The sequence below is a fragment of the Pseudopipra pipra genome, chromosome 17 (genome assembly GCF_036250125.1).
Source record: "Pseudopipra pipra isolate bDixPip1 chromosome 17, bDixPip1.hap1, whole genome shotgun sequence".
In the NCBI taxonomy this organism is placed as follows: domain Eukaryota; kingdom Metazoa; phylum Chordata; class Aves; order Passeriformes; family Pipridae; genus Pseudopipra; species Pseudopipra pipra.
In genome coordinates this window covers 3936310-4074831 of record NC_087565.1, presented here as the reverse complement: position 1 = coordinate 4074831, position 138522 = coordinate 3936310, and the positions used below count along the sequence as shown (strand labels likewise).

At 51.7% G+C, this 138522-nt stretch overlaps 6 protein-coding genes, 1 long non-coding RNA gene and 1 other non-coding gene across 45 annotated transcripts in view; 4 read left to right on the top strand and 4 right to left on the bottom strand.

Moving 5' to 3' along the window:
* The window catches only part of SAMD10 (sterile alpha motif domain containing 10), a 12248-nt gene extending 3063 nt beyond the window's left edge, over nucleotides 1–9185 (top strand). Inside the window, exons 1-5 of one of the 4 annotated variants that reach the window (XM_064673981.1) lie at nucleotides 1–32; nucleotides 2363–2556; nucleotides 5997–6165; nucleotides 7495–7635; nucleotides 7898–9185. The exon at nucleotides 1–32 is cut by the window's left edge and continues 2672 nt beyond it. In XM_064673981.1, the coding sequence (XP_064530051.1) occupies nucleotides 1–32; nucleotides 2363–2556; nucleotides 5997–6165; nucleotides 7495–7635; nucleotides 7898–7962 (601 nt within the window). In that variant the 3' untranslated portion in view covers nucleotides 7963–9185. Of the gene's footprint in view, nucleotides 33–2362; nucleotides 2557–5996; nucleotides 6166–7494; nucleotides 7636–7854 lie in introns of all 4 variants that reach the window. The other 3 variants (XM_064673983.1, XM_064673982.1, XM_064673985.1) reach the window with 3 other exon arrangements.
* An 8688-nt stretch (nucleotides 9186–17873) lies between these two features.
* Nucleotides 17874–44286, top strand: ZNF512B (zinc finger protein 512B). Of its 2 annotated transcripts, none has more exons than XM_064673971.1 (17): nucleotides 17874–18021; nucleotides 22019–22141; nucleotides 23134–23213; nucleotides 23974–24102; nucleotides 24452–24624; nucleotides 24789–25042; nucleotides 25781–25852; nucleotides 27435–27569; nucleotides 28774–28898; nucleotides 31297–31389; nucleotides 32241–32339; nucleotides 33064–33354; nucleotides 33936–34127; nucleotides 40343–40444; nucleotides 41432–41494; nucleotides 43352–43450; nucleotides 43821–44286. In XM_064673971.1, exons 2-17 carry the CDS (start codon nucleotides 22021–22023, stop codon nucleotides 44112–44114), a joined length of 2322 nt encoding a protein of 773 aa, XP_064530041.1. In that variant the 5' UTR covers nucleotides 17874–18021; nucleotides 22019–22020; the 3' UTR covers nucleotides 44115–44286. The 2 variants fall into 2 exon arrangements, with proteins under 2 accessions (XP_064530041.1, XP_064530040.1); XM_064673970.1 differs by having other exon boundaries at nucleotides 17875–18021; nucleotides 33064–33234.
* Nucleotides 44287–49240: 4954 nt separating this feature from the next.
* On the top strand, nucleotides 49241–71446 carry UCKL1 (uridine-cytidine kinase 1 like 1). 3 transcript variants are annotated; one of them, XM_064673934.1, is made up of 15 exons: nucleotides 49241–49341; nucleotides 56835–57028; nucleotides 57569–57675; nucleotides 57867–58037; nucleotides 58286–58357; nucleotides 59868–60057; nucleotides 60795–60856; nucleotides 66049–66068; nucleotides 68415–68513; nucleotides 68849–68942; nucleotides 69241–69303; nucleotides 69660–69782; nucleotides 70092–70199; nucleotides 70364–70520; nucleotides 71079–71446. In XM_064673934.1, exons 1-15 carry the CDS (start codon nucleotides 49292–49294, stop codon nucleotides 71153–71155), a joined length of 1587 nt encoding a protein of 528 aa, XP_064530004.1. In that variant the 5' UTR covers nucleotides 49241–49291; the 3' UTR covers nucleotides 71156–71446. The 3 variants fall into 3 exon arrangements, with proteins under 3 accessions (XP_064530004.1, XP_064530000.1, XP_064530001.1); XM_064673930.1 differs by lacking the exon at nucleotides 49241–49341 and adding an exon at nucleotides 52884–53205; XM_064673931.1 differs by lacking the exons at nucleotides 49241–49341; nucleotides 66049–66068 and adding exons at nucleotides 52884–53205; nucleotides 62174–62190.
* Nucleotides 49922–52739, bottom strand: LOC135423568 (uncharacterized). The gene is made up of 2 exons (XR_010434833.1): nucleotides 52596–52739; nucleotides 49922–50903 (listed from the first exon to the last, which is right to left on the bottom strand). It is a non-coding gene; the product is annotated as an uncharacterized LOC135423568 (long non-coding RNA).
* Nucleotides 71447–81415: 9969 nt separating the features above from the next.
* LOC135423840 (corticoliberin-like) lies at nucleotides 81416–81808 on the top strand. Its single transcript, XM_064674479.1, has one exon. It carries the CDS (start codon nucleotides 81416–81418, stop codon nucleotides 81806–81808), a length of 393 nt encoding a protein of 130 aa, XP_064530549.1.
* Nucleotides 81809–83424: 1616 nt separating this feature from the next.
* Nucleotides 83425–115272, bottom strand: DNAJC5 (DnaJ heat shock protein family (Hsp40) member C5). Of its 4 annotated transcripts, XR_010434832.1 has the most exons (7): nucleotides 106863–106962; nucleotides 99457–99519; nucleotides 94501–94637; nucleotides 91997–92210; nucleotides 90909–91080; nucleotides 87611–90206; nucleotides 83425–87578 (listed from the first exon to the last, which is right to left on the bottom strand). XR_010434832.1 is itself a non-coding variant. In XM_064673967.1 (6 exons), exons 3-6 carry the CDS (start codon nucleotides 94605–94607, stop codon nucleotides 90103–90105), a joined length of 597 nt encoding a protein of 198 aa, XP_064530037.1. In that variant the 5' UTR covers nucleotides 94608–94637; nucleotides 99457–99519; nucleotides 115147–115272; the 3' UTR covers nucleotides 90038–90102. The 4 variants fall into 4 exon arrangements, 3 of the variants coding, with proteins under 3 accessions (XP_064530037.1, XP_064530036.1, XP_064530038.1); XM_064673967.1 differs by lacking the exons at nucleotides 83425–87578; nucleotides 106863–106962 and adding an exon at nucleotides 115147–115272 and having other exon boundaries at nucleotides 90038–90206; XM_064673966.1 differs by lacking the exon at nucleotides 83425–87578 and having other exon boundaries at nucleotides 90038–90206; nucleotides 106863–106959.
* Nucleotides 115273–115555: 283 nt separating this feature from the next.
* Nucleotides 115556–115627, bottom strand: TRNAE-CUC (transfer RNA glutamic acid (anticodon CUC)). The gene has a single exon. It is a non-coding gene; the product is annotated as a tRNA-Glu (tRNA).
* Nucleotides 115628–118384: 2757 nt separating this feature from the next.
* TPD52L2 (TPD52 like 2) lies at nucleotides 118385–134394 on the bottom strand. 29 transcript variants are annotated; one of them, XM_064673940.1, is made up of 12 exons: nucleotides 133948–134077; nucleotides 133688–133827; nucleotides 132375–132523; nucleotides 131487–131546; nucleotides 129954–130013; nucleotides 126003–126104; nucleotides 125013–125036; nucleotides 122108–122134; nucleotides 121686–121727; nucleotides 120359–120407; nucleotides 120229–120277; nucleotides 118385–120145 (listed from the first exon to the last, which is right to left on the bottom strand). In XM_064673940.1, the coding sequence occupies exons 1-11, from the start codon at nucleotides 134012–134014 to the stop codon at nucleotides 120242–120244; spliced, it is 756 nt and encodes a 251-aa protein (XP_064530010.1). In that variant the 5' UTR covers nucleotides 134015–134077; the 3' UTR covers nucleotides 118385–120145; nucleotides 120229–120241. The 29 variants fall into 29 exon arrangements, with proteins under 29 accessions (XP_064530010.1, XP_064530023.1, XP_064530021.1 ...); XM_064673953.1 differs by lacking the exons at nucleotides 120229–120277; nucleotides 133948–134077 and adding an exon at nucleotides 134243–134394 and having other exon boundaries at nucleotides 133688–133800; XM_064673951.1 differs by lacking the exons at nucleotides 120229–120277; nucleotides 133948–134077 and adding an exon at nucleotides 134243–134393.
* Nucleotides 134395–138522: the final 4128 nt, after the last annotated feature.

The following is a 138522-nucleotide window of genomic DNA, read 5'->3' as shown; positions in this document are numbered from 1 at the left end:
CATCCGCAGCTCGCAGGGACCACCCGAGCCAGGTGAGGGGTCTCCAGGGAGCGGCTGGGGGGTGCAGGGCATGGCTGGGGAGCAGCAGGGTCAGCGAGTCTGGTGGGAGATGCTGCATGTACATCCCTGGCCGGCGGGCACAGCCTCCGGCTTGGCAGAGGAGCAGAGGGGATGGCGGGTGGCTGAGTGCTCTTGGGAATGCTGTGGTTACTCCCTGTGCAGGGCATGGGAAGAAGAGGAAAGCCTGTGTTGGATGTTACCCCGCATGTCCCCAGCCCAGGGCTGCCCTGCCACGGGGCTCCTCTGTCCCCATCCTTCCCTTGCTCCAAAACACTCCCTGCTCAGCACCACCTTACCCTCACCCATGTCAAATGCTGCCAGGCGATTGGAAAGTTGGAACCCGAGGGCTGGACTGGGGGAGACGAGGCTGTGGAGGAGCTGCCAGAGGAGCTGGCAGAGGAGCTGCCAGAGCCTCTGGCTCCAGGGCAGTCACTGCCCACCCCAATAGGGAGCTCTGCCGACGATGCTCCCTGCCCTGCCTTTCTTCTTGGCTTGTTGTTCCCTTTGTCTTTCACCCCTCTTTCTCATCTGCTCCCTCACCTCCTCACTCCTCCTCTCTCACCTCTAGCTGTGTTTGCTGGAGGAGCGGAGATGCCCATGTCCTGCTGCTAGAGGCAGATGCTCCACAGATCCCTATGGATATGGGTCCTGCTGATGGCCAGAGCCCCCTTTCCTCTGCTCCCTACAGCGAGTCCTGGGGAAGCCCCAGCACAGCCAAAAGAAGCTCTGGCACCAGCCCCTCCAGACCGGCTGTGTCCATATCTGCCACAACAGCCGGTGGGATGGACGGTTTCCAGCTTGGGGGTATCCCAGAGTGGCTGTGTCAGGTCTGAGTGCTCGGGATGCTGAGGACAGGACAGCCAGTGGCATGGAGAGAGCATCGGGAACCCTTGGCTGGAGGGAGCACAGCCTGGTGTAGACTTTGCCCACCAGGTTCAGGGTGTCTGGGGCTTTCGGAAGCCATCAGAGACATCCCCATGCTTTGAGACAGACACAGAGACCACCCCTGCCAGTCCTGCCTCTGCTCCCCACCGAGCCTCTCCGTGGATCTTGCTTTGGCATGGTTTCCATGCAATCACTTCCCCAGCCATCGGACAGGTTCCCTGCCTCAGTTTCCCCATGGCAATGCTTGTCACTTGGTGTGTTTGAGAAGCAACATTGTGTGATATGATCTGGGTATCCTGGGACACATGGACAACTCTTTTTTTTCTATTTTGACTTTTTTTTGCTGGCTGTTCTCTTACATGAAGGTGTGCTCGAGCTGTCCTTTTGAAACCTCTTTCCTCTTAAAACCCACTAATTAGGAAAATGAGCTGCATCAGCGTTTCTCCAGCATTTTTGCTCTCCCAGGGTGGGTTATCCCAAAGGTGGATCTCCTTCAGATGCTGCTCTGCTCTTGGAGGTGGTTTGTGACTTGCCCAGCTCCCCGTGGTGGGAGCAGGTGAGCTGGGGGATGCTCTGGTCTTTGCTTCTGCGGATCAGAGCTGCTTATGTCAAGCCGTCTGGCTTTTATCTGGAGCAGACAGAGCGTGAGCCCCTAATACCCACTTACCCCTCCTCCCACAGCAGCCAGATCCCTTCACCCCTCTCCAAAGGAAAGGTTTGCATCCTCATTGCAACCCCAATACCTCCAGCTTGTTATAACAGAAGGAACTGGACTTCGAGGATCCTTGTGGGTCCCTTCCAAATCAGGATATTCTATGAATAAGGGACAATAAGTACTTGCGTGTAAATGGCTCTTTGTGGTCATCACTGATGGGCTGGCACGTTTGACCATCCATGGAGTGCCCAGTAGCCATCCCCAAGCACCCATGCTCTGTGCTGGGGGGACCAGCCTCCATCCCCTTTCCCATCGGGCTGCCCAGGGTGGGTTTCACTGCTCCCCTTCCCTCAGTGGTGGCAGTTTGCTCTCAGCCTGGTCCATGGAATGTGGCCCCCTCTCAGTTCCTGTCCCGGCAGGGTGGCAGTGACGAGCAGGAGGTTCTAACCACGTGTTGGGATCAGCTGCAGGCCCCACGTCTGCTCGGCTGGCTGGTGTCAAAACAAGCGTTGCTTGTGAGGGGTTTGTGTGGGCAAACATCTTGTTGGGTGCCTGCTGGATCCTGGTGCCAGCTGGCGGGTTCCTAGGCTGGTGGGTTTTCTCCCTGGCAATGGGAAAGGAAGGAAGGAATGGGGGGAATTTGGAGGAGGAGGCCACAGCCTGAGTTTATCAGGTCCTGTGGGGCAGAAGAGGCATTTTTGGGTGCCCAAGCGCGGGGTGGACGGTCACCGTGGCCATCTCTCATCCCCCTTCCCTCTGCAGCCGCTGCCGCCGCCACCGCCCACTTCAGCTTCTGCCGCAGCCTCCTGGAGCACACGGTGTCGGCCGAAAACCTCAGCTACCGCCTGCAGCGGAACCCGGGCAGCAGCCTCACCTGGCACGACGGCCGGAGCCAGCGCCCCGACGGCGGCCGCACCGTCAAACTCCTGCGCCAGCCGGGCACCGAGGGCTCGCAGGTACCGCCGGGATCCCACCCCGGGCGTGCCAAGGGGAACTCAGCTCCTCACGTCCACCGGCCCAGCGACTGCCCGCAGGAGCATCTCCTCTTTCCCTGCGGGATCAGGCCTTCAGATCCCACTTTGCTGAAAGCCCTTGTGATTATCGGGCATTTGATTATAGTAATATACATAAATATAATAATTTAAGTATGGTCATCAGGCTGAGGGCTGTGCTGGGGTGAGCTCTGTGTGTCACCTCCCCTCTGTGTGTCACCTCCCCTCTGTGCATCACCTCCCCCCCACAGCTGTAGCTGGGACTTAATTTTGCAGTAAATGTGCCAGAACCAAATTCTTTATAATGCCTTAAAATGCCTGAGCGTTTGTGTATGTCTCCTAGCCATGTTTGGGCCATTGTCCTCCTAAACTTTGGAACTTTATTGTATTAAGGAGGCTGTGAGCCAAAGTCTTCCATCCATTCACTGCTGTACAGCCACAGGAAGGAGCATCTTCCCTGCATGTGGCTCCTGGTGCTTTCCAGCCCCCCCCCATAACACCCTGGAGTGGTGTTTAGAGGCAGCACATCCAGCCAGTGACTGCTAAAAAGAAAATGGGGAAAATCCAACTGCCAGGCTTCCAGCCCCCAACATGGAAATGCTTTTTCATTGCATGGGCCCAGCTGGTTTGGGATCAGAGGGGAGCAGGGACCCTGCAATGGATACAATGTCCCATGTGCTGGTGGTACTGTCCCCATCACCTCCAGATGCCCACGTGGCTCCTGCAGAGGGACACTCCAGCTGCTCTCCAGCTGCCCTTCTGCTGCCAGCTGTGCTCATCATGGCTCTCCCTCCTCCACTTCTGTGTGGCGACCAGACGGATTTAGGGAGAGAAAGGTTTTTAATTTGCTGTAAGCAAGGAAACATGCCCGAGCAAAAGGAGGTGATGCAAATTGTTCCTTGCAGATCCCAGGAATGGCTTCCAACCCCCCCCCCCCCGGCTTCCTCAGCCACCTCCTGCCTCCCCGCCAGAGCAGCCTCCCAGCCCTCCTGGCTGCTCTCCTCCACACCGGTGCTCGATATTCATGGCTGAGAGTTTATCAGAGAGACAGCGCAGCTCAGCCGGCTGGAAAACGAACCCATGATCCTTTACACCTTCCCTGCCCCTCTGGGGAGTGCAGGACTCCCTTGGGGACCCTCCATGGGAGGGGAGGATGAGCCCCAACCAGGCAGCGCAGGATTTAGGGATGCCGGGATGGTCCCCGGCGCAGGGCTGTGTCTGATGAGCGAAGCGCGTGCGGCCGTGTGCGTGCCCAGGGAAATTGCCAGTTGTTTGTCACCTCTTCCCCCATGCCTCAGAGGGTTAGTTGGATAATAGCTGTGGGAAGCTCGCAGTAAGCTCCCGGGAAGCTGGTTGTTATTCCCCCCAGCCCCTCCGCTTCTCATCATTACTCGTTAGTGAATCCAGAGCGAATCGCCGCCTCCTCCTCCTCCCCACGGCACGCTCTCCGGCGCGCTCAGCCGAGTGTGAAGGAGCCGCGCAGCCGGCGCGGGCTGGGGCTGCTCCCGCAGGCAGGCGACTCCCGGGATGCGTCTGGGAGAGCCGGGCAGATGCCGGGGTCTCCCTCAAAGATGAGGGTTTGGTTAGGAAACCGAATTGTGTGCACTGTCTACCGCATTTTTCCATCTGCTTTGGAGATGGACTCCTTGGTTATTAATGTACAGCCTCCCAACTTTGACTTCTTCCCTCTTGCTTGAATGTTCCCAGCGAGCTCTGCTTGAGGAAAAGCGCCTTTCCAAGCCCAAACGCATCCCTGGGCACAAGCAGCAGCTCGACCAGGCTGGCCGGGCTCCTCAGTGGGAGCAATGCCTGGCACGGGGCAGGGAACACATCCCAGACCCTCCACTGCCCTCCACTGCCTCCTCTCCGGCATCTCTCAGGAACGTGTCATTAGTTTCAGTAACCGCGGGATGTCTGGAGTCCCTGTTGCGCTAATTATCCCTGCTCCTCTATTAGACATGCTTAATTAGCCAGTGTTCTCACACAGAGGTCGATGTTGGCATACGCACTGACAACCTTTCCCGTGCCGGTGTGTCCCTGCATCAACTGCTGCTCCTGCCCTGCCCCTGCCGTGTCCTGGGCATGAGTGAGCCCTCCTAACCCAGTCCCTTTGTGATGTGGGCAGCAGGGACCCCTTTTCTACACCCACTTGCCTGTGATCCAGCCCAGGACAGTCCCTGCAGTTGGGCACAAGGAGATGCTTTGGAGCAGCGATGTTTGCTGGTGCTGCTCCAGGATGAAGTCTCAGCATCACCAGCAGCAGAGAGCTCACCAATCTTTCCTGGGTGCTAAAACCAGGGAAGAGGAGATTCCTGCATCCTCCAGACCCATTTTCCAAACAACCTTGAGGATTCCCTGGGAGAAGCAGGCTTGTTTCCCTGTGCAGTTACAGCTCAAGACAATTGGGTTGCTCTGTACAAGACAAATCCAGGCTGCAATGACCTCACGAGGCCGGAGTAGCTGTGATGTGGGAGAGGAATCGGAGCTACTTTGTGGCTCAGGGTGAGACTGAGTGGCTCACAATGAGACTGGCCACTGCAGCAGGCAGCTAAAGGAAGGCAGGGAAGGTGGGATTTAGGGATGCTGTCAGACAAGCCTTGTCTCCCTGTGGGTATCACTCGTTACTGTGCGTGGCAGAGCTCTGCGGGAGGTGGAGAGTGGCCATGCTGGTGTGCTGAGAACTGTGACCCTGCTTTATCCCAGGTGTCTCTGGGCAGGGTGGCACCTCAAGAATGGGCTGTGGGGTTCAGAAGCGGCTTTAGACACCTGAGAGGCTGCAGGACCTCATTGTGGCTGATCAGTTCAGGACTGGAGGGGGTTGAGATGGAGAGAAAGGGAGAGTCCCTCCTGTTCCAGGGTACCAGCTGGCTGCTGGCTGCTTTCCCGGGGATTTCTGGTGGGCATGAATTTGCACCAGTACCAACATCTGCTGGGGATGGCTTTGCACCAGTTCCTGCTGTCCCCCAGAACCTCACTGGCTCCATCCCCACAGAGCTGCCAGCGAGTGCCTTTCTCTGCCGGGTGAGGAGGGGACCCTGGGGACCCCCCAGGACATCTCCTGACCCTGTACAACGCTCTCTTGGGCTGGGAGATGTGTAGGGGAGCTGGACTGAGTCTCTTGTCTGCAGCAGGAGGGCTGGGGAATTTCAGATGTGGGGTCTATATAGGGTAGGACCCCAACTCAACCTCCCATCCTCCCTCCCATCACCTCCCTCACTGGTTCCTCTGACACTGCAATGTCAGGGTGATCCCAGAGACTCCAGAGGGTGCAGAACTGAAGTCTGCCAGCATCACCACAATCCTACACAGCCAACCAGCCTCTCCCCCATCCCCATGGACTGACAGCCATTTTCCTCCTCGCAGTGTTGAATCCCACTAACCCCCTTCCCTCACACTCCCCTCAGGGCCGTGGCTGTGACCACTATGGCATCTACCACACCAGCCCCACGCTGGGCAGCCTGGTCAAGCCGGTGGTGCTCTGGACCCAGCAGGATGTGTGCAAATGGCTGAAGAAACACTGCCCACACAACTATCTCATCTACGTCGAGGCTTTCTCCCACCACGCCATCACAGGTACGGTGTGTCCTTCACTTCTCAGCTGGACTAATTTCCATTAGAACATGCTCCTGGGAAATGGCTGTTTGGAGGTTCATGGTTCAGAAGATGGATATTCTGCCCATTTCTCCCCACGAGATGCAGCCAGCGTGAGAGCAGGGGATACAGGGACACTGATCCGGGCTGGGCAGGAGGCATCTGCCCCTGGCGTGAGCTCCAGGATGGGCTGGAAGTTGTTTAAAAGGAGGATAAATTGGTTTATAAGATGGAGAAGTCTCTTCTCCTCACCTACATTAATATAATAATATTTTTGTAGTTTTTTAAATACTGAAAATTTCTGCAGAAGAGGAAAAGCTCTGCCCAGTAAGAGTCCAAGTTGCAGATGCCTTTGTCCAGTTCTGAATCCAACTCCCAACCAAGTCCTTGGAGATGACCCACTTCTCAGACCTGCTCCCTCCTCTTTGCTCCCTGAGGACAGTGGCTTTGACCTCTGTGTTAGAGGGCAGAGCTCTGCCAGGTCCAGGGGACAGCGGCAGGGAGAGGAGCACTGGAGCTGCCCGGGAGGGATGCACAGCCCTAATGCAAGAACTCAGCCAGCTCTTGCCTGGGTAACAAAGGCAGCATTAGTGAGTGTACGCTGGGAAGCAAGGACAAAAGCTGGTTTTAAATCCCTTGTCTAATAGCCCCCAGACTGGAGGAGAGTGGCTCGGCAGGGACTGGAGTGCTAATGCGTTGTGATGGGCACCCCCATTCCCCCGGGATGGCCAGCCCATGTGGGGACCCTGCGCTCAAAAAACATCTCCTCATGTGGGAGGTGGAGCGGAGAAATGGAAAGCTGCTGCCTGCAGGGGTGGGTTACACGATTGTGGTGGCAGTACCTGTCAGAGACTGGGGGCATGGAGCTGTCCCCTGGCACTCTCTGAAAGTGAGGCCATGAATCACAGCCCCACAGAATGGTTTGAGTTGAAAGGGACCTTAAAACTCATTTCGTTCCAACCCCCTGCCATGGGCAGGGACACCTTCTGCTATCCCAGGTTGCTCCAAGCCCTGTCCAACCCGGCCTTGAACACTTCCAGGAGTGGGGCAGCCACAGCTAGTCTGGGCAACCTGTGTCAGTGCCTCACCACACTCACAGTAAAGAATTTCTTACCAATATCCCATCTAACCCTGCCCTCTGTCAGTGCGAAGCCGTTCTCCCTTGTCCTGTCTCTCCATGCCCTTCCCCATCCCTGTGAGCAGTGAAAGAGCACTTGAGGATTTCTTTCATCCCTGCCTGCTGATGGGCTCCCCTCTCCTGGGGTCCCCCACAGGGCCACTGGCGGGCACCAAGCGGTTCCGTGTTTGCAGGCCGGGCGCTGCTGCGGCTGAACGGGGAGAAGCTGCAGCGCATGGGGATCGCGCTGGAGGCGCAGCGGCAGGAGGTCCTGCAGCAGGTCCTGCAGCTCCAGGTGCGCGAGGAGGTCCGGAACCTGCAGCTGCTCAGCCAAGGTAGGGCAGGCGGGGGGCCGGGCAGGGGGAGGCTCCAGGGCTGGACTGCGGTGAGAAGGGATGAGTCGTGGTGCGCAGGGCCAGGCTGCCACACACAGCCCAAAATCCGTCAGTGCCGTTTTGTGTGGAAGGGACGAGGTTCTCCGGGGCTGGCAGTGGGTGAGCTGGGATGTGCCACCCTGCAGGCTGTTTATTCCTTCCTCTCCCACCTTGTTCCAGCTTCTTTTGGAAATGTCTCCTAGCTGATCCGTCTGTTTGGCAGATTGCACCAACACTGTGAACCGAGCTCCGCTGGGATGGGCTGTGCACCGCCGATACGAGACCTGAGCCACACGCTTGGAATACGAAGAGACAGCTTCCCAGACACTCTGGGGCTCCTCTCCTGCTTCTTCCTTCTTTTTCTTTTAAAGGAATACATTCCTGTGCAGGGATGGAATGTTTCTTCCAGCAGACATGGCTCTTGGCTGGAGGAAAATTAGCCAAGCGGCTGCTGGGACAGATGATGAACTTTCACCCACCTGAGCCTGATGGTTCACAGGGAAAGAGATGGAAAAAAGGAGATGGCAACAGGCATGGCTCAGTGCTGTGGGGAAAGGGAACATGGTGATTCCTGGGACAGCTCAGAGCCACGTGCAGGACACTGAAGCATTATGCACGTGGGCAATATCCCAGCACTCGGCAACTTGTATCCGTGCCTCGGAGCTTATTTAGAGAGTTTTAGTTTTCTCATCAGACTGGGCTGTCTTCCAGCGTCCGAGGAGGTGACGTTATCAGCAGCAAATAAGATGATCCAACCAGCCAAAAAAATTCAAAGCAGGGCCAAGACCCCAGCACTCAGCTCCACTTGGTGAGTTAAAAATGGAGCTGAGTCATCAGAGCTGGAAAATCTGGAAGTAAAGGCAGGATGGATGCACTGGGAGGGTGCTGTGGCCTGGAGGGAGCTGCACCAGGAGATCGTCCTTCATCCGTGGGCAGAGGGGGGAGCCCATGCAGGGGCCAGTGGGAGCAGACGTGGATGCTGCCGGGTTGTGTGGGTGCTGCCCCGGGTGAGGATGGGGGATTACTGGGTGCCAGGTACCCCCAACACCGATGCCCAGTCCTGCTCCTCTCCGTGCTCCCACCAGCTCTGAAGAGCTCTGCTCCACCAGGCATTGGCAGGTGCTCATCCTGACCTCCTGCCCAGGGGCTGGCGATGGTGCCACCAAACCCAGGCGCCTTCCTGATGACCTTCACCATCAATAAGGTGAAGGTGTTTGCTGTTATACCCCTCCACTCACTATACCGCCCTGTCCAGAGCCACAGGCTGCTCATGTGGGCAGGTAAGGAACACCCATGTGTAAAATAGGATCTGGGGGTGGGGTGGATGCTATCACCTCCCCACGGTCCTCCTCCAGTGATGAGGGCAGGGCTGTGGATCATGGGGGTCCAAAAAGAGCAGCACCCCAAAGTCCCTGGGGCACTGGGATGTGGAGGCAGGTCACAGTGCCCCCCAGCCAGGCACCCACCCACCTGCTCCTCTGCTGGTAATAAATTAGAGACTGTTATTTTAACTCACTGCTTTTCCAACTCTTCCCACGTCTGAACTTGCGCCATGAGTTTGGTCCCTTCAGCCCTTCCTGGATATGCTCAGGAAATGTGTACAGCCCTAAATCCCCTGGGACAAGCACCTCCATGTGGGACAGGGGTCCTGATGACAGTCCTGTGGGAACGAGCCTCAGCCTGGGGGTTTGCCAGCATTTATTTCCTCTGCAGCTCCACAGAACAATTGAGAAGTAAGAAGCTTCTCATCTTTGCTGGCATGTGGCTAAATGGGGACAGTGGGGGAATTTGGGATCATAGGTTCTGCTGTGAGGGAGGGATATGGTGGGGCAGTGCAGGATGCAGGATGAATGGAGCATCCCTGGGCTCTGGCTGCGGTGACTGCACTGAAACCCCAGAGGAATTGTATAAGGTTCAGGTGATGGAAATATCTCAGAAAAAAAATCTGGTTCTCAAACCATTTTGCTTTGGATAACAGATTCACCAAATAGTACTTAGATCCAAGCACGGGGGTTCTCTCTCCTGCAGCTGAGTGATCCCAACAGCACCAGCACTGCCGGTGAAATTTTCCACACACATCTGTCACCCTCAGAGCAGAGGTTTGGTGCTGGTCTGAAGGCAAAGCCTGCAGATATCCAAAATCCGAATTTTCTCCTGGAAGGCATAATCTGGTTGGTGCTCACAGCACAGCAACCCAGACCACATGACTGACATGCCTCTTCTCTGGGGGTCGGGGGTCTGTGACCCCCTGGCTCCATCTGCAGGGAACCAGCTCCAGGGCTTTCCTGTGTGCAGCCCCCAGCACCCCAGGACACGGAAATTGGAATTTTTTACTCTACCCGTACTGACCTTTTCAAATATGCAGCAAAATTGGCTCTTCTCACCTCACTAGAGACTCATGATCAACAGAGCTGGGAGAATTTATTGAATTTTACGAATAGGAAAGAAAAGACAGGAAAAAGCCTATCTCCCCCCCGCAGGGTTTGTTTTTGCCCTGGCGGTGAGTGCTGGGGGGGCAGTGGGAGTGGTGGGGGGGCACAGGGGGCTGCGGTGTGGCTGGAATGTCGAGCACCCCAGAGAGCAAAGGACGGCTGCCGGGTGTCTGCGCATCGTTAGAGGGAGATACTGAGCTTCTCTCCAGAGCTTCGGAGCTGCACAGGGAGAAATGGCTTCTCCAGGCTCCAGCTGGGCTCATGCAGTAAGCTGGTGGAGATTTGGCTCTTAATGCAGCTGTGGCACACAGAGCAGTGCTGGGGCTGCCCCGGACCCTCTGGGAAAGGCAGAGTCCCCGCCCAGGTCCTGCCCCAAAGCCCAGCTGCCCTTTGCTGTGGTGTCCCCATGTGTCATGTTCACCTCTGCTGGGCTGTGCTCTGGCTCCCTCCAGCTCCTTCTCCACATGGAAGAAAGGAGACACAGAAGAAAGCAGAAACACCACCGGTGCACTTGGATGGAACTCCAAGTACAGCCCTGCTGGGGTGTCCCTCTGAGACCCACCAGGGAAGGATGGGGCTGGAGGAGCCAGGTGAAACAATACTCACAAGACAGGCAGGAGGATGCTGTCCTGCCCCCAGTCCCCTGCTCTGCGAGGATGGCGGTGGTGAGAGCAGAACATCCTTCCAGGCTGGCTCTGGAGCACTGCTCTCATTCTGGGCCAGTGTCTGCTGCCATCTAATCCCCTTGGCTTGCCCGAGGGGCACCCAGGACTCTGCCCAGGGAAGCAGGATTCATGTGGAGCAGCCCTGACACAGCTTTGCCTTTGGTAGCTCTGGGCGCACAGCACAAATCCATCTGCGTGGTGGATCCAAGGCAGCACAGTCCTCCCCACGGGCAAGAACCTGGGGGGTGCTGCACCAGAACCCTGGAAACTGGAGGGAGATGGATGCTCAGGTTCTCGGACCGAGGCACAGCTCGGTCACTTCTCAGCTTCTGCTGAGCAAGAAAAATACCTTCTACTTGTCCAGCTCTTATCTGCCAGTGGTATTCCAGGCACTGCCCCAAAACAAACAGCGCCAGACAATGAAACACAGATGAATTGGGCGGGGATTCATGCAATATTAAAACCAGACAACAATTAAAGCAAACAGAAAACACTAGCAAGTATCAGTCAGCCCCCTGCAGCAGGCAGGAGGATACAGGCAGCAGCACTGGGGGACAGGGTCAGGCAATAGCCACTCACAGAGCACGTGACTTCTGTCTCTGATAAACTTTTTTACCACTTTTTTTTGGTGGACATTTTTTGCAATAATCAGGACAATGCATTGCTGGCATCAAGGATAATGTTCAGCATCTTCCTGTCTTACAAAAGAACAATCCAGCAATCCATTCCCAGTGGTAGAGGCGGTTTGCAGATTCCAGCAAGGTTTTCAAGCAGAAAATAAAAAAGCCAGCAGAGATGCCCATAGAAAATGTATGCAAATTTGTCTGAGTAATTACTGAGCCCGGCTTGATGATGCAGACACCTCCAGCTCTGAAACGCTGCTGATTGCAGCTCTGATGCAGGAAACGATCCCCATTCCTCTGACACTGAAATTCACGCCCAGTGCTGAAGGAGCCTGCGCTGTCCCTGGCTGCACGGGGTGAGAGGACACAGTGTGCTGAGCAGGGGGGTGTCAGCTCCTGCCACCGGCTCTGCTGAGCTGGAGCCAGTTTAAATCGGAATCCTGTCCCCAGTGGATTGCTTGCTCAATCTAATTAGGACCCTGTCATCCCATCAGATGCCCAGGGAGGATTACAAACCACCCCAAATCATTGGATGGGAACCTTGATGTGAGCGTGGAACGTGTGCTGGCAGCCCAGAAAGCCAACTCTGGGGTGCATCCCCAGCAGTATGGGCAGCAGGATAAGGGAGGTTTCTCCCCCTCTGCTGTGCTCTGGGGGGGGCCCACATGCAGTGCTGCCTGCAGCTCTGGGGCCCTCAACATCAGAAGGATGTGGAGCTGTTGGAGCAAGTCTCAAACAGGGACACAAAGGGCTGGAGCACCTTTGCTATGGATGCAGGCTGAGAGAGAGGGGGTTGTTCAGCCTGGAGAAGAAAAGGCTCCAGCGTGACCTATGAGCACCTTCCAGTGCCTAAAGAGGCTCCAAGAGAGCTGGAGAGGGACTTTGGACAGGAGCATGGAGTGACAGGACAAGGGGGAATGGCTTCAGACTGGCAGAGGGCACAGTTAGATTGGATATTAGAAAGAAATTCTTGCCTGTGAGACTGGTGAGGCCCTGGCACAGATTGCCCAGAGAATCTGCGGATGCCCCATCCCTGGAAGTGAGCAGCAGCCTGGCAGGGCTGCCCGAGCACTGGTCTAAATCAGAGTAACCCTGGGAGGTGTGAGATGCCAGCTCCTGCAAGGGGCACAGTGAAACAGCTGCTCCTGGGCTGCTCCAGCAGCCTCATCCCAGCAGTGTCAAACCTCTGTCTGCCTCATCCCATAGCCCTGATCCCCATCCCGCTGCCTGGTGCTGGAGGACAAGACAGGGCTTGTGGACGTGCAGGGTCTCACAGCGACAGCAGCACAAGTCTTCTGCCCCAGCATGTCCTTACTGCACATCCAGGACTAATCAATCTTGATTCATTGCTAATGAACTTGAGAACAGTGTTGGGATGGATCAGGTGCCACTCAGGGTGAGATGGATAATATAATTAAGATTTCCTCAAAGGTCCCGTTTTTCTTACCTTGTTAATTAAGCTGATGTGGGGCCCTCCATGCAGAATACGTAATGAGAGGCTGCCAAGACAGAGCTGGCTGTTAGCAGGAGGTGGTGCTGGGGAAAACACCGGCCTTGACCGCATGGTTGGGGATAGTTTAGGAATTCTTTGGGAGTTTGGTCTTCCCAGAGTGGCCAAGAGCTGATCTCTACTGAGAAGTCACTACATCCTTTAGACAAATGCACTTGAACTGCACAGGGCGGATCGTGCAGTCACAGGGATGCAGGTGGAGATGGATGGGCTCATCCACACCCAGGACAGGCTGAGCACCACAGGGCAAATTGCAACTTCCCAAAGCACAGCCCAGGGTGTGGGCACAGCCACTGCCTGCAGAAAGCCACGAGCAGCCCCATGGCCTCAAGGAGCATCTCTCACTGCTGCTGGAGCCAACGGCATGGGAAGGAGGGAATGCTGCTCCACTCCCCACAGCCCAGGCATGTTTTTGGTACTTGCACTCTGGTGGTGACTTATGACAATGAATTAATGGCCTCTTAATAAGGGTGACAGTTCCCTTAATTAGAAAGTATCAGAGCAGGGATAATTGCTTTATTTCATTTAGTTCTCCTATATTACTTCCTTCATTTTTGGTCCTCATTCTCAGTTGCTGGCTGCCCTCTGGGAGCTCTTCCTTCCCAGAGCCAGAAACACTCCCAGGGTCAATGGACATGACATGGAGAAGGGAAGGATGGAGAGAGGTGGGTGTGGGTATGGCTGTGGTGCTGTGGTTTCACTGGGACAAAGATGGAGGGGGTAGGTGCAGATCCAGATGTGGTGCTGCCACTTTCACAGGGACAGAGCCAGGTTTGTGGCAGTGCAGGTGCTGGCAGCACCTGGGCAGGGTCAGAACAGGTCCTTGGCAGTTCACACTGGGGTCGGTGGCACATGGGACAGCCCAGCACAGGACACGGGGCTGGAAAGGCTGGAGTAAACAGGAGAGAGCTTCTGGAGCAGCTCCCAAGGATGACCCACCAGAGAGCAGGCAGCAAGCAGCAAGTAACAGCTCTGAGATAAATTATTAATTCCAAAATTAGTATCATTTGGGTCGACTAGAGCTGTGCCCCAGTCTGGATGCACCAGTAGCTTTGCTGCAAAACAAAGTTGAACGCTCACAGTGTTTCACTTGAGTCTTTTTTGGAAGGCCAGATTTGGGGTTTGGTTTTGATACAACAGTCCCAGGCAGCATGTTTGCCCAGGCAGCATGTTTGCCCAGGCTGTTAATGGGGGGCTCCAGGAAAAACCTTCACACCCCTCATCCAAACTGAGCCACTTCCCATCAGAGGATGCATTTTCTAAAACTAGGGAGGATTTGGTGAAGCCACAGAGCTTCATCACCAGTCCTGTCCCTCGTCTCTGCATTCCCTCCTGCCCTCCATGGTGCTGTGGCTGCCCCAGAGACCTGCCCTCCTGGACTGGGAGGGGTCCCAGTGGAACCCTGTGGGTCGATATGACCAGTTACCCCCCACGTCAATATGACCTTGTAAATCATAAACTGCAGCCTCAGGACCCCTGGGAGCTTCAATTCTCCTTGAGATAGGAGCATTTCCCCCCTTAACCTTCCCTCTTCGCACTGCAACAATTTCCTTTCTCACCGTGTCCAAAATTAAATCTGTTCGGGTTTTCTCTTGCCTCTTTTTTCTCCTCTTTCGCTTGTATTTGCTGAGTGCATTCAAGCACAGGGAGGGGTGGAAAAAAAATAATAAAAAAAGCCATCAGCATAATTCCCGGCTGTCGGAGTGATGGCGGGCTCCGGTTTCCAATCAGCGGCCCAGGCTGCGGAGCAGCGTGCGGGAGGAGGCTGGGGCTGGCCCGGATGCTGCCGCACAAACCAGCTGTGATTCCCTCTTTGTTCAGGAATAGCTCTGCTTCAGCCGGACCAGCCTCTGCACAGCCCATCCTGAGGATGTGTGAGCATGTGGCTGCTCCAGGGGCTTTGTCCCCCCCCGCCACTCCAAGGATAAAGGGGATGGAGCAGATGGCTGCGATCCTTTATCCCAGGATAAAGCCCTGGGAGACAGGGAATGCTGGAGGGGAGGCTGGACGAGTCTTCCATCCGGATCTGGGCATTGTGGTTGTTCCCTTTCCCTCACCTGTCTCTGTGTCTGGTGCATGAGGCTCAGCAGACATGGGCTGACCTCTGGGCTCCCAGTGCTCCCAGTCCCATGCACTGAGCATCCCACCACCTGGACAGTGGAGATGCTGCTGCTGGCTCTGCACAGTCCCACGTGCGCAGCAGCTAGTGGGAGTTTTTGGGAGGTCTCCAAAGCAGGGAAATGTGGAAGAGGCTCTGCAGACCCAGCATCTGTATTATTGTAACAATATTAAGGATCTGAAAGGTGCTGCTGCAGCCTGTGGGTCACACACTGGCACAGGTTGCCCAGGGAAGCTGTGGCTGCACCATCCTTGAAAGTATTCAAGGCCAGGTTGGAGGGAACTTGGAGCAACCTGGGATAGTGGAGGGTGTCCCTGCCAAAGGCAGGGGGAGTGGAACTAGATGGTCTTTAAGGTCCCTTCCAACCTTAACCATTTCATGATTCTATGATTCTAATATGTGCTTTAAAGTTACCTTTTGAAGTGTAAATACCCCATCAGACTGTCCCACTCTGGGCAAGGGGCACATTCCTACCTCCACATCCCAGCATCCTGTGAGGATCTGCATCCAGAAAATCAGATTTTTTCCTGCGTTTCCTATAAGAGGGTGTTTTTTTCTCATTTTTGGCCAGGTGTCTTTACCAACCAGAATTGACCCTTGTCAGGGGTACCTGAGATCATTGCTGGATCAGGCTGGGAGTCATTGTGCTGGCTGCATCCCAGCAGGCATGGGGCAGCTCCAAGGAGACCTTCTGTTCAACACCACCACAAGAGGCTGGAGAAGCAATGTAAGCAGTGTGTGTAGGATGGCAGCACCTCGCTGATCCTGGCTATGTAATTGTTTTTTCCCCTATCTCCTCTTCCTGGGGTCTGTATCAATTTAATTTACATGCTTAATGGCTTGAACTGCTTCATCCCTGCTGCCAACCACCTTCTACAGCATTTACAGCCACAGTCTCTGACGGGCTGCTGCTCCTTGGCCTCCTCCTGCCTCGAGTGGTGGGAACAGTGGGAATGGTGGCCCAGGGGCCAAAGCACTGGGGAATCACTGTGTGGCCCCCTCCTCAGCACCGTGCTGGCCTGTGAAGGTGAGCTCTCATCCACAACCCGCCTCTGCAACAAAGCCATGATGCAAGAGGAGATGCAATGGTTTCCTGTTAGCACGTGGAGGAAAGCAGCACTGCTGCCTCTGCTGCTCTTCCTCCTCCTCCTCCTCCTCCTGCCCGTCCCAGCACAGCTCTGCATGTGAAACAAAGCGCTCCTCAGCATCTGCTCAACATTTGCTGTTCTTTTCAAGTCCATTCCTTGGCCCCCTCTGCTCAGCAGAGCCTGAAAATAGCATCAGTGGGTGCCTTCATATTGCATTATTTCAGAGTTTCTTACCCATGGCCAGCCACCCTCCCTGCCCCTGCATAATCCCAGGGTGGCCAGGCTACCCCATCTCCCCTCACCCTCATCCCATTCCTGGAGATGCAAAATTGTGCTTTATGGATGCAGAAAATGAACATGGTGGCACTTCTGCACTCGTGTGTCTGGAGCAGCTGTCAGGAGATGCAGAGATAAGCGATGGCACTGTCCACAGCGAGGAGAAGACCTCGAAGGTGCTGCCTGGTCCCACTGGGCATATGGAGCTGGGGAATAGCCCCCCCCCAGCCAGCTAAGCTTTCTGGGCAGGCAGCTCCCTGGCTGGGAAGCGAAGCTGCCTCGGATATGCCTCATTTTATACAAAGAAGGTGGGTTGTGCCTGTCCCTCCCACCCCGCTGAGCACCCTCCGCTCCACCGATAATCATACCTAGCAATTACAGCAAGCTTTCCCTGCTCTCTGCAGACATTAATTAAGCTCTTTCCCCGCAATGGAGACAAAGAGGGGAAAACCGCGGGGAAACTCCCGACTTGGGTTGGGCTTTTTTGTTTGCACGATGGTGCCACAGGGCCTCCCAGTTCCTGGCAGCACCACAGAAGCCATGAGCTGGCGATGTCAAGCAGGGTGGCCCTGGAAGCAGTGGTTGCTCTGGGTTTTGCTCTCACCTGGCAAAATTTGTGGGTTTTTCCCACATTCTGGGCTATTGCTGGGTCCTGGTGTGGCTGTTTATTCCCAGTGCTAGTAACCAAAGCTGGCTCTGCCCTGTGGTACCTACCTGTGTGCCATTGGCTCTGCAGGGGCGACACCCCAGGCCTGGGAGCTGGGAAAGGCAGTGTCCCATGGGCATCAAGACAGCCTCGCACCCAGCATCATTCCCAAGGGCTGGGTTGGCTTTGCAAGGGACCTGGAGCACCGCAGGGTTAGATGGATTTATGGGTGGTGAGAACACTCTCCCTTGCACCTCGGAGGGCAGGATGATGGGCAGGACACCCTGGAGGGGAAGGCAACAGGCAGGGCATTGCCAGCACTCTGGAAGGCAAGATGATGGGCAGGATGTCCTGGAGGAGAGGATAACGGGCAGGGCACCTTGCTGAGCAGCACAACAGGCAGGTCACCCTGCCTGCACCCTGAAGAACAGGATAACGGGCAGGGTATCCCGCCTACAACCTGGAGGGCAGGACATCAGGCAGCACACCCCGGATGGGGAGATGACAGCCAGGACACTCACTGCCTGCACCCCGGAGGGTGCGACACCCCGGAGCAGGGGATGACAGGCCGGCACCCTGCCCGCATCCCGCACGGGCAGCGCAGCGCTGCCCTGCCCGCACCGGGGTCCGCCCGCACCTGCGCAGGTCAGGGCGGCCGGGGGAGCGCTGCCCCGTCCCGCCCTCCCGCTGCCGGTGCCGGTGCCTCTCCCGGTGCCGCTGCCGGAGCCAGGCGAGGCCGGCGCGGGCCGGCGGCGGAGCGGGGTGCGGGGCGGGCCGGGCCGGGCCGGGCGGGGCGGGGAGCGCGCATGAGCCGCGGCGGCGGCGGCGAGGGGCGGGCGGGAGCGCGGCAGCGGAGCGCGGCGCCGCCGCGGGTGTGGGCGCGCCGGGAGCCCCGCACGGCGGCCCGGGGGCGGCGGGCGGCACCGCCTGGCCGGCCGGGGGGCGCGCCGGCCCCTGCGCGCCCCGCACCGCGGCCCGGCCCGCCGAGGTAAGCACCGAGCGGCCCCCGGCCCGCCCGGCCCCGCGGCGGGGACCCCCCGCGCCCCGCTCCGCTCCGCTCCGCCCGCCGCCGCGTCGCCATTTTGCCGCTCTCTCTTCCCCTCCCGGAGCGCGGCCCGGCCGGGCCCGGCCCTCCCGTCCCTCTCCGTGTCGGCCCCGCTGGGCCCGGCCCGCGGGGGAGCCCCGGCCGCCTCCCGGGGATGGGGCGCGGGCCCGGGGGGTGACAGGCCCGGGCAGTCGTGACAGCGGGGAGGGGCTGTGAGGGGACGCGGGTGGCACGGCCGGGGCGGGAGGTGACAGGACTGAGGTCCCGCACCCCGGAGGTGGCAGCGGCGCCCGGCAGAGCTCCCCGTGCCTCGGAGGTGACAGCGGCGCCGGGCAGAGCTCCTCACGCCCACTGACCCCCGGACAGGGGACACCCCGGTCCCCCCAGGCACGGCGAGGGTTCATTGTCTGCCAGGCACGTGCGGGTTCTTTTCCCTTCGTGTCAGTGCCCGGGGACACGGAGGAGACGGATGGGATAACGTGCCTCGAACAGAAACTTTATACGCTCAAAAAGCCTCGTCTGCGCCTGGTCACAGCCATGTGCGGCAGGAGTGGCGGCTGCGGGTGAGGCGATTCCCTCCTGGAGAGCCTCGGGGTGTCAGTCGGTGTAGGTGATGGGGATGGGATGCTCCGTGTCCCTCCGGAGCTGCCCGGCCGTCAGCCGTGCCCAGGGAGGCAGCGGCTGGCAGGGCTTCACCTGCCACGTGCTTCCCTCCCGGGGAAACCTCCAGCAAGGGTGATTGCGCTCCCTCCCTAGGAAGCCTCTCCCACCGCTTCCTTGTCTTTGTTCCCTGGAAGTTTTTCCCAGCGACTCCAGTTCTGCCTGGAGTTCATGGGAGAGAGCACAGCTCCTCTGACAGCAACAGGAATGGCAGTGCCCTTTGGCATCCGTTGTCTGCGCTGGCCTCATTGCGTCTCTGCTGGCACATGGCTTGTGCCAGGGCAGCAGCTCCCTTGCCTTTTGGTATTCCCTGCACTGGAACTGTTGGTAAATTATTGATGATAAGTGGAGTGGACCGATGGGTGACCAGGCGGTTGGTGCATGACACGGTGCCTCTGTGGGGATGGGACTGGGGCGGGAGTCCTGGCAGGAGAATTTGCGGTCAGGACTCGTGGGTGATGTTCCCCCTGGCAGCCATAAGGATGTCGTGGGACTGTAAGGGGATCACAGCCGTCCCTGGCTGCGTGCATGCTCCTGTGGGCCTGATCCAAAGGCAGGCATTTCTACATGGAATTATTTCCGCTTTCCCGCTTTATGCCCAATTTTCAGGCTGCGCCCAGCCCTCAAAGCCTGACAACTCTGCAGGAGGGATTTGTCACAGTGGGAAAAAGCCTGTTGGGACTGCCACTGGCTGGGATGTGGCTGTCCCTTGTCACATCCCACAGAGAAGCTCATGGCTGTGCTGGCCAGGCTGGGCTGCTGGTGGCTTTGGAACAGTGCCTTTGGTTCCCAGACTCCACTTGCCCTTCCCACAGCCATGGCTTTCCTCCTCACCCTTGCTCCTAGCAGTGCCAACTTGACCTCTACTCATCCTGCGCTGGCTTCTGTGTTGACAGAGGTTTTTTATGTGGAGCTGGATTGGGATGCTTCAAAAATATTGCCACAAACTTCTAAAAAGTTACCTAAAAAGAGCTGGAGGCTTCATAAGATGCTACCAGTCCCAACCTTCCCGCACCATATCCCAGCCCTGCTAATGGCTAGGATGTGCCAATACCTTCTCTTCCCGTTACCAGCAAAAGGGTTCTCACTTTTGGTGAGAAAAACCTTAAGGAAAGTGTGGAAGGGCACGGGCTGTTGCCTATTTCGGTGTGTGTTACTCAAAAATGAGTGAGAAGTTTGGATATTACAAAAAAACCCCACAATGGCTTTTGCTGATTCTTGCTCTCTTGCTCTGGGACAATTTCTCTGTGATCCCTGGGGTTGTATCGGTGGCCGAGGAGCAGAGTTTGACTCTTGCTAAATGGTTTATAGGATTTTTATCTTTCATTTAATCAAAAACTAAGAAGGGGAAAAATTCAAGGAAGTGTTTGGTGTGGAAAAACAAAATATTCAGAACCCCTTAAGCTGGGCAGAGAGGGTCTCTTTGAGGGGATGGATGTTTTAAGGGGAATGAGAAGCGTCCAGCTGCTGGAGCTGGGCTGAGCTGGGCACTTTGGACATTTTGGGAAGGGAGTGTTGGTGTGATGCTCAGTGGTGTGTGGTGCCACAGGGTGTTTCGGGTGCAGGAGGTGGGCCATCAGCAGGGTCTGCCCTGCCTGTCACATCTTGCATGTCACCTTGAGCTGCCCAGCAAGGTGGGCACAGAGGTTTTGTGCTCCGTCACCCACTGCATTTTGGCACTAGGATAAAGGTGTCCCTGAATGCATAAAGTTTCAGCTCTGTTTTGAGCACAGAGATCTTGTCTTCAGCTTTCAGTTCTCTGGTCTTTTGTGAGTCTCTTTTTTTCCCCTGTTTTCTTTGAGCAACTTGATTAAGGATTGCTTAGAGGTGCCAGGAGGCAGCACGGGAAGGAAGGGGACTGGCATGTTTATCCCTGGAGAACTGGGGACAGTAGCAGTGTCCACATTAGTAGGAGTGGAGCAACGATTTGGGAAGGGGCTGCAGGGAACCCTCTCTTTGCCTGCTCCAGGAAGGAGCCGCTGGCAGTCAGGCTGCAGCTCCTTCCCAGCTCTCCCACTGAAAGAGCCCAGATTAGCTGAATCAACGATGCCCATGTTCAGCACCAAATGCCACAGAACCTGTTGCCAAGGCTGGAATTTCTCACTTGATCGGATTAACCTTTGTGTCCATGCAACCAACCACATACGTGTCACCAGCTGAGCTTTTGCCAGTTCTCTTCTCAGAGCATGTGGGATGCATGCGATGTGCAGTCCCTGATCCCACACAGAAAGTCCCTGGGGGCACCTCAGAAAGAGCTGCTGGACCCTCATGTCTCACTTGTTGGTGGCATGGCTGGCAATCTGGCTATGCAGGAGATGCTCCCCTATTCCTCTGGGCATGAGAACAGGTGGAATGAGTCTGGATGCTCTGGGAATCAACTCTGTTGAGTTAAATGACGCTGAACATGATCTTGTGGGAGGAACTGGGAGTGACGACTCAAATCCATGTTTTGAAAAAGCCCGTGGGTGAGCATCAGCATCACATCCCAGCCAGGGTATCAAGGCTGTAGTGGTCTGGGCAATCACTTCCCAAGGAGCTGATGCTCTTATTGTGAAGGTGTGGAGGACTTCTTTCCCCCAAATCCTTATGTGGCATCTCCCGGTGCAGCCCCCATCCTCTGACATGTCTTTGCTTGTGCTGTGGGGAAGGGAAGAAAGAACTTGAAGCCAGAGACAAAGGCAGTCATTCCGTGGGCTTCTTCCTGGCACCACCAAACGGAGGGGTGTCTTGCTGCCACTTCCTTCAGGAGCAAGAGTGGGCCTTCTGCGATAATTCCTGATGTTCATTATTTATAGAGAAGCCAAATTGAATTATTAATACAGAAAATTCAGATAACATTAACAATTCTCAGTTTATAGCGGTTTCCCATTAATAAGGAAAATTGGAAATTTATCACTACATCTGTTCATTAAAACTCACTATTTTTTTTTTTTGCTTTTGGTGTCTTAAATGAAAGCAGAGAAATAAACGAAGAGGGAAGGCCATTTATTCACTACTTCTCTGGGCAAAGTCAGCCCATAATTTTTAATAAAGTCTTTGCTGTTGTACGTGGAGGGGAAGCCAGGCTGTAATGAAAGCAGCTTTCCAGCCATGTCTGTGGCGTTCCTTGACCGTAGAACAAATACTCAGAAGCACGTCTCATTTCTTCTCTTTGTGGGAATCTTCAAGCTGCGTGATAGTTTGCTTGTTTCCCTCCCTCCCCAGCAGCTCTCCTTGCTTTCACCATGTGTTGTTCCCGGCTCCGAGGAGTGAATTTTAACGCCTCCCCTGCTTCTTTCAGAGATGGCGGATTCCTATACCTGCAAAGGTGGAAGGAAAGCTGCAGGCTCTAACAAACCTGCTGCCAGCAAAGAAAGCAGGACAGAGACAAGGATAAACCCGCCAGCAGAGCTGCCCAAGCTGGGTAAGGAACTGGTTTGTGCTTTCTATGGAGGCAGATGGGGCGGAGGGGATGAACCCAGTGGCAGGGGTTGGGAAGTGGCTGCCAAAACAAGGGGGTGTGGATGCACTGGGTCTTGGGGTGTCTCTTTCTCACTTTGACCCACCAACAAGAGCTGTGCTGGCCAAAAAAGCCCCAGGTCCTGGGATCTGTAGGGAGCTGGTCCTTGGGAGCGGGAGAGGAGGGATGGAGGTGGTCTCTCCCTTCGGAGAGGCGTGTGTCTGGCTTAACGAGATGGGTGTCTCGCCGCCTATTTATCGTGTTGGTAGCTAAGTGTTACATCAAAGGATGGAAAGGCTTAAATGAGTTCAGACCATCTGCTGCCTCCCGTGTCGCGGCCCCCGGGATGGAGGCTTGCGAGCGTATGAGCCCCGGGGGACCCTCACACTAAGGGCTGTCACACTGATGGATGGCTGATTTCTCTATCCAGGAATCTCCAGGCTCAAGGAGATTTTTTTCTTCTGTCTGTTTATTCTGGGCAGATCCCCTCTGCAAGAGGCTCTCACTGCCTTTACCTTGCTAACAGCAGCCCCAGACACCAAGGGGTGCCTGCACCGCAGGAGAGGGTTGGACCCCAGCGATGCATCTCAGACCAGGCTCCCAGAATCAGTGGCCTTGTGGGGAAATGCATGTGCCCTAAATGTTTCCCAGATGCCACTCTTACCTTGAGGGGATTGAAGCCATAATTACTAGCAGAGGAGGATAATTTATTGCTAAGGGGAATGAACTCCAGCTGTCCGCAGCGTGAACGCGCCTGTGTTCAGGAGAGCGTTTTTCCCTGCACCACATCTTATCAGCACTTCAGTTGCAGAGGAGCTGGCCTTGCCTTCCAAAGGGGAATCTCCATCCTTGCCAGGGCAGGGAGTGGCAGCCCAGAGCTGAGGGCTGGGCACCAGGATTGCCAGGACAGCAGCTCCTCCAGCACGGCTGGTGATGTGTGCTCCGTCTGTTTGCAGAAAATGCGACCAGTGACAAAACTGAAGGCAGGAAGAAAGGACGACCCAAGGCTGAGAATCAGGCACTGAAAGACATCCCTGTAAGACCCCTCCCCTCCCCAGTGCCCTCCCTGCTTCGCTCCCTCTGACTTGCCCTGCACTGCATGTTCCAGCCAGCCCCACTCTGGGGTTAAACCTGCCTTCCCGGTGGTTTAATCTTCAGAGCAGCCTTGTCTTGGGCTGAGCAAGATCTTGTCCCCTCAACCCCTCTATGCAGGCATCCTCCAAAACACTGGTTAGGGAATGGTACTTCCCTCCAGCCTCACCTTCCCAGGGCCATGCCCAGATGAGCCACATCCTGTCATATCCGTGTCAGATTTGGCTAATGATCCAACAGCAATGGCAAAGGGGTGATTTATTCCCTGCAGGGTTGTGCAGTTTAATTCCTGACCGTTAGCATGGACAACACACAGAGCAGTTTGTCATGAGAGCACGGGCATGGGGTGATTTACAGACTAGATGAAATGTGGGGTGATTAAATCACCCGGGCGACTTCAGGCCTGATTTATTCCCCAGCCTGGCAGGGAGTGTGTGTGTGCTCTGGGAGGCACAGCAAGGTAAATCCCTGGGAGGAATCATTAGCCTGTAGAGCCTGCAGCATCTATCCCAGCACCTCTCACTGGGAGCATCGCTGCACTGAAACACACCCCTGGGTCCACTTTGTGGCTGTGTTGTGGGAAGGGATTGGATGTGAATGGTCAGAGGTCCCATGTGCCCTCCAGGCCCCCTTGGGATACACTGGTACACAGCTGGGCACACGGTGCTCTGAACTCAGCTGTCTCTTGTCTCTCCTGTTCCCAGCTCCCCCTGATGAATCAGTGGAAGGATGAATTCAAAGCCCACTCCAGGGTGAAATGTCCCAATTCAGGCTGCTGGCTGGAGTTCCCCAGCATTTATGGCTTGAAGTACCACTATCAGCGCTGCCAAGGGGTAAGCAGACCAGAGAACTGCCTGTCCTTTCCAGTGGCCAGCTCTTCCATTACCATCTGCAGGCCAAAGCCTCTCTCAGGCCTTAAAACCCAGGAGAAACGTGAGGTTAAAATGGGGAAATGGGGAGGGCAGAGATGGGCCAGGAGCAGTTTGCGAGGTATGTACAAGAAGGACTGGGGTCCCTGCGGCTCAGCGTGAGGTCTGGCCCAGGGGACTGTGGACCCTTGATAACTGTTTGGAGGGGCAGAAGGGTATTACACAGGGTTTATGTTCGTGCCCATGCCAGAAAAAGCCTGTCTCTTTTATGGTCTAAGATCTGTGCTCACCTGTCTCTCCCTGCTCCGCGCAGGGTGCGATCTCGGAGAAGCTGACCTACTCGTGCTCGTACTGTGAAGCTGCCTTCACCTCCAAAACCCAGCTGGAAAAGCATCGGCTCTGGAATCACTTGGACCGGCCAGTGCCAACCAGCAAAGCAGAAAACAAAGTGCCCAAGGCCATTGGGAAGAGCAGTGGAAAGAAAAGGTGCCAGGCTGTGGCTGGGCTGCATGGCAGTGGCATAGGGATGGCTGGGAGAAGGGGAACGTGCCTGCCTCCGTTCCTATGACCTGGGCTGGAGAGGGGGGAGAGGTCTCAGGACACTTGTCTAACGACCCCTCTTTAAACAAGCCCTCTGTGCTTTGCCCTAGAGCTGCTGAGAGTTCAGCTTGCCCCACCATCCATCCCAAACAGCCAAAGACGGAAAAAGCTGTGGCCCAGGAGCACACGGAGAATGGCGAGTGCCTGGCGGAGAGCCGGGAGAGCAAAGAGTTCCAGATCGCAGCGGCCGAGGCGATGGCAGCTGCCACCCCCACGGCCAAGTCCTCGAGCGGGAAGGACGCCGGGCAGCAGCGGGGCAGCCAGGCCTCGCTGCAGGAGGAAGACCCCGAGAGGATGAAGCACAGTAAGATTAGAGCCCGGGGCTACGCTGGCTCAGGAGCCCAAAGAAGTGTCCCACAGGAAGGGGCTCTGCTCCTGCCAACACTGCTGCAAGTGCCTCTCTGAATCCAAGAGAGATCCAAGTCTTGATTTAACATCCTGATAGTTTCCCCTCACCTCAGCCCCAGTTTCCTGCAGTTTTACTGGGAGTTGAAACCTGGTTGTAGCTGTGGTAGAGATTATTCCTATAGGACCTGTGAGACTGGAAATGGATTGGATTCCTGGCCACGTAGCAAGCTGCCATGTCAGCCTGTCTATCTTCACTGAGTGTGGCAGGTTAAAGCAGGATGGTTCGGATAAACCCATTTTCCTTGAAGGACTGGAACAGCTCATTCTGTCCGTGGCCGCTGCAGAGCTGGCAGACAGAGCCATGGTTGTCCCCATCACAGCATGGGGTTCCAGTGCTTGCAGCACCAAAGCAAACCACCACAGCCACTGTGGCTGCTGAGGTGTGGAAACTGTGTGGCTTTCAGCACTAGACAGAGCCACCACTTCCACTCATTGAACTAACCCTAAATAACACATTTATCCTGGTTTTAGGGGGTGGGAAGCAGCAGCCTGTTGGTGTTTGGTGGGTGGGTGCTTCATCCTGATCCACTCCTGACACAGTGTGTGCTCACTCCATGCCCCAGAACTGATGAATCCCCCTGGCAGTACAGTTATTTGACCAAATCTCTCTCTCTGCTTCTCTCTTTTGAGTCAGGAAGGAAACAGAAAACTCCTAAGAAGTTTACGGGGGAGCAGCCATCCATCTCGGGGACATTTGGACTGAAAGGTAATACAGGGACAACTCTGGTCAGCTGTAGGGTTGTACCTTCTCCCTGGGGCATTGCAGGGAAGCCCCTTCTCCAAGAACCCTCCCTGTGGTGGAGCCAGATGGAGCCTGAGGATATCACACTGGGAGAGCTGGTGCTTTCTACCATAAGAGTGTCATAAAGAGAGTGGAAGGCAGCAGCAGAGCTGGGACTGATAACAACCCTGTCTGCTCTGTTCTGGAGCCTGGCGCTCGGAAATGAGGCAAGAGAGAGGAAAGGATCCAGGAATGTTCAGCTGTAACACAAGAGTAACAAGCTGCTGACACAAGCGAGATATGAGAAACATCGTTTCATCATCGTCCCACCATCCTGGGATGTCGCAGTGTTTCCAGTGGCATCGGGAAGGATTTCTGCTGCGTAGAAAGGCTGGTGACGCACCCACCCCTCAGACACCATCCCCACTGCTGGTCGCCCACATTGAAGGGAATGAATCCAAGGGAGAAGAGACGTGTGTTGCTGGGATGTTTTCTGAGAGGGAGCTCAGGAATTTGCTGCTGCAGCCTGACAAAGCAAGAGCTAGTGGGACTGTGGTCATGCTCCATCGGGGCTGGGAAGGAGGGGGAAATCCTGGAGCATCCCTGGTACGAGAGCAACTGGATTTAGTCTGGCTATGAAATACGTTCAGTCGGGGAAATAAAAAGCGGATTTCCAGGCACTGTGGGAGGCAGCACCTTCCAGTACGAGGCACTCGGGGGAGAGGCACTAATGGCTTTGAAGGAATTAAACACCGACGAGCAGGCTGGATGTGGTCTCTGTGATTTCCTTTCCCCTGGCTCCTGGGAAGTCTGGGCTTGTTTCCCTTAACTTCCCCGCAGAGGCACTGCCATAGATTGAAGCGTCTGCGGTAGGTTCCTGGAGAACAAGGTGCCTCCATGACCTGCTGCCTCAGGTGGAGAGCGAAGAAGGGGCATGTGTTCACTTGTGCCCCCCGTGTTAGATGTGACAGTCACTCCCCAAAGACAAGGGTGCCCCAGCCCATCATGGGGTGCTGTCTCCATTCAGACCCTGGGTTTTCAGGAGGATGTGGACCCTCGTGGGGCAAGTGTGGATCTGACCCTGTCACTCACCACGTTGCCTCCAGCACCTTCTGTGGAAGCGCAGGCACAGGGCTGCACTGCACATGGATTTGGGGGGGGTGGACCCAGGGGAGTTAAACAGCTTTTCCAGTGCAGGAGCATCAGCAGGAACATCACTTTTATATCCTGAATTTGCTGTTCTAGTTCCCCCCTCCAGTTTCTTGCAAAACACCCTATTCCCTCCTCCCTGGCCTGTCTGCCTGGCTAAAGGCCTCTTACCTCACTTTGCCATGGTGTTTCCATAATTCATAAACTGACTGGGTTGGGGGAAATGATGCTATTTATAAAACACCACGATCTGTGAGGATATTGCTTGTCATAATCATGGACCTGACTGTGCAGCCTTGGCAGACCTACAGCCAGCTCAGTGTCCCTGGGTTAGAGGTAGAGATTTTTTACCTGCTAAGTGCAAGTTGCTCTGAAGGTATTAAAGCAAGTACTGAAGAAGCATCCTCTTTCTCTACAGGTCTTGTCAAAGCAGAGGACAAGGCAAAAGCCCATCGAGCCAAGAAGTTGGAGGGAAACACCAGTATGGAGGAGCTGAAAAAGAAATCTCCAGGAGTTGCTGTGAAGAAGGAAACTGCTGTGCACCTACCAGCAGGTGAGGCTGGAGGGTGCAAAGCACAGGCAGCAGCTTTGTGTGCAGCTTAGCTGCTTTCACGTGCTCTGCTCAGTCCCCACCTTCACCTGCAGCTCATGGTCCCTGCACCCCTCCTGGCCCAGCGGGTTGTTTGCTAGGCCAGTTTTCTAGCAGGTTTGCCAGGAGAAGCAGCACAAAATCAGAAGTAGGAGCACGCTTTTGAAGCGCAGCACAGATGTGGGAACGGCCACTGCTCCTAAAACATTAATGCAGGCACAGTTTACATCCTGAGGGGCACCTTACCTTCGCTTCACTGCCAGGTCAGCGCGATGGAAGTGCTGGGAGTTGAGAGCCAAGTTCCAGCTGGTTGCGCTGTGACCACAGCTTGGGTCAGCATGTGGGATGATAGCATTTTTCTAACATCATCCCCATGAATGACACCAGTGCATAACTCTAGGAATGATTGCTCCTTCTCCGAGATGCAGCCTACATCCCAGGCACAGGTTGCTTGCTTTCCCTGGGAGCTCTGACAGCAGGAGGAACGCAGGATGTGCAAGATAAACACAGCTGCAGTGCCTTACACTGCTTTCAAATTCAAATAAACGACTCTCTGATCTCACAGCCGTGCAAGAGCATCCAAATAAACAGACTTGGTGGATTTTATTCAGCCCAGGCTTCCCTTGCTGGAAGCCCAGCGCTGTTCTGCTGAGAACGCGACGTGAACTCTGGACCTGGGAGCAGGTTTTGGCCTCATGAATCTCTTATTTTAAGCTTTTTTTAAGCTGGCCACAGTCATTCAAATAAACAGATGCCTGGAAGCCAGCAGTCCCCTAGCTACCTCCATGTCTGCTGGGAAGAGGATTGCCAGGGAAGTTTTCCAGGCACACGTCCGGATGGAGCCGAGACGCTCACCTTTGTTTCGCTCCCGCTAATTGTTTCATTTGGCAGGGGGAAGTTATTGCAAGCAGGGCAAGATCAGGTGGCCAGGGGCATTATCCTTTTTTAACTCCCAGTGTGCAGGATACCAGCAGGGTTGGAAGGGTGAAACTCTTTTTCCCAGGTCAGCAGGTCTGGTAACTCCATGTGAAGTCACCCAGTGACCCAGTTTGCTCAGGCAGCTGCAGGAGTGTGGGGCAGGGAGAGCTTTTCAGCTTACCAAATCAAGGCTTAGACAGGGCAGTCCTCTGCCCAGCCAGTGTTACACCTCTCTCCTCTCCTTTTCCAGCAAACCCGGAGGACCAGTGGCAGCGGGAGATCAGCGAGAAGGGGGAAGTCTCCTGTCCAACCTGCAGTGTTATAACCAGGAAAACTATTGTGGGGCTCAAAAAGCACATGGATGTCTGCCAGAAAGTAAGGCCTTGCTTTATTCAATCAAACACATGGATTTTGGAGAGGAACGGATGTGTACATGTGCCATTCATAAATGTGCATTGCTGCTCCTAAAACCAGTTCAGGGCTGTGTTTGATAGAACACTTGCTGGTCAAGTTCAGATTGCTGGCTGCCTTACATCAATTCAGAGGGATTTGGACACTGATTCTCAGCAATCCTGAATCCTTCTGTGGTCTGGGCCCCTGGCCCCAGTGTCTCTAGCAGAGTTAGGTATTTCTAGTAGCTAAACAAATAGTTTTAAGGCTGGAGGGATTGTTGGGATTGTCTCTAATCTGGCCTCCTCCAGAGCTCTGGCTGTGGGGTTTCACTGTGTGCTGTGCAGGCCAGATAAATTGTGGTTGCATGAGAGCACGTCTTGGGGAGACTCTGAGCCTGGATGTGCTCAGGCAGGCTGTCAGGATGCAGGAGTTCAGTAATGATACAGTGAAAAATTGTCTCTCTGCCACACCACCATCCATCAGAGCACAGGATTACGTCTTCATCCGTCACCTGGTGCGGTGCAGAGCTGTCGCCACAGAAAGCCAACGTGGGATCGATGCCTCCTGCTTTGAAAATATGTGGCTGGGCTTTGATTCCACATTCATTTTCTGTAAATGCTTCCCCAGCCTTTGCTTCACTATTTATATAGCAGTGGGAGGCTGCTCTCCCTTTCAAACTCTGCACTAGAGTGATGCTGGGCAGAATCCTGCCTGTTCTGATATGCTCCTGGCCTCAGCAGAGTGGGTATCTTGACTGTCGCTGGTCACACCTGCCCTGTGGAGCATCTCCCAAGCCAAGTTGGCTCCATGTGGGATGCATGGCTGGATGACCTGCCGAGCATGGCTCTGCTGGAGCAGTCAGTGGTGTCTTCCCTGCAAATAGACCAGCGGGTGTTCAGCCAAGGAATCAGGGCTCCGGCCCTTGGAGGGAGTGTTCTGTCACCCTCCTGGGAGGGACAGTCCTTGCTGGGGCTGGCTGTGCTGCTCAGGCAGCTGGGATGCTCTCAGAATCCCAGCCCAGGCAGGACAGTCCCCAAGCTTCAGGTGTGTAACCACAGGTCCAGCTTGAAGCATTCCATCCCTGAAATGAACCTGTGGCATGTCCTTAGTGAGGCCACACTGCTACAGGCACATGTGATCCCCATCAGAAGCCACCCTGGAGTGCAGGCATCCTCTGGGCTTGCTCTCTGCTTTAATGACTGGTAATGGGGAAAGGATGTGCAGGATCCCAAAACTCTTATAAAAAATGAAAATTGGTTTATCTGTTTGTTGCTTGTCACCAAGCAGTGTCCACCTGTTTCCTTTGGTTTTGGAAAGGAAATAAAGGATGGGGAGGGTTGCAACATGCTTGGGCCTGAAGGAGACAAGGGCAGGTATATTCTCCTGGTGTCCTAGGTGGGAGGGCTTGTTGGAATGTGGACATGGCATGTGCTAAATTGTTGACCAGAAGAGTAAACCCCAAATAGACTGTCATTGGCATCTGATGGGTCATGGAGCTGTTAGTGTCCACCTTGTTAGGATCAAGTGCTTGGGTCTGGAACAAGATTGACTGCTGGGAGCACAGGTACCAGTGAGTCACTCCCAGCTGGCTGCAGTGAGTTTAGTCTTCATTTCCCCAGAGCTCCAGGATTAGGAGGGATTTGCAGCTCTATCTTCATTCTCTCTTCAGCTTTCAGTCCAGGCCTTTTTGAAGGGGAAGTGGTGAAGGTGAAGCACCAGGCAGGAGAAGCAGGAATGCCATCCAGACACTGGTTCCTTGTCATTCGCCTCCTCAGTCAGTAAATTCTGGTCGCTGCCCCAGCAAAAGTCAAGATCTGTTAATGCAGTCTGCAAGTGCCCCTTGTAGCTCAGGGTGTGCAGATAATGCATCTCCCCAGGCACTCAAGAGGCCGAGTTGGGTCAAACAGCAGAGCAGTATGAGGTAGGAAGGACTCTGCTCAGATTATGTCCATCATTTCATGCAGCCCAGGCACCCAGAAAGTGCACTGCACACCAGCATCTGTCTTAGTTAACAGGGCTGCAGAGCACAGTCCGCTGACATATTGGTAGATCAAAGCTTCTTCTCTTTCCTAACCCTTTAACAGGAAGACCAAGACACCAGGTCCAGATGTTTCCAGCCAGTGAGGCTTTAAATCTACATCCAAAGTGGAATGTTTTCCAAAAATTGGGGCATATGGGTTTGATAACAATATGCAGGACAACAGAGAGAAAGCTTGGACCTGCAGGAAGGGATGGGGAGGCTGCGTTGGCTGCTGGGTCCCACCACTGGGTACTGCTGCAGCAACAGCCACCCACAGGGTTATTCACAGGCAGCAGCAGCCCTTGGGAGGATGAAGGGTGGGCTGTGGCCTCCCTGGTGACATGTCTTTAATTCCTTCAGCTGCAGGATGCCTTGAAGTGTCAGCACTGCAAAAAGCAGTTCAAGTCTAAAGCTGGGCTGAATTACCACACCATGGCTGAACACGTCAGCAAGGTAGGGGAGGTGGGCTGTGCTTGTCTCGTGCCTTGTTTCTCCATGCAGATGCAGAAGATGAAGCCATTGGCAGTCCTATTTCCATGGTCTTTGTAAAGGAGGCATCACAGCACCATCTTTACAGCATTTCACACACTGCTCAGCCCAGACAGCGGCCTTCCCCCTTCCCTGCCAAGCAAAGCTTTCCCTTCCCCAGTAGTGAGTTAGGCTCATGTTGATTTTGATAAGTAGAGCAGAAGACTGAAAAAATAAAACAGGATTTCAGATCCCAGCATGGGGGAAGATTTGGTGAGTACGGTGAGGTGGATTTTGAGTGGCAAAGCTCTGCCTCCAAAACCGTGCCCACAAATCTGGGACTGATGGGTTCTGCCTTGCACGAATCTCAAAATCTGGTCTTTAGCTCTCCACTGTGCGTGGGAGAAGCAGCCACAAAATTTATCATTAATAAAATTTTGCAGACATCAGTTTAGATGCTGTTCTAAAAATCTGGTCGTGTGCATCTCCAGGATACCAGGGCAAGGCATAACCACATATTTACAAGTCCCATGCTTACCAGTTGTGACTTGTCTTTTACCTGTGCCTTAATCTCCTGCTCTTCAGTTTGGCTGGTGAATCCTCCGTGCAGGAACTGCTCCTGGGTTTCTCAGCTGACCCTTTGGGTGTAAACACAGGAAAAGCAGGAGCAGATCCGCCACATAACAGCAAAGCAGTGGAAGATCCAGCTCTCCTCAGGAGAGGTTCCCTCTGGCCCAGGGCAGCTCCTGAGAGGCAGGGGTTTAGCACCCACTCCTGGCACAGAGGACATGAATAAATGGTTGACTCTGTTGCTTCTGTTACTTCCTTGTTTCCAGCCTGTTCCTGTGGAAACCACTGGACTTGGTGAACAGGAAGAGCGGGAAAGGCTGAGGAAAGTGCTAAAGCAGATGGGAAAACTGAAATGCCCCAATGAGGTACGAGAAAGATTCCTGTTTCTCGTTCTATGAGAAGGTGGAAGGAGTGAGTCCCGTGCAGAGGGGGACATGGCATTCTCCAGAGGGACATGCGCTCTCCAGGCATCCCTTGGCACGCGCTCGACGTTTCCACCTTAGCTCAGCCATCCCAGTCCCCATCCCCCTGGCTCTGTGTGCTCTGGCGACAGGCCAGCCTGGCAGGAGGGTGGGCACAGGGCAGGCTGAGGAGCACTGGAGAGCAGGCTCTGCCTCCTGAAGTCAGGAAGGGGCACAGCCGGCACTGTCCCGGGCACAGCATAAAACCAAAGCAAACCACGCCGAAAACAGTGCTGAGCTGGTTGCAGACAAGTCACGAACAGGTAAGGGGGGGTGTGTGGCAGAGGTTTGTCCCGTGGATGCTTTGCTCTCCATGCAGGCAGTGCCTCCTCAATGCCTTCCCCTCCCTCTGCCCACCATGTGTCTGTCTGGAGAGCTCTGTCCATGTGGTGGGGGCAGGGAGTGCCAGGGGCAGAGGCTGCTTCCCCCGTCCCTCCAGGGCACTGTTATGTGTCTTTGGGGATTGTCAAATCCCCCATCACTCGGATGGGATGGGTTGGTGAATCCATTCTGCGGAGTGGGCTCCTCAGGAATATTCCTTCCTGGAGCAACAGCATCCCAACCTTTCGGAAGTGGGCACATGAAGCCCCAGCCCTCCTTAACCTTTCCCTTCTCCCCATCTCCATAGGGCTGCGTGGCCAACTTCTCCAGCCTGATGGGTTACCAGTACCACCAGAAGCGGTGTGGGAAGCAGCTCACTGAGGCCGACAAGCCTGTTTTCAGCTGTCCACACTGCAGCAAGAAGTACAAATCCAAGGCTGGCCATGACTACCATGTGCGGTCAGAACACACGGCCTCGGTGAGCCCCCCGGATGCTTCCGCAGCCCGAGGAGCCGGGCCACCTCCCCCTGGGGGGGACTGCAGAGCTGCTGTGGAGCCCGTGGGCAGGACAGAGCCGGGCAGGGCCGGGCCGGGCAAGGCAGGTGCAGACGTCGGGCTGATGTTGTTTTCTCCCTCACATCACCATACGCATGTGTTGTACCCTGCGATGTTGGGGGGAACAGGCTGGAGGCCCCTCTGCCCCTCCAAAAAGGCAGGATGCTGTGTTTACAGGAACGGAGCAGTCGTCAGTGTTCTCTTTCCCCAGTCCCCACTGGGCTGTGCTCCAGCCCACCCTGCATCCGTGCTCTGCAGGGAAAAAAACCAGAGCTCAGGCCACTCCCTCACAAGCACCAGCTGCTTGCCAGCGCTGGGGTGGCAGGATCTGTCCCTGGGGAGCATCCCTTTCTGTTCTGTTGATCCCTTCTGACAGTGCATCCAGCGCTAATCACTTCCTAACTCTAATAACTGGAGACATTTACACACGCGGGACACAGTCGGTCTGTCTCCTGGCTGGCTGCTGGGCTGAGGGGGTGGGTGCTCCCTTCATTCCAGTGCTCTGGCACAGAGACACAAAGCAGGTCTGGAAACACACAGCCCAAATCCCAGCATCCCCATCCTGGGGCCGGAGAGCTCACCTGTTCTCTTGTCATGCCCTTCCTGACTCTGTCTCTCTTGCAGCCTCCGGAGGAGCCAGAGGTGAAGCAGGAGCCTGCTCCCATAGAAGATTTCGAGAGGACCCCGAGCGGCCGCATCCGTCGGACATCGGCCCAGGTAGCCGTCTTTCACCTCCAGGAGATAGCGGAGGATGAGCTCGCCAGGGATTGGACCAAGCGGAGGATGAAGGATGACCTGGTGCCTGAAACGAAGCGGGTGAGCAGCCTTTAGTTCTCCTTTTGTTTGTACACGGAGATCCCGGGATGCTAGCCTGGCCCCAGCTGCACATGGAGATCCTGGGATGATTGCCTGGCCCCAGCTGTACACAGAGATCCCAGGATGATTGCCTGGCCCCAGATGGCTGAGGGCTCACGTGTCTCCCTTGCTGTGTCTTAAATTAATTAGCCGTGATGGCAGATTTATTGCTGAAGAGCCCACCCAGCACAGGCTGAGCCCCTGTGGTCTGGAGGCTCCCAGCTGCAGACAGCTTTGCCCTTTCCCACTGGGTGGAATGGAGCAAAGGGTGGTGCTTTGGGGAGAAATCAGAGTCCAGCCCAGAGGATGTTGTTTGTGGAGCAGGGTCAGTTCTGGTCCATGCTGGCAGCCAAGAGGAGCATGTGAAGAGAGCAGAGATCAAACCTGAAATGATCTCTCTTGCACTGTCAGAGAGCAAAGATGCTCCAGGCAGAATTCCCTCCCTTCACGTCTCTTCCTTAACTTCTGGGAGATGCTTTTCTGGAGGTAAAGGGCCTACAGCATCCCAGAGCAGTGCTGCTGCGAGCAGAGGAAGGTGGAGAGTGGAGGCAGGGCTGAGCTGAGCTCCAGCAGCGATGCACTCGTGGCCCGATGCTGTGGGGTCTACATGGGGCTCCAGGAGGTTTGAGCTTTGTGTAGGCATTGGTTAAACCAAACCTCCCTCGTGGCTATAGGAAGAAGTGATTATTCCTGGGAGCATCCCAAAGCTGAAATTCCCTCCAGGTGCACTCCTTCTGGACTGTAAAAGGAATGAAGCAGCAGCAAATCGTAAGCCTTTTCAGTGTATAAGAGGAAAAAAGAGAGGGAACCGGAGTATTTTCGTCTGCCAGAACTCAATGCAGAGCCATCCTGCAAGTCTCTGTTTGAGCTGCAGCCTGTTTCCTGAGCAGGCAACTCTGCAGTTGGGTGCTAGGTCTATTCCTTGCTCTGAACAGTTGGGTATCTCTTGTCCAGAGCTCCAAAATTCGCACTGGGCAGAATGTTGGGCACATTGCAAAGATGGGAGTGAGGATCAGAGGGCATCAGGAGAGCGTAGTCCTGCAGAGACCCAGAGGAGCTCAGCCTGGCTCAGATCCCAGTCTGCACGTGGCAGGCAGCTGGAAAACCAGCACAGAAACAAACCAGCAGCTTCTTTACCCACCTTGGCGTCCTGGTGAGGCACTGGCACAGAAGGGGATCCAGCCACAGTGCTGCCACAGAGCAGAGCTGGGGGTTCTAGGGCCAGAACTGGTTGCAAAGTTTTTATTTCCCCACTGCTTGGTGTTGCCATTGTTGGGTTCCAGATGACTTCAGCTGCAATGCATTTGTAACATAAAAAAATCAAGCCCAAAGTAGCTGTTTCATTTCAAATACTGCATGAGGAGAGGTGTGCTGCTCTCTTCTCCCCCCTCCAGCCTCAGCTCTTTTGTTTCTCTCTTTCCTTTTGGAATTGCTTCCCTTACTCATGACTTTGGATATTTTCTGTTTGAATTGAAGGAGCAGCCAGGACCCCAGGCCTGGACAAGGGACACATGTTCAGGCTGACATACAAAGGCATCGTAAAGGTCTCAGCACTGCTGTAATTGCTCCATGAAATGCTGGTGGGGTTTTTTTATGAGACATCTCTTGTGTTCAGAGTCTAATTGTTTGAGTTTAACTGAGCCCCATCTTGGTGCTAAAAAGCAAGGAATTGCTGTGAGATTGGCAGAAGCAGTTTTGCATTGAGGGTGGGCAAGGGGGGAATTGGATCAGCTCCCAGGTGACAAAACGAGGATCGGGACCTCAGGCCCTACATGAAATCCTCTGTGGATTTTGGAGGAAATCAGTGCAGTGGGTGAATACATACGTAGCTGTGTGTGTGCCTGTGGGTACATCTTGCAGTGGCTGTCACGTTCCCTTGACAACACTCCATAATCTGCTCAGTCTATGACATTTTTTCTCGACGAGCAGTGCTGGAAGGAGGTGGGAGGCAGGTTCTGCCTGGGGAGGCTGATGGGAACTTGCTGACTTCAGCACGCTCTGTGTTGCTCTGCTGAGCCGTCTCGCATTGCTCAGGACCCCTCTGGGTTTACAAGTTACTTCAGTTCAGGGCGTGGAGAAAACCTCCCAATTGTGAGCGCCTCAAACATGCCACCAAGTGCCCAGTCTGACCCTGTTACAGCCCCGAACAGCCCTTCCCTCAGAAGTGCCTTCAGCTGTGCTGGCAGGACAGCCCTGTGCCATGTGGGAGGCTTAGAGCAGCAGGCAGTGTCCCCATGTCCCCATGCCACCGCCCCACCGAGCGTGTGTGGTGTCTGTCCCCGAGGGAGCTGACAGCCCACAGCCACCGGAGCAGCAGGAAGAAAAACACCAGTTCACCGTGACCAGCATGGCAGGACTGATGGGAAATGGTGGAATTCCCAGAAGAGCCGCCACACCACCACCTCTTCTTCCCTCTGAGCCTTACCCAGCCATTGGGAGTATGCTGCTGGGTCTGCAGACCCCCTCAGTGGACCTGGAGAGAGGTGGAAAGTCAGGGATTGGCAGCAGATTTCAGCTGCTCCTGCCTCTTGTCAGCAAGCCCTGGGGATTTCCGGGATTCCTGAGGGACGGATGAGTCCCAGCTCTGATCTGTAACCAGTGGTGGATGGATACACCCAAACGATGCAGCTCCATCCCTGAACTCTTTGAGTTCCACACCAGCGGTCCCAGCAGTCAACATGGATTCCAAGGAAGCTGATGAAGAAAGCCACCCCTCCTCTTCATCCCTTCTCCGGGCAGCAAAACTTTTTCCCAGGGGAAGGCACAGCTCCTCAGCAAGCCGATGGGATACAGAGGTTTGCAGCCTTCAGAAGGCACAGCCCCACTGCAGCCCCTGTGCTGTGGCCACATGGCAGCTGGTCCCAGCCAGGGAGAGGGACGCTGGGTCTGAATCCCGTTGGTGGCCCATGGTGGGACGCGTTCGCCTTTCCCCGGGAGAATGGATTCCTTCACACCAAAGCAATGGCATCAGAATAAACGATTGCTGCTCGATCCCAGGCCCTGCGCTGCCTTCGGTCTGCACTAACCAAATCCAGCATTTCTAAATATACACTGGAGTCTTATTTTCTCGCTCCGATCTTTATTTGCCTCCGGATAAGCTGAAACAGATGGGGTGTTTCACAACAGCCGCTTGCTGGGCTTGTCAGATGGGGAAGGGCACACCCCTGCTGCTTTTCTGGGAAAAATCCCCTCTGCAGAATCTCCGTGAAGATGCTGCCGACCCTCTGACCTTCCTCTGGCCTTTGCTGCCTGTGGGCAGCCTTGGGGCTGCTACAGAAGGAGTGAGAGGCTGCAGGGAACACCCAGCTTGGTGGCATAGGCAGGCAACAGTGGGCTGTGGGGATCTAGTGGGGGATAAGAAACAACCTCCTCGAGCAGAGGGAAGAGGCATCTGAGGGGCAAGAGGGAAGAAAATGCCATGGAAATCCCACTGTTTCATGGTGTGACGCCTTCCTGGTGGCGTTGCTTGCTTCGAGGTACTGGAGATGGTCTTGGGCTCCTGCAGCCCAGGCAGCCACAATCCTGCACAGGGAGGGATGCAGAGCTCCTCTGTGGGATGCAAGAACACCCCATTCACCTCCCCAGGGCTCAGGATGTGGTGCTGTCACAGGGCTGAGGGCAGCCGTGGATGCTGCACATCCCCATGGAGCCTGGATGCTGTGGGGTGCCAGGGGTTCAGAGCGAAGGACTGCTGTGGGCCAGTCATAAAGCTAAAGGGGAAAAGGCTTGAGGTTTTATACTGGAACCAGGATAAATTCCGGAGCAGAAGAGGCTGGCTTGGGTTTGTCCCCCAAAACAATGGCCCTGCGATCTGGGCGGGAGCCAGGCTGAGCCCTGCAGACTCATGTCACTGGTGGGCCAAACCGGATCCCAGCTCCAGCTGCGGGGCCGAGTCCGCCCTTCCTCCCCTTGCTCGGCAGCGCTGGCGTGGTGTGACCCTCCTGTGGGACCTGGCTGCCATCCAACACCCTTGGGTGCATTTTGGCTTCACCTCCAAGACAGCATCACCCACAGCCTCCATGGGGCCCTGGGAGAGCCATGCCTCGTGCTGGGGACCTGGGTGAGGCTTCCAGGGGCGCTCCTTGGCTGAGACATCCCACATGGTTCTCATTTACTGCGATATATTTTGGGGAAGGGGAGAGCTGTCTAAGGAGCAGAGAGGATTGAAATATGAAAGTTAATTAAATAAAACCGTCAGTCAAAGAAAACAAACCTTCCCAGCCCAGCATCCTTCGACTGTTCAGAAGAGATGGGCTGCAGCCAAAACCAGTTGTAGTCGTTTAATGATTTGGCCATGAAGATTTTCACTTACAGGCTGTTTGAGGAAAATAAATGGAAAAGAAAAAAAAATATAAAATATTCCATGCCTGGGGCTCCCTCTTAATAGAGACATAAAGATGACTTTGACATTCCCAGAACCGCAGCGCCCCGGGAAGACATGGGATTTGCATGTTATTGTGCAGGGCTGTTGGAGGAGAGCGGGGAGGGATTTTTCTCTGGAGTGGGAAAGCAGAGCAGCAGAGTCCACATCTCTGAACATCCCCCCTCGCCGTCCTCCCCGGGGACGTGCGGAGGGAGAGGTTGTTGCTGGGGCTGTGTGCGGTTACCATTAATGTTTGCTCATTCATGGGATTGATTGGGTTTTAATTATGGAGGCCGTTTGGCATCCCGGCTCTCAGTATCAATGGCTGAAAGGGGCTCCTGTGTTCTCCCCTGGAGGTGACATTGCCTCCCCCGGGTGGGGGACCAAGCGCTTGGTAGATGCACCATCCCAGAGCTTCAAAGAGCTCTGTTGGCATCTCCCCCAGCCGCGAAGCACGACAGAATAGCAGCACGCTGGGGCTCGGGGGAGTTTTCCACATCCACATCCGTCTGTACCAGCGTTCGCGGCGCCGTTTCGCAAGGCCCTGTGCCCCTGCCCCTCTCATGGAGCCCAGCACTCCCTGCTCCGGCCGTGCCCTGCCACGTGCCAAGGGGAAGGCAGCAGGGGCACATAGATCACTCCAGTTTGAGTGGAAATGAGCGGTTGGCATCTGAGCCCTCCACATCCCGAGCTTCCCTTTGCAGGGAGGTTTGGGAACAGCTGGGGGGAGCTGGACAAAGGCAGATTTGCAACTTTATCAGCATGTTCAGGAAAAGTCACAGCTGGAAAAGAAATCCAGCCAGCTTCCCTCTGCCTCTGAACCACCAGCCCCGGGTCCTCAGGGAACGTTTTAAAAACAGCTCCTGGGTTTGCACCTCTGTGAGCACTGTTTGGCTCTGCGTCCTCTCCATCCAGGGATGCAGCCATGGCCCATGGTCAGAGGTGCCCATGGAGAGTGGCACATGCTCAGGTACCTACACCTGCACCGTGTCATCTGCGGGCTCACCCAGCACTCTCCCACTCGGGGCAAGTTTGGGGCTTGAGACCCAAACAACATCCATTGGCTCTGGCAGAGCTCACCGGGGTGGGCTGGGAGTTGTGCTGGCATGGCTGTGCAGGCTAGTGTCCCCTGCAGACCTTGGCACGGTGGCACAGTGTCAGGCAGGGACCAACCCCACAGGTAGGGCCAGGCACAGCGGCCAGGAGGCCCAGAGATGCCCGGAGCTGCAGCCTTGACTTGTGCTGAACATGCAGAACTGGGGTTGGGAAGGCCGGCCCGCTATGCTAACCCTCAAAGTCGTTAATAAAGCGGTAATTAAAAGCACTTGGAAGGAGCAGCCCTGCCAGAAGGAGAGGCAGAGGCACAAGAGCCTTTCATTGTTTGACGAGTTGTGCCCATTCATCCATGGAAGGCAGCCATGGAGGCTCCTGGCATCGTCCCCTCTGCCCAGTGTGCAGGGTTGTTTATTCCCCTGGTTATGAAACACAGCAGAAGGGCTGTGCCGACACCGTGTACTAAAAACACCGGGTCTGGGCCTGGCCCTGGTGCCGGGCATGGACCTGAGAGCAGGAGCAGGAGCCTCCCCTCTCCTGTTTGCTGGGGACTCCTCACCGGTGGCACAGCAGAGGGCAGAGCCACCCCCATGGTCTGCAGTGCCCAGGGAGGGGAATGGCATCTCCGGGGGAAGCCTCACAAGTAGTTTTCAGCTCCGATTCAGTTCGGACGGGGACAAGACCCGTGTGAAGAGGCAGGATTCCACCACAGACCAGGCTGGGGTGTGCAGCTCTGCTAATCCTCTGCTATTGTTCACAGCTCAATTACACCCGACCAGGGCTTCCAAAGCTCAATCCCAGGCTGCTGGAAAACTGGAAGAACGAAGTGAAGGAGAAGGGCCGCATCAACTGTCCCAACAATGTAAGAACTGTCTCTGTTCTGCCACAGGCCGGCTGGTCTCAGTCTGCAGGAGGAAGGGGGAGTTTTAGGGGCAGAAACCCACCAAAGCAGGTTCTCATTGGGCCTCAGATGACAGTGATGTTCAGACGCTCATTTCACCTCCTTTCCCTGGGCTTGCTGCCGTGCCTCATTAAAGCATGTCCCACCTTTGGGATCCTCCTGGTGTGCTCACCCTTGGGGACTGGGCCACTCTTGGGCTGATGGTTCAGCATTGCCCAGTTCAGGCTCTGGAGCTGCCTTTGGAAAGCAAGGCTCCAGACGGAGCAAAGGCTGTGCATCCTGTGCTCAGGAGTCTTTTAATGCAGAGAACCTGCTTTTCCCAGAGTTAAGCTGGGCTGGATTTAAGCCAAGCTTTTTAAAGCCTTGCGACAGGCAGCAACCTCAGGGCATGGTGCAGGCACTTCATCTCTCTGTGAAACAGTCTTGGCCTGAACTGGCAGGGAGGTGAACCCCGCCCTGGTGCTGGGCCTGGATTTATCATCCCAAACAAAGCCTTGCTAATGGGAGTTCTGAAGGAGGCTGTTCCCACAAGGCCGGGGGAGCCGGGCTGGCTAATTAATGTCATACACAGGCACTTGAAAAAGACGTTGCTCAGAAACTGGTCATGCTGCTGCCCGGGTGATTTGTCCTCTCTGTTAAGCCTCTGCTGTGGCTCCAAGAACTCCTGTAGCCCAGCAGGACCTCCCGACAGCTCACAAATGTACCGTTTTCCACGGAGACATTTAGGGGAGACGTTTTTCAGCCTGTTGCAGAGGGATGTGGCCACATGACTCCCATTAGCACTAATAGGAAACGTGTGACCAGAGCCCTCGGCGCCTCGCAGAGCATTAACCTCACACTGCTCAGCCTGGACCGGTGGCTGTGCTGGCTCAGCAGGCTCCTGGCCCTGGCTCAGAGGAAGGCAGATGAGGGGGATCGTGTCTAACCCTGCTTTGTTTCTTCCTGTAGTTCTGCGAAGCCATTTACTCCAGCGTCTCGGGGCTGAAAGCTCACCTGGCCAACTGCAACAAGGTAGGTCCCTCCTTTTACACCCTTGTCTCAGAGGTGTCTTTGGGGTTTGGTTTTCTCTTCCCCCCCAGCTGCTTTGGAAGGGACAGGCCAAGGGACAATGCACAGGTTAAAGGATGGTGGCCACTGGCAGGGCTGGCCAGGCAGTGCTGCTCGAAGTGAGTTGTCAGGAGGCAGATGGAGGCAGAGAGGCTGGAGCAGAGCAGATGGGATGGAGGGGATGTAGCTGCCATCCCAACTGTGAAGCAGAGGTCCCATAATACAAACATCTCCCTCAAGAGCCCAGACCTCTAACACATGGAGTGTCTCAGGGACACAGCAGTGGGACCAAGCCATCCTGCCTCATGTCCCCCCCATCCCTCAGTAGCCCTTGCCCAGCTGGTTCCTGCAGCCCCCAAATCATTCATGAGCCCTTGACTACCCAACACTGCTGTTGCAGTGCCTCCTGGGATGAGCTGAGGCTGGAAGAGGTGGCTGATCCATGCAAAGACCAGTGCCCTCCTGCCTGAGGGAGCAGCCCTGAGCTCCAGTGGCCTGCAGCTGCCACAGGGGAGGGATTGGGAGCTCAGCGTAGGTCCCTCAAATTGGAACCAAGTAAGAGCTGCTAAAGCTTTATACCCCGAAACATTTCCAGCTGCAGCTTCCATTGAATGGAGCTTCCAGGAGGCAGCTCCAATCCATATCCCATGGTTATTAAAAACACCAACTCCTGCTCTCCTCCAGCGCTAGCTGGAACAGCAGCCCTTAATGAGATCATTTAGAAAATGGGCTGCAGAGATCCAGCAGGAGAAGCTGGATTTTATGCAGGATAAAAGAGCAAACACGGGAGACTGGGGCAGCTCCTTTGCTGTCCAAGAGAAAATGGAGCTGGTTTCTGGCTGGTTCCATGCACAGGAAGCAGCCAGGATCTGCATGAGCATTTCCATGAACCACAGAGCTGCACACTCGGTATCTGGCACAGCTGGGGCTGGGTGCTGCGGGTCAGCACTGGGGGAATTGCTGCTCTGTGGCCCCCACACCACCATCAGTTGGATTCTTCCCCTTACTGAGGATTTAGTTTGGATACATGTGCCACCAAATTGGGCATAAATAAATCACAACCCCTCCAGAGCTGGCCTGTGATTCCTACTGTAAAATCCTGCAGAACTGGTTGCAATATGTCAAGCCTTAGTGAGAATGGAGGCTGCTCCCAGGCAGCACCTCATCCTCAGTGGGGATTGATGCACCAAGATGATTTTGCATGAGTATTCCTGAAGCCAGTCTGTAGTGGGGCCAGCCCTGCCCTCTCCTGAAATGAGAGACCCATCTAACTCCAGATTTACGGCTACAGAGAAATTCCCAGGGAGGAAATATATTGCCTGGAGGGGCCCATCCATAACCCCCTCGTCAAGAGAGAGCACATTATCTCCCGCATGCCGTGACCTGCAGCAGAGCCGGGAGATCCGTCATCCCACCAGGGCTCTGTTGACAGGAATCCAGCAGTCACTGTGGCTCTTTGACAGTGTAAAAGGAAAATTAGGTGAGTGTTGGACATAAATCTGATGGTGGTTCAGTCCCAGGAGATCACAGATCTATTGACAGTGAGGACACAGGGCAGTGGCCCCATCAGCCCCAGGACACACCTGATGTCGTTGGTGTTGCTGGGGACACACAGGCTGCAGCACGGGCTGAAGATCAGAGAGAAGATGTGGCTGTGAGCTCCTGGCCTGGCACCGAGGCCAGCAGAGATCTGGTGCTTTAGACACGAGTGTTTATTTTGTGTCACTTTGAGGTCACAGGGGACTCAGGGCCGGGCTGGGGCCGGTGGGGCCACCCCTCTGGGCCGCTTTTGGCTCTGCAGGAGGCTGCTCTGTCTTGCAGGGAGACCACTTGGTGGGCAAGTACCGCTGCCTCCTGTGCCAGAAGGAGTTCAGCTCCGAGAGCGGCGTCAAGTACCACATCATCAAGGCTCACTCAGAGGTAAGGAAGCAGCTGGAGCTGGGCTGGGATAGTCCCTGCTCTGAAGTGCCCATGCTTGGGCTGTCCCTCTCCATCCATCCATCCATCCATCCATCCGTCTATCCATCCATCCATCCATCCATCCATCCATGTCTGCCAAGAGCAGAGCTCAGCAGAGCTCCCAGCAGCATCAGCGATGCTGTGACAGCCTGGGGGGGGGGAGGTTCCTTCCTATCCCCCTTGGTGTCCCCAGAACTCCCAGGCTGAGCACTTTGTCCTGGGGAGGTGATGCCAGCGGGGTGTGGGGCGGCCCCAGCTCGGGTTGTGTGTGCTGGTGCCAGTGCCTGGCCCCTGGACAGTCACTAACCCCCGTGTCACCCCACGGACACAGAACTGGTTCCGAACCTCCTCAGAGGCCAGCCGGAAAAAGAAAAACAGGGAACAGCTTTCTTCCAGCAAAGAGGAGAAAAAGAAAAGCACAAACGGGAAGAAAAGAGGGAGGAAACCCAAGGAGAGGCCTCCAGAAATGTCTCCAAAGGGCAAAGAAAGCGTGGCAGCAAAGACTAATCACAAGAAAACCCTCGAGCACTGGGAAGGCTCCCGGGGCAGCCCCGAGGGGGACGAGCATGTCCCCAAGCCCCCAGGCCAGCGGAAGGGAGGAGCCAGCAAGATGCCTGAGAAATGAGCAGCTCAGAGACTCACGTCCAAGGATTCGTTTACAGCCCAGGGTAACAGGGTGGGGGTCTCTCCCGGTTTTATGTCCTCTCCTACCCATTCCACCTCCCTTCCCCCCACCCTCCTCTCACCCTCTTTTTACAAAAAGAAAGGAAAAAAAAGAAAAAAAAAAAGACAGAAAATACCAATTAACCACTTTAAACAAGTCACGGACCTTGTTTCACACTGGAAAACAAACAGGATCAAGGAAGCTGGACCGTTCTCCACCCCCTGCCTCTGTACATACCCCTCGGTGGGACCCCGCTGCCTCCCCCAGCCCGTGATTCCCTTCCCCTGCGCCAAACTAGTGACGCTTGAGTGAAAGAGAAGTGCAATAGCAGCGGGTCCCGTGGATGGGGACCCTCCGCCAGCAGCTGCGTGCCGGGGCAGGGAGCTGCCTGCCTGCCTGGCAGCCTCCAGCGGGCCCCAGCCTTCCAGCTCCAGGGCAATGTTTCCAAAGATGTTTGACCTGGTCGGGCAGAGGGTCCAGCAGCGGATGCCGGGGGGGTCGGCAGCACTTTCCCCGCTGCCTCAGGTCGAGGGTGAATGCGTTTGGCAGGGATCGGCTCCGTGGGGTGTCGGCTTTGCAGGGTTTGTCTCAGCGGCGCAGGCAGAGGAGGGAACAGGGAACGTGGGCACGGAGTGTGACCGGGGCTGGGGGTGCGAGGGGCGAGAGCGGGAGGTGGAACTGGTCGGGTTGGAGAGTTTAACAAAAGGTTGGGGGAATGTTGTGGGCACCGTGGAGCGGGGCAGTGCGACCAAGGAGGGGGCGCAATGAGGGAGCTGTGCTCGGATTGTATTTGCAAACGCAGCTGGCAGTGCCGGGGTCAGGGGGAGATGGCAGCCATCAACCTGCCCCCCCAGCCTGGGGGGGCATCCAAGGGTGGTTGAGAGTCCCATTGGCTCTATCCAATCACACTAAAGGGAGGAATGGGGTCTCGGTTCCCCAGTTGCAGCCGTGGGAGGTGTGTGATGGGGACAGGGGCAGCATCAAGTGACAATCACGGGTCCTGCTTTGGGGCGAGCCCAGGCGCTGCCCAGGCACCTCCCGCTCCCCTCGTCCCTCGGGGCCGGGACCCGCTGTAGGGGGAGTTCCTGCATCTGAGCCCTCGGGATGGGAGGTCCCTGTGGTGCCGTCCCTGCTTGTGCTCTTCCCCCGGGCTCTTCTTTGCACCTGTGCTGACACGGTCATCACACCTCGCTCCAGCCCAGAGGGAACCCTCCCTGGACCAGGACGTATCCGTCTCCAGACAAAACCAGGCTACCTCGGTCCTTGGGAAACAGGCACGTTTCCTCTCGGTAACAGAACAGAAAACCTTAATTCGATTTTTTTCCCTATGCAGAGCCAGGAAAGTGGCATCGGAGCTTCTGCTTTTGCTTTAATCAGTTCAAACCTCAATCCTCGCTTTCCCAGGAGTCGCTGCTCCTTGCTGCCCGCTAGAGGCTTGGTATCATTCCCTGGCTTCGAGCAGCGGCTCAGTCATAATTAACATCCTCCACTGGCAGGTTATTCCAGCCGGGCAGGGAGGAGGGACGGTGGTGGCTGAAGCCAGGGCTTCTCGGGGAGCCCGGTCTCCTGCTCTGTCCACGGCTCCGGCCCCTGGATCCACGCTCTGCATTGCCCGGCGAGCTGGGCACGTGCCTGCGGATTGAGGGAACGTGCTGGAGCGCTGCTGGCTGCGCCGGGCCTCGAGGCAATTAGTGAGAAAGCTTAATTAGTCACTGCGGTGCAGCCTGGTCGCTGCTTGCTCTTCATTGGATCTGTGTTTGGATGCTGTCACCGGGGCAGATCCTGCCTCCCCGGGGAAGGGGGAGAGCTCCACGAGGTGTAGGATGTGCGTGCGTGGAGCTGCTCACTCTTTGTCACGACAGGGACGTTGGGGCGCTGTCCTGGCAGTGCTGTTCTCTGGTGCTGAGCCCGTGTGCCCTTGTCAAAGCCACAATGGCTGGGAGGGCAGTGACCCCCCCCCCATGCCAAGAGGGCGTTTGGGGGGCACACTGGGGCTGCTGGGGAGGCCAGCAGCAGCAGGAAGGGGACAGCGGGCAGAGATGGGGACCTGGCACAGAAATCTCTGCAAAGGGGCAGAGGGAGCTGCTGCATCCCAAAATCATGTCCCACCACCGAAGAAAACCCTCGGGAAAGCTTCATGTCCTGACCCAGGGAGGGGTGACCCAGGTGGCCCGGACTGCTGGCTCGGATGGTCACCACACAATCCCCACCACCTCCCCCCGGGCAGAGCCCAGGGCTCCATTCTCATTAATGTGCAATTAATTGGCTTCTTGTCAATTAAATTAAGAGGCAGCACTGTGCTGCATGTGGGGGGAGCCCTGGGAGCTGCTCAGGGCGAGGGAGACCCAGGAAAGGGCCGGCTTGGGGAGTTGTCAGGGAGTCCACATCAAAACCCAACATCTGCTTCCTTAACGAGAGTGTCTGCAAAGGAGCATCCTGAGAGGACCCGGGACAGCTGTGGTGACCTCACAGAGTGACACCAGGCTGGAGGGGACCCCAGGGACCATCTGAGATCTTAGGGTCAGCAGTAGGAGCGGCAGTCCTGGTGCTGTCCCTGTCACCCTCAGACCTGGGAAACACACACAACCCTGGTGAGGGCAGCACTGTGGTCAGTTGGGAATTTCCATGAGAAAATGAAATCTTAAAGGGTTTTTTTTTCCCCTGAAAAGGTGTTTTCCCCACTAGTCATTACTCAGAGAGGAACATGTTCCCCCACTTTCTCCATGAGACATCCTTAACTCTCCTGCTTGTCCAGGGAAGGTTCCAGAGCAATGCTGGGACCCCAGCAGCTGCCAGCGAGTGGGCAGGGCTGAGTGACACCACAGTGGCACTGCTGGGGCTGGCAGGTTGTGCCCCTTCAGGTGCTCCCAGTGAGGCAGCGCCAGCTGGGAAACCACCTTGATCCAGAGGGATGGGCAGAGGCTGCAGGACCAGATGTGGGGACAAGATGTCCTGTCCCTTTCTATCCCCTCATCTGCAGGGTTTGGGAGTTTTGTCACCCTGGGGACAGTGACACTGTGGTCCCACACCTCTGCTGTTGTGGAAACCCACCATCCCGTCACCCGTGTCCCCAAGGAAAGGGCTAAACCTCTGTGGGAGCAGGGATGGACTGCAACCCCATGGGAAGACCTCATGGAAAGCTACAGTCATGGGGGGCTGCTGTGGCTGAGGAACCCCTGGCACTGACACCACACCCCGGTGAGGGTGGGTGTGCTGTGCTGGCTCCAGGCGGGAAGCGAGGGCCAAATCCAGCCACCGTGGATGGAGCTGCCTGGGCCTGGAGCATCTCTCACACCCAGGAGCCTTGGGAGCGTTTTGTTCTTTTCTTTCTCTCCTCGTGACACCCATCCCATGGCATATCCGAATGTTTCTCGTCGATGCCAGTTATTAGTGCATAAGTGTATTTTGGGGAAAAAATGAAAACATTAAAAAAAAATAGGAAAAAAAAAAGAATTTTCAATTTATCACTTGTAACCATATATATAAATATATAAATATATATATTAAAAAGTGTTTATTTGCAAAAAATAAAATTGTTTTAACGGTAAACTATCTTATAATAAACTCCCGATTTGTGACGATCTGTTCTTTTGTTAATCATTGACAAATCCTCAGTTGGAGAGTACTGTCCGAGCAGCTCCGAGCAGCTGAGCCCCTGCGGAGGCGCTCCCTGTACTGTATGTATGAAACAGCTGTATCGAATAAATGGTTATTGATTTTTTATTAGCACTGCTGTCATCGTTATTTGGCAGTTCGGAGGGAGGGTTGGACATGGGATCCGATGGGTTTGGATTTGTCCTTCCTGAGGGGACCTCCCCGTCCACTGGAGTTTGAGCGCATGGTCCCTGGCCCAGGGGTGCGCCCAAAACCAGAATGGGAAGGCTGGGGAGAGTGAGGACTAGGGATGCTTCCTGCACCAGCACTTGGCACAGCCAGCAATCCTGGTGACAGGAGGATCTCCAGAGCCAGAGGATCCCCGGTGCCCACAGCCCGGTGCCCAGCTGCCCACGACTCCCCTATTTTAGGAGTAGAAATCCCCCTAAAGCTGCTCCCAATCCACCCATGCCATCAGCAGCGTCCAGTGTCTCCCAGCCCCAGGGGCTGCATCCAGCCCAGGACCTCTCCTCCCTAGGGAGCTCTGCAGGACCTGGGCCCCACCTCCCGGTCCTCCCAGCGTGGGAATAAATCCTCTTCTGCTCCCTAATGGTTTTATTGGCACCGAACCCAAGTCAGGGACAGATTTAGACTGATCTCCCTGCTGGCTGAGAATCCAACCTTTCCTCACGGACGCTCTCGGCTCCCCAAAGGCAGGATGGGGACCCCAGAAGCAGCACTTGCCATGCCCCAAACATGTGGTACCACAAACCTCTGCTCTGGGGGACCCCAGACACAAGATGGGAGCACAATGCCAAGGAAAACCTGGGACCCCCACAGGGCTGGGGTTCCCCCAGCTTCTCCACTCCCCTGTGACCAGGTCAGGGCCTGGGAGCACCCAAATCCTGCTGCCCCCAGTTCTGCTGGCAGCAATAAAAGGTGGGGGGAAAGGGGAGGGGGGTTTGCTTGGGCATGGGGTGCAGAGCTGCCCCACAGCACTCACCCATGATAACAGCACTTATTGCATCCCACAGCACCCACCCATGCCCAAAACACCCACCTGCACCCACTCGTGCCCACAGCAGCCATTCGTACCCAAAGCACCCACCCTCCTCACTCCACGGCACCCACTTGTCCCCAAAGCACCCACCTGCACCCCACAACCCCCCCTTTGTGCCCTACAGCGCCCAGCCACGCTGAGATCACCCTGCAGTGCTCACCTGCACCCCACAGCTCCTACCCATGACCACAGCACCCACCTGTGCTGCAACACCCACCTGCATCCCACAATACCCACCTACCCCCCCAGCACCCACTCATGCCCAGAGCACCCACCCACACCCCGCATCACCCACCTCTACCCCACGCTACCCACCTACCCCCCACAGCACCCACCCGTGCTCCCACCACCGCACATCACCCCAAATCACTCCCCACTCCCCCCTTCCCGCTCCCTCCCGGTCCCGCACTACAATTCCCGGGCATCCCCGCGCCAGCGCCGCCCCCGCCGCTCCCCGCCCGCTCCCGCCTCTCCCCGCAGCACCATGGCCGCGGCCCCGGTGCCCGAGGGGGCTCCGGTGGAACCGCACGACAGGTAAGATCCCGCGTTCTTTTCCCCGGGATAATCCCTCCGGGACGGACCGGCACCGCAGTGCCCGGAGCCGCCGGTTCCCCGTTCCCGCCGCGTCCGGGGCGTTGCGGTGCCGGTCCCGTCCCCCACGATGCCACTTCCGCGAGTGGGGCCTCCCCGAGCCCATCGCACCATTAAAACCCTTCGCCTTTCCCACCAGCCACTATTTTTTCCCACCCCCACCTTATCCCTTCTTTATTTTCGTCCCCCCCCTTTTTTTTTTCCTTCACGTGGTCACCTTTCTCCTTATTTCCCTTATTTTATGGGTTTTGCCCTTAATTTCCCAGCAGATAAACCACAGCTCCCATTTTCCAAGCTTGCTGGTACATGCATCCCCTCCATCAAGCACGAGGAGTGGGACAACCTAAACTTTTACACCCAAAAACCCCATCCAGGGCAATTCTGACAACACACACACTCTCTCTCATGTTTTCCCTCCATTTTCCACCCCCTTTTCCATCTCAATCCTCAGGGATTGAGGAGACTGACTGCTCCCAAACATCAAATGTCTGGGAATTGGATTTGGAGCATCAAATGATGTGTGGCAAATGATGTGGCAAAGCTTATAGGGATGGAACATCCCTGCATCCCTAGTTGTAGGGTACCAACACCCCACTACACCGACCAACTGACCCCAGAGTGAGTGCCAAACCATCCCGCGTGTTCCAGGAGCTAAATCCACTGCTGGCAGCTGCCTGTGCCTTTCCTGTGAGTCAGTGGTGGGTAGCAGGGAGGATGAGGATGAGGATGGGAGGAAGGAGCCTCCCCGAGTCGTGCCAACCAAGCGAGGGATGAGTAACTGGGTTGTGTAACAGAGCCCCTTCCACCGCGGCTCCCGCTCGGTATAAATAGCAGCGGATAATTGAGTTTGAAGAGGGAAATGTTTGTTCTTTTGTGGTGAGGGAGCAGAGACTGTAATGGAGCTGGAAGGAAGCGTGTGTGTGTGTGGAATTGCTGGGATGAACCATCTGGCTCTGGGTGGCTCTGGCCAGGGCAGAGGTTGGTACGAGGCTGGGTAAACGTGATGGGTTTGCAGGATGTGCATGGATATGGCACGGCATGGGCACGGCACGGCGTGACCACCAGGCAGTGTCTTGGTGCCCCTGGATCCCCACTGGCAGTGGGGTGGCAGGCAGGTTCCTCCATCCCATGACCGGGTTCCTCCATCTTGTGTGCAAGTCCCTCCATCCTCTGGGCAGGCTCCTCCATCCCACGGCTGAGGTCCTCCATCCCTCGGGCAGGTTTCTCCATCCCCTGGACTTGTTATTCCATCCCTTGGGTGGGTTTCTCCATCACATGGGTGGGTTCCTCCATCCCCTGGGATGGTTCCCCAGACAGGCAAGGCCCATCCAAGGGCTGACACACATAGATCCAGCCCAACAAAGCCCAACTCAGTGATGGAGGAAGCAGGTTTGGCCTCCACACTCCTCCAGGTGCTGCTTGCAGGGTGGGATCTGGGAGCAGGACCCTCTCCCAGGAACAGGCATCCCTCTGTTTTGGGCTTGGTGTGTCCACATCTCTTGCACCTATCCAATGACAATATGCATGACCAAACCAGGAAAAGCCACATGCAGTCCAGCTTCCATCTTTAAATCCTATGGAAAACCCATCGCTGGGAGGGAAAGGGGATCCTGGCCTTTGTGTCTGGTTTCCTCTTCCTCACAATTTTAAGTCCAGCTCTTGGAGGGATTTGCGCTTAAAAATCATCTAGAAGGAAAAAAGGCCAAAACCAGGGACTTTTGGCCTGTGTGAGAGCTCAGCAACCATGAAGGGACTTGGGAAGCAGAGGAGATTTGCAGAGGAGCGTGTGCCAGGAGGAAGGCTCTGTTGCTGCCGAGGTTTGGAGGCAGTGCAGGCGATTCCTGTCCCATCTGGGAATCTGGGATGTTGAGTGGGATGCTGGGAGAGTTGCTCCTGTCACTGGGACATTTTAACAAAGGCAGGAAAAGTGGCAGCAGGAGCGTGCGATAAGGAACAATATCCCTGGGCGAGGGCTCCTCGCGCCGCGTCCCCCGTCCCTTTGCTTTTTTGCTTCTTTAATGAGAAGGAACAGAAATGGCTCCGGAAGAGAATTTTATTTTTAAACTTCTGAGAGAGCTTTTACAGCAAGAGGAGAGTCTGGGCAGAGATCAGAGGTGGAAAAGTTCCTTTGATCATCGCTCACTTCCCTGATGTCGGGGCAGCAGCTGCGGCTCACACTGGGGACAGGTTACCCCAAAACCCTCCTGTCCCTGTCCCTTGCTTCAGAACCAGCCCCTCATCCCTGGTTCCCATCAGGTCTCCATCTTTTGGGACAATGATCTCCTCTACAGGTCCTGTTGGTGAGCAGGAGCAGGAGGGGTCTGATGCCCCCCTTGTTCAGGAGGGGTTTGCTGAGGACACCGGAATGCAGTGTGTGACCCCTGCTTCTGGCATAGCCCTGGTGGCTCCAGAAGATGGAGGAGGGGGAAAGAGTCTTTTTCCAATTCTGGCCCCACCTCCAGGTGTTGGTGCTAAGCAAGAGGGAGCACCCACCCCAGACCCCCTCAGCTTAGAGGCCGAGGTCCCATCTCGGGTGGCTGGAGTCTCACTTGGTGACCATGGAACATCATTGGGATGCTCCATGTCCCGGGCAGAGCCTGGCTGCCCTCAAGGTGTCCTCTGCCACCTTCTTCCTTCCTCAGCAGCCAGGGGTTGTGGGGTGGGGGCTGCTCTGCCCCAGCCCCTGCACATCAGGGCTGACTGGGATCCCCCTCCTGTGGTGCCCAACATCTCCCACTCTTGGCATGTGTCCTGCCTGTCAGAGGGTACCTGGCCGGCCGGCCGGCCCAGGGGGGGCAAGGGGCAGCTGGCAGGGGGTGCTGAGGGAGTGGATGGCCGGGCACAGCAGCCAGCAGGACGTTATTCTTAGCCACCCGCAGCTCCAGGGTGTTGAGTTTCACCCACTTGTTTACTTCAGGGCTGAGGGGACAGTGAGGGGCAGCTCTCGGGGAGCTGAGTGACCAAGGGTGGGGAACTCACAGCTGGACCCCCACTGATGGGAGCTCAGGGAGGGGGACGAGTCCTGCCCCAAAAAGCCAGGCACAGCCAGCAGCCCCCTGGCCCTGAGCCCCAGCTGCTCCACCAGCTGCACGTGGGGTGCTGTCTGGATACCCCCTCCATCCCTGCCCTGGGGCCATGCCCTCCTGCCCCCCTGCAGACCCCTCCCCGCCAATGTCAGGAGCCCACTGGGGACTCACCAGTGCCCGTGGATGTGGATGTCACTCACCAGGTGCCCTCCCTGCTGAGCCCTCTCGTCCAGGGCGGTCAGACACCCCCGGTCCTGGGGAGCAGAGGCGCCGGGGACTGGTGTTTATTGCGTGTGCTGGGGGCGGTGAGGGGAGGTGTCACTTCATCCCCGACCCCCCCGCTTTTTTTTTAATCAAGCCAGTGCTATTAATATCAGGTAATGAACGTAATCTGGAGGTTAAGCTATCCTCTTATGCTGCTGACCGCTGCGCAGCTCCCAGACGCAGACACTCCCCCGGCTCTGCTCGCTTTTCCTGCCTCCATCTTCCAGCCCCCTGGATCTGCCGGGGGTCTCTGTCAGCCCGGCCTCTCGGGACCCCACAGTCCCAGTGCCGGGGGGGTCACTCCGTGCATGGCTCCGAGCCCTGAGGCTCGCCCAGCTGCCTTCCCACCCTGGTAGTGCCAGAGACTGGGGACAGGAGCCGAGGTGCGGGCAGGGACAGGGAGTGACACCCTCTGTCCAGGACCACCCCCAGCTCGGCGGTGGGGGGAGATGAGCAGCCCCCCAGCCTTCTCCAGCGTCCGCATCTCAGGCTGCTGGGCCCTCGGGCCGGATGGCGGGTGAGTTTTGCCTCATTTTTGAGTGCATTTTACTGGTTTTCACCTGTTTGCTTGCTGGAGCGAACCCTCGGTGGCCGCAGTCCCAGTCTCCCAGCTCCAGTTCCCATCTTCGTGATGGCTGAGGGCTATGAGAGCACAGGCAGCAGCCTGGAAAAGATCCGTTTCCCGTGGGACATGGCTGTGGCCAGCCGGGAGCCTCCGCAGGCTCAGGGGGCTGCTGGGGGGTCCTGAGGGCTGGGAGCTCGTTCGGTGGGTTGTTTACAGGGTGCAGAGCCCAGGACATGCTCTCCTGTCCACTGCCAAGTTCAGGTTTGGGGCTGTGCCATCTTTCCTTGCTGCTGTAGGTGCTGCTGGGACCTGCTGCCTTTCTCAACCCGGCCCAGCAGGGATTCAGGGTGGTCAGGGCTCTCTGAAGGCAGCAGAATGCAGAGAGCTGAGCACAGGGCACAGGGCTGGGGATGGGAGCACAGTGGGGAAGGAGAGAGGTGCCTCTCACACCTCAATAAATCCATGCTTGGACTAAGCAGGAGCAAAATGCTTCCTTCATTAGTGCTGGCACAGCAGCAGGGCTGGAGAGCCCTTGTGGGGAGCAGACCCCCTCCACCAGGCTTCCTCGAGGAGGCTCCAACAAGGATGCACCAGCTGCAGGGAAGGCAGAGCATCCCCAAAAGCTGGGGACAACCTGTGGAGAGGCCTTCCAGGTAGGCTTGACAGGAGAGGGGTTACCAAGCCAGGGTAATGTTTCCTTTCCTATTTGCTTGGCGGTGGTACTGAGCTGCTGAACCCCAGCAATCCACAGCACTGAAGAGGGTCCATGTGGGACAAGGAATGGCATGGACTCCAGCTCTAAACAGGATCCCATTTTCTCTGGGCTCTGCAGGTCGGGACATTGTGGGGGCTTCATCACTGCTACAGGAAATTTTAAAAGGGGATAGGGAAGAACAGCCAGCGGAGATGGCTTGGATCAGCCATCCCTTTGGAGCTGGGAAGAGCCCCTTTCTGGCAAAGGCAGAAGTGGAAAACATCTACAAATCTTGAAGTGTAACATTAGGAGAAAAGGCATGACCTTTGGAAAGCTCTGGGACAGCCCCGCAGACTGCCCCACAGCCCTCCTCCCACATAAATCTGGGAAACGTGGATTTGAGAGGTGTAGAATATCTGCCTCCTGTACAGGCACCAACAGTGTAGATGATATCGACAGAAATGTGTAGAATTTTGGTGAAAGCCCAGAAATATTTGGATGAGATGAGGCAAAGCACCAACTCTTGGAACAGGATTAAAGTGCTGCATCCCAGAGCAGCCCCAGGTGTGTGTGAGGGGCTCTGTTCCTCTCCCAGGGGTGCATGTCCCTGCATCCCACAGGAATGTCCCCTCTGTGCCAACACCCTGGGTGTGCTGTGGGCACCCAGGAGAGCAGAGGGGAGGGGTGACACTTGAGAAAACAGGATGGAGCTGTGGCCATTGCTTGTAATTCTGGGCACTGCCAGAGCCATCAGGGTCCAAACCTCCCTGTCCCTGCCTGGAGCTGGATGATGTCGATGCTGGTCAGAGGCACCGGTAGCAGAGGTGAGCCTTGCTCTGAGAAACAGAGCTTTGCCCAACTCAGAGTCACTTTGGGAATGATGGCCTAGGTCAGGATCTGCGAGCTGGCACAGCAGAACTTGTCAGTGTGTGACCCCAAGGAGCAGAGCATCCCGACAGGCTCGCCTGTCGCATGGAGACTGACGTGCATTCCCAGAGGAAAACCAGCCGAGCAGCCCATGGTGCAGCGCCAGTGGCAGAGCTCTGGAGTAACCACAGTCCCGGGAGAGGGACCGGGATGCGGCTGAAAGGAACCGCTTTATTTTTCTGGTAAACAACTGTGGGTTTGTCATCTCTGCTTTTATCAAGCCAAAGTGACTTTGTTCATGCACCAGCACCGCCGGCTGCTTGTCAGCCCCACTCTGGGAATAGCACCACTGGGAGAGGAGACCCATATATCCCATCTGGGTTTGCTGCTCCTGGTGGACAGAACCATTTTGGTAGACACCCCAGAAGGTTTCCTGATGGGTCTCACTTCCTGAGGTCACTTTTTAAAAGTGATAGTTGGGATGTTCCTGGCTCCTGGTTGAGCTAGAACCCACTTGGAGCTGGTTGTGTGTGCTGATGGCCTCTGGCAGGGGATGGGGTATTGATGGCTTGAGGCTCTTGTGGGACACTCTGTGGGTGCACACCTTCAGGTAGGCATCGGTGGGAGAGGTCTTGGTGCAGGGGCAGGAGCTGCAGCCTGCCTTTTGTTAGCAGGAGTTCAGCAAAGTCAGGCAAATCCCTGTCTCCTTGCCCATTCCGCAGGGATGTGCTGGTGCAGGAGGTAGGGATGGTTTCATGGGGGGGTCCTGCTGTGCCCAGGGGGTTTGCCAGGGTGATCCCCACTGTGCCCAGCAGGTTTGCTGTGTCACTTCATGCACAGATGGCCAGTCTGAAATTTTGATCTTTATCTAAAATTGTTCTAAAAGGGGCTCGGGGAGGGAAGGGAATTAACCTTCATACCAAAACAGCTTAAAATCAACCCAAAATCTGTAAAGCCCTGCAGTTTAAGCCCTTTCAAAAGCAAACCATAATAGAGCAGCAGCAAAGCCCCCCTGGCTCGGCTGGGCTGTACCAAATAGCCCTGGTTTGGAGCCATTGGTGCCCAGATCTCTTGGTTTCCCTTCCAGCCCAGTCATGGCTGAGGAGAAGAGCAGCCTGAGCAGGGAGGAGCCCTTTGCACCTTCTCCCAGGGAACAGACATCCCTCTGAGGTGGCAGAGCACAAGCAAGGAGGAGAGGGCACTGGTATAAATAATCCTCCCCGTGCCCACGCTGGCTGGGCAGTGGCTGTAGCTTATCTCCTGGCCAGAGGCCACTTATCATTTCCCAGCCACTGCTCTCCTGCTGCCAAGCTGGAAAGGGCTCAGGAGGGTGTGTTGTTCCTCTCCCTCCCCAGGGCTGCGGTGGGAGGGTAGATAAGGGAGAGGAGCCTGCTCCAGGGCTCCAGGTGAGCTCAGAGCTCACCCAGCTCCCAAGGCAAAGCTGATGCCAACATCTTGGCAGTCCCACTGCCTGGCTCTGCCCAGCTCACAGGCTTGTCCCCAGGGGCTTCAGGACAAAGGAGTGGGAGAACTAGAGCTTGAGTTGGAGTGCAGTGCTCAGAGTGGGGAGAGGAATGGAACTGGGAGTGGAGGGGATGAGGGCAGTTTAGCTGTAGCCCGTGTGTTTGACTTCTATCCCCAAGAAAGGTCCCTTGGCACATCGGAATGGGTTGTTGTCCCCTATAACACACCCCTCTGTGTTTCGAGAGCTCAGTGGGTGGTTTATTTCACACAGACCTTCCCCAGGCAGCAGGACTTTAGGGAGGGAGGTTTGCATTGCGCCTGTTCCAGGTTAAAACTGCTCCTGTGTAAGAGTTCCTCAGGGTTGGCCATGGCCCGAGGTCACAGAGGTGTGGGTGCTGGTAGTGCTGCAGCAGGGCTGTGGCTGCCTCTCCCCCTCTTCCATTGCATCCCTCATCCATGTGGTGTGGGATCCCCTCAGGACCCTGCTCCTGCACACCGGGAACGCATGTCCTTCCCTGCTCCCAGTAACTGTGCTCCTTCCTCTCGCCGTCCCCAGTAACAGCAGTGCTGAATCCCTGGACCGGCTGTATCCCACGGTGGGCTCCACCAAGCCCCCCCGGAAGCGGACCACCAGCCAGTGCAAGTCTGAGCCCCCACTGCTGCGGACCAGCAAGAGGACCATCTACACAGCGGGCCGGCCGCCGTGGTACAACGAGCACGGGACACAGTCCAAGGAGGCCTTTGTCATAGGTAGGACACCTCTACACTGCCCAGGCAGCATCTCTGCCACCTGCCCTGTGGGTCTCCAGGAGATCATGGGGGGATTCCTGCCACATTGCCCCCTTGGAATTTTGGGGTTGGCTCCAGCCCGAACAGGAGCAGGGAGAGTCCCCTTGGTTAGCCCAGCATTGGCTGGGTGGGCTGAAACCAAGAGTATGCAGAGGGGCTGGTGGATTGTAGCAGACCAGAGTCTTTGTTGTTCCCTCAACTCCTGTTGCCTGGGCTGTCACGAGTTCCCAGGGATTTAGTCTGGGCTGGTTCCCATGCCAGCTCTCACCGTGTTACACAACCATCTATCAAGTGAAGGGTTTCCCAGCTTTTGCTGGGCATGTTGCTGACAGTTCCAGTACATGCCACTTGACTTTTTCAAGGATAATCTCTTGGAGTGCCTATGATTTCCCTCTTTGAAGGTTCCTCCAGCTTAGTGCAACAGTGCAGGACCTGGGCTCCAGCCTGTGGTGGGAAAGGCTGTGCACGGGGTTGATGACTCCATTCCCTTTTCCCTGGCAGGCCTGGGAGGAGGCAGCGCCTCTGGGAAGACCACAGTGGCCACCATGATCATTGAGGCTCTTGATGTCCCATGGGTGGTTCTGCTGTCCATGGACTCCTTCTACAAGGTGAGGCTGCACATGGCCCTGGCCAGGCTTCTCAGGCTACCATGGCCCTTGGCATAACCCTTGGGTGGTGGGGCCCTGACACAGGTTTCCCAGAGAAACTGTAGCTGCCCCATCCCTGGAAGCGTTCAAGGGAGGAGGTGACTGGGCATGGCACTGGGGAGGGAAGTGCCCTAAGCTCTGCTCTGTGGCAGGTGCTGACCAAGCAGCAGCAGGAGCAGGCAGCCAGCAATGACTTCAACTTTGACCACCCCGACGCCTTTGACTTTGACCTCATCATCGCCACCCTCAAGAAGCTGAAGCAAGGCAAGAGTGTCAAGATCCCCATCTATGACTTTACCACCCACAGCCGCAAGAAGGAATGGGTATGGGACACTGAGGGGGGTGGGACAAGGTGGGGGACGGCCAAGGCAGGGGAGAGGGAGCCAACTGGACCCCTCCAGCCCCTGCCCTTTGCTGTCAGATCTGTGCTGTTGCCCTCTGCCCTGTGCCTGGCTCAGGGAGCGTTTTTGGGTGAGCTGTTGCAGTCACTCACAACCCAGAGAGGTTTCCTGGGATGAGGCATCTCTGAACAGATGTTCTGTGCTTAACCACATCCATTTTGACTCCACAGAAAACCCTGTATGGCGCCAATGTGATTATCTTTGAAGGCATCATGGCATTCGCAGACAAGGAGCTCCTGAAGGTGAGGAAGGGTTTCTAAGCAATTCTGGCAGGAGATGGTGGGAAGATGCTTTCTCCTGAGGTCCAGCAGGAGGGAGGTGACCTTCCCTTCCAGGTTATACCAGCTGCTGTAGAACTTCCCTGTGCAGGAGAAATAGGCTTTGACTCTGCAGCAGCAGGGGAAGAGCCCTGGCAGAGGTCAAATGTTTCAGTAAATACCTCGATCTCAGCCATTTGTGCCCAGGAACCAGGAGCTGTGCTGAGTGGTGACCTGGTTCCTGGCAGTGCTGATGCATAAATACAACTAGGAATAGCTCACCTCCACACTGCTGCAGCTTGCATAGCCAGAGGCAAAGTCTGCTGAGCTTCTAGTGCACAAACCTGGTGTTCCTAGCACGGACTCATCCAGCAGTTCAGGCTTTCTTGGGAATTATTTGGACACATCACAGAATGGTTTAGGTTGGAAGGAACGTTAAAAGAACATACAGTTCCACCCCCCTGCCATAGGCAGGGACACCTTTCACTAGACCAAGTTGATCCAAGCCCCATCCAACCTGGCCTTGAACACTTCCGAGCATGAGGCAGTCGCAGCTTCTCTGGGCAACCTGTGTCAGCACCTCACCACCCTCACAGAGAAGAATTTCCTCCTAATCTCTAATGTAACCCTGCCTTCTGTCAGTTTGAAGCCATTCCCCCTTGTTCTGTCACTCCAGGCCCTTGTCCAAAGTCCCTCATCAGCTCTCTTGGACCCTCTTTAGGCACTGAAAAGAGCTCTAAGGTCTCCTCAGAGCCTTTTCTTCTCCAGACTGAACAGCCCCAGCTCTCAGCCTGTCTCCATAGCAGAGGTGCTCCAGCCCTCAGAGCTTCTTCACAGCCCTGACAAATGCTCCATCAGACAGTGAGCCATGCACAGACTTAGCCAAGCTCTGTCTAAAAAGTTCTCTCCCCTGCCAAACAATCACTTGGTTGCACTTTTCTGGAGCAAGGATGACCTCCAGTGGACAGCTGAGTGAATCCCCCAGGAAGCTTCCCTCAGCATCCCTGCTCCTGCCTCTTGCAAGTAAGGGCAGAGTCATGTGCTGCCCTACTGTGCTGGGCTCCTTTCCAGTGTTAATTCCCTGCCTATAGAAGGGGCTTGGAATGAGATGATCTTTAAAGTTCCTTCCAACCTAAACCATCCCAGGATTCTATGATTAAGAAGCCAGTGCTCCTGGGTGGACCCTGTTGGTCAGTGTTGTGGGCAGTAACTCCTTTTGTCTCCTTGCTCCTAAATAAGATCCAACCAGTGTGTTGGAGCTGGTCAGTAGCGGGGACAGGGTTTGGAGCAGGACAGGTCTCAGAGGGCACAAGAGTAACAGGCAGGTGGCAGCAAGGGACTCACTGCAGCACCAGCCAGCTTCCAAGGAAAAGCTCCTCCAAAGCTGGAGCAGAGCCGGGCACTGTTAAACATGAGCTGTGCTGAGCACAGGGGGAAGGTGGGTTGAGTCACACACCTGACCCGGTGGGGTTTGTTCCCTCCCCTCCCACTTCAGCTGCTGGATCTGAAGATCTTCGTGGATACAGACTCGGACATCCGCCTGGTGCGCCGCCTGCGCAGGGACATCAGCGAGCGCGGCCGGGACATCGAGGGGGTCATCAAACAGTACAACAAGTTTGTCAAGCCTGCCTTCGACCAGTACATCCAGCCCACCATGCGCCTCGCAGACATCGTCGTCCCCCGAGGTACCTGCCCAGGGCTGGCCTGATGGGCAGTCCCTCAGAGACCCCATCCCTCTGCCCTCAGCTCTGCTGGCCAGTCCACCCCCTCCAGCTGGCAAGGACAGAGTGGCTGTCCCATGCCAAAGCAAAGGTCCCTCCAGCCAAGTGTCTCCAAACACTGGTCAAACACAGGTCCCATGGGGAAAGTCAGGGCTTTTCCCTCAGCCAGCCTCCTGCCCTGCCACGTCCTGGCAGCACAGCGATTGAAGAGCTGGAGGAGACTTGTAGATATCCAGTAACAGATTATTGAATAAGGGTTTAATAAAAGCAGGAATGTCTCCTGCTTTGCTAGGAAAGGGCTCTTTGGGGAAGCAGGGGTACAGTGTGGTTTTGAGCACAGTGGGGAATTTGAGGAAGAAACGTGGAAGAAAATTGGTCCTGACCAAGGTGACTCCTTTTTCTGGTATTAATTGACAAAAGGAAAGGGCCTCAAGTTGAACCAGAGGAGCTTCAGATTGGGTATCGGGGAGAATTTCTTCACCAAAAGTGCTATTAAGCCCTGGCACAGGCTTCCCAGGGCAGTGGTGGAGTCACCATCTCTTGAGGGATTTAAAAGATGTGTAGTTTTGGCACTCGGGGACATAATTTAATGGTGGGCTTGGCAGTGCTGAGGGAGCGGTTGGACTCGATGATCTTAGGGAGCTTTTCCAACCTTCACAATTCTGTGATTCTATAATTCTTTTGCTTTTGGTTCACTCCAGGGAGTGGAAACACCGTGGCCATCGACCTGATTGTTCAGCACGTCCACAGCCAGCTGGAAGAGGTAAGAGATGCTGGGTGGTGAGGAAGGTTCACAACCTTGCCTGGCAGCAGTGCCGTTGCTGGGAGCCATGCTCTGGGTGCCCAGGTGGGAATGGCCTGGCTTCCTTTGTGCTCCAGGTGTGGGAGTCCCTGTGAGCTCCTCCCAGCCCTCTCCCTCACTCCAATGAAGGAAACTGCCTTGTCCCTGTGTTCTGATTAGTCATTGCTCCTCTGCCAGCTGCGTCCAGCAGCAAATTCCTTCCCTGCCTGGGAGAGCACATCATCAGGGGACAAATCAACCATCCTTCTGTGATCCAAGAGATGTGCCCCCTTGCCTGCAGCCCTCCTGGGGCAGCATCACCCCAAACCCTCCACTTTTCAGCTCTTGGGCTTCTCCTCTTCCCCCCTGTGCAGATGCTGCTGCACAAGTCTTTCCAGTCAGGAGTCCACTTTTCCACTTCTGTGGCCCTGGATTTCAAAACCCAAAGTCTTATCAGTGTTTGAGCCTTGATCCAGACACATGCTCCATCACTTCCCCACCACTGGCTTTAACCAGTCTTCTCCCTTGTCCCGGGCCAGTCCTGACTGGTGGTTTGTGACCCTGTGATCAGCTGATGCCGTTGTGTGTTGCTGTCACTGAGCAGCACAGCCTCCTCCCACCCCACAGCTGTAGCTTTAGTGATATTTCAGTCATGGAGATGCTCAGAGCGATCTCCTGGGAGGTGGAAGAAGCATAACCTGGAGATGGATGCGCCTCAAAGTAAAGGGCTTGATTCCTTCAAGTCTTTTGGAGGTCTCAGGTGGCAGGAGCTGCTTGGCCTTGGGATGGGAGCTGGCACACCACAGCATCCTGCTTCCCATGCCTGCTCAGGAGGGACCACTCTTGAGCAAAGGTGTCTTGGCAAGTTCCCCCTCCCGGAGCACCTGACTGCCTGGATTCACAGCATTAAGCTCTAGGAGGCTGGGAATGTGGTTTCTAAACCCTTGGTCACAGGAGGAAGGATCAGAGCCCTGGCATTGGTGCTACCACCGGGCTGAGGAGCACACCCAGCCATGGGGCACAGTCCAGGGGAGGGGAATGTCTGTTTTCCCCCAGCCTCTGAGATCCAGCCGAGGAGTATCATGGCAAACCCAGCAGCTCCTGTGGGTTCCACTGCAAGCTAGGCAAAGGGTTGGCTTGGGGGAGGCTTTCGCAGACTTGGGGAGGGGAAGAGGGGTAAAAGGCTACATGTGAATGCAGGAAAATATTCCTATTTTTCCTTTTTTTTTGTCTTGAAACGACCCTGGTGTTGACAATGCTTAATACCGGTTGCATTGTGTCTTTGTGTTGCTGCCGCAGCGTGAACTCAGTGTCAGGTAAGAGCCCTCACTCTGTCCTGTCTGTGCAGCCGAGGCATTTCCAATGCCAGGCACTGCTTGGCCTCACCCTGACCTGCAGCGGGACTGACAGCTTGAGTAGCACACGGCCTTGTCACGCTCAAAGGTGACAAAAGGCCTCCTTGTCCTTGACTTTGGGATGGCAGGGACAGGGCTGCTCCCCAGGGATGTACCACCAGCTGGAGCACAGATCCCTGAAGCTGGGGCAGGGCCAGGTTTGTAGCTGGGGACCCCCAGTCTCTGTGAGAGGGGAGGCTTTGCACCCTGAGATGCTCTTTTATTTCTCTTCATCCTCTAAGATGAACGATTTTCAGAGCAACTCTCCATCCCTGATGATTAAACATCATTATGCATAAATTATTAGATTAGCCAAAGCATCTTAAAAATAAATAAAAAAATTGGTGGAGAGTGACATTTTACTTGGGCAGATAGTGATAGGACAAGGGGGAACAGTTGTAAGCTAAAGGAAGAGAGACTTAGATTGGATATTAGAAAGAAATTCTTCCCTGTGAGGGTAGTGAGGCCCTGGCACAGGTTGCCCAGAGAAGCTGTGGATGCCCCATCCCTGGAAGTGTCCAAGGCCAGGTTGGACAGGGCTTGGAGCAACCTGGACTAGTGGAAGGTCTGAGGGTTGGAATGAGATGAGCTTTAAGGTTCCTTCCAACCCAAACCATTCTGTGATCTTGAGGGTGGTGAGAGCCCTGGACCCCTCACCACACACAAGTGCTGTGCTTGATGGCACCCAAAGGAGCGTAGCAGCTTCACATCACCAGAGGTACCCCCTTTCCACTGCATCCAGAGGCTGTACAGCCACTGCTGGAGGACTGAGAAAATCCTGCTGCCCAACTCCAGCAGGATTTCTGATTTCTAGGTGTCTGCAGGTAGACATTATAACATATATGTTGATTTACTTAACCTCTTCAGCATGTGCCTCCAGATGGGACTTTGACTCTCTTCCTTCCATTAAGGCTTTCAGGTATTTTTGTAGGAAGCAGAGGGAATGCATTACTGCAAATGGGTTTCCATTTAGATCTCCATCATTGTATGGAGATGCATAACTCAAGTAGCCCTAAAATTTACCTTTGGCATACAATGTGCTTTTAAAATACCTGAGATGAACAGGGAAGAGGCCCTGCCTTACTTATTTCTGCTTCAGCCAGTCATTTCTGGACTAGGGCAAGTGGATGTTTTATTTTATTTCTCTTTGCTTGTGTAACACCCTGGGGCCTGACATTTCCATACAGACACCTAAGCTTCCCTCTGTGTCTGGAGGTCCAGGTGGGAAGATGCTGTTTAGTATGGAGAGAAATCTGTTACTTTAAAATATGGCAGGAATAACATTAGCAAAGGCACTAATGTGTGTGGGGGGGGGTGTATATGTGTGTGTATATATACATATAAAATTATATGTATATACACAAATAAAAATTTTTATATATATATATATATACACACATATGCACAAATAAAATTTCCTTTCTCTCCAGAGAAAGGGGCACTCAGTACAGGTGATCTTTTTCTGCACCTTAAAAATCAGGTATTTAATATATCCATAAAGTATTAATAGTTTTATGATAGCAAGTTTGGAAAGGTAACCCTGACCTCCAGAAACACCTCTGTGATCATGACAGCCACAGCCAGTTTTATGTTCCGTTTGAGGCTCGTGGTTTCCATTTATGCCTTTGATGTAAAATCTGGAAAAAATTTCCTGCAAAAGCCCAAATATGTTCCACTGCTGGAGCCTCAGTGCTTTACTGCCACTGCTGTTTCCCCCAGCCCCTCTGTGGCTCTGCAAGAGGAACCAGGTGGATGGAGAGACACAACGAGCGAGATGTGCCTGGCGAATATGGGCTTTTCATCACAAACAATTCCCCATCCTCTTGTCTGGAATGGCTTCTTCTAAATGTCACGGTTGTTGTTCTGATGTCACCACTGTTTGCTGGCGGTGGGGACGCAGGGAGGGCTTTGTGCTGGGAGGATAAAACCTGGATGCTCAGATCTGGCCCCAGTCCGAGGTGCTTCTGGAGGCTGTGCTCCAGGGATGCCTTTTCTGACCGAGGGGCTGGCTGGGACAGGCAGGGAGTGCCTTTCCTCCATCAGATGGGTGAATTCTGGTGAGTTTAAAGGAAGTGGTGGCTTCCTTGGACCTACAAGGCTTGTTTTCATCCTATAACCACTGGCTGCTGAGGAGCTTCATTGCCTTCCCAGTTATTCCCTCAGAATACAGGTCAGACCTTAGCATCCTTGCTGCTGGGGTATTTCTTGTCCAGCTTCCCCTGTGGAACTGTGCATGTGCTGGAGAGGTAATTCCATACCAGCACTCCCATTCTATCCATGCCCAGGTGGGTGTTTCTCCTGCAGCCTGGTAGCAGGATTTGGAGCAGCCAGCCCATGCCCTCCAAGGCACAGTGCTCCCAGACCAGCCTGTTCTCCATCCCTCCTGCCACGCTCTCAGCATCCAGCCCTGTTCCCAGATCCAGCGCTCTTTCCAGCCGATTCCCCTCGCCAATCAATATTCCCCACCCCCAAGGTCCCGATCAGCTTGGCGTGCCCTTTGCCAATTGTGTCTTTAAATATCAACCCGTGGCGCAGTTTAATAGCCCTTGTTTGAAATGTCAGCCCTGAAAGGCAGCCGTGTACGTGTTTGAAATGCCTTGACTGCATCAGCTCCTTTGTAGCTGGATGTTTCTTGTCTGCTTCCTGCTCGATAGCATGTTCCACAAAGAGCTGAGGATGTTCCCTGAAGCCTTCCTGGGAGATGGTCACCCCTTTCTCTCTCTCTCTTTCTTTCTTTTTCTTTCCGGGTTTTTTTTTTTCCCCTTTAAAGCTTTTGTTCTGAGGGGGAAAAATTGTTTCCAAAATAAGACATTTTCTTGACGTGCTCATGGCTGCTCGTCTGGATGTTCCGTCACAGTCCCGCCTGGCAGGAAGGGACAGGAGGCATCAATGTTCCCTCCTTCCCTCCTGGGATGAGCAAGGGGTGGCATGGCAGTGGTGGGGTGGCTGCCAGAGGGGCTGAGCTCTCCCCTCAGCCTGCAGCCCTTCTCCAGGCATGGTGAGCCCAGGGCAGGTCCAGGTGAGCCCGGGGGAAGGAAGATCTTCCCAGCGGGCAGTGATGTTCAGTTCAGAGATGGGTTTCTCCCCATGTTCCTGGTGCTCTTGGCTTTCCAGGCTCTCCAAGGCTTGAGCAGATAATCTCTTCAGCATGCAGGAGGGGGACACCCCTGTGAGCCCACAAGCAGTTTGCCTGGGAGCAGGGCAGGTTGGATGAAGGTTCTGCAGGTTGGACAGAGGTTTTTGGTTTTGAGTGCCTGCACTTGCTCTGGGATTGCAGCGGAGCCCTGGGTGAGGGCTGGGCATGAGCCCTGGAAATGTTCAAGGCCAGGCTGGATGGGGCTTGGAGCAGCCTGGTCTAGTGGACCTGCTCATGACAGGGAGGGTGGAACAAGATTATCTTTAAGGTCCCTTCCCACCCAAACCATTCTAGGATTCTATGGTTCTATGTCCCTCCAGGCTCCAAAGGCCTCTGTTGCAGTATGGTATTACTCAGGACAGAAGTGGGACAGTGTCCTACCATGTCTCTGGAGCAGTGGAGCCAGTGCTGTGGAAAGCAGCAGTGACATGACTTGGTCACGAAGGGAGGAACACTGGTTCTGCATGGTGATGGCCTGGGCACCAGGCAGGTCCAAGAGTCGTTGATCAATTAGGGGATTTTTTCCCCCTTTGACTAATGAGAGTGCTTTCTCCTCTGTTTCATGTCCTGTTTGTCCCTCTCCCCTTAAACTCTCGTGTCTCCTGTCTTGTCTCCCCTGAACATCCCTCCCACCGGGTGACCAGAGGAAGCTGCGCTGGGATATGTGAGGAGACAAACGCTTATGGCAGTGTTTTGGTTGTGACACTAATGGTGGGGAGTGGGCAAGGGCTGTGCAGGGTGAGCCGCCTCACTAACCCGGGCTGGGGGTCTTGGGGCAGACAGCTCATAGGGTCCTGCTTTGCTGGGGCTGTGTGGACCAAACAGGGGTGGAGGCACTTGAGAGAGCAGCTTTATCCCAAAAATGGGACCTGTTCCCCCAGAAAGTACTATAGGGACCCCCACAGCACTGACTGGCTTTCAAGCAGGATGGCATCCAGACCTCCCTGTCCCTGCACTGCGTGGGTGTCACAGGAAGGTGCAGAAAACTCGGTGACAGAATGCTGACAGCATTTCCTGGGGGCCTGTTGACAGCTCAGAGTTCAGGGGCGGTGTTCCCACCGCTCACGGAGCTTGGAGCACTCACTGGTATCTGCAGCAGGGAGCAGGAGCCGGGCTCACACCAGGGCAGGAAAGGGGCTGCCCATCCCACTGGCATGGCAGAATGCTGGTACATAGACCTGGCAGTGATGGAGGGGAGAGGTGCCAGTGGCAAGCTCATTCCTGTGCCCCTAGGTGGGCTCTGGTAGATGGAAGATGACCCCAACAGCTCCTCTGGTTTAGGCAGCAGCAGTTTGTCACCTGGGCAAACCCAGCGGGGGCCATGAACAGGTATGTGGCTCTGTGTTGGGGGTCCCATCTCTGCCCCCCTAAAGCAGGCAAACAGGCAGCCCCTGTGCAGGCACCATCTGCCCGAAGCAGGGCTCATGCCCTCACCCACCGTGTGGGCACCCTGGGGGGCAGGAGGGGTTTAGGCAGGGCTTTTCCCCCAGGATCTGTTCCCAGACCAGGTCTGGCAGGAGGAGGGAAGGGAGGACTGTGGGGGCAGAGCTGTGGGTGCTGCTGGCAGCACAGCCCTGGCGTGAGACTGGCTCTGACAGCAGCAAATCCGCGGGGCAGCGACTAATGGGGTGAGCTCGCTTCACTGACAGCAGGCCCGGGGCCTTGAGGGCTGCTTGTCCCAAACCAGGGATGGGCTCTGCAGGCAGCAGGTGAGCCCGCGATGGGACCACAACCCATCCATGCTCCCCACATGGCTGCCAGCTGTCCTGGCTCTCCAGAGCATTCCCTGCATGGGGGCTCCTGGCTGCTACACAGGACTGGAGCTGGCAAAAGCAAGAAGGAGCCCTTAAGTACCCACAGGCCTCGGGAATGTCTCGTTTGGTGTTGGTTGGCCAAGACCAAGAGATGGCTTTGTGGATGGAGGCCTCAAGTTGCCTAGCTCTGCCCTCCTCCATGCCTACCCATCTTCTCTGTCCTCCTCTCTGCTTGCGTGCCTCTGTGTGCCATTAATCCAGGTTTCTGCTTGATTTCAAATCTTAATCATGCGGTGCTTTCGTTTGCTCTCTTCTCCACCTCCCCAACATCTCTCTGACTGGGATGCAGCTGCTGGCACGTGTGTGATCTGACGTGTGGCTTTCGGACCCCAGCCCTCCTCCCAGACAAAGTTGCTTGTCCATCCTGCCCAGCCTTGTGGAAGCCAAATGTGTCCTTCCTCTCATTACTGCTGCTCTCACAGGGAGAGGTGACTAATGGGGCTCCATTGTGCGCTTCCCCAGGAATGGTGTTCCCTTGATCCAAGAATAGCTCCCAGCCCTGTTTGTTATGTGGAATGAGTCACACAGAACCATTCCTGTCCAGCCATAAAGTCTTGAAGCTGTTCCCAATTTGGAATGGGCAAGGTACTCTCTAAAATGGTCACGTTCCAGCCGTGTGCCAGTGCAACACCTGGCCCTTGTAGGACAGAGACAACCACAAGAGACCCTCCTCACCCCATGAGTCCAGGATCCATCACCAAATAAGACTCCAGAACAGGGAAAGGTTTTGAGGTTATTTTCCACTTTCTTCCCAACCAGTGAAAATCAAGATGGGCCAACCACCTTCAGAGAAGCTGTGGCTGCCCCATACCTGGAAGTGTTCAAGGCCAAGTTGGACAGGGCTTGGAGCAACCTGTTCTAGTGGAAAGTGTTCCTGCCCATGGCAGGGGGCTGGAAGGAGATGATCTTTAAAGTCCCTTCCAACTCAAACCATTCTATCAACCACGGGTCAGCTGCCCAGCATGTCCTTGGGCTGCGAGGTCCCACTAACTCCAGTGCTCCCCATTCATGGGAGCAGGTCCCTTTGCCATGGCAGGGGACCAGGCAGGGCTGGCTGCTCGCTCGGCTCAGCTGGATGGGCTTGGTGTGCGTTTGCAGTGTGAGATGACATCTGGGAGGATGGCTCTGGCCGTGTGCTGTGCTCCAGCCTTCGGGCAGCCTTCCCCAGACCTTCTGACCTTGTGTTTGGTTTTCAGGGCCGCCCTGGCCTCTGCCCACCAGTGCCACCCCCTTCCTCAGACCCTCAGTGTGCTGAAGAGCACCCCTCAGGTGAGGGGCATGCACACCATCATCAGGTAAAGCCCCTGCCACGGCTCCCAGGGTGGGATGGGGCTCAGCTGCCACTGGGGTGGGCTCGGTTGTCTTTGGGCTCCCCAGTCCTACTTCTACCTGTCCTCACAGCCTGGAGACACAAGGCAGGGGTGGTGGCCCCTGCATCGAGGAGCTGTGCAGTTAGTGCTCAGTGGTCTTGCCAACAGTTTTATGCTTTTACCTTAAAACCGACACCACGGTTCCAGGCTCAGATGGTGCAAATGAGCCAGAGAGGAGCAGGGGCTGCCTCTGAACTCTACCAGCATCTCCTGGGGCACACTTTGGTCCACAGCTGATGTTACCTTTCCCTTCCCTCTAGAAACAAGGAGACCAGCAGAGACGAGTTCATTTTCTACTCCAAGAGGCTGATGCGGTTGCTGATTGAGCACGCGCTCTCCCTGCTCCCGTTCCAGGTGGGTTCAGGGCTATAGATGCTGGGTTTCCTCTCTGGTTTCTAACCCAAAACTGCTGGGAAGCCAGGACAGTCCTGGTAGTGCTCCTCCAACCTTCCCCATAGATCAGCCCTTTCCCCTGGATTAAAAAGCACCGGGGCTTCCTGAAGCTGTGCAGTGATGGTGTGGCCATGGGTGACAGCTCTTTGTCCTGCCTTGGTGTCCAAGGGTCCAGCCCAGCCCATGGCTGGGTGACTTCAGGCCTCCTCTGAGAGCTGTGTCAGAGCTGCTGGTAACACTTCTCACGTGGTTTTTGTAGAGTTGCACAGTCCAGACCCCTCAAGGACACGACTATGAAGGGAGGACGTACAGCGGGAAGCAGGTAAGTGGAAGCCAAAGCACTATTGAGACCTGCCCTATGGCGGTTCACTGGAAGCCCTGTGGGTATAGGGAAGGACCCCCCTGGCTGCCATCAGGCTGGGTTTGGTACCTGCTGTCATGAGTGTGACACCCTGGACCATTGGGTCAGGCATGTCAGTGACCAAGAGTGCCATCAGCACTGTGCCACTCATGCCTTCCAAATGGGAGGCAGCCTGGGCTAGGAGCAGCACACCCTCTTGGAAGGGATGTGCTTTGGGGTTACCCATTAGAGTCCCCTGCTGCCAAGACCCAGTGCCATGTGGGATGGGGTTGGTGGCAGCTCCTACACCGTGTGACCACCCTGGCCGTGTGCTGCAGATCACCGGGGTGTCCATCCTGCGCGCGGGAGAGACCATGGAGCCGGCACTGCGCGCGGTGTGCAAGGACGTCCGCATCGGCACCATCCTCATCCAGACCAACTGCAACACGGGCGAGCCAGAGGTAGAGCCTGGGGCTGCCCAGGACATCTGGTGTTAACCTGCACGTGCTGGGTGACTCAGGTGTTTTCTGAGAGCTCTTCAGTGATCCTGGAGTCCATCTTGGCAGGGGTTGAGTGCTTTGAAAGCTGCTCAGGTGGGCTTTGCCAGCAGGCTTGTGCACACAGGGGCTGCTTTGCTGCCCGAGTGTTTGCGCTGGCTCCGAGCTGACAGCCTGGATCCCAGGGATAGAGATGAATGAGGGAGCGAGAGAAGTGCTCGGGTTGCTCCATTAACCTGCAGCCTCTAAGCTGCCCTCTCATCCTCTGCCCAGCTCCACTACCTGCGTCTGCCGAAGGATATCAGCGAAGACCACGTCATCCTGATGGACTGCACGGTCTCCACGGGCGCCGCAGCCATGATGGCAGTGCGGGTGCTGCTGGTATGCAGGGGGGTGGGCGGGTGGCTGGCTCCAGAACAACCTGCAAAGCACCAACTGAGGTGCTGTGTCTGGAACTGGCTCCTCCGTGGGAAGGATGGTGTCAGGGCACACGGTACAGGCTGGGGTGACTCTGACCCTGAGCTGTCCCTGTGCATCTCCTGTAGGATCATGATGTCCCAGAGGACAAGATCTTCCTCCTCTCCCTGCTTATGGCAGAGATGGGTGTCCACTCGGTTGCCTATGCGTTCCCCCGGGTGAAGATCATCACCACAGCTGTGGACAAGAAGGTGAATGACCTTTTCCGGATAATCCCTGGCATTGGTGAGTATCCGAGTAGGAATAACCTGTGGTGGGGGGATTTTTGGTGCTTCTGGTGGGGAGAGGTGAAGCCCTGGTTGTCAGTTTAGGTCTGCCCTTATTTTACCTGGGGACCCACTGCCCCTCCTGGGCCCTGTGCCACATAGGTGGGATTGACATGCTGGCTCTGAGAGCTGCCAAGCAGCTATTCCCTTTTAAGCATCGGGTGCCATACCACATAGCATGAGCCTCCTCCAGCCCCAGATGGAGAAGTCTGGCTGGGACAGCTAGAGCAGCCCTGTGCCCACCTCGTTCCCTAAGTTGCCACCTTCTACAAGTTCACCCAAAACAAGCTCAGCGTGTTCTTCTGTCCTCACCTCTGCTGTGCCAGGAAACACCCTTTCACCGGCTGCTAAACCAGCCTCCAGGCTGCTCCAGTTTTGCTGCCACTCAAGTTTCTGTGCTGTTCAAGCTGTCAGATAAACCTGCTTCTGTCCCCTTGCCTGCTGGGATGAGGACAGGCAGGAGGATGGGTCTCAGGGCTCCTGCAGTGCTGCCCTCTGACTCTCTCTCTCCCCACAGGGAATTTTGGCGATCGGTACTTCGGGACAGACGCTCCTCCCGACTGGAGTGATGATGAGGATGCTCTTAGCACTTAGCTGGATGTGGAAGTGCCACTGGCACCAGGCAGCTTCAGCACCGCACCTTAACCCCTCTGTCCAGTGCAGAATTCTCCTTCCTCTCACCAAGCTTAGATATTTTTTTCAAATCTTACATCGGAGATCTAGGGCATATTTTTTCAAAGAAACATAAATCCTAGTTTGACTTTATGGACAGTCGTGTGTCCCAGCATAGAGCAGAGTTAATTTATTTTAATTTAAATATTTGCCTATATAACTTATTGGAGATATTTTATAAAGGACAATAATAAATTTTTTCTCTGGTTTTCTTGAACGGAGCCATTCTTTGTCAATTCCCATGGGCCCCCAGTAGGATTTGTGACCCTCTGGAACTACTGTCCTGAGAGGGGAAGATGCCATGAGGAGTGGTGGGAGGTCGAGAATACCATGCTCTTGATCCAAGGAAAGACTTGGTGGCGGAAGAGAGGGAATTCCTACTGTCTGCAAGGAGACTGAAGGCTGGATATTAGGAAACAGTTCTTCCCCCAGAGGGTGGTCAGGCACTAGAACAGGTCACGGCACCAAGTCTACCAGAGCTCAGGAAGCATTTGGACAACGGTCTCAGGCACATGGTGGAATTGTTGGGGCTGTCCTGTGCAGGGTCAGGAGTCTGGACTCAATAATCCTTGTGAGTCCCTTCCAACTTAGGAGATTCTGTGAAGTTCAGCTCGGATCACGTCACACTCCAGCTGAAGAAGCACCAAGTCCCTGTTTGAGTTCAGCAACTGAAGTGAAACAAGCTCACCCCAAGCCCAGCTCTTGCTGAATCAGAGCTGCTCAAGATGTGGTGAGGAGCAGGTCACATATCGGTCCCAGGACTCTCTGAGCAGAGCTGGGTGACCCTGGTGGAAGGGGAGCAGACCAGCCCTGTGAGGGGGGTTCAACCTGAGGAGGCTATGACCCCTCCAGAGCATTTTTCTTTCCTGCAGGATTCAAAGTACCCATGCAATATCTTTGTGCAGGAGATAAATGTGCCAAGAGGAGGAAACCTAATTCTCATCTGAGCATCCCAGGCCCAGAGCTGGCTTCTGAGGGATCAGGGAAGGCAGCCAGGTGCTGCTGGCACCTCGGATCTGGGAGGGAGATGGTCTGCCAGGCCCTTACCAAAATGGAGAGTCACCTGGTGATCACTCAGTGTGGGCTTGGGTGTGATGAGCCTGAAATAACCGCCACTGTTCTGCGGCACATTCTGTAAATTCTCAACTAGATTTAAAAGAAAACACACACCCGAGTTCCTGCCAGCACTTGGTGAAAGAAGGAGCCCCCAGCTAAAAGCCACACTCAGAGCCAGCACTGACACTTGATTAATGCCTTCTAAAAATAGGTCCTTGTGTGGGTGGAAGGAGAGCTCGTGAGCACAAACACGGGAGGACAGGCAGGCATGGGGTGGTTTTGGCTGGGTCAGCAAGTGAGCAGTGGTGGGACAAGGCACATGGTGACACAATGTCCCACCCAATGTCACCATGTCCATGGAGGAACATATCTGGACCCAGAGTCCTTCCTCTGGGCTGCAACTGCCAGTGCAGGAGCTTGGTGCTGGAGGAGCCTGGTGGCATCTTTCTAGACCATGCTCAGTGCCATGAATGAATGCCACTGTCATCCTTTGTGCATAAAGCTCCAGCAGACCTTGTTTGAGCAGAACCGTGGGTGTCCTTCAGGGAGACAGGAGCACGTGTGGGTGTAGAGCTCGGTTTGTCCCCAGAGTCCACTCTTGGGGTGTAGATCATGGAATCTCAAAATAGTTTGGGTTGGAAGGGACCTTAAAGCTCATCTCATTCCAACCCCCTGCCGTGGGAAGGGACACCTTCCACTACACCAGGTTACTCCAAGCCACATCCAACCTGGCCTTGAACACTTCTAGGAATGAGGGAGCCACATGTCACTTACTGGTGGGGGGGATTGCCCCTCTCGTCCCCCAGCATGGTGAGTCTCTTCCCCCAGATAACAAGCAACAGGACAAGAGGAAACAGTTGCACCAGGGAAGGTTTAGATTGGACATAAGGAAAAATTTCTTCACCTAGAGGATGCTCAGGCATTGGAACAGGCTGTCCAGGGAAATGGTGGAGTCGTCATTTTTTCTTAGCAGATCCCTGTTTTGCCTCAGATGAACACTTTCCCCCAAAAGAGACACATTTTTCCTCAGATCTGCACTTCCTCCTCATCAAATGTGCATTTTTCCTTAGTAGGTCCCTATTTTGCCTCAGAAGATCTGCACTTTCCCTCAGTAGGTCGACATTTTTCCTCAGATCTGCACTTTGCCCCCCAGCAGATCCCCATTTTGCCTCAGCACATCCCCATTTCACCCCTCAAACCCAGGTTTGCCACCACTCAGCCTGAGGTCAAGATGGGTTTGGACAAGGCTCTAAGGCAAATGGTGGGCTTCTTGGGGTGTCCTGTGCATGGCCAGGGGTTGGACTCTGTTCCTGATAAGCCCCTTCCAACTCAGCGTATTCTATGATTATTTTGCCTCATTATTTTACCTCAGCAAACCAACCCCATGCCCATGCCAGCGCCTCCCCCAGGGCAGCTGCTTCCGCCACTGGCAAACATGGCACCTTCCCTCCCCTCCCGCCCCAAGGGCTGCTCCTGCCACTGGAAAACGTGGAGCCATCCCTCCCTTCCTGCCCTGCTCAAAGCAGCCGTGGCTGATTCATCAGCAAACGCTGTGGCTGGTGGCTTCCACCCCAGGTGGCCACCTCGCCGCCGCCCTTGCCCTCACGCCACGGCGCCATCTTGGATCCGTCACCCTCCCTGTCAGCCCGCCATGTTCCTCTCCCTCACCCCACCATTACCGGCGCTAGCAGACCGAATTTATTTTGTTTGCGACAAACTGCTGGTAGCAAACGCCAGGTCGGAAACAGTGTGTGGGTGGTGGGCGGCTCCCTCCCTCCCTCCCTCCCTCCCTCCACCTGTGCCTCGCTGTCCCCTCAGCTGGAGGCAGCGTTCCACCCCCGGCCATGCCGGCCATGGGCTGGGGCGGTGAAACAGAACAAAAAACGCTCTTTTTTTTTTTTTCCAAGATATTGATCTAAGATGTTCTGAGAAGTACAGGCCGTGGGGCTGTGCCACAGCAGGGTGGGGGATGCAGCTCCTCATCAGCCCAAACCGCCTCGCAAGGGTCACGCTATGATTTAAGTGGAAAAAAGGGCAAACGTGGTGGGTTTTGAGCCCAGCCAAGCCCAGCGGTCCACAGACCCTGACCAGGACAGACACACACTGCTCCAGATCCCACCTGCTGCTGACCAGCCCAGCCAGGAGCATGTGGCACACAGGGACACCATACAGGGACACCATGGTCACCCTCCCCACTGCCTCCTTCATAACATGGGGACACTTGGGAAAGGGGCTGAAAAAAAAGAAAAAAAATTCCTTTTTTCTCATTGCAACCCATGCTTCCATCTGTCCAATTAAAGCAGCCTGAAAAAAAAAATAAACCCCAAAAGTATTTCATTTATTGCTATCGCAAGGATACCATGGGCTCAGATGCATCCCCCCGCCATCACTGGGGTCCCACCTCCCATGGCAGGATCCCTGCTCCCAGCAACACCTGCAGCTCTCAACCATCATTAGGGTCCTGCCCAGGACCCCCACTCTCAGCAGCCCCCTGCCATCATTGGGGTCCCACATCCCCCACCAGGACCCCCACTCTCGACAGCACCAGGACTGCCTGTGCTTGATTTCCTGCCTGGCATGTGGAGTGACCCAAACCCTGACTGGTCTGACCCATGGCAGAGCCTCTTGAGCACCATCCCCTCATCACCAAAAATAGATCCGAGCAGTTAAAAAAAAAAACAACAAAAAACGACAAAAAAAACCAGACAAAAAAGGCGAACAATGTCTGCTTGACCATCAAAGAGCAACCACAGTCATTTCGAGGCAGGAACACCTGAGAAGAGGACTTTCAGGTTCTGTTTTCTCTTTCTGCAGCAGATGGGCTGAGTTTTCTCTGAAACAGATGAAATCTCTCCTTGCCCGAGGTAACCGTACAAGGAGCTTCAGTGCTGGCAGCTGCTCCACTTGTGGGCTTGGTGGGGCTGGAAAGAAGCCCAGGGATCAATGGGTCAGAAGAAACGACTCATTTTCCTTTTGAACTTGTTACCTGCTTGTTTCTCATTTGGGCAGAAAGAGGCAAAACTTGTGGGCTGAAACCTGGGTGCTCACCCCAATACTCATCCGAGAACTCGGCAATTCATTGCAGGAGTGGGCTGTGCTGTCAAGGCCACCTCCTTGGCCTGAGTTTGCGTGAGCAACGTGCTGCAGCTCTCTGGACCTGGCATCTCCAGCCCACAGCTCTGTAGGAAACAATCTTAGCCAATTGTTAAAATAATGCTGAATTTCCGTGTATTATAAACAAGAAGACTTGTTGCAAAGAATGGCTGTTGGCATCAAACACTCTGCTCTGCTCACAGAGGCGGGTTCTCAAAAGTCAGTATCGAAACAGGGATGGAAAACGGGGTATTTTGAAGCTGTTCTATGAGGAGTGTCATGCACAGTGATCATGCAAGCTGATATATCCAACACGCTACACACAAACGTGTTTACCTGGTGCTACTGGAAAATTTTTCAGCAGCACCTTCATACTGTCTGCTGCTAGAGAGATCCTTGGCCAAGCTCACTCACCAAAGAGGCATTTATAAACACCCAAGACATTTAAAAGACTTTATTGGACCTCAGTTCCTTTGGACAAGGGCCTGGAGTGACAGGACAAGTGAGAACAGCTCCAAACTGACAGAAGGCAGGGTTAAGTGGGATATTGGAAAGACATTCTTCCCTGTGAAGGTGGTGAGGCACTGACACAGGTCACCTAGAGAAGCTGTGGCTGTCCCATCCGTGGAAGTGTTCAAGGTCAGGTTGGACAGGGCTCAGGGCAACCTGGTCTAGTAGAAGGTGCCCTTCCCCATGACAATAAATTTCCAGTTAACATTTGTTGAATCACAGAATCTGAAAATGGTTTGGGTTGGAAGGGACCTTTAAGCTCATCTAATTCCAACCCTCTGCCATGGGGCTGTGCCCCTCCAGACCAAGAGACATCACTTCAGATGGACCTGGATCCTTTGACAGCACCCGTATTTTCACAGCAGGCAGTTTTCCACCTTTTTCTTCGCTCTCCTCTGTTCTACAGCCAAAATGACTCTTCTGCACACACCAAGGATAACGAAAGATAAAAATAAATGGCTCCCCTCCAGATCTGCTCTCTTGAAACCGTGAGACAAGGCTCTCCTGTCTGGGCTTGGCCACACTGGAGGATCTGCTGTCTGAGCTGGAGTGGCTTTAGGGTGGAATGGGATGCAGACAACTCCACAGCTCCTGGTCAGGACAGGATGGGGCTTTGCCTTGTAACTCCGTTCAGAGAAGCAGCATTTAGAAAACACTTTTTTGATGGGTGGGGTGGGAAGGACAGTCTTCTTGTTGAACTGAGGAGCAGGACCTCTCCACCCCTCAGGGACAGGGAGAGGGAAGCCAGAGCAGCTGGACTGGGCACTGGAGGATGGTCTGCAGCTCCCACACCCAGGGCATCCCTCCTCACCTCCCTCTCCATCTAACAGCACTTTCTCATTTTCAAACGAGTCAAGAGAACCACTAAAACACAGAGTAGTGTTGGGGTTTCTTTCTTTGCCTCACTTCTCTCTGCCGCCCTGCCTGTCCAGCGTGTAATGGAAATTTTACCACAGTCGCTCGATGAGCAAACAGGAAGCCAGCAGAGAGCGTGTCAGCTCTCTGTGGCCCAGCTCAGCTCAGCAGGGTGACAAGGAAGGCCATAAAAGCCAGCAGGGGGGTGGCAGCGGGATGGAGAGTGAGCCAGAGGCGCCAAGGCTGGCAGCAGAGCAGGGGAGCTGGTTCTGGGTTCGCAGGTAAGGCAGGCGCTGCCCTGAACCTTCTTTTTCTCCTTCTGCAAATGATTCCTGATAATTCTGGAGAGTACTTTCCACTGTTTGCTTGGGGCCAGTTGGGAGGATTCTGCCACTACCTTATTCTCTGTCCCAAACTCGCTAAAATTTCACCTTGCTCTGAGAAACTAATTCTATTTGTGTTTTTCCTCTTCTTTTTCATCTTTCCAAGCCCATAATACAAAGCTTAAAACTCCCCAAAGCCACTCAGATTTCCAGCTGAGGTATTGGAGAAGGTAAAGCTGAGCTGTAGTCACACAAAACTTGTGCTCCTGCCAGAAAGATTTTTCTTCCCTTTGCTCCCAGGAAAATCCAGAGTCACTCTGTTGAATAGTCTTGGCACTGTGGGGGTTACCCAGAGCTGCATCTGGCTCAGTGCACACCACACAAGTGGGTATTAGGACCCAAACGAAGCAAGAAATCTAGAAAGGGACTGAAAATGGATCACAGTTTTCCTTCCTCTGTGTCTTTTGCTGACAGCTTTCCAGGCTGGCTCACTCCTTGCATGTAGCTTGTCAGTGACGAACTGGAAAAACCTTTCCTTTTGATTTTCTACTTAGTGCACTCATTTTGATTGATGGGCTTTTAACACTCATTTTTCCATACAACTCCCTGAAAGGAGGTTGTAGCCAGGTGGGGGTCGGTGTCTTCTCCAGGGAAAAAAGTGACAGGACAAGAAGAAACAGCCTTAAATTGCGCTTGCCAAGGTTTAGCTTGGATATTACAGACATTTCTTCACCAAAGCAGTCGTCCAACACTGGAAGAGGGCTGGACCTGCCCAGAGAAGTGGTGGGGTCACCATCCCTAGAGGGATTTAAAAGTGTGGATGTGGCACTTTAGGACGTGGTTTAGTGGTGGGCTTGGCAGTGCTGGGGGAGTGGTTGAACTCAGTGATCTTAAAGGGCTTTTCCAAACCAAAGGGTTCTGTGGTTCCGTGATTCCATGGGAGCATGCGGGGTGATATGAGAGGATTGGTTAGGTCCCACAGATAACACCACCATAAAACCAGAGTCAAGGGGCTGCTTCTCTGCTGTCTCCTCCAAATCCCTCAGAGATTGGAAGGTCTGGGCAAGTACACAGTGTGGGGCACAAGGCACACGGCTGGGGGTTTGGCGGCTGCCTCGGCGAGGGGCACCTCGAGGACTGTCTAACCTGAGAATGGTGAAACATCAGGGTCAATCTCAGGTTCGTCAGCCCATGAGATGCCTTCTCCAGAGCGGGACGGGCAGCGCCGGCCCCCACCGGCCCCGTGGCTGCTCATGGGGAAGCACATGTAGAAGCGCAGCGGGGAGCAGGGAGGCACCAGAGCTTCATCTGCACCCTGGCACGGCTGTTTGTGAGGATGGGGAAGGACCAGGGCTCGTGTCAGCTCCCCAGGGAGAAAAGGGAGGAAAGTGGCCAGCAAATCCCACCTGTTCCTCAGGAGAAGCTGCTGGAAGCTCGGCCGCACGTTAGTGCCAAAGCTGTCACAGTCAGTGACACAGCAGCTGCCACATGTGAGTTGCTGTTCATGAGAGAGAAGGCTCCAAGTATTAAAAATACCTAATTAGGAACCTCTTCGATTCCCACCCCGATCTGTGCCTCTGTGCGCCAGTGAGCACAGCCCAGGGGTGAGTTTGGCATCCCTGAAAGCATCATTAACACATCGCCCCTCACACTCCTGACTAGAGGAAGAGACAGTTACAGCCCCAAAAGTGACGATAATGAATCCCCAGGCAGCACACAGGGCCTGTCAGCGCTGGATGTGTCAGTAATTTATGAAGGGAGCACAAAAATATAGCTTTTTTTTTTTTTTAATTTTCCAAGTTGAGCTTCCTAAATAAAACACGAGTACAAGACACACTTGTCGCAATCAGTCTTTCCTACAATGAAATGATTAATCCTAAAGATAAACGGTCTGAAGAGTTACCAGCCCCAGTGCAGGCCATGGGGTAAGGGATGAACTGAGCTGCCTCCCTCTGTGTCTGCTCCTGGCCATGTGGATGCTAGTGCAGGAGCAGCAATCCCTGCCTAGAGCCACTGGCTCTCTCCTTTCAAACCAAGGTGGCCCCCAAAGCCCCACAGGTGATTCCAGGCAGGGGAGCACCAGCACCCACCAAGTCCTGACCTGACTTCAAGGTGATTCAAAACCATTCCAGGAGCCCCCATGAGCAGCTGGGCAGCACAGGGAAGGCAGCTCCATTCCCCTGCGCTGGGATCCAGCCGCTGGCGGAGCCTTCTCCTGGAGTTCCTTCTCCTCCTGGGATTTTGGGGGTCTCATTTGCCCTCAGCCCCCAGCGGGTCTGGGGGATGCCCTGGGAGCTGCAGGCAGGGTCCCTGGCAGGAGAGCAGGGCCAGGCTCAGCACCAGTGTCAGGGTGGGGGGCAGCACGGGGTCAGGCGTGGGGGGCAGGGGGGAGAAGTGGGCTCAGGTGGAACACTGGAAATGACAGCAGATCTCAATGATTCAGTGAAGAAAAGGACTGACAAAGCTCACAAAGCTCACAAAGCCAGCGGGAGGCAGCTGCTCCCCCACCCCCTTCCCTCCCAGTGCTCGCTCTGCTGCTGCTGGAGTTATTCTGCAATTGGGGGGGCACAGGAGACCCCCCCCCACTTGTCACATCCGCAGAGCCCCTGAGCCCTTCCCAGTGACCCTCAGAACGTGGCAGAGCCCTTGTTTTCTTGGGTGGCTCCTGCCATGGAGAAGGATGGGGGGGTTCTTGCCATTCATTCAAGTTCTACTTAATGTGGGCTTGTTTGGTTTTTTTCCCCTTCTCTTGAAATGTTTGTTCCTCATGAGGGAATTTTAATTTTAGATACAGCAGTGCTTCTGCAAAGAGAAGTGATTTCTGAGCTCTGAGGGCCAGGTGATGGAGGTGCCGTCAGGGAGGGAGGGAAAGGCAAATGAATCCCTCGTGTAGTTCCCTTGGATTCTGGGAGGCATCCCAAAGTGTGTGTCTGTGATGGGATCAGGCCAGGGGCAGAACATGCCTTTGTGCTGTGCCAAAGAGGGTCAACTGTGCTCCAGAAGCGCATTTCACTTCTGCAGTGAAGTTTTCATGTGAGAGCCGGAGAGGGATCACTGGGAGGAGCCAGGAAGGAGTCAGAGCTGCCTTTCCCAAACAACTGCCAGAGGAGCCATCAGGAAAACTTTCCCTGCGACATGAAAGGCTGTAGAGCTCAAGGCCGAGCCCACACACACGGCTGTGCCCCAGCGTGCCCCTCTGCCGTGGGCACACATGACCCTGAGGGGACCAGGGGTCTCCATGGGGGTGTCCAGGGTCCAAGTGCCAGGAAACACATCCTGGTGCTATGTGGGAGCGTGGGGCTCAACCAGCTGGTCCTGCTGCACCCCCAGTCGCCCCTGTCGCACACAGAGGGTCTGTCATGCACACACATGTACTCACACACACAACCCCCCACCTCTCCCACGCCCCCGGGCTCCCCTCCCACCTCCTGAACATCCCCCCCCCACCGCCGACACGCACAGCAACACCCCTCAGACCATTTGTACCCTCTTGCATGCACGCCCCACACACCCGCACGACCCCCCAAAACAATCACCCCACGCACCCCCAGACTCACACGCCCATGAACACCCGTGTCCCTCTCCCAGACTCTCTCTCTCTTCATCCCACGTATCCCCGTGTCCCCCCAGAATCTCACCCCCACGCACTCCTGTGTACCCCCAAGTGCTCCCCCAGACTCTCCACCCCCCGCATGCCCGACTGCCCCCCGTGTCCCCCCGACTGTCCCCCCGTTCAGCACCGCGGACAGATCCCGGCCCCGCTCCCATCACGTGGCTCCCACCGCCCCTATATAGCGCGGGTGCGGGCGGCGCGGAGCGGCGCGTCCTGCGGGAGGAGCGGAGCGGAGGAGAGCGGTGAGACACGCACCGGGAACCGGGACAGCCACCGCCCCGGGAGCCCCGGCCCGAGGAGGAGGGTCCCGACTCCGGGAATATCCGGTCCCGGGGAGAGGACGGTCCCATCCCGGGGTGGGGGAGGGTGTCCCGTCGCAGGGGGTTCGCAGGTCCTGGGGGGTCCCATCCCAGCTGCCGCGTGTGTCTCATGCCCGGAGGGGTGTCCCATCCCGGGAGAAAGGGTGTCCCGTCCCCAGGTGGGTGGGCCCCAGCCTGCGTGGGGGTCCTGTCCCCAGAAGGATCCTGTCCCAGCGACGGGGGGCGGAGTTCCCATCGGAGGGGGTGGGGGTCCCGTCCCGGGGGGCTCCATCCCCAGGGGATCTCATCCCTGGGGCGGGGGTCCCCCATGGGGTGAAGCCCGTGGAGTGACCCCTAACCGCAGCAGGGGGATGTGGGGGTCCGGGGTGTGGGGGGGCTGCCCTTACAGGCGTCTGGCCCCGGAGTGGCTGCGATGCGGGTCAGGATGATTTCGGCTGCCTCCGTCCTCGTCCTGCTCTTCCTGCCCTCGGAGACCTGCTCACCCCTGCAGTGGCCCCGGGGCCCATCCCGCAGGCTGACCCTGGCCCCCCAAGCCACCTGGGAGCCCTGGATGGGCGCCCCGCGACCCTCGGTCCCTGCCGCCCATCCCCTGCCCCAAAGACTGTGTCAGCTTCACGGGGCAGAGCCCACCCCGGCCCCCCGAGCCCCGCGGGCGCTGCAAACCGGCAAGAGGCGAGACGGCAAACCCAATTCGTTGGATCTCACCTTCCACCTCCTGCGCGAGTTCCTGGAGATGTCCCGGGAGGAGAGACTGGCCCAGAAGGCACTCAGCAATAAGCTCTTGCTGCAGAGTATAGGAAAATGAGGGACGGTCGCTGAAGGGGGGGAATGAAGGAGATCGACCCCACAGCGAGACGCCACGGCACAGCAGAGAACGGGGGGAATGCCGAGGGCTGCAGCCGTGCCCAGGGAGCCCCCACCTTGCCTGGCAGGGTCCCTGTCACTGCGTCCCGCGTGTCACTGTTGTGCATTAAAGTCACCCTCGTACCTGCCCTGCTGTTGTACTTTTATGTATCCTCCTCCCGTCATGAACCTATCACCAAACCAGGTCTCCCCCCAAACACCGGAGCAATCCCAGATGTATCCCTGGGTGAAAAGCAACAACATAAATTAGAGCTCCGAGCGGTGCGGCTTGTGCCTCCCCGGCTGGGAGCTGCACCCCGGGACCCAGCCAGGGCTTCTCCTCCTCCAGTATACCTGTGACCGGCTCAGAGAGCCGCCGCTTCCCGGCTTCGCAGCAAGTCTGCACCTTGCCGTGTCGCAGCTGGGGATTTGGGACAAGGTTTGAGGTTGGCAGCACTCAGAGGAAGATGAGCATTCATGTAAAGCATTGGCAGCAAGAGCACTGCAGGCCCCCCAAGGGGTCCTTGTCCCCTCCCTCCCCACTCTGTGTCCTCTCTGGGGCACGGACACACACCCCCCAGCGTCTCAATCCCCCTCCCGCAATCACAGCCCCGTGCTCGGAGCGGCTGTTCCCACCCCAGCCTGTGCAGGGTCTGCTGCTGGGCACGACGGGGCTGAAGGGGGTCTGGGAGGGCTCCCAGGCACTGACTGTCACTGTGGAAGGAGGGAAAGTGTCCTGGGGCTCCCGTGATCCCCAAGAGCACAATGTCACAGAATCCCAGAATGGTTTGGGTTGGAAAGAACCTTAAAGCTCATCTCATTCCATCACCCTGCCATGGAACCCTCCACTAGACCCATTCGACCAGACAACCCCAAATTTAGACAGGATGATTTTTTGCTCACCTCCATCAAACATGGAACTCATCTTTCCAAAATGAACGATCGTAGTGAAGCTGTGCAGGTCAGAATAGATGCTGGTGCCACCCCCAGCAGGAGCAGCCCTGCATTCCCCCAGGCCTGGGTGGCTGGATGGGTCTGTGCTGCCTTGGCTCCCACCTTGGCTTCCATCAGTCTTGTAGCACCCTCAGCACATCTTCTGCTCATCTTTGCTTCAGTCTCTCTGCTGGTGACACCAGGAGCAAAACCACTGTCCAATAACCTGAGCTTCTCCAAAAAAGGGTGTTTTTACCGGTCAGTCAGACATCTCCTGCCCCCTTCCCCAGCCCTGAAACAATTTCTCACCCCACCTGACAACTCTAACCTGCACTTATACCCCAAATACCTGCCAGACTTTTGCACCACATGAAGATCTTTGGCTTTTAAGGCTCAGAACCAGCTGGGACCCTATGGCAGGTGCAGGAGGGGCAGAGGGGAGTGACTGCACTCCCTGCCCCAGGGACCCTGCACCCAACCCCACACAGTGTGCCCGTCCCAGGGACAGGTGACCTCTCCCATCTCCCCTCCAGCCCCTCCATGTCCCACAGTCTCTCCCTCTCGCACCAACTTCCAGGGTGCAGATGTGGAAAGAAAAAGCCGGTGGGCATTTCTGCATTGAAAACATTTATTTTACAACAGTGGTTTCCGATAACTTAGCAATCTTTATTTTAGTTTATATTCGGACATACAAGACACAAATTACCATGCTAAAACAGAAAATAATTCCTTCTGCCGTCGCTGCGGGTATGTACAGGAGCTCAGTAGTATCGAGTGTTACAATCCACAAAGTTCAGACAGCCACGTCTACTTACAGACAACTCAAAGTATGGTCCTTTAGTAACATAACAAAATAGATATATGTCTATATTATAATTGCTTCTCAGATGCATTTATACTTCGATTGTGGTGGGTTTGGTTTTTTTTGTTTTGTTTTTTTTTTTTTAACTATTTTTTCCTTTTTTAAAGATGGGCTCCCCCTACCCCCACCCCCCACCCGAGTTGAAGTGCAGTGCAAACGCAGACGCGCCTCTCCCGGCGCCCTCAGCTCCCGCCAGCTCCGTAAGGAGGCCGGGACAACCAAACCCATGAGGAATTACACAGTTCAGGGCCTTGCTCACATGCAAAATGAACATAAACCGCCTGGGATGTCAGCAGTGACACCAACCAACCCATCCACACCCCGCCCCAGCCTGGCGGGCGACAGTGGGATGAGAGGGAGGAAGGAATGACAGCGATCGGCTCAGCATCCAGCAAGGAAACAGCGCGTTTGGAATTGGCAAACTCGGAGTTCATCAACCATGATGGACACAAACAGAACTTCAGAGGTGCCAGCAGTAAAAATCTCCCCAGTATTCCCCCATTTCTGCTGTGAAGCAGGAACCCCTGGTGTGCTGCATGGCAGGAACAGCCCCTGGAAGGAACGGCCTGAGGAGGAGGAGAAGGAGGAGGAGGGCGGCAGCAGCTCCACCCAGCATGTGTAGAGGGGACGTGGTGGGACTCACAGGTACATTGGCCACAACTGTTGTGCCTTCACATGGATCACTGCCAGCTTCAGGTTTAGGAATTTCAGTAACTCCAAGTCCTTACAGAACCAACGTGCAAGCAGAGGGACTGCGCCCGGCCGTGCAAACACACCACACTGCTCACGTGGGAACTCACCCGAGCAGAGCGTGGGGAGCAGAAGGTGCTTCTCCCACTTGTGTGACCCATTTATTTATACAACAGGCTCCGTGTCCTCAGCAGTCCCTTGACCCTATGGGTCTGGTTTGGGTTTTCCTGCAGCTGAGAGGAAAGAAGCACAAAAGAGGAACACACCTTCCACTTGTCTGGCTGAGTTTAGAGCAGTACTTTGAGCCAAATTTCACATTTTTATCACCAAATTAAAACCAGCAGCAAGTCCTAGGTGCACACCTGTTGTATAAATATATACATATGTGCATATATACATACATACACACGCGTGATGCTGCAGCACAGCCCTCAGCACAGGATGGACCTTGCTCTGTGAGCTCACCCAGCCCCGCTCCGGGGAGTCCAACGTGGTGAAAACCAGGGAAAAACCCCAAATCAATGTGTTCTATCCCAGCTCCAGTGATGAGCACATTGACCACATCTGAACACCCCACGGACCAGTTGCACGAGTCCAAGTCACTCCAGAGCTGCCCCTGTGCCCTCTGCCAGGTCTCCCTTCTCTCCTCCAAAGGAAAGCTGGAGCAGGCAAAGGGGGCCAGGACAAGGGGCAGCTCATGGAATTCAAGCAGATTGTTAAATTTTTGGAATGGTCTGACAAGTAACCGCTCACAGACTGCAAGAGCACACCCACAGGGCTGGCCGTGGGGAGAGGGAGCAGAGAAGACAATGGCACTCGGGAATGAACAGCCAGTTTATATAAGAGCTTCCTCTATACATATACATATATATATATATATATAACCACCAGAATTTCCAGCATCTATCCTTTTAATACCAAAATCAACTGTGCATGTAACATTGGCATAATGAAAGTTTGTCTTCCAGATTTCTGGCATTTGGCTTGTGCAAACGTCAAGGACAGCCAGGTTCCCTCCTGCGGCTTCTCCTCGTAAAGAAAGCGTCTTCTTAGAAGGACATGGGAATTGCAGTCTTGCCAAGTCCCAGATAGTCCCAGTAAGTCTCCCAAGGCAGTTCATGGAGCAGACAACGGATCTTGTGGGAGCTGAACACTGACAAATTTCCTGCCACCTGGTGAGCTACCGGTTATGATTCTTTTGAGAGATTTTAAGCAGCTGTTGGTGCAATGAGACACTACAAACTAGATGATTTCCACTAGAACACAGAGAAGCGGCACCAGATGATGAAGCATGTGAAGTTTATACCAACCTGACACTACAAACACGAGTACTGGGGGGTTACAGCTCAGTGCTCCGAGATTAACGCGCATTTAAACACCATCCGGAATTATTAACACGAGGTGGGGGCTGCAAACGCCGCCCTGACCACCCTGCTGGGGTCACCTGTTAAACATGATGCCAAGATACAGGTACACTGGGTACAAAAAACCTGCAGCACAAATCTCCTAAATTATCCAGAAATGGCAAAAGACTGAAGGGCACAGGGACAGACGAAGGGCACAAAGTAGGTGAGAGAAGCAGGTGCCTCTCTCACGGAGTGTGTGTGGTACAAACGCCCTGGTACAGCCCCCCAAAGTGCACTGGTGTCCCGCCACACCACACAATCGTCTCGTGGATGGGACAGGAATAGCTTTTCCATCAGGCTCCTGCCCTGGTTACACCTGTGTGAGGGTGTTTCCAGGCTGACAGGATGGGGGTTGGAGAGTTGCACTGCCCTGACCGCAGCCCTGCTGCAGGACTGGGTGTTTCTGTGCCCAAGCACTCCTCAGTTCTGCTCCTCCAAACCTCCAAGAGCATCCCACTGTAAGAACACTAGGAGTGCTAATATCTAAAGCAGTTTAAAAAGCTTACAAATCTAAAAAGAAGACTAAAAAGGGAACATTTCTCTAAAACGTCACTGCATGGGACCAGCAGAAACCGACACCCTACGGGACGCCACCGAGGCTTACATAAATTTATATACAGATAAATATTTAAGAATTTCCTACAAAAATCACTAACAAAATGAGACTGGCATTTAAGGGCTGCAATGCCCCTCCAGTACAGTGCATTGGGGATGCCCCCATCCCCAGGGAGGACGGGCAGGGCAGATCCAGCACCTCCTTCTCCAGCAGTTCCACACACCGGGAGGGACAGACAGCACCCGAGTGCTCTCGGCAGCAGCTTTCCCTCCTCAGCCTAAGCTAGGAATGACTCTCCATGCAACACAGCTCAGGGATAAAGTCAGTGGTCCTGAACACCAGCTCTCCAGATAGGATTCATCCTGATTGAGCTACAAGTGCTAAGGAAATCAGTGCTGGAGAGGTTGGAGGAGCTGGACGGAGCTGGCTGAACGACTGAAAACGGAGGGCTCAGGCAACTCGTACAAATGATACAACTTTAAAGAAACAAATAAATAAATAAAATCCAAGCTCAAGTTTTGATTCTGGCAAGATGTTGGACAGAGATGGACAGTGCTCAGGTTTGATTTTGGAGGGAAACATTCTGCACTAAGCCAGGTCAGGGACGCAGTGCTGGGACACTGCAGCTCCACCTGCCCAAGCTCAGACCTCCTGTCTGAGCTGCTCCACCAGATTTTAAAACATGATTCCCGATATAACTTTACATTTACTAGGATTCCACTTGGTCATATTTAAGTGTAACTCATGTTAGAGCCCAGGGTACTCTTGTACCTTCCCTCCAAGAGGGGAAAAGTGGGCATTAATCTACTTATCTTCCAATTACATGATTTTGGCTTTAAAGGAGGAATGTCTAAATCACTTCCTTACATAGTTCAAGAACTTCATTAATACACAACAATCCTAAAGTCAAGAGGTTAGACAGTAACACTGGCGAACTTTAAACAGCTTCAAAAAACATGAATATTCATGTAGAATTATGTTTTTCCATCATTCTCTGTAACTGGGATCTCAGGGTAGTTTCCCTTGGATCATCTAACATCACTCTGGCACGTAACAGACTAATTTCCTGTTCACACACCACCCACAGACAACTGACAGGAAAGCAGTCTCTCTCCAAACTCATCCCTTGCTAAGCAAAGAACTAAAACTGTAGATTTATCTTGGATGTCATCTTTCCCCACGGATAATGGTGCTACCTCTGGTCCTCACGTGCTGCCCATACTTTGGTTCATCAGGAGCCTGCAGAGCGACTCCAGGTGTGTCCCACACCTCCTTGGAGCCACAACTTCCCACCAGCCTCCTTGCTTCCATGGAAACAGCCCAGAGGGGTTAAGAAATAAGAGGATTATTCCAAATTAACAGCCACAACCAGCCCCCAGCACATGGGGCAAAGCTGCTCCACAACAACCAGCTTTGTGTTACTGCCGAGATGAACGCGGGGACAGGGACTGTAACTCCCTTCCCCATTCACCAGCTCTCTCCAATCAGCCACACTCATTTACAAAGCCAAAAATCCCCAACACCTTAGTTTTTTTTACCAAGAACACAATTTGCACGGTCAAGGGCAATTTTAACCAGCGAGTGTTTAGGGACAAAGCCTACAGATATCCAAGCATATTCCAGCCTGCGATTCTACATCAAGAACAGGCTTCAGGCAAAATCTACAAGGACCATCAAAAGTTGGGTGTAAGCCTAAAAACTGCTTTTCCTTCCATGGGGTCAAACAAAGACATTAATTAAATAAGGACCTCAAGCCAAATCATACTCAAATGTCCTCAAGGCCACCTAAGACAGAAAAAGTTAAAAGTATCTTGCAGTAAACTACCACATTTCAGGTCTAAAAGGACCTCGGGCAAGGAAGAAATGACTTAAGGAGTGTGCTACTGAAATCAAGCCATTAGTTAAAAGTCATGGGGTTTTTCTGGAATTTTGGGGGCCTGATGGGGTACTAAAAGCATGTTGATCTGCACCAAGCTCCCATGCAGGCAAACGTGCTTCTACCAGCAGCTACAGCGAAGTCTGGGTGTGCAAACATCCCTCACTGAGCACTGAGACCGTGTTAAGAACATTTTCTCCTATCCAGCTTGTTTAACAGGGTTTCACGGTGGATTTTATGTGTTACATCACTGCTGCTCATGCAAAGACAGAGGGAAAATATATTCCAAATGGTTCTCTGGCAGGAGAGTCCCTGTCCTATCCTGGTGGTTTTCCTACAGACCAACAGAGCTTTACGCTGCTCCCAAGTAACCCCTGGAGCAGCAGATACAGTGGGAAGGTGCCAACAGCCCCTCCACAGAAAGAGGGGGAAAAACAAAATAGAGAAACGGGGGTGCAAAGGACAGTAGAGTGATAAAAAGCAGAATGATAAAAACTAACGAGGCCGTAATTACCCGCTCAAAGTGCCAAGGGTGGGTTCTCTGTAGCTGTTCTAGATCCTGATTCTGTATCCTCTAAAGCAGGATTACTGACAACAAAATACACCAGCAACTCAGCAGCTGCCTAAAATACCTTTTTAACAGTTAAATTCAATAAACCATGGTTTACTAGAGCAGAATTTGGACTTGATTTGGTTTCAAAATAGAACAGGAAACCTTTTAGTGGTTTCCACATAGTTGTTCTGAGGAAAAGAAAAACACTGGTGTAAACAAATCTAAATGCAAGACAATGTGCAAATTATACAATATAAACACAAAGAAAGGTGGCTTGTTCTTAAAAATCCATTTAAGTACTCCACAAAGGTGTTCATGAGAAAATTAAAGGGTTAGTGTATTACAAAAGCTTTAAAAAAAGACAGGTAATACCCCATTTGTCTACTAAAATCTCAAATTATCAGAACAAATTTTTACAAACCAATTTTTTAAAACAGTTCTGATGTTGCCTGCATTTTACTCACTTCCTCAGTGAGAGCCAATTAACCAGTTTCACTTTAAGATTCTCATGCATTCAGAAACAAAGCTGCACTATTTGGTCTTTAGCATTTCAGGAAAACAACTGAACTCAAACCAAAACAGAATTGTGCTTGGAGTTAAAATCTCACTGCCACCACCACAGGAGCCCATTCCCAGTTGGTTTTGGTTCCATTGTCACTGGAGATCGCCTCACGCACAGTGAGCTGTTCAATTTACTGTTCAAAGATTGGCATCTCTCCCTTTTTATGTTTCAAGGTAGATTTATTTAAGCTGAAAACCAGCATTAGAGAGGACTCCAGCTCTGCAGGACTGGCATTTTTTGGTTCTTGGCTTTGTAAACTTGCTTAGATAAAAACGCAGGAATAGGAGGAATGAAAGACTTGGTTTGTTGCACTCAAATGAAAATCCTCAACTTTTAAAGGTCTTTGAGAGCTCAGCTGTACAGAAGAACAGTGACTTCTGTGACGGTTTTTGAACCTAATTTTTAGGCCAGTACTGCTGCTTAAAATGCAGAATGTCTCCATCGCACTGATATTGTGACAACTCAATACTTTACACCACAGACATTGAACATAACTCCATACATGCTATACAAAAAAAAAAAAAACAGGGAAAATAAAAACCAAAAGAAAGGAAAACAAATAAGACCGTAGCTAAACTGCTTTAAATACTGCATGCTACAGCACTTCACGTATCATCGAGATACGACACTGAAAGGTGACAAAAGGCTGAAGGGATTACAAAATATTTTCGGCAGGTTGGAAAGCTGCCTTCTTACTGTGGCAGAATTATTCCCCCTCCCCATTCTCTACTTCTAATGTTCATGATTCTAGTGTTGAGTTGGCCATGTATTTATTTTTTTTTTTTTTTTATCCATTCTAATGACAGTGTTTCCTTAACTTAATTAAATCCATCAGTGTGGTAGCTGGGGTGAGAGTCAGCTGTGAGCTGGGTTGTCTCTGTGGCTGATGCTGGCTGTATCACAATAGGTGCGTCTGAGGCCTCTGAAAAGGGAAGACAAAAGGCTTAGGACACCAAGGAACAAACACAGCACTGTATGTTTTGGTAAGCACAAGTCACATCTCCCTGCAGTGCTCTGATAACACCGTTTCACGCTGCTCTGAGAGTGTGCTGTTAATTCCCTGATTTTCAGTGCACACACAGCGTTCGACTCAAGTCTACACGTGGAATATTTATCATATTTCCTTCTCCCTGCAAGGGCAGCTGACCCTCACCCACCTTCAGCTGTGCCCATTAAAAATGTCATCAGAGCTTACACAAGGCTCTACAATTTTTTTTAACTATTGGTTTAATTCTACAGAAAGAGCTTTATACCTGAACAGCGTCAGACAGAGCTACTGGGGCAGCAGTGCCAGCTCCTCTACACCTGACGCAGTTCAAGCTGCCTTGACACCCCCTTTCTCCAATCACACACGTCTGGCCCATATGTTACCCCCAGAGATGTGGAAGGAAGATGAATGATGGTCACTGACTGCTCTGAAGCTGATCCCATCAAGTTCAGTGAAGACCCTCTGGGAGTTTTCAGCAACTCTATATCCAGTGTCAGTGTCACCCACATAGTGCCACAAACACTCCCTGTTCATCACCCACACCCCAAGACCTGTGCTGATCCCTCCACCAGCTCACTGATGGGACTGGCAGGGACTGATGCTTATCTCAGACATCCAGCAGCAGTTTTCACCTACCCCTTTCATCTGACTGCAACTGTGCCTCCAAGTCCTCTGGAGAGACATAGTATTCCTGCTCTTCGCCTTCGGGAGGTTTCGGTTTACACTTCCCACAGCAACAATTACAGCAGCAGCACAGACAGCAGCAGCAGTAGCAGGCTGTGATGAGCCCACAGAACACAAACAAGGCCTGCAAGGGATAGAAAACACAGAAACAGTCATAACCTGTGCCTACTGCACCGTGATCATGGAGTCTGTGAGACTTGGATATGGAACCAGAGAGCAAAAACACAGCAGTGCAGAGACAGAAGTCACCAGCTACAGCTTTATTATCTCATCAACAAGAAAGATTTAAAACTATGTGCAAAACTATGACTCTCCCCATTTTACATGGAGGTGAATACTGACAACCTGGTTTGCTTGAAGAATTCCTACAATTTAGATTAAGTGGACTATTTATTCTGCTGCATCTGGAAGAACATACAGGTCTAAGACTGTATCTGTATTAAAACCCAGAGGCACAACAGTTCAGAACAGACTGTAGCTTGCATTAATGTCCCTGACACAGACTGACCTGTGCTGGCTAATGCACAGGTCATGATGTACCTTCAGCAGGGACTTGGACCAGCTCAAGGCTGTGGACGTGGCTGGGAGCTCAGGGCACTGAGGTTTGATGCTCCCAGTATGAGCAAGGCAGCTCCAAGAGAGCCGGGTCTGCCGGGTGCTTATCACAGTGACAACGGGGCTAAATTAAAGTCTCCCTGTAGGTCACTGTACAATTGTTTGAAAAAAATGATTTTACAGATATCAAACCAGCACAGGGATATAACTATTCCCTTACTTAGGGGAATCAAGAGAGGGAGGCAATGCTGGCCAAGGGTAGAAAAATGCACCCATGCAATGAAATGTAAGCAGACTTCTCCTGTGTGAGCTCAAGTTCACAGTCAGGACTCATTCTGCAAAACTATTTTGCAGATATTACCAGAGAATACCCCCCCAGATCCTCATCACTTATAATTCCACTAGAATGGAAGCTTCAATTAGTAACATAAGTCTTTGTATTAGTCTTTGCCAACCCAGAATAACTTCCCTGCCCTTTTATTTACCTTTGCCCACCAGCTGGACAGCACGAAGTATGTGTTCACATTCTCTTCACCAAACTGCTCTGCTACATAGAGCCCCAGAGACCCATACTTATCGTAAATGTTCCTCTTTGTGGCATCGGTCAATATTGCGTGGGCATTATTGATCTCTTTAAATTTTTCCGCCGCCTCTGGGTTATCAGGGTTTTTATCAGGATGATATTTCAATGCCAGTTTCCTGCAGGAAGGAAAAAAAAAAAAAAAAAGAGAGATCGTTATAGATTAAAAACTGGGATTTGGGTTCCTGTTTTTTTTTATTTAGTTTTTTTTTAATTCCGTAGCCTGCCACGCAAGGGAGACTTTCATGTTTCCTTCATCTGTGATTCAACTTCCCTGATGATTCTTCCTTAGATGATAACAAAAGGCTACAGCAGTGTCTAGCTTAGCTCACAGGATTGACTTCAGACTGTTGGATTTGACCCTCAGAAATCCAACAGAAAAAAAAAAAGACACTGAAGAAAAGTAGCTGTGCTTTTTTTTTTTACCCTCAGCTCCAGCAATTTCCACCAGTAAGTTTTGCTCCTGCTACAGCAAAAAACCACACCACAAATCTAGGGTATAGCACCAAAGAGTAAATAGAAGCTACTTGAACAGTGTCTGAACTGCTGCTTCTGCAGTGTCTGAACACAAAAATAGAACAGACGATCACTTGTGGTTAATTCACCAATTCCTGTGCAGGAACAAAGTACTTTTCAGTTCAAGGTTTGCTAGAATAGAAAACGCTTCGGAGTTTCGAGATATCAGGAAATCACAACGTACACCTCCCCTAATCAGGCCAGATCTCTCACAACTAACAAAAAAATCAGATTAAGCATTGATAAATGTGCTAGTTCTCACATGGCCCAGACTATTTACAGAAACCAGCAGAAATTACTGGGCAAGCACCTCCTTAGAAACAGAAAATATGTGCTCCCCGGTACAAAAATGACACGGAACTCTGGGCTGCCTCTTCTCCACCACAAAAGGTTCTTGTACCACAAAGTCACACCTTTGAGAAACACAAGAGGAGCCTGCAGAGGATTCTACACCAGCTTTGCAGTGGGGCAATGTTTAGACAGAACATAAAATAAAGATGTGCCTTGGATGTGCCTGCAAGTATCTCACAGCATGTGAAAAACTGAATGGCCCCTGGAACACTCCCACTGCACACGATGCTGCTCAGGGGAATAACGTCCATGGCTGCCACTTGTGCCCCAGCCTCAGGGAGGGCTGAAATAATCACAGTTTTTATAATTACAGGGAACTTCTATAAACCTGGAAAGGGTTTAATCAGGCTGCAATAGATAAATAATTTTCATTTCCCATTTCCTACACATACACAAACCCCAGAGCCCCCAGGCCAGCAAAGGATGTTCAGATTGAACATTGCAAAGGAGCAGCAGAGGAAACGAGACGAGATGAAGGTTCAGGTAAGTGTGAAGCAGCTACAGTTCACCCCAGGACCTCGTGGGGCTGTTCCTCCAAAGGAAAAACTTGCAGTCTTTCCCCCAAGAAGGTAAGATTATTTTCCAGTTGCTTGATTCAAACTTCCAGTTGAAATTTTTAGGAACATACAGCTAATTTTTGAGAATCTGGGGACCCAGCTTATTCCTAGACTTCACTATGTCGTTGCCACTGGTATTACAAATGTAACGTTGAAAGGGGAGAAGTTTGGTAAAAGTTGAAGACTAAAAGAAAACAATTTTGCTAAAGAATATCCTCATGGAAAGGTGATGCTGACCCCTAGTGTAATTCCATCCACATTGCCACTTGTCACAGAGCAGCAATTGCATTTAAGTAGATTTTTTGGGAATGTGGAATGCGAGGATGTTACAGAACTCTTTTTTTTGTTGTTTTTATTTGGTCAGGGAATACGGAAAGGGAGAATGTTGCAGAACACTTTTTCTGTTATTAGCTGCTCAATATGAAGCCATTTCATGTGTCCAACTCTTTACGAAAAGAAATAAAGAAAAAATCCTCTTTTAAACTAGTAACTCCACAAAGAGTAGGGAATTTGGAAAGGAATTTTAGGAAAAAGTAAGTGTTGCTACTCGGTTTACATCCTTATTTGCATCTTTAATCTATACCTCACTCAAATGATGGACAAAAAGGCAGTTCTGCCCATCTGTGCTCCCTCTAAACCAGACACAAGGCTGCCTAACAGGAAGAGTTTAACTCTGACCACACTGTCTTAAAATTCTATTCAACTTTAAACAAAGACCTTTCAGAATGACACTGCATAGTTGAGAATTCAGCTCCGAAATTTAGATGGAAATTGAGAATTTAGATGGAAAAATTTAAAAGCCTAAGCACATTTTCACGCCAAGTTTTGCAAGAAGCAAACAAGTTTTCACCTGTTTTTCTAACATATTTTTCTTGCAAAAGGTCTAAATATACCAGCTCAGGCCCCTGTGTAAATAGACCATCTGTTGAATACTGAAATAAAGCCATCTGTGCTACTGGGACAGGTGTAAAACTCAAACTTTTACCTGTAAGACTTTTTGATATCATCTGAAGTGGCATTTTTGTCCAGCCCCAGCACGTGGTATAGGGATTCCCCAGAGGTAGAGAGCGAGCGTTGCCTCTGGTCTGCCATCTTGAGCTAACCTGAGGAGAGAACCGGCCCCTGCCAAAACAATAAGATTAAAAAATGCTTAAACAAAGAATAAAACAGATCTCATGAATCAAAACATCCTTAAAACCAGGGTTTGCATGTGAAAATACAGCTTTTATAAGGTTTAAATGTGCTCTGAATGGCTCTTCATACATGTGGAAGGTAAAAAGTTACAAAACTCAGTGAATTACCAGTGAAAACAACTACTACATTTTCAGCACAACACCAGGCATCCCGAATCAACACTGTGTATATTCAACTCTTCTTTCCAAAAAGCCCAAATCAACAGCTGAGGTACAGCTATAGCTACATACTGCATAACACATCCCTAAAGATACTTCTTAATATTCAGATTAAGAAAGAAGATTATTTGTGGTAATATCTATAAAAACAATGAATTACATTTTAACAAAAACCCCCAAACCTCCCCACACCTCCCAAACTCCAATCCCCCATCTTATCACTGACACCAGGTCAAACAGAATCCTTAGGAAAAGTCCAGTGTGCCCAGGCCTGTGCATCCCATGAAGAAAAATGGAGATCTCCCCTCTTGTAATTTAAAGTTCAGGATCCAATATTTAACATGCATTCTAGTTAAACCCATGCTACTTGAACATGGATTAACCTCCTGCTCTACATCCAAACACAGCAGACCCCAGAGGTGTCCCCTGTGCCATGGCAGGGACAGATCTGGTTATGTCCCCTCCCATCCTGAGGAGATCAGCTTTGCTGTTCTTTAGCTGCAGAACTGCAGCCAGGATGAGCATCCAAGAAAAGACTATTGGCTATTTTTGGATTATGTCATTACAATTAGCCTACACCAGATTATGCAGCCTTTGAAAAAGATATTTAAAGCACCAGACTTTTCTAAATTAACCCTATGTCTTATATAACAAACTTAATAACTCCAGCTTTCCCAAGGCTGGCTGAAAGCAACGCTCTCAGGCATCCCCCCCTGTGCTGCCTGGGTGGAGCTGTGACCTCACACCTCACAGAACCACAGCTCTGCTTCTACCAACACATGGGAATTGTCTCACCCACACAAGGGTGACCAGGTGACAAGGATGTGGACAGACATGTTACCACTGTCTTGTTCAGCTCAGACCCTGCTGCTCATTCTCTCCCATATTTGGCCTCTCTGACTCTACATTCATTTAACACTCTGCTCCATGTCCAGTTGTTTTAACTGGAATACACCACCTAAACCAAACTCTCATCTAATCTCCTTCAAGAAGTCTTTGGCAATTCTACCAAGTTTAATACAAAGTAGCCTAATAAGAAGATATAAATTATTACTATTGATAATAAAAGGTCTAAACTCTAATGCTCTGGCTAAGAATTCACACTGCACCCCAAATCTGGAAGGTGAATGTGTGGATAAGGAGAGAATTTTCTTTTCAAGGACACCATTCAGTACCAAAAGCTCTCCGTATGGGAGGAAAATTACTGAGTGCTGCAAGACACAATACAAACAACTCACTTATTCAGGCATAATCCGATTCAGTGAAAGGAAAAACATATTTCAGGAACGAAACCCCACACCCGGGCACACAGCAGGCACAACCCTCCAGGCCAGCCTTTTCCCACTGGGAGCCTCCCAGCCCCCTCCATCCCGGAGCTGAGGTCAAAGACCGATGATCCTGACATCTCTCTGGTAATCTATCTAATCACACCAGCCTGCTCCCACTGCTGTCCTGGCTCCCTGCACAGCTCCTGCTGCTCCATGACCATCACTTCACACCCTCCTGGGCACCTCCCCACAGCTCCACCACACCAGTCCCCCACCAGCAGCTCCCAGCCAAGGAGTGTCTGTCACTACTGCTCTTGGACAGGGACCTCTGAAGTCGGAAGGAAGGAAAAAAGCATCCTGATTGGAATCTTACATGTTAGTTAGGTCTCCCAAAGAAGATATTGCTTCAAATGGGAGCTTCCAGGGCATTACAGCATTTGTGCTGTTTAAAGTCTGCAGCTCTGTTTAAGCACAACAAGCTTCCTGCAACATCAATCCAACATGCCCTTGGTGACAGAAGCTGCAGATCACAGCCATACACCCTGTTCCGATTAACAAAATCTCCACTGCTAAATTAGGGCAAATTTGTTTAATAAAAATGAATTCAGTTTGACCCAGGTGGTATCTATCAGTGTGCAGGCACAGGAATACAATTCCACACTGCTGCATCCTTAATTGCTTCCATCTGAACAGTCCAGGGGATCCACAGCTCAGTGTAACGGGGTGTTAGCACTTATTTCTCCAAACTGGTGTGAAATGCACACCTCGAGCTTGGCAGAAGAGTGGAGGACAAGGTGGTGATGGGAATTCATCTGGGAAGCTTGTTATTTAAGGGAACAGAGGAGTATTATTACTAGGAATGCAACCTTTGGCTTTTTTAAATACGAAACAGACAATAAAGGTGCAAGTTATTTAAGTTCCGAGTGCTTCATAAACCGGGGTATCATCTCTCCTGCTGTTTTCACACGTGGCTCTAATTCACAATCCTGAAAGCTGCCCTGTGTTTTTAAAAACAGTTGTGTTCAGCAGCAAGAAGCCATCTGCTCCCTGTTCTGTATTCTAACCAAGCTGGATGCCCTGAAGAGGCTTCTCTGGGAAGGCTCTGGAGAAAGGTAATCTCCTGGATTAACCAGCAGAGTGTTTAACTATCTGTGTACCAAAATATCCTGCCTTAGTCAGCTTTACCACAACAGGCAGCTGCTTCCACAGCAGGACCAGGTAAATATAACTGGTACTACCTCACTGAGAAGACTCAGGTTAAACCTGAGAGGTTTTTATGGAAGCCAGCCTTAACATTCTAAATACATCTATGTCAGTTCAATCTTACAAAGACTAATTTTCTTTTCAGCTTCCCAAAAGGATCCCATCAAGGTTCATGAAACCAGTAATACTTTAGTTTCTGCCAAGACTGCTGACTCTTCTGGAAGTTGTATTTAACTCATTAAAATGGCAAAGTGTTACTACAGCCAAGAAAAAGAAAATGAACAGTTCTCTACCAGTTTAGGGAATTAAATACTCACAGAGCATCCCAAAGAATGCCTGCACTGAAAAGGGTGACAACAGATCCAGTGGCCAGAAGAAGAGAGGGAGGACTAAAACTCCACCTGACCTGCTACAAGATGCTGCAAAGAATTTCACTGGAAGGAGGCAGCAAGGGGGATATCGATTTTTCCAAGAAAACATGTGAAGCTGTGCAACAGGGCTGTGGGTGGAGGTACCAGCACTGGTCACTCAAGGGAGAATTTGCTTGAAACAACACCGAACAGCCACTGTTAAATCTCTGCTAGGAAGAACTACCCTGAAATAAAGGGATGGAGGGCTAATTCTATGAACAACATCCACAATATTTCAGTGCCATTAGCCTCTGGAAGCAGACTAACAGCAGTACTTCTCATTTCACTCCAAGGCTGAAGCATTGAGCAACAAACCTCTGGAAACTGTGAAGTACCACATTGCCTGAAATACCACTTTTCCCACCTCCACCCATGTAAGTCACACAGGCACAGCAGCTCCCTTGAATCTCCTCGCTGGAGGAATGACTGCTTCAGGAAGGAGTTGTGGCTGCTCAGCTCCACTGATCAAAATCAGAAGGGGCAGAGGAAACCAAACAATGTGAACTTTAAAAATACTACTAGAGCAGGACATTGGTGCACACCCTTCACCAGAATTCTAATTTTTTTAATGTCTGTATATTCATCAGTCTAAATTCCTAAAAAACCAAATAAAATCACACCATGAATGTCTGTGCCAATGCACAGACCTGTACACATGTGCTGTTCACAGCATTGCAGTGAACTATCCTCAGTGTGGGGAATCTGGCTGTCAACAGCTGTTCCAGAAAGTGAAATCCCACTGTAAAGGAGAAAATCCACCTCCTCCTGACAAGGTAAGTGATACTCACCCACTGGACACAGGATAAGGGGAGGTCATTAACGTTAATGGATATTCTCCTTTGCAAAGGAGTTTGGTTGAACCCAGAACAAAAACAGCCTCCCAGTCTTCCAAAACATCACCAGTAACATAGAGAATAAAGAAATCCCCAAAAAGGACATATAAGAAGCAGGAGAAATGACACAGACTCAAAGCCCTGCTGGGAGTGCTGGGCAGGAGGAGGTGGCTTTTCAGCCCTGCACGTGTCTGTAACACAAACTACCAGTAATGCTGTCAAACCCTCTGCAATTACAGCTTTAAGAGCATATCAGCAGATGACTTAAGAGTCCAGCTTGGAAACGATGTTTTGCCAGCTCTTACAAAAATTATGTCTAGTTGATGCTTTATTTTAGAACTTTAGGAAGCACTGGAGTATTTTAGGAAAGATTTGTATTCCACAAAGCCTTGCTGCTAACTGACTATGTGGTAAAACATAATGTCAGTTAAAGTTGTGATTCCAGCTTTTCAAAGATTTGCAGTGCAGAAAATTAACTACAGGCATTAATCTTTAACTGAATTATTCTATCTCAACCAGTATTCATTAGTAAAATTCTAAATAAAAACACTGAGCCAGAAAACACTTCAGTAAATATTGATTTATCACAAAAAAGGAAAAAGCACCACTGGCCTCCACATCCTGTCCATCTGTCTCAGAGTCATTTAGAGTCGTTCTCACAATCTGGTATTTTTCAAGGGTGAAAAAAAACATTTGTAAAGGGGAGAGGAGAGAAGCATATACAAGATTGTGTTACCACTAAAAATATGAGGTGTTTTAGGTTTGGCTTCCTGAGGTACTAAGAGATTTCTATAGGAAACTGTGAACTTTGTTTCCTCAGCGATATTTTGCATTTAAATGAGAAGCTACAAGAAATAAAGAAATCCAGAACTTACCTGGTGTCTAGTTCGAGTATTCTAAGTGGTAACAGCCTTCACACACTTCTAAAACTGAATCTCCTAAAGACAAAACAAAAGCAAAGTAAATTGTTCACCAACTCTTAGGCTGAGGGTTCATTGAAAAATTATCATAACATTACTGGACAGTAAAAACACACAAGTGTTTCATCAATATTTATACACAGTAAGTCCCCACAATGTAAATACTTGTCTTTAGAACTGACTAGCTGTCAGTGACAAATATTTAAAAGCATAGATTAGAGGGCTCTATGCTTTTATCTGTAGCTTCAGTCTCTTTTCCCCAATTTTTCACCACTTGAAAGAAACACACTTACCCAGGTGCACACAAAATCTAATAAACATTATCGGTTTAAGACTTTGGGCTCTTTCAACTTAGGCCTTTGTGAAATACCTGTGCTGGGAACAAGAGAGGCGTGTTTTTCCAGTCTTGACAATGTGTCATGTTAGAGAGGGACTGCTAAAGCAGCTTAGCTCACACAGCAGACCCCAAGCTCCGGCACTGGAGCAGCCCGTACAGAGCCTGCTCTGAGGAGCAGCACCAGCTCCTTCTGCCAGGACAAATTTCCATCAAGAAAACAGAGGTTTCATTCCATTCACATTCCCCCATCCTGAAGCAGATCACTCAAGGCAGAAACAAGTCTCACTTCAATGTACAAGGAGGGAGAGAACCTGAGATGACCCAACAACACATGCTCAGTCTTTCAGCGGTCAAGGCAAAGTCAGACAGATCACTCCAGATCAGTGATCACATGGAAATAAGAGAGTAAGGGGAGAAGAGGAGCCTAGGAAATGCTATATGATGCTGTGGAAAAAATTTAAGGAAAAATCACTGCAACAGATTAAAATATCTTTCCTACTAAGCAGGTACAGGACACATCTAACCCTCATCATCAATCCCAAAGTCACTTGTGCATTGGATGGCTGAACAATAAACCTCATGAGTGGAACTTCAGAGCAGCTTTTTCCTGGCAAGTCATCACTTCATCATCATCTAAACCCTTTCAACAGCTTCCAAACAACAAGTTCTGAATGCACTCGAGAAATAAACTCCCCATTGAATTAATAATTAGGCCTTTCACACACTGGAAGGTTTTAGTGTGGTGAACAGAGATGTTGGGAATACACCCAGTGAGCTGCTGGCATTGCTGCCCACAGCAGTTGTTTGGTGCCATCTGTAAGAAGCTGCTTGATCCAGCAGCACATCACTAAGTGGGTATGAATGAACCAACCAACAACTCAATAATCAGCTTACTGTTAATGGATCTGTTTAGTTCCTTTATAGGTACTGGCAAAGGACTTTTCCTGAAAAACGAAAGGCAGAGAGTTAAAATTCCCCACTCAGTGTGTGCAATACTAGAGGGTGGACTACCTCTCCAAGGAAAAACAACCTGTTTTGTGAAGCTATAAAAGCTCCCATGTTTCCTGCCCGCTGCTTCCTTCACTGCAAAACAATCCACAAAAGGAATATTTTTTAAGAATCTACAGAAAGCTGCAGATGGTTAATGGGGGTGGCAACCAGAATTACGGCTTCATACTTAGATGAAGAACATCTTTAATTGTACCACTGATTCTGTTTCAAACAGCAACCTTAGATGTTTGACAGCCAAACTGAGAACCAGCTAAATTATGTTCAATTTATGGATGTACACAGATAGAAATATAGGAGTGGAACAGAAGAAAAAAAGCAAAGTTCAAATGTACTTAGGAGACAAATATACTTTGACAAAATGAGCTATCCTACTAAAGTCAGAATTTGGCATGTAACAGCATAAATAACATACAATGATCTGTGAACAGAAGGTTCAAACACAAGATTCTGGCCCAGGCCTCGTCAAAACTCCATCAGCAGAAAAGATCATTTTTTACAGCACATATACATATATAATAACCATCCACATACAGAACTCAAGATATATATAGCAAAGTATTATCTTAATCTGGATGCAAGCAGCCATACTTCTTCAGTCTTTCAGCTATGCCAATACATTTCTCTAAGAGCAGGCAGCCTGATTTACAGCTGAAAATAATCAAACAAGACAAAAATAAACTCCAAAGGAAACTACTTCTTATAAAATCAAAGTACACGAGAAACCCGTGCCAGCTACTCCACATCCTGCCTTCCCCAGTGCATCCTCCCTGCCAGCTCTGAGCCAGCCCAGCACTTCATCCCCAGGGTTCACTCCCTTGCTTTCTGTTGCAACTGGCAATTCCAATTTAGTGACTCAGGAATGTTTTGATCTCCCCATCCAATCTCATTATTCAGGAGGCCAGATCCACTGACCCAGAGCTCTACATAATACCCTGCTCGTAATTACTTGTAAATATCCCCCCTCCTTATTACATGATATTCACAATCCAAATAAAAGCAGAGAAAATGAAAGGGCAGATGAGGGAAAAGAAAGGGAAGCATTCGAAATCAACATCGAGTGCACGGCACCCAGTTCAACAACACACACACAGGAAAAAAGTCTGGGAAAGGGAACACACAATTGTTTAAGCAGAAAACGCAGATGTAAGCACGAAAATGAGAAGAAAAAGATTAAAGAATGATGAAGATAAGATAACAAACACAAGCAAAGCTACACAAATGCAAATTAAATTCAGCCACACATTAAAACTGTGGTAAGTTTTGAAACACCAACGAAGAAATACGCTTAGGAAGGCTGCGTGTTCTTGCAACCATTTTGCTCAGACCAAAACCAGCTCTTCCACCCTTATTTCTCCTGCAAATTTGAATCCAATTTATCTAATACTGTATTTTCCCCACACACTGGAACCATAAATAGTGCTCAGCACCTTTCCCTCCCATAACCAAGAGACAGATTCTCCCTTTTCCTTCCAGAAATCAGACATGTTCTCAGACCTATTTGACCAAAAGTGTGTTTCTTGTCTCCCCAAACCTGACAGATGCTGGAGAACCATTTTTATTGAATAATTCCAGTGACAGAACTGTCCTCATCCTGCTCCATATGTTGTTAACAGACAGAGAGAAGCACCTTCAGGATACTTTCCCTCACAATCCATCTCTGCCATGTACAGGAGCTGTATCACAGTTAGCAAATATTTAAACAAATGCTGCTGCAATTAAGGCAAATAAAATAAATCAATATACAAAACAGGAACTCCCAAGTGTTTATTTTCACATCCTTACCTGCTCACATCACTTGCAAAATGAATCAGCATTGGAAAAACAACAAGACAAAGCTGAAGGCAAAGCAACCTGGCTAACAAAAGTGCTTGCAGAAAATCACTACTGCTTCAAAGCACCTTTCTTCTCCCTGTAGCTGTCTTGAAATAGTGATTTTTAACTTATTAATTGAATCACTAACATTTACTATTTTGTTAAAGCATCCAAGAGTGTGTTTTGGTGTTGCTTATATTTTTATATCACAGCACAAAAGCCTTTCAGCTACATTTTGCTATTCAGTTTGTGGCCTTTTTGCTAAAGGTCACGTGAGAAATTTCATATCCATAAAAACATTGTTTTAACATATAAGCCCTGATGGAAAGCTAACTGAGTATCCAGGGAATTAAATTAAGTGCATAGATCTTTCTCTCAGAAATAAAAAAGAACTTCACTATGTCCAAATCCATCTGCCTTGGGAAGAGAGGACAGGTTTCCAACAGTGAAAGTAAAAACTTTATTAAATTCTCGTAAGCATGAGGGTTTTTTAAAAAACAGAAATACAGAGCTTTTAAATAAATGAAATCTGGAACAATATCATTTTTCTGATAAATTCAAGCCTAAATTGACGTAACCTCCACCACTGATAAGTGTGAGAGAGGTTACACTGAAATTTGTGACAAACTTAACTACAGTGACACAGTGTTGTTTCTCTAATGAGCTTAGCAGATTAAAATGTGGCCATTTAAGTCTGATTGACCAGCCTGTTACAAAGACTTGTGACCTTGTACCCTATACCAGAGTAAGATTCAAGCCTGCTAAAGGAAGTTTTCCATATTAGGGGTGAAAAATGTGAAGTATTAGATTTGCATTTTCTATCCTCTCTCGTCAACTAAAATAATTACTCTAAAAACCTGGGGGGTTTAGTGGATTCCCTACTTAGGATTTTATTGCTCCTATTTAATCCTTCAGCAATTTAAATTATTGTTTATGGCATTACAGTAAGTGCAACTGCACTGTCACAAACTGCACATGGCTATAAAAAACTTGTGTCTGCTTACTCAGTTATTTAAAAATTTAGAAAAAATCAGCAGTTCTGTTTCCTTGGCTCATTATTACTCTTAATTTTTCCTCTCTATAAATTGTGTTTGAATCACTGTAACTACTCACAGCAAGTTCACCAGAATAAATCAGCAAACCCACAACATTCCCTGCTGTGGGTAAAGTAATGCTGATGCCAATTCTTCTGGAGAAGAAATATTTTAAACTTCTTCAAAAGCACCGGGGCAGACATAAAGCTCCATTTGTGCCAGGTGTGTTTTATAAACTGTATCAATTTAAAAAAAATCATATTGGTAATGGTTATACCGATACAGTCTAACCTTTAAAATACAGAAAAGGTCTTGGAACAAGCATTTGGGTTTGCTCACATAAAAACAGGATTTATGCTATTATGTCACACCTGTAGGTAAGACAACTAAAGGCTTTTAGACAGAAATAAAAGAAAAAAATGTCTATTGTCTCTTGTGACAAAAGGTTGAGAAAACTGGATCAATTGTCAAAATGAGAACTTCTTGGCAGCCTGTCACAAACAGAGAGTTTGAGAGACAACACCAGTCCAAGCTGCCCCTTTTTACAGCACAGGCAGCTCTTGCCTGGCAGAAAAGAAGGAATAAAGGTGAGGTTACAGAGTACAACTAAAAAAAGCCAGATAAGCAGTCTGAGAGGCAAAAGGAACAGGCAGGAACACATCTTTCAAATTACAAGTTGGTTGGCAAAGGGCAAGGAGAAGATTTATCCGAAATTAACTCGGAAGGGCAGGGGAAGGTGGTTCCCTCTGTGCTCATCAACAGCAGCAGGAGATGGAGGGGGAAGAAATTCAGTCCTGTTTTTCTTTTCCTATCAGTTGTGAGGCAAATGAAAAGGTAAATGAGGGTTTTCCCCTCCTCAAAATTTAAATAATGTAACGCTATGGATTTCCAAACTGCAAAACATAGACTAAAATTATTTTATACCTATTTGGTGTTGAAATTGCTGTGTTGTCAAATAAACACTCTTGGCAGTTTCAATCAGGAACAGGTTTTGGTAAAGACTTTGAAATGAAGAGTTTATTTTAATGGGTAAAAAAGCAAAAGGGAAGAGCAGGTTGTACTAACAGCAGAAATCAATGCAGACATCCACTCTGATCTACAATGATCCACTCTGGTGTGTCCCTTTTGAGAAACTTCACCTGTTTTCAAGTTACTAATCTCTGTCATTCAGTTGTTTAATGGTTGTCTCTTGCCCCACCAAGCACACAAATCTTTTGCTTAAAAAGTTAGGAATAAAAAGGTAAAATAAGCAGAACTTATAATGAATTTGTATTTTCCAGAAACAACCACCCACCCAGCTCAGGAACAGAGAAGTTAAAACCTACCAGGAACCCCATGTCACTGCCTCTGTAACGTCAGAGCTTTTCCATTTCACAGGGTAATTAAGGTTTAGTAATCTAAAATATATATTTTACTCTAAAAATTAAGCTTATCTATTTATTAATACAGGCAGAAAGCAGACTTTTCCCCTGATTCACTATTCATACCTCATGTATCCAATCAGGTCCTCCCAGCCTAAGATGATGGATAATTATTCAATCAACACTTGTATCTTCTCAGTTAAATTCCAAAGGCTTTAGTTCCAGAGATTATTTCTTTTGTGAAGTTAAAAAATTAAGCGTAACTAAAGATCCTCTCTTCTCCTAATGGCTCAACTGTATTTCCCCAGTTTTTGTGGAGGGTGGGGAGGAGACTTCACTATTTCATTATTTCACTTCCTCACAGAAACTGACAGAAAAAAAGAACATTTTCGTTTCCTTCTGTCAAAAAAAAAAACCAAACAAAAAAAAAACCCAGAAAACATGGGCTTCTAACATACCTCCTTTATTACATCATAAAGAGCTGCAGGAGAGCTGTACTGGTGACCAGCCACTGTGCCAGTGGTCATGCCTAGTAAGGACATCCCTGCACCAATAACTAGGAGTTTTAATCACAACCTGCTCTATCCAAGAGGTTCCCACTGGCACAGTCCCTCCTGCAGGTCCTTGGTGGCAAAGCACTGATTGTCACCATTCCCTGTTGGTCAAATGCCACAAACACAGCAGGACACCACTCCTGCAGCTGAGAAAAATACACCAGGACACGTAATCGGTGCTGGAAAAGATATTTTAGGCTTGAGAAAAACAGCCAAAGACCCCAAATAAAAACAAACCCAACAAAAGGCCACCAGGAGTAAGTGGTGCCCTGATTACAAAGGGGGCACAGACAAAACCACTGCGAGGGGGGAGCACAAACCCAAACACACCAAGTCCCCCCTGAGACCATCTCCAGGCTCCAGGTGAACACCTGCCCAGAACTCAGCTGACACAGAAAGCAGGAATTGCTTTTTCCACGGCCTGAATCAAGGACAACACTCCCCCAGCAATCACTAGACCTCACCACGTACCCCACAATCCTGCAAATCAGAACTATCCCTCCACATGGAGCAGCAGAACAGGCCTAAAAACTGCAAGTGAAATGGCAAGTCATCATTTAGTTTAGATTTACTAAACTAATTGATGCAAACAAATATATATGTATTTTGGACATGGAAGACACTTTTCATACCACAGGTTCCTTCTCCCTGGATGGTGTCAGGTGTTACAGGAAATGGTTTAAAAGCCACAAGGAGATGAGTTTCAAACCTGCCCCATTCAAAGCCCTGGCCCCTGGGCATTCAGAAGCATGAAAGGAGTTAAGACTTCAGAATTCCACCATAAAATCTCAACTGACCAGCTCAGCTTTTACTTGTTTTGGCAGGAAAATAAAACTGAGTTCCTTTTAATGCTGGCAGTGATGCCTTCACTGCAAATATTTCTGTTTCTTCACAGGTGAATTAAACCAGAGCCCATGTCCAGGGGGCACCTTGGGATAGAGAACACATTTATTCCCTAGTGATCCCAAAGTTTTGAGGAAAGCCACTATGAATGCACTGCTAATGTCACAGTATTCTTATAATGTCCCCAGAATGCATTACCCAGTACACATCTCATATGTTGGAGTCAGCTCTTCTGGCTACAAATACCCAAACAAATCCCAGGGCTGGATTAAAAGTGGTTTTAATTTAAACTGGCATTTTCTTACAGGAGACAAACTCTTTGGTATTTTCTAAGTATACAGCGTGGTTTCACCAACAAAAAGATTTATTTCATACTCCTCCTCCACAAACCATAACGATGTTTATTTACCCTGTTCTCTCACTCTGCATACATTTAATCTGCAGACTGCCTGATGAAGTATGTCCTCAGTTCCTCCATTCAGTCTGGCAACAGTATTTCATGGCTGCTTAAAAAAGAAGAAAAAAAAAAAAAGGCAGTCTATAATTTAGAAATAATAAGGCAACTAAGAATGTATTTGTCCTACTGATTTCCCCACTAACTCACTAGTGATTTAACAAGAAAAGACAAGGCTTGAATTTCAGACCATAGACTTAGTTTGCAAAACTGACGCTTCAGGAAAAACCATGTTCTAGACTTTAATTGTAACTGAGTTTTCTAACATAATTGGGTGAGAAATAGAAGACATATAGTTTTTATACCCTTAGTTTTCAGACAGGAATCACATTTCAGACAGCTTAGAACAAAAAGGCCACTATTACACTGGGGCATAATTTAATCACTGCCATTCCCAAGGCCCTTCAGTTCCAGCACAAAGTATAGAATTATCACATTTAGGCCTTTTCCCAGCTAAATAAGTGAGAATAATGTCACAAACCCCATAGTTTTTGTGACTGTGACACTTTTATTCCTCCCTGTGATCTTCACCAACACCAGAGTGTGACTGCCTCTTCCCTCTGCCTGTACCCCTGACGTGATGCCATCAGCCCAATGTTAAACCAGTGTCATTCCTAAACATATTCCCCAAAGCACGAGGATGTCCCCCTGGAAACCCTTAACAGGAACAAAATTAGTTGTAAAATAACACCTTTCCTCACTCAGGGTTTTTTAAAATAGTATTTTATACATCCACACATTTAAACAGCCTCAAAATAGCAAGGAAGAGTGAAAGTCATAATAGATAATTTTTAACATGCAGGAGGGAGTCCCTGGGCTTTATAAGGGAGATGTCAAACAGAATAAGTCATGGGAAGAAATGTGGTTTTAAGAAACAGGGGTAAGGAGTTGTGCATTACAAAACAACTAAAGAAAATGCTGGGTTTTCATCATCCAGGATGTTTCATCCAAAATACATTCCAGTCCAGGCCCAAGAGTAAAGTCATGTTGGCTGCTGTCCCCGTTATCCAAACCACTCAGTGAAACAGTGAGGTAGGCCTGGGAAATTATACTGTGCACCTTCCAAATACCTTCTGATTAACTCTGATTGCCTGGTTTTCCTAAGGTAATTGTGAATAGCAAATGCTGTGCCAAAGCAAAATTTAAAAGGGCAACAAGAATGAAATCAGCGAGGGTGGAAATCAGGAACTTTTTAGGAAAAGAAAGAGTGAGACACCTATTAAGGAAGGTAAATATTTTCACTAGTTACTGTCCAGACAAAAATATTTCCGTTGAATAGGTATTTATTTCCCTCTGTGACAAAAATGGTCTGCTCCAAGCCAGAATATTATTTCCCAGCATTACTTTTAGGGCCTTCAGAAGAAGGACTGACTGACCAGTGATTTGTCAAACCAAACCCCAAAAAAGATAAAACAAGTTTTCTGAAGAAAAGACAAGTTTCAGACCCTATTTTTCTTTCACCACTCAGACCAGGACAGCTCCAAGACACACAAAAGAATCATACACGTGTGGAAAGCAGGGACCCTGTGTGACAGAGCTCATCAGTTATCAGATGGAAAATATTCCTAAAATTCTCAAAGAACAGCAACTCAGAACCTGGAATTAATCCATTCACTGCTCTAAGCAGTAACTGAATCCAGCTTTTAAACAGTTTAGAACAGGAATGTATCTGGCTATAGCTTCCACGAAACAGGTCACCTCAGATTTCAGTGGAGGGACAGTTCTGTGGTCCCTTCCCTCCTCCTCAAGGAGCAGCAGGCGAGGAGATGTTGGGGGGTGCTGGGAAGAATGTAGCATCCAGGACCTCCAACCAGGACCCCAACAGTCACTCCAAACCTCTTCCAGAGCTCACAGTACCCACCAAGGTCCCCTGCCCAAAACACCACGTACATTGAGTCATGTGAGGTGTATTGGATGGGTCCAGTTTTTCAGATGAAAGCTGTCATCAGTCCCTGGTGGACCTGAACTAGAGCAGATCTTAAAAAAAAAAACAACCAACCAGCAGTGCTTCAATTCCCTGTGCAGATACCAGATGACTTCACAGGGATCCCATATGCCCTGTGTGAAAGCACATGAACACTCATTAATTTTATTCCCCTTCTACCCACTTCTATCACAACGTCACGTCTCCCTAAGACTGAACAGGATCTTGCACATCCCATTTTGTCCGCTCACCCCTCTTCTTGTATGTCAAAATACCAGAAGCAGGAGCACCAGCTTCCATGCTGACCTCAGAACTACAGAGAAGTAAAGAAAAACTAAGATATTCCTTAACATATTTTTAACAACAATCCCTCAGGAAATGCTGGAAGCAACCTGAAATTATAAATATCCCACCTGATGCGGCTCAGCCTTGGTAGAACAAATTACCTGCATTTGGCATATTCGAGATTATTGCAGATATTGTCACTTGTAACTGCCCACAACAACATCTGGAGTTTGGCTTCCAAGTCCCTCCTCTCTATGAGCAGCTTGAAACCTAATTATGTTTTTCCAGTAAGTGTCCTTAAATCTTATGCCATGAGAAGCAGACTCTTAAGGAAAATTCTCCAACAATGGACCCAGGCAAAGGCCAACATAAATTAAACTGCTACAAAATTACCATCAGAGCAACAGAAAATCCTGCTAAGATATAAAACCTGTAATGACAGATGGAAGAGAAAAAGAATGTTTTCATCTGAAGTACAGAAAAAAACTGAAGACATAAAAGGGGAAATGCAAAGAGAAAACCTCTGTGAGTTTCTGCTTTTTGGAACTGTAATAGGTCAGTGCAATGACATCAGTAAACTTTGGGCTTCTCCCACTCCCACTGTAAAACATTAGCAATCCAGAGGTTCTGTATATTCACTTTTTTCTGCAGATTGTCCCTTAGAAGTTGCAAAGGTTCCAGAATCCCTGACACCAAACACAACTTCAGTTGTGCCAAGGAAGGACTGTGAAGATCCCTGGGACCAAAGCAGAAGCAGGATGGTGTAAGTGCTCCTAGAGCATTTAACTGTGTAGAGCACTTGAACTGCATAAAATCAGTTAAAACCAGTTCCTGGCAGATATATAAAAATATATTCTCAGAGGGAAGAGGAAGCCCAGAAGGCAGGAGGGGGAAGCATGGGGTGCTGGTGGATCTCTGGTTTGTGCTCTCCTATCACTGATCTTAGATACTGCCTGTCTCTGCAAACAGATCCACAGAACTATTTACTTGCACCACTCATTGGTCAGAAGCCACAAAAATACCAGTTAATGAACATAGACTTATGTCACAAAACTCAAAAAAAAAAAAAAAAGTTTCATTAGTGGTGCTTTAGTAAGAAGTAACCAAATGCCACTGGGTTTTTTCTTTGCACAACCATTCACCCAACAAAGTTTAGATCACAGTACTGAAGTATATTAAAAATAATAATAATAAAAAAGTCTCAATCTTTCATTGAGAAACTCTATTCTCATTACAAAACCCTTGAGCACATTATGAAAGAGGAGATGGTAGCTGGTAATTTAAGTTAATTTTGGCCTAGAGGACCATTCTGTTTGCACCTCTGTGCACCACAAACCTTCAACTTCCTCCTTCCAACACTTGCACAAGAAGATGAGAAACTTGCACCCAGAAGAAAAATGTACTCAAATTTTACTGAGTTTGGCCCTACTGGCACTGAAAGCACTTCAGCATTACTGAAAGAGGCAGAAAAGGACTTTGAAAGGCACATTTCAGTGCAATGCAGATATATGGTAAGTGCAGTTAGGAAGAATTGCCAAGATATAAGAAATTTGAACATATGCTAAAATAATTTTATTCATGTTCTCACAATAAAAAATGATGCATCACCAATGCGTTAAAACCCTAAAATCAATGCCAATAATTATTATTAACTATTCTATGCACAAAAAATGGTAACCCTTTTTGATGGTTACTATCACTTCACAAAAACATTCATGCAATCTTTTGAGGCACTTTCATTTTGAACACAGTTCTTCCTATCAGTTTACATGGCCTCAACTAGGAAGCAAAGTGCCTTTGAAGATAAAACATGCACTTTCCAATAACTGTGCTTTGTTTTTATTGATTAAGAAAATATTTTCACTGAGCTTCTAAAGAAAATCCTAAGATATAGTACCATTCAAACTTCTTTCTTTCAAGACTAAAGGCAGCCACTGGTTAATTAACCAGCATCAACATGGAGTAGTTGATATAGTAACAAAACTACAAGAATAAATAACACATTAAAACAGTGGTAGGAATTCACAGTTTTTAAAGGATTATAAGCATTGGCCACCTGCTGACAGCACACACTGGCCAGGTACTCCCAGGTCACTCCTCAATTTCCTTTTTATCCTCCAATCTTTTCTTTTGCAAATGTCCATCAGCCATTAAATCATCCTGGATGTGTGGAAGAGCTTTGATAGCCAGGGCAAGTAGCTAGAGAGTTAAATATGCAAAAAAATATTTACATGGACACTTCTAAACCAATATTGCTCACTTCAAATTACTTCAGTTACTGGAGCACCTGGAGAACAACCTTTTCAGGCTAAAAGAAACAGCGCAAAGCTTCACTTGGGCCCTGGGGGTTACTGATGTTCCTCATCCCTCCCTCTGGATTCTGCCACGACCCATCTGTGCCATGGCCCAGGTGGCCACACCTGAGGCAGGGGATGGGCTCACTGCAGGACTGTGCCATCTGCTGCCAAGGTGGGGGTCACCTCACAGAAACCCAGCGACTGCCAAACCACACTCCTGCTCCTGGAAAATGTCTTTTCCTCAGGTCAGTGGAGAGCGACAGAAGAGCCACATCTTCCCAGGCAGAGGCAAAGCCAAACAAAGAGCACCTGCACAGCTTGAGAGCAAACAGTGAAGGAAATCAGTTACTTTATTAAAACTATCTTAAATTAATCCCCCTGTTTGTGGTTTGACAGGAGAGCAGTGAAGACACCACCGGATGCCAATTTGCACACTCTGGGGAGGGTACTGGACTGCTCAGTCCAGGTATGAGCTCTGCAGAAAATTTCTGCAAACCCAAACATACCAAAAAAATATTTTGATTTGGTTATCAACATTGACAAGACTTAAAAAAGATGAAAAACTGGCAAACTGATCAAAAGAGACAAATACAGCAAATACCAGAGGCCAGTTACAGCAGTTATTGTAAGTCAAGTCATTTAATGGACAGACAGGATTTGCCGAAGCCCCTTCCAGCCCTCAGTTGTGCCTACTTTTCCAGAAAGGATATTCTCACAACTGAGTTCATAAATTCAAAAAAAAAAAAAAAAAAAGAGTCAGATCAGCAACTTTGCATTTAACCCAAAACATGATTTCTTAAGTAATCTGGTTAGGCTTCCATTAATATTCGCTGTCACGCTCCTTAAACACGGACAAAAATTCTTCTTGAAGCTCACCAAGAGAAGAAATGCAATACCTAATGGCATCATTGCTGACAACCACCAACCTAATGCACAGCCTGAGCGAGGCCAAGGCTCTCAGCATCGACGTTCCTGAACCTGACAGGTTCCATGAACCTGACAATGCTGTCAGGTTTGGGTTGGAAGGGACCTTAAAGCTCATCTCATGTCCCTGGGCAGGGACACCTTCCACTAGACCAGGTTGCTTCAAGACACATCCAATCTGGCCTTGAACACTTCCAGGGATAAGGTGGCCACAGGTTCTCTGGGCAACCTCTGCCAGGGCCTCCCCACCTTCACATGGAATGATTTCTTCCCAATATCCAATCTAACCCTGGCCTCTATCAGCGTGAAGTCATTTCCCCTCGTTCTGTCACTCCAGGTCCTTGTCCAAAGTCCCTCTCCAGCTCTCCTGGAGGCCCTTTAGGCACTGGAAGGGGCTCTAAGGTCTCCTCAGAGCCTCCTCTTCTCCGAGCTGAACATCCCCAGCTCTCCCAGCCTGTCTCCAGAGCAGAGGGGCTCCAGCCCTCAGAGCATCTCCATGGCCTCCTCTGGACTCACTCCAGCATGAATGTCCTGAAGTCATGCTTTGGGACTGCTCCATGTTTTCCAAAGTACGACAATCCAAACATCCCTGCTGATTCCATGGATGCCTTCCCCCGGCATGGTGAGAATGATGTGAAAAGGTTGTCCGTGCTGTATTCCAGCCCCTGCTTTGATCATCCTCTGCAAAGCAAGCCTCTGGCAGGCTCCAACCATCTTGGGAAACTTCCCAGTGCAGCCCGGTCAGTGACGGTGCCACCCCAGCCACAAACCACATCGACCGCCTGCGATCCACTGAAAACCGGGACGTGCTACAACGGAGCAGGAGGCGGATCACTGGACACTCAGGAAAGACTGAAAGAGTGGTTACACTTCCTGGGAATAATCAACATGGATTACAGTCTACACTGGGAGATGAAATACACTCCAAAACATTACTTTTTTCAGACACTCCCTGATAAAAGATGGTTAAACATAGCACAGGGACGCCCTGCGAAGTGGGGGAATCTTCCCCCAGTGCTTTGAACCTCCAGCCTGCAATTTATCAATACAACACATCCAAAATTTAGGAGGAAAACGACCATGTTGCAGCAACTCTCATTTAAATGCTGCAGACAATGCCCAAGCTGAAATAAAGGAGGGAAAGAAGTATTTATTTACGCTTATAGAAAGCTGTTTGGCTGAAAATCCCATCTCCCAACCCAGGGTTCTCCACAAAGCAGGTTCTGCACTGCCAGCATCACGACAAATTTCTCCAAAGCCCTTTGAGCATGGCAAGAAAACCACAGGAAGCTGCCCAATAAAAATAAACCTCTTTTCATCCTACACTCTATATATTAAAGTCAATTTCTCTTCCACTCCAGCTTCTGCTTCCCATCTTTCCTCCCTCCCAGAGCACAGCACACTTGATTTATTAGAGCTAATTCATTAAAGCAAATGAATTTGGCATCTCTTTCCCAGGATCCCTTAGTCAGACGATTCTATAATTTTCTATCAAAAGCAAACAAAAACGCAAACACTGATCCTGAGCAGCCTGAAACCAACAGATGCCCGAGAACCCGAAAGCACCTCTACAGAAATCGCAGTCAGAAGAATAAATTCCACTTCAAGGTGGCTGCTACAGTTCGAGAATTTAAATAGGTCCAATCCTGACGCATTTCCAAAGGAAATCCTTGCGGCTCTGCATACTTTGGAGAGCTTAATTTACCCAGAGAAACGGGTGAACCACCACGGCTCAGCCACTGGGTGAATGCGGCCTGCAAGTTTTTGCTTCAATAGCAGCAAACTAAGACAGTCTCCAAACACACACACACATCATTTCCCTTTCCTGACGATAAGCTGGCATGAGGCAAACACCACCAGGAAGAATTAGATTATTTCACCCCGCTCTGAGACGATGTACCAAATATACAGCCTTTTTTTATTTTTTTTTAAGCTTTATCGCAGCAAAGACAGCTCAACAGCAACATCTCGCCGTGCGTGAAAATTAATAAATAAAACCGAAACCTAGAAAAGATAAAAACATTTGGCTTTCCCTCCTGTGTCAGACGGGGTGGCCTTCACCTCGCTCCCCAGGGAGCGCCGGCTCCATCGGTGCCTCCACTCCAGCAATAAACTCAAGGCTTTGATGTCACCCGTGTGTAACAGCCAGGTATCGATACAGCACAAAAGCAGGAGCGAGGCGCTATCAGGGAATTCTGCTGTCTCCGTTCTGTCCAGTTGCATTCCCCAGAATCTCCAGAATTACCTGACCGGAATTCTTAATGTGAGAGCCAGGAGACACCGCATGAATAAACTGAATTATGCTGCCTTCGCAAGTTTCTCGTCATAAAGGCTGGATTTGCTTCCCCGCCGCTGGTACGTCATTCATTAAGCACCTCATCACCCGAGCGGCCACAAATTATTTCGCCAAAAATTAGGCAGAACAATGTAAGGAAGGGGAAAGGGAAAATCACCGCGGCTGTTGGAGCGAGCCAGGGTGAATCACAGCTCCCACACACACAGATGACTTTCATTAGGAATTCACCTTCCCAAGGCCTTTTGTTTGGGGTTTTTCCCCCCCTGCTCCGAGTCCGGGGGGGGGGAGGGAAGGTGGCAGGCCCTGCACCGCCACCGGGGAACGGGGTGGGGGGTTCCCGGGTCGGGGATGCTCGGCAGGCGATGCCCCCCGGGCAGGGAGATACCGGCGAGCAGGGAGACAGCGGCGGGCACATCCCACCCTCCCCCAGTCCTTCCCCCCCCTCCCCTCCTTCCTCCGCCACCACCAGCTCCATCTTGGCCTCCGCCCGCGGCCCGGCCCCGCCGCGCTCACCTGCGGCCCGCGGGCGGGCGGGGGCCGCGCAGCCCCGGGGGCGGGAGGGCGGGGGCGGCCCCGCGGGGGGCGGGGGCGGCTCCTCGAGGGCCTCGCGCGGGGCCCGGTCGCGGCGGCCGCGCGCGCTCCGCCCTCAGCGCCGGTGCCGCCGCCGCCGCCGCCAGACACCGACCGGGACCCGGCCACGGCAGGGGGCGGCGCCGGCGCACTGCGCATGCGCGCCCCCGGCACGCAGCGCCCCCGCCGGGCGCGGGCACGAGGCCGCGGCCCCACGGGTTTGGGGAGGGTGGGAGAGGGTGAAAGCGGGGGGGAAGGGGGGCTGAGGAGCGCGCGCGGGGGGGGGATCCCGATGGGAATGACGAGCGGGGAAAAGGTGGAAAAGCGGGATGAACGCGGCAAAAAAAAGAACTTCCCTGACCGGGAATCGAACCCGGGCCGCGGCGGTGAGAGCGCCGAATCCTAACCACTAGACCACCAGGGAGTGATATGAGAATAAATTACTCGCTGCAGTTCAGACGCTGCCGCCGCGGCCGGGTATGGACACTGATACCGGGAGTGCGGCAGAACCGGGAGCCACGGCGGCACAGGGACCGGGAGCCGGGATACAGGGACCGGGGACTGCAGTGCTGGGACCGGGGGCAGGGGCTGCGCTACAAGGGTCGAGGGGCTGTGGCACGGGAACCGAGGGCTGCGGTGGGACTGGGGGCTACAGCGGCATAGGAATCAGGCTCTGTGACACAGGGACCGGGGGCTGCGGTGAAAGTGTCGGGGGGCTGTGACACACGGACCGGGGGCTGTGACGCACCACAGGAGCCGGTGATGGCGGTACAGGGACGGGGAGCGGTGGCACGGGGATTTGTGGGGCTGGGAGCAGAGACACAGGGGCTCCGGTGGGGCCGGAGCCCGCACCGGCACAGGGGACGTGCCCACATCGCCCGTGTGCCGCAGGCCTGGGGGTTCACTGCCTTTGTGGTGCTGACCAGACTCTCAGGCCAGTGCCCACTCACCGACCCCTGGTTCTACATATGGTTTGGGCATCACCTTCACCCCCTGCCCCGCTCCAGAGGGTCCCATCCTGGCACCCCACTGGCCCTTCCGGGCACCAGGAGCTCAGCGCAGAGCCAGTTCCCTTTAGTGAACAAAAGAGTGCTTGCAATTAGAGCAAAACAGGTTTTTTTAAGCTCGTGAGTCTGTTTTTCCCAGTTGCTCAACTTTCCTGGTGCTCCTGGCTGTTCCCCAGGGAAGGTGGCTGTTTCCCACTGTTGGGTAAAAGCCTGACTTCCACTCATCCAGAGCAGGTGACCTGAGTGCCAGTGCAGGGACACTCATTCCAGTTATCCCTCCCGTAGCTCCAGCATGGCCCTGCTGGCATTTGTGGCCTCTCGGTGCAGCCCTAATGGCCTTTCCCGTCTGCTGCCTCTGACTCACATTTTTAAGAAATGAACAACGATGGATCCCATTTGCCAACAGTCATCGCCGTGAATCATGCACCCATACCCTCTCCTTGCTCCATCCAGCTCCAACCCTAGCCCAGCTCCAGCACCAATGCTCCAGAGGACTCTTGTGACCCCTCCCCTCCGGAACACCAGCTACTTGAGGGGCTCCCCAGCACTGACCTTGCACAGAGTCTTTGCCCAAGAAGAAATGCTGAGCCCATCCCAGCACCAACAGGGATACAGCGACTGGGTCCAGGCTGGCAGCCCAGGGCTGGTGCTTGGCTCTGGACACTACCTGCTCACAGTCAGGGATGAGCACAGGATCCTGCTGATGGAGTGGTTGTGCAACCCCTCTCACAAGCCTAAATGTCAAATTCCTTAAAAAATGTTGGTTGCTGTTAAGGCTGAGGGTCTGGACATAGTGCTAGCAGGGAAAAGTGGCTCCTTCCAGCTTTTTGCAATTGGTTACTTTTTGATTCTCCTGTTTATTTGCTTGTTCCCACTTTGTGGGATGGAGCAATATGGCTTCCCCCCACCTTTGACGCTCTGGATGATGCGCCTGCACCTCACACTCCTCTGCCCAAACTGCCCCATCTTTGGGCATAGGTGCTCACCCTCCCATTTACAGTGATGGAGGCTTCCTTCTGATGGCTCTGGAATTCCAGTGCCCTGCACTGGACTCTCCCAAACTCTCCTTTCCTTCCCAGCCACAAAGGAACACAGGGGTTTGCACCCACAAGAGCTGCCAGGAGCACACTTAGAAGCCAGGAAGTGACAGAAACCCTGCCAGGCCTGTAACCAGGAAGGGAAGGTTTGATTATCCTTCCTGCAAAACACCCGAAATTCCTTGCTGGAAGGGACTGGGGAGGTGGAAAACATCCCTGTGCCCCTGGGGCTCTCACAGCTCCAGCTCTGCAGCCTGGGCGTTCCCGACAGTGTCTCTCCTGCAGGATCAGATCTCGTACCAACCCCTCTGCTCGTCACCCCAGTTGCAGAGATGTAGTTTTACCTACTGAAGTCAAGTAGTAAAAAGACTCCCAACCTTCAAAACAAACAAACACCCAAACCCCACAAAACCAAACCCAAGCCCTCACCTCCAAGCACGTGCCTCAAGCCTAGCCAGGCATCCTTCCTCTGAAAACAGCACACTGAGGATCTCTGCTGGCCTCTCTCACAATATAGTTGCCTGCTCTCCGCTGCCCTTTTAAACTTGAGAGAGAGCAGCTCCCAGCTCCAGCTATCCATCCACTGCTCCCCCTGTGCCGTGTTGTTTGACTGCCAGAGCTTCCATAGAGGCGACGGATTCCCTGAGGTATCCCGCCGGGAAGCCACGCCAGCACCACAGCTGCAGCTTTTCCACATTAGAAGTTTCTCCAGGCTCAGCTCCCACTGCCAAGGTTACTGCTGGGACTGCAGTCCCACGCTCCCAGCTCAGGAAGCTCGAGGAAGCTCAGGAAGCTCGAGGTTCACCTGCAGCACCAGTGGCAAAGGGAGCGAAGTGATGGAGCTTGGAGCTCCCCGGCCCAGGGCACAGGCACGGCTCGGGAACCAGCTTGGGAACCACGTCCTGCATCTTGAAAAGGAAACATCAGACTGTAAATATTATTTAGTATACATTCCTTCATGAGAAAGCATCTGGAGAGCTGACAGACAACGAGCCAGAGGGATAGGACGGAATATTTCAGTTGTTTCTTGCCTCAGGCTGCTGCAGGCAGTCGGTATTTACCTGACAAGTTCAGAACAAGCACCCAAGAGCGGAGTTCGGTGCTGTTAGACAGAAGAAGACAACGACATTCACCCCATTTTCTCCCAAAGGAATCCTTTATTGACAAGTTTCCTCAATCTTTATCTTAAAGAGAAACAGCTCCATACCCAAGCTCCTGCAGTCCCCGTTTCACTGGCTCCGTTCCTCGAAGGGAGACCAGTTCCAGTCAAACAAGGAGCGCCAGTGAACGACACTCTACACTCCACCTATGGCCTAGTACATCTGCCCACTAACATTTCATCCCCAGGTCTGCAGAGGGAGGGGAGCAGGGGTGGGGGAAATGGAGATTAATCACATCAGTGTCAAAACTTGCTTCTCTAAAGGGTCAGAGACAGTTCAGTCCCTCCCGGGTGATAAACCACTAAAACTACCCAGATATGTACATAAGTCTAAAGACCTGAGTAAGTCCCACTTCGCCTCTAAGGCACAGATTTGCTCACTCTAGGTATTTCTATGTGGAGGCACTAGAATAAGATCAGGCCTCTAGAAGAAAACTTGGAATTTGTCAGCTCCTGAGCAATGAAGTTGGACATCAAAAGAGCAAAACATCCAGTCCCTGGGGGGACTGAGGGAGCTCCATGACTCTCTGCCAGTTATGTAAACCAAAATTAGAGCTGGGGCTTTCAACTGAGAAACCCATCCAGTCACAGCCAGATGTACCAGCTGGAGGAGCCCTCGGAGAGCAGAGTCGAGTCCCTCCAATGGTATCCATATTCCAGCCTCCAGAAATTCCTCCTCCAAGAACGAAGGCATAAGCTGAGAAGGGAGAAGCAAGTTTCATACACTCGGGAAACAGAGTGCACCACTGAATTTAACACAAGAACTGGCTTTATAAGCATGCTGCTATGACTGCATGATGCAAAACTCCAGTGCTCAACAACCAGCTTTGGAAACCTTGCAGTCTTCTCTACAGAAAACAAATCATAAACAAGTAAAGCGTAAGTGATGTAAGGCTTGCAATTCAGCTTCAGAGTCCAAGGGAGCATCGCCCTAATATGATGCCAAAGCTTTTTTTTTTTTTTTTGTCTGTTTTTAAGCTTTATTTCTTTAAAGTTCATTGCATTTAAAAATAAAGATTCTTAGTTTTGTTAAAGCTAGAGCATTAGTGTAACAACGAGGCAGCTGCTAAGTGAAGTTTCCCTTTTGGGAGCTCAGAAAAAAAAAAGAAATCAACTGTTTACCCCGTTTACCAGGCTGCTCCAATGAGAGCCAGAGAAAACAGTAACAGGAGAAGCCTGGGAGCATCCAGAGTAGCTGCATGGCATGTCCCACACAGAGAATGGAGCCAGAAGCTAAAGCTAAGGTGCTTTAGCATGTATTTGGCTTCTCCAGTAACTGCTCTCCTTGTGCTTCTCAGGGCCACGATCTGCTCCAAGCTATGTCAGACAAGGGGAAACTGTTTTTATCTATAGCAGTTGCATTTCTGAGCTACTTTAAGGAAACTCCAGCTTACACGCTCTCCCAAAAGGACAGCAGTGATACATTTAATCTACAAACTTTAGTGTAAAATATTATTTGTGTACAAAACTTTGCATTCTCTTTATTTGACTTGGATCCAGCAGCAGTGTCTATGAATGAAGGATGGATCTCTCCTGACTGGCTCTCAGCCCCTTCTTGGATCGGCATGTTGTTGCTGTGGTGAAGGTTTGGGAGGGAGGGGGCTCTTCCAGTTGTGCACAGCCGTGCAAAGCCACATCCAGGTCTAGAAAGGAGCGTTGTCTTGTGGAGACTTGTCCCCAGCTCCCGAGGGGGAGTGCAGGCCGTCAGTGCTGTTTTCCCTGCTGCCCACCACTCTGTTCTGGAAGGAGAGAAGAGAGTGAGGATAACAAGAAACCAGCACTGGGAATACCAAGTCAATTCCCCCCTGTCGGGGTCACCTACTGTAGCCAAGACTTCACATATCTGAGAGGCCATTTGCCCGAATACTAGTCTACAAGAAAAACATTGCAGAAATTAAAGTTTCTGCACAAGGTTTCATACTGTGGGTTTACAAGACAAAGCAGACTGTTACCTTTATGGTCCCAACTCTATCTTCAAAGGACTTGAAGGTTGCAGAATTCCTTGAAGAAAGAAGAGGGGGGGAAAAAATCAAAACAACAAATCAAGGCAAGTTAGTTCTTAACCATATCAAATGGCACAGCGTGACTGGGCTCTGTGGCTGTTCCCCTGCAGTGACACCAGTACCCAGAACACTTCCAGCTCCTCACAGCCTTTGGCACAAATCTCTCGGGCACACCAGGCAAGAACACCACATACAAACTCTGGAGGAAAACATTTACACCACATGCAATCCACTCAATTGCTCAAGCTAGAATCTTGAGGGAAACAAGTCCTAGTTCACTGGGGAATCAAGGCACGGTAACCAGAGAAGAAATCAGCTCTTAGTTTTACAAGGCTTCCAACTAAAAACATTTTGTTTTAAATAATGGAAAGGGAAAGCTGAGAAGAGTTTAAAACAAAGGCTTCAGCTTCCCATATCACATCCCGTGGGCGGGAAGGGGAAGGGCCATGTGCCTGCACCTATCAGCAGTTTTATTTCTACAGGAGTGATCATTTACATCAGGAAATGCTCATGAAAACCACAGTGTAATAAATTAATCAGAGCATTTCATATTTCTAGCGAAGAAAACCAGGTCAATTGTTTGACAACCCAACAAGCTGCTTTCTCTGGCAAAGGATTTCAGGGAGAGCTCTGTACTGAGCTTCCAGACCAGGCAATTACTCATAGTGCTGCTCCCCCGGGCCAGGCTGCAGGAGCGCTGGGAGATGACTCGTCTCATCTCAGTTATTTTTGTTCCAAGGAATTGCTTTATATTTGCAGCTATAAAATAACCTCCCTTGATCTGGAATGAGAATGAACAGAGAGAGTTTCTGTGGGCCTTGTCCAGCCCTGGCAGTCATTTCTCCTGCAAGGAGATCACCACCTAAGGCACCACGAGGGCAGGCTGAGAAGGGCACTGAGGTCCCAGGCTGGAGACAGAGGGTTCTAGTCAGGATTCATCTTGGTATTAGCAACGGCCATGTTGTACATTGTGAGAGAACTGTAATCCTGCCCTTCAGGGACCCCTGAAAGCTGCAAATTTCAATCAGACTTTGGTACAGGTGCAACACTGTGCTTAGTTCAAGAACAACACATGTGCTAATTAACCATAAGAGATACCGGGTAAACCCCCCCCAAAACAGTCAAACTGCAGGCTGTGATTAATCCATGCTCGGAGCAGGGTCTGCTCGAGAAGAGAACCAGTTGTACAAGTCAGAACAAAAACCCCAGCAGCAATGGAGGCAGCTGTACCACCCCCCAGCCCCACGCAGCAGACACAGGTACAGTGCTACGTTACCTCATGGCTGGCATACTTATGGAGTGGCGAATGGAGTAACTGCTGCTCGGAAGCATTTGGAATAAGGAGGGAAAAGTTAATGACAATTTCACACTGACACCGTGCAAAAGCAGCATAACCCTGGGTCTGAAGCACTCACTGTCCACACACAGGCTGCTGTGGACAACCCAAGTGGTAAGAGTCAGCCCTCTCTCCCCTTATTTAACAGCTGCAGTCCAGAATTTCGTTTTCCAGATACAGGACAGTAAGTATTTAACTGCAACTGCGATACAAAAGTCAATCCCAGGGCATTGGTCTGTGGTAGATTTCTCAATCTGTGTCAAAAGTGTAGGCGAGGCTTAAATAACCAGCTTCCCCTTTAAGGTCTGCAAGGGCCTGGCACAGAAACAAATGCTCTTTTAGAGCCTTGAAGGGTATCTTACCTAAGGGAATGCGAGATGGAGTGAGCCCTGGGAGAGGCCACGGGCAGCAGAGAGAAAAGGGAAGCAACAGTCAGAAACTTGTGCAGAGAAACACTAAACGCAGGGACACGGTCACAGAATCATGGGACAGCAAAGTCAACTACTCAGGAGAAAACCTCTCAAAATAAACCACAGAAGCAAGCAAAAAACCAATGCTTTTCATTGACTCAAGGCAAGCAGAGGTATTTTTCAAAGAGCAATAACAGCACCTCCAGCAACTTAGAGCCAGGGTGCTGGGGAGGGGAAGGAGTGGGTGTGCAACAGCAAAACAAAACATTTTTCCTATTCCTATCCATTGCTTTCACATGTTTGTTTTAAGCATTTTTTTTTTTCTAAACTGAAGGTTTTACCAAGCACCAGCTAAACTGGTAGAGATACCTCCTTCCCCCGAATCCTCCCATGGTCTCTCATACAAAGACAGCATTGCTTGGACTTCTGATGAGAACTTGTCTAAGGGCAACCTGCAATGGATACCTGCACGTTATCTTGCCAAGCCTGAAAATCATAAAGTTACAGCTCAGAGAACGAATGCACTGCAGCCTAATAAAGATAAGATTAAAGGTATCGTGTTTACTCCATAACCTGGTTGCTCATTTTTAGGTTGGGATTCTGCAATGCAGTAGCACCTCAGAACAACAGACCAGGGTTTTCTACTTCTATTAGTAAGTATTTCTACTTCTATTACCAGGATGCTCTAAAGGAGCTTCTCCTGCCAGAGCAGTGTTTTATTCCACTTAAATATAACTATAACTTTTGTCTCTGCTGCAGGAAGCAGCCATGGCAAGCTGGATGTGAAGTACTTGGCAAGGAGCACAAGGGTTTTTCCTGACAGCCAGAGTGAAGATGTTGGGCTTTGTGGTTTCATTTCCCTATGCATCCAAGTCGGTTCTTTGGCAGGGCAGACTCCTTGAAATGCTGCCTTTGCATGTGAAATAAATTAACTTTCTACTTACTGTTGCTTAAAGGAGAACAACATAGATAACACATCCATGCACCAAGGTGCTCTGTAAGCAATACCACAAGCAACTGGTTCGCTTGTTGAGTATCTTGGCCTGGACCTTCCAGTAACCCTTTTTCTGCTTCCACAAGGATTTCGAGTTTGCATTGATTCAGGAATTTGCAGGTACTTTTGGGATCAGGCTAACATTTCATAATGAATTCGCTTGTAGCATTACATACAGCAGCAAAGTTCATCAGACAACGTGAAGTGCATTGGTGGACACAAACCCACGCAGCAACAAAAAGAAAACACTCCAATTTTGCAGTTTACTGGAATCAGTAAAATGCAGGAACAAAATGTCTAAAAGCCAATTTACTTTTTAACTGTAGGTGGAGATAACAGAAAAGGCTGAACTGGCCAAGATTTGAAGAAATCCAGCCCACTAAGGTACATTTTCTCCCCTCAATCCAACAGAGCATTAACGCAGTAAGCACACGGTTACAACATGAACTTCACAAGGTCTCCTTACAATCCACACCCAGAACATTTAAAATTATTTTGACCAGAATACAGCAACCCTAAAGATTTAACCCAGGGGCACGTTACTTGTATATAAGAACATTTTGGTCCAAGCATTTTTAATGGAATTACGCCCACGCCCTCGGTGCAGCCGAGGCTCTGTCCCATTCATCACCCCTTCCTTGCATTTATCAACCAGTGAAGGCTGACTAAACAAGGAAATCCCTTCTGTTATCTCAACACTTCCAGTGGTGGAAAATAAACTTGCTTTACAAGTGAATTTGTAGTGCAAGAGGGGAAAAAAACCCCCGAGTACAGTAATGGAGGTTGCAGTGTAGGCTACAAGGCCTGTAATGGAGATTCTCTGGGAGCAGAAATCATCCCACTCGTTCAGAGCAGTGATCACAGCAATACAACAGACTTCACTCCTCATCAGCTCTGATCACATACCAGAACACCAGAGTTTCACCTGGCAAGGGTGAAAAGTGGGACAGTTCCTGCAAAAACTTATGCTCAGAGTTAAACCTCATTCAGAATCAGAAATAGGAAGACTTGGTTGCAGCACAGGAGATGGAAGTCTGTTTATAAATGCAGAGAAAAACTGAAAGTCTTAAAAAAAAATCATTACTGTGTTCCCCCACAGGGCCACAAATACAAATCCTGCTGAAATAACTTTGGCAGGGATTCCCAAGTGATAAGACAGAAGCTGCCTCTATTTCATAACACCTCACCCAAGGTATTAGCTATAAAAAGGAATGCAGATGTTTAATTTAGTGACTGATGCCGTGCAAAACCATTGCTGCAAAGGCCTGGCTCGTTCCTAGGCCAGCTGATTACAGGGCCAATTTTCACAGTGACTGTGCCAGGCCAGCTCTGTCACCAGGAGAGCAGCCCAGAGTCCCCTCCCTCCAGCATCTGCTCCTGGGATGGCACAAACATCTCTGCAGCTGCATGACCTGCATTCTCCCAACTAAAAGAAAACAGGCAGGACCAAGCCTGTCAAAACAGGCTGATGACAACACTGGTTCAGGAGTTCCCCCTTTGGTCCCAAAAAAGCACCGTTCCCATCCCTGCAGCTGCAACAGCCTGGCCAGACTGCAGAAGCCAGGCACCAAATTTACTTATCAGTTTGGCAAAATGTGTTCCCACCACATCTTGTGCCAGTATCTGCAATCTGCTGCGATTACATGAAAATCTCTTCTTCTACCAGACTAGGGAGTTTCCAGGAAAGAAAAGTTACAACTTGAATGCTAGAAAGGGTAGGGAGCCAGCTAGTCCTCTGCCAAATTTAGATGTGAGCAACTGAAAACACCAAAAAATACCCTCCAGGAACACAGTAACCAACTCATTGAGGACAGAGTACTATGTGATCAGAGGCCAACAAGTTCTTACCACTCGGATACTCACAGCCACAGTGGAATAGGAAATTCCCTACAAAGAATGACAGCTACCCATTCAATCCAAGGTCTGATACAGCATGTTAAATACAAGCTCTAAGAATCCTTCCTTATTAACCTTGATAGGCTGTATATTCAGAATTAACTCTCAAATCCAGGAAAACATGGTCAAGGGATTCTTCATGAAAAATTTGGATGTTGCCACTAGTGGGGCTCCAGCTTAAAGTCCTGAAGAGCAGGTAAATCACCAATTTTAACCTTGAACTTTGTACAGCTGAGAATATCACAGAGCAAGAACCTCAGCTAGGGGAACCAGCCTCTCTTCCCAATTTGGAGAGGTTTAAATTTGTGGTTACTCCAGTGGTCATCCGCTTAAGATGAATCGAGATAATCACCACCCACAGCAACAAATTTTTAATGTTGTCATAATCTTCTGAATCAACTGGTATTTTCCAACCAACATGATATAACTGTGCCTGGAAGACATGCTGCCCTTCTCCACAGAATGTCAACACATGGGGCTGGAAACCACATGGAATGCAGCATCCAGACTTTGCCCTGTTTTAAATCATAACAGAACACAGGAGGGATGACCCCTCTCTAATCTGAAAAAATAACACTGAGAAAACACACCTCCATAATCCAGTAAAGAATGGAAAAGGGAAACTTTAATACTAGTTTTGTACATATGACATAAAATCTGCAGAGAAACCATATGACAGTAAAAGGGGGAAGGCTTCTAAAAATGTTCAGTCAGTTCTCCTAAACCAAATCAAACTTAAAATGCCTTAGAACAGGCTTTATATCACCAGTAACTCTTTGATAAGTGTTTAATCTGTCCTAAACTACAATGCACAGGGCCACACACAGGGGAGTAGTACATCAACAGCAGTGTGCTGCCAACTAAGCAGAAAAATGAAAATAAGCCTGGTCATTGTCTAAAGTCTCATTCCTGTTTGAAACCAAGATCAAAGCACTGGAGTGCAAACCAGAATCTTACCTCATGTCACCAAGCTTCCTGCTGATAACAGAACCTACATTGGAAAGGGCTGCTGAAGTCTTCTGTCCCGCCTGGGAAAGGGTTTCCTGGGTCTTCTTGTAACTAAGTAGAAAAAAACATCATAAATTGAACTACTGGGTCGAATCTGAAAGTGTGTCCCCCCAATTTTGAAAAAGGACCCCGTATTAAAGCAAAGAAGCTAGATTAGTGAGCTGCACTGACTTCACTGATTTGCATATATTCAAATATTTGAAGTTTTTAAAAAAGCTGGAAGTGTAGGATTAACCTTTCCATACACTCACTTTACCATTTTGACTGTATGTTCTTAAATCTGACACAAACATTTGCAAAAAAAGCAAAGCAAAACCAGCTTTCCATGTGGAAGCTGTAACACCACAGCACTGTAGCCCAATAGGTCAACTATCTTTTGGACTTCTTGGGAAAAATAAGTCTAGGAACCTATTCCATATCATCCTTGCAGCCTTGAGGAAGTTACAGCATTTGTTGTTGTGTTAGGTTTTGGAGGAAAGCGGCAAGAGGCAAGACCAGCATCACTATACAGAGAAGAAATGCAGGAATCAGCATTATCTCTACAACTGCAGTTTGGAAATAAATGGTAGAGAAGTTTCCTATCAGTTACCATTAACCACAGTAGGTAAGAAGTCTGACAGCTTGTATTTGTCAGCTGATTATTTGACCTTATACCTGAGATGGAGAAGACAGACACTTGAGAACCTTTGTTTCCCTCAGATGAGACTAATCTCTGGAACAAAGACTCTTTGAGCCACTTTCATTAACTGATTTCTCTCTAAACTGTTCCCCAGTTGGTGATTAACATCTAGATTCATGTCACTCTTGAAACTATAAAGAAAATAACTCAGGCTGGAAAACAAGTTCAACATTTTAAGCCACGTTTTCTTATTCCAAATACTTCAGCTTGAGATTATTTTTTTTGCCTGATGAGGACATTTAGGAGAAGGGCATTATAAACAGCCTAAAGTTCTCTCATGCCTGAGCTCCCCTGGCTACAAACACCACAGTGACAGCTGACTTACTCACAGCTCCTTCTCTCCAGACAGAAGTGTGTGGACAGCACCACAGCACCCGAACTGGATTTGAGCAATTCCAACTACAACATGATGGTTTGTTGGGATTTTTTTTTAAGAACCACAGACAAGTATTTCTGAATAACAAATGTACATGAGACTTAAGCAGAGCAGGGCAAAACTGCATCAGCTTTTCCTTCTCTCTTCCTGCTCCTAAAAGAGAATTCCTATAACCTACATATTTTTCAGACAAATTCCTCTTGAATCCAGAAGAACGTGCCTTCAGCAGCCAGGCTCCTCCCTGGCTGAGCCCTGTCATGGGATTTGATTTACAGCTGCCTAACCAATGTGGAAGACCTCGTGCTCACCAAAGTATGCAGTGCTGACTCTGGGTCTGTTTGGCACTCGGGTCCCAGAGCTCAGCACTGGGGAAGGGTTCACAGCCTCAAGGGACACCATCACACCATGCACACGCTGCAAGCTTCCAGGTATTATGTCCAGCTTCAGCAGATAAAGACCAGATATTTTCCAACTGTATTTTTCACACTTGACAGCAAAATTTCTAATATCACTGAAGATGGAGCACTCAGGTGCTGCTGCTTCTGCCCCAGTTTGCTCCTTCCTCCAGCACAACTGTTTGTGCTGGCACAGCAATCTAGATCAAGGAAACTGCCTGGATTAAACATAAACTTGGAAGAACAAAAAAGCAGCAGCTGGATCAGATGGCCAGCCTAGTCCTGCATCCACAGCTCCCACACACACGTACACATCTCTCCACTGCCAGGCAGGAGGAGAGCCAGGGAGGCACAGGGGGATGAGAAGCTCTAACCCAGAACTGCCACCAGCCACACATGTGGAGCTGCATCTGTGACAGCCAGGGATCAGCTTATACAAGACTTTAATGCAACTTAACTACGCCCAGCCCTGACCTAGAAGTTGCAACTCTTCTCCTGCAAGCACCATGGCCAGGTTTTCCATGGGTTTAAATTCACAAGCACTCACTTTCTTCCCTTAGCACCAGCACAAAGCACAATGGAATAATCCAAATCTGTGAGTAATAAATATAAGCTCTGGTTAATACCCTGCTTTACTAACAGGCAATTGGCTGCAGCACAAGCTGCAGAAATGATCTCTGCCCTGTGCTATTCATCCCGTGGTATTTCAACATTTCATTGCACCCCTCTCCTATGAACCCTAAAGGGAAGAGCAAGACCTGCCCCCACAAATCCTCCTTTATCCATTAATAGCAGCTTCCTCTCACTTGCTTTTATACAGCAATCTCCATTTGAGCTGTCTGGCTAAAGACACAAACCATCTAAGTCATCTCATGCCCTGGCTACAGTGAAACCGGATCTAGGAACACACTGGGATGGTTTTTGCCCTGTCTATGCAGAGGGCAAGTCTGTGGCCAGGATTTGCCACTACCAGGAAATTCCACAGCACACAGAAGCACTGTGAGGTTAGCAGTTAGGCCCAGTCCCAGTTCAGTCCTGTTAGTTACAAAGCAGAGTAGCTCTGAAACAGGAAAGACGATTCATTTGCATAAAAACCCCAAAACGTATGAATAAAACCTCATCCTTGGGCTTCTTGAACTTGCCTCTTTGCACTTGCTGAACTTCAGACTGAGAAGCAGAAATTCTGATTGATTTCTGAAGCACTGCTGGAATTTCACCCTTCAATCCCCCTCACCTCTCCATTTCAATCAGCCTCTACCTTGCCAGCACTGACTGTCGCTGCCTAGTGCCAAAGCAAGCAGGAAAACTAACGTGCCCCAGCTATTCAGGCCCTAAGTGCTCCACAAAAGCACGTTTCCGCCACATTTCTGGTGCTTATGAAGTACAAGGAAACAGATACAACCAGAAGTTCTCTATTCTAGCAGGCACACCCAGGGAGGAACCCTGATTAAACACCCCTGGACTCAGCCACACTGTCAGCAAGCATAAAAACCAAGGTCATCCTACTTAGCAAGTGAAATACTGACAGTTTACAGCTTCTTGATCTAGAAAACACCCAGGGAACGTTGAAAGTAGACCTGCATACTTGAAAGTTTTTTCTGCTACTCCTACTTTTTATCTCTGCTCCTCTTTGAACCATCTTAGGAAGAAAACTGTCTATTCACACACAACGGTGATAACCAGCCAGCTTCAAGGACTGCATTTCATGCCCTCTCCAGAGAACAGGAAAAGCTGGCTCCCACTTAAGACCTACCTTACCATGGTTTAAATCAGCTCAGAAAACAGTGACATGACCTACCTGCTCCCACTGCAGCACTGTAAGGGACTGCCCTACATACTGTGGGAAAGGCACAACGAGAAGGACAAAGGGCAACTTCCTTAATATCCTTCCATAATTTAGTCCAGATGAGAATTTAATTTCAGGCATTTAATAAAAACATGGCTAAAAGAGCTTTGCAGTCAACAACTGGAGTAGAACAGCTGTGAGGTTTAAGCTGGTTGAGTGCATTTGTGGCCCCAACGTGCCAGAAGAGCTGCCCTGGACACTACAGCTCTATCTGTTCTCATCAGGTACCACAGCAAAAAAAAAAAATCCCCTGTTTTCTGCAGAGCACAAAAAGAGATCAGTTTGGTTATTCCACAGCTTCTCAGCTCAAGGTATAACCTATGGCACACAGGTCTCACCTACCCAGGGGTTTCAGCTAGTTCCTGGGAGCAGGCAGGAATTTGTGAACTATCACTTGGACTTCAATGAAATAGTCTGAATATTGGCTTGAAGAAAAGCTCCCTCTCCCAGAAGAGGCATTTATTGGGTTAAAAAAGTGAAAGCTGGGAAAGACAAATGTCTAAATAGATCTAGTGAAAGCAGAGGACTGAGAGAAGGGGCACAGCATGTTAGTGGCAGCATTGTCAGGAAGGCATTTGTTAATGCTGAAGGTTAAGACACTCACGCTTCTGATTGAGTTAATTTTTCATTCCAGTCCTCCAGTGTGCTGCTGGCTGAAAGATATCTACAAACACAATGGAGGTTAGAGGCAGCACCAAGATTCACTGCAGATGCTTCTTTTGATGCTTTCCACATTATTAGTGACTCTTTACACTTACAGTATCAAGGGCTTTACTTCTCTGACAACAGCTTCAGCCTCTCTGTTACAGCCAGAAGGAAAAGAGCTGTTTGAGAGGCAGGGAGACACCTAAGCCCCAGTTTCTTTTATTTAAGCATGTTCAAACACTGAGCACAAAGAAACAAAGCCTGCAGTTCAGAAGGTGTCAGGAATTGAAAGACTTTGCATCTTCTGCTCCCTTCCTACATGCTGTGGCAGCTCTGTATTAAAAGCACAGAGCAGTGAACTGAGCTCAGGGCCAAAAAAATCTGACTGTCACACACAAAGCTCTATTTTACCAATACAGCATGACCTGGACAAACACTCAAAACTTTTGTTTTCTAATATTTAGAAATCATGTTTCTCTACCCACAAAGCAGTACCTTAGGGGTTGTGAGAACTAACACTGGGGGTACAAAACACACATAAATACTACAGAATGTGGCTGTTCCCAGCTCAGACAGCTCAGAGGTGAGATATCACAGGCAGTTCACATCACTCAGAATTGACTTGCTCCAACTAGACCACTGCCACCTTGCCTAATGATGGGATGCTCCCAATCCACATTTTCCTCTTAGCTAAATCATCATCTCCTTCAACAGAGGACAGAGAGAAAGAAACTTCAGTGCAGAAAACATTAAAGGGCTCCCATAGGTTCAGCTACGAAGCAGGAATCAATGATACGTGTCTAACATGAACAGAGGTCTAATATAATTAAAGAATATCTTCCAGAAGCAGAAGTAGCCAGATGCTCTTTGTCTGCATTTGTCACCTGCTCAGATATACAGAAAAGACTAAAATTCATGGCTTTCTAGTGCTGACACCAGGAAAAGGTTCACACATCAATGCAGAAGATTTCAGAAGCTCATGAACACGCTGGCAGTTGCACAGCCCCTATTTCCAGCTACAGGGAAACACCTCCAGCCCCTTCCCTCCCAGGTGGCCATACAGAAAGGCAACAGTCAAACCGATTCCTACCACATCTGATGATGAGAAGAGAAACGGTTTCACAGTAAAGATAGAGGTTCACTAATAAGACATCTGATAACACCACACTGACCTACCAATTACCAGCTGAAAGGAAACTGTGGTTAAACTTTTGTCCCCTCTCTTTTTTTTAGATAAAACGTGGTCTGGTAACTGATTGGAATTTTGCTTCTGCAACAGCAAGACCATGAGAGACCTGATGGCAGTAACATTTACTCATCTCCTCTGCAACTGAGGGATGTTTCTAGCTGGAAGCCAGGCATGCTGGAAGTAACAATCCTGCTTCACCAGGCCTCCAGCTCCCAACCAAGCCCTGATGCCTGTGAGAACAAGGAGCAGCACAAATCGGGGAAGGCAGCAAGGAGGCGATGCTGAGGAGCCCGAGGCACTCACAAGTCAGACTGTGTCACTTTGTCATTCCACTCTCCAAGTTTCTCAGATGTTTTCACATAACTAGAAACAGAAAGTGTTAATGAATATAACTTTAATATTCATTTTTTTTTAGAAGACAATGACACAGATTTCAGTGACAAAGGAATAACAGAAATGGGACAGGGATGGAGGAGGGAAGATGAGGAAAAGGGAAAGAATAAACAGTGAGATGAACAGCTCAATGATCTGCTCTGCAGTATCACTGTCAGTAACTCCAAATCCCAGTTAGAGGAGACTTTATAGCCTGAATGATGCCTCTATGGGCACCCAGAGTCCCTGACACCCACTGCAGGGTCAAACTTACCTCTTGGACTCTACTTTTGGGTCTGTCAAGCACAGCGGTGACCGTACCCTTAATACCTGTTCAGGAACAGTCAGTCTCACTTCACACCTTCTTTAGGCAGAAATGACTCTGGCAATGAACACTAATATCACAGATTTTTTTCCTAGGAAGTGTAGGCTTTTAATTCAGGCTGTCTGACCCAGGAAACACTCTGAACTAGCACTGTGCAGCACAGCTGTGAAACTCCTGGCACTTCCCTTTGAGCCTGAGTTCAGGGCAAGGTAGCAGCTGCCTCTGCCTCAAAAAATGGGCAGAAATGGGCAAACTGGACTGTTTAAGTGATGATCCAGATCTCTAACCCCAGGGGAAAGAGCATCCAGCAACAATTTATGCAGATCACAAATACAAAAATTCCATTTCTCCAGACATAAACCAGCAATGATTTTTTTTAAGTGCCTTTTACCCTACATACCCACCAGAGGAGAAGGAAGAGCTCTGAAATACACTGCTGGGAAGTGTCATACATACTCTTATTTAAACACATGTGCATCACAAGCAACACTTACGCGTTGGAGACTTGGACATCGTGCCAGCTTTTGGACAGGTTTTGCTTTAACCCATCCAAGGGAGTCAGACCCAGCTTCCTCTTCAGCTCTCCACAGTGCCTCTCTTTAGCTGCCAGAACTTGCCTGAGAGTACCAATTTCTTCTTCAACCTTAGAGAGAGGCAGAGGTTTGCCTTAAATCACAGTTTGGGAAAACCCTGGAAATTAAGCCAACTTGTAAACGTGAATTTTAAAAATTGGGAAGAATGTCAGGTGCACGAAGAGCAATTCAACTCAACATGAACTGTATTGGAATGGGAGGCTTACAGATCAAACTTCAACTGGGAAAACATCCATACGAGTCACTGGAGTGGTGACTTAGTGGCACAGAGATTAACAGAGCCCATTCTTTGTGTTGTAATTTCAACAGCAGATGCAATTCAGCTGCCAAACTTTATGAATTAAGGTTTTATCTTATGATTCTTTTCCTCCGATGTCGTCAAAGCAAGGAGTTTTTCCTCAGAGATCTCTCTTGCAACACTTTCAAAGCACTCTGGAGCTGTTTCCAGGCAGAGAGGGTTCATTTCTACTTAAACTGCAGCTCACCAAGCTCTGTGTGACCACCCAGAGCAGCAAAGTCCTCCCTTGCCAAAATATGCCAGTCAAAGAACCACCATGAGAGTCTCAAATGCAGGAAAGGACAAGAAAGAAAGAGCTGCAATTATCTTCAGCCACGTTTCAGATAGAAATTATAAACTGACCTTTAAACTCAAAAAGGTGCTCAGACTTTGGGGTATTACAGGACAAAGTCTCAGCTCTTCGAAAGCATATTGGCAACTATTTTAGGTGACTATAAAGTGTAGTAAATATCTGAGAGAAAAAGGTAGGAAAAAGGCATATTAAGTGCTCCATTGTGTCAGTTTCCTAAGGAAAAACGAGTTTCTTTTGCATAGCATTTGCCTGAAGTGTTTTCCTGCTTCAAGTGGAGCTAAAAGCCTACACCAAGCTCACGGCATCAAAAGCCGTGAGCTTTTCAAGCCCTATTTCCTTCAAGCCCTAAATTAGACTGTTCTGGGAAAGAGCAAACAACACACCAGAGCGTTTGAAGTATCTGCCAGCTTTGTGCCTTTTAACAATTCGCTGAGAGACCCAAAGGTAACACTGCAAAATTAAAAACCAAAAAAGACAACAACAGCAAAAAAAACCAAAAAAACCCAAAAAAAACAAACAGACAACCAACCAAAGAAAAAAACCAATCAAACAAAACAACCAGTGCCACTCCTGTGGCTCCTGTTTGTTCCTTCCCAGCAGAACACATCTGGGACCAACCCTTACCTTGGCAAGCTCGGATCTCAGCTCCTCCTCCTCGGCCAGGGTCAATCCCTCGGGCGCAGCGCTCCGGGCCGCGTTATCCACGGGAACATCTGTCATGGCATCGGCCAGCAGACCTTTGTTGGGAGAGTTAAGGTTGATATCTGTCGCAGACAAGGAGCAGAGGGCACTGAATAAGCGGTCAGCGCGTTATGCAAAGCAGGGGGGCGGCGGGACGGGAGGGGTGCGGGGAAGGGGCCGCGGGGGGAAAGGGGAAGAGAAACCTGAGAGCCCTCCCCTGGAGTTTCCTACACGGGCATCTCCCGCAATCCAGGGCAGCGCCGCGGGCATTCCGCGGGCCCGGCACCGGGGGTGGGGATGAGTCCCGGGGAAGGGGGAACGAGTCTGGGGGTGGGGAGCGAGCCCCGGCCGCTGCCCATCCCCGGGGCCGCTCCCACCGCCGGGGCCGCGCCCCCCCATCACGGCAGCGGCACCTCCCGCCCCCGGGATCCCCCCGGCACAAGGCCGCCGTGTCCCGGAGCGAAGCCCCCCCTTCCCGTCGCCCTCCCCGGGCCGTACCCTGGTTCGCGCTCTCCATGGCAGCGTCCCGGGCCCGTCACAGCCGCCGCCGCCGCCGCCGGTGACGCGCTCAGCGCGCGCCGCCCGCCCGTTCCGGGGAGGGCCGCGGGCACAGCGCGTCACCCGCCGCGTCGCCACGGTGACGGTGACACGTGTGTGTGTCTGTGTGTCTGTGTGTGTGTGTCTGTGTGTCCCCTGTACCCCCCCCGCGACACCGGACACGGGCGGTGACGTCACGGGGGGCAGCGCGGCCGGGCGGTGCCGGCGGTGCCGTGAGCGCGGCCGGAGGGCAGGGGGCAGCACCGGCATGGGATACCGGGACACCGGGATCACCCGGCACGGCCCGGGGCACCGGGCAGCACCGGCATGGGATACCGGGACACCGGGATCACCCGGCACGGCCCGGGACACCGGGCAGCACCGCCATGGGATACCGGGACACCGGGATCACCGGGCACGGCCCGGGGCACCGGGCAGCACCAGCATGGGATACCAGGGTCACCGGGAGAGCGGGCACGGCCCGAGCCTCTGGGCAGCACTGCCATGGAACACCGGGCAGCACCAGCATGGGGGTACTGGTGACTGCCCTGCCTGCCCCTGCCCCGGTGCCACCTGCAGCAGCACAGAAGGGGAAGCAGTGGCAGGAGAGGGGGAGTCTGGCCTGTCCCTGCTGCAGGCACAGCTCAGCCCGGGTGACATTCCCTTTGGAGGGACTGGGAGTGGAGCAGGAGCCCAGACTCCCTGGCAGCGCAGCTGCGGTTCCACCTGTATTTGAGACCTGCATCTGGGCACGGGGAAGCCCTGGGCTGCTCCACTTTCATTTGTTTTGCAACCCCTCCCTCCCTGGAAACCCCGCTGGGTTGAGGTCTTGTTTCATTTTCACAGCCTTTTCCCTTCGGTCTCTTTGAGTTGCCCAGGATGAGGCGTGAAAAGGGAAGCGAATATAGATGGGGAAATGGAATTTGTCAGAGCCCTTCCCGTCAGCACCTCGGCCGCCCAAGCAGAGGGATTGCACCCACAAGCACTGCTGGAAATGCCCTTCCTGGAGCACAGCACATGACCAACATCTGCCTGCTTGGCTGGTTGGCCTGGGAAGGACAGGGAGCCCTTTAACAGCTCAACTTTTTATTGGGGGATTTTTGGAGGGGTTATTGTGAAGTTTGGAGCTTCAATGTATGTCTCATTTCAAAGCTGAGCTCAGTGGAAACCCAGGGAATGGCCAAATGCTGAGCCCATGTGAAAAATCTGGATTTTTCCGAGCTCACCAGAGCCCAGATTCCTGAAAATCTGGCCCGAGAGGTGGCTGCGGCAGGAGGAGCTGGGAGGGCTGAGGCTTGCAGGGACTGCTGTGGCCTCTGCCAGCTCTGCCAGGCACAAAGCCCACTGCCAAGTCCAACCTCCCTGAACAGCCAGGGATCAGGCTGTGCCTCGCAAGATCGCCCTCCAAAGATCCACTGCTCCAGCAGCTGATTTCCCTCTACCTTCAGGCACTGCCTTTTAATTAAATGCATCATGCTGCCAACTTAATCATTCCCCATCCCAAGCCTTTGAAGGGTGTTGGGAAGTGCAGAGCAATCATGCGTTTGGAGAGGGGGAAAAAATAAAATTCTTTTTATGGAGGTCCATTTCTTTAAGATTTGCTATGGCTCTGCTGGGGCTGGGCAGTAATTCGGGGGCAAAATGTCTACAGGGGCGTTTTCTCGGCCTGACAGCCGCAGTTCTTCACCCTCCATGTCCCCCCGGTTCCCCTTTTGCTGCCGCCGGGATTTTCGCTCGGTTGGGACTTTTTTTTTCTGGCCATTTGCTGGCGAAAGCTGAAATGTCAGACCTGGGGCCAGTTCCCTTCGCTGATGCCCTTCCAGGCGTGTGGAGGCGGAGGTGAGGGAAGGGGCCAACTTTGGTGGGCGGGGGGATGTCTCATTTGTGATGTGAGTGGCATCTCCCTGTGCCCGGGTATCCGTGTCTCTGGAACGCGCATGTCCCCGGGCACCACGTTGTTTTCCAGCCCTGGCAGAGCCAAAGCTACAAATAACTGTTTCCCAGCAAAGCAAGGAATTGCGTGAAGGGCCACGCAGACGGGAAGCAGCACCCGTGGGCGCCCTCGGCGCCGCAGCTCCCGGGATGGGGATGCTCCAACCAGTACCGACATTCCTCAGTTGCCCGTTCCCGGTGTCCGCGCCGGGCTCGGGCAGGCGCTGCTGCTCCGTGGCTTCGCTGGAAGCCGCCGCGATCTGGGCTCGGTGCCCCCTTTTAAAGCAAGCCCTGACCTAGATTTCCCTGCCCGTGCACAGCCACTGGGCTCTGCTCCCCCGCCGCTCCTCCTTGCGGCTGGAAGGGGCCCAGTGGAGCTCTCGGATCCGCTCTGGGCTCCTGCCCCGTACACCAGCGGCATCCGCCCCGGCGGGAGCGAGGAGCGAGCCTGCGCCGGCTGATAGAGCCCTATCGCCCTTTTCCCGGCCCTCCGCGATTCCCAGGCGCTAACGGAGCATCCCCCGTGCAGGAGGGGCGGGCGGTGGGGATATCTCTGCTCTGCAGATGGGTGCCCAGATGCAGCGCTGATGGCCCACGGCCAGCCCGTTCCCCCCAGGACAGTGCCCCCCGTTCCCATTGGACCCCTGGCATGTCCCACCCCTCGGCCCTGGCCTGGGCTGACACGGGGGATGCAGCATCACCCGGGAGTGCAATGGGAAGAGAGCACAGCTAGATGGCCTTCATCAGAGTGTGTGCGCAGCAGGACCCTGTCTGTCCATCTGTCTGTCCATTCATGCATCTATCTTTCTGTCCTGTCCATCCATTTGTCCATCCATCCACCCATTTGTCCATCCCTCCTTCCTTCCATCCATCCATCCAAATCTCCCCATCAGAGTCAACCCCCACTGATGGTTGTATCCTCAACCCTTCCTTGGGGAACTGCCACTGCTCCCTGTGACCTGCACCAGCAGCTGCAGGGGATAGCATTTACCTGGGCACTGGCAGAGCACACACTGGAGAGCACAAAGCAGCATTACAAACCAGCCCCCACCCACTCCTGCATCCTGGGAAACAAAGGCAGGAGTTAGGAGCTGGGAGCAGGGGATCCCCTGCTGCCCAAGCCCCCCTTGTGTGCCCCCAAAAAGCCCTTTTATACTTCAGGTGAGACAAATCCTCTTTCCCAGTCCCACAGGTGGGAGTGGGAGGTTCCTCTTTCCCTGTCCACCACTGGCTCCTGCATGCTGTGGGGCATCACCCCCTGCCCCCCGGTGCTGCCTTCCGCTTTTCTCCAGACCCAAAATAGTCCCCAGATGCCGGTGGGGGGACGGCGGTGGTGACACTTCCTCTTTCTGAGACGCCACTGTGGCTGCTGGGGAAGGTACAGGGACTCCCGAGCGGGGATGAGCCGAGGGGACGTGGGCGCAGCTGCCGGGGCTGACACCAGGTGTGGGTCCAGAGCATCCTCTGCAGATGCCTGGCTCATTGCCAAGACCACCCCAACATCCCCCACCCACCTTGCCATCCCCCTGCCGGTGTGGGGGGCTTGGTGCAGACACTCGGGCCACACAGCTGCATCCCATGGAGCAGCCTGGGCTGAGCTGGAGTCACAGCATCCCCTGGGGTTCCCCATACCCACCTTCCTACCCTGAACAGAAAACTCCACACACCCATGGGCTGCCCAAGGGGTTCCCACCAAGGTCCCTCTCTTTCCTGGAAAGTATTGGTGATTCCCCAGCCAAAGGCTGGGCTTCTCTGCTGGCAGCTGGAGTCCCCCTGCTCCCACCCCAAAATGCCTTCAGAAGCCATGAGACCAATTCCAGCAGGAGCAAGTCAGACTCTTCTCCTTGAGGCCAGTTTTGGAGCCTCTCATCACACCCCTCTGCCTGGAAATGGGTCCCTAAATTTCTGCTTCATTATCCTGGCTCATTTGGCTGCTCTCAGCTCCAAAGCAGCTCCTGGGGACACCCAGGTTTCTCTCCAGTCCCCACCTCGTCACTTCTTGTTTCCACCCTCGTCACGGGGAATTCCCCCAGCAGCAGCTGGGGTGAGGTTGCTCATCTCCACAGTTTCAGCAGAGCCCAGGGAGCCACCAGCGCTGTGGGGAAGGAGGGATTGTCCCACTCCAGCACCCTGTGGCCCATGAACCCCATCCCTGTGGCCAAGAACTCTCCAGGGGGATGCAGGGGCATGTGGGGATGTGGGGTGGAGCTGCTTGTCCCAGGGCTTTCCACTCACTCCCCGGAATGATGTGCACACCCAGGAGCCTGCACTCCCATGGGGACACGTGCACTCATGGGGTCAAGGGACAT

Excerpts from the sequence above, each read along its gene's own strand:
- DNAJC5 (XM_064673967.1), bottom strand. The coding sequence starts at position 94,607 with ATGGCAGACCAGAGGCAACGCTCGCTCTCTACCTCTGGGGAATCCCTA. Across the intron at positions 92,211-94,500 it reads GATATCAAAAAGTCTTACAG|GAAACTGGCATTGAAATATC; the intron begins GTAAAAGTTTGA and ends TCCTTCCTGCAG. Across the intron at positions 91,081-91,996 it reads TGTCCAGCTGGTGGGCAAAG|GCCTTGTTTGTGTTCTGTGG; the intron begins GTAAATAAAAGG and ends TATCCCTTGCAG.
- LOC135423840 (XM_064674479.1), top strand. The coding sequence starts at position 81,416 with ATGCGGGTCAGGATGATTTCGGCTGCCTCCGTCCTCGTCCTGCTCTTC.
- TPD52L2 (XM_064673935.1), bottom strand. The coding sequence starts at position 134,014 with ATGCCCGCGGCGCTGCCCTGGATTGCGGGAGATGCCCGTGTAGGAAAC. Across the intron at positions 130,014-131,486 it reads AAAGTGACACAGTCTGACTT|ATATCTTTCAGCCAGCAGCA; the intron begins GTGAGTGCCTCG and ends TTGTGTTTGTAG. Across the intron at positions 122,135-125,012 it reads TTTCCTATTCCACTGTGGCT|GGCTCACTCCATCTCGCATT; the intron begins GTGAGTATCCGA and ends GGCCTCTCCCAG.
- ZNF512B (XM_064673971.1), top strand. The coding sequence starts at position 22,021 with ATGGCGGATTCCTATACCTGCAAAGGTGGAAGGAAAGCTGCAGGCTCT. Across the intron at positions 24,103-24,451 it reads ACTATCAGCGCTGCCAAGGG|GGTGCGATCTCGGAGAAGCT; the intron begins GTAAGCAGACCA and ends TGCTCCGCGCAG. Across the intron at positions 25,853-27,434 it reads GGGGACATTTGGACTGAAAG|GTCTTGTCAAAGCAGAGGAC; the intron begins GTAATACAGGGA and ends CTTTCTCTACAG.
- UCKL1 (XM_064673930.1), top strand. The coding sequence starts at position 53,138 with ATGAGCAGCCCCCCAGCCTTCTCCAGCGTCCGCATCTCAGGCTGCTGG. Across the intron at positions 58,038-58,285 it reads ACAGCCGCAAGAAGGAATGG|AAAACCCTGTATGGCGCCAA; the intron begins GTATGGGACACT and ends TTGACTCCACAG. Across the intron at positions 60,058-60,794 it reads AGACATCGTCGTCCCCCGAG|GGAGTGGAAACACCGTGGCC; the intron begins GTACCTGCCCAG and ends GGTTCACTCCAG.